Source organism: Schistocerca americana, chromosome 2, assembly GCF_021461395.2.
Source record: "Schistocerca americana isolate TAMUIC-IGC-003095 chromosome 2, iqSchAmer2.1, whole genome shotgun sequence".
In the NCBI taxonomy this organism is placed as follows: Eukaryota; Metazoa; Arthropoda; class Insecta; order Orthoptera; family Acrididae; genus Schistocerca; species Schistocerca americana.
In genome coordinates, this window is record NC_060120.1 from 729032872 (window position 1) to 729177050 (window position 144179).

Here is a 144179-nt window from a genome sequence, read left to right on the forward strand (position 1 = left end):
TTGACAATACTGTTGAAATTTAAACGAAGCGAACGAGTTCAGAATGTTATTTCTTACACAACAGCATATTTTAAGAAACGAGGTCATCCATCGCATCACACTGTTGGCAGAAACTACTGTTTGCTTTGTACAAAAATTGTCTCGAATATTATGAAGTTTTCGAAATATCCTTTATGAACGCATCAAGACGAATTAAAAACCGAGCGAGGTGGCGCAGTGGTTAGCACACTGGACCCGCATTCGGGAGGACGACGATTCAATCCCGCGTCCTGCCATCCTGATTTAGGTTTTCCGTGATTTCCCTAAATCGCTCCAGGAAAATGCCGGCATGGTTCCTTTGAAAGGGCACGGCCGACTTCTTTCCCTGTCCTTCCCTAATCCGATGAGACCGATGACCCCGCTGCCTGGTCTCCACCCCCACAACAACCCAAACCCAATAAATTAAAATTGCGAAGTTTGGAAAGTCCTTGGCACTGATTGTAAAAGATCCCTTGTGTTGAAAACCAGTAACTCACTTTCACTTCGAAACTGAACTGCATCAGAGAGATTACGGATGCACCTTGTCGGAGCGTATCTGCTCGAATGCTTTCAAATAACATGATCACAACATCGGGCTCGGATCGAGGTGCATAATTATATAAGGCATGCTTCATAAGCTTATTCAAGGTCTGCCGTTTCACTTTGCTTTCTGTTGAACATGTTATATAAGTTTCATTTCCCGCTGCGTGGCCTGTAGGCATTGCAGCCTCTGTTTTGCTCATTTTGATTCTGGCAGCTAAAACTGACAGTTTATTACCGGATAAAGGGCCAAATATCATTGTGCTGCCTTAAAACAGAGCTTCGGTATCTTTTAATAATGTTGTGTTGTATTTAACTTGTTTGCAGTACTTTCAATTCGTCCTATCGAGCATACATGCGCCACCTTTGTAAAATGCGTAAGATACACATTGTAGAAAGTCTTGTCGACGGTACATGTCAGTATTGCCGGATTCGAAATGGAGGGAAATGGCAGATGACATATTCAGTGGAAAGACCCTCCTAGAATCCAAACTGAAGCTGACTTGATTTCTAATACTTGCATATGAGCTCAACCATTGTTAAACACATTTCTTTTCCCAAAACTTCTGAATAGGAAGCTGAAACGTGGTTGTTAGCCTATTTTTATGATTACGGTAAGATTGTTCCATGCATGCATTAACTGTCGATTGGCGTCTTCAACGATGTGTGCGGTAGACATAGCCTAGTCCACAGTGCGCTGTGCGCTTTGAGTCTAAATGCGGGCGGGCGACAGTGACACCTTCACAAGTTCTTTCCACTGCCACAGCGAAGCAGCCAGTAGCGGGAACAAAGAGGACTTGCGAGAGGGGGTTCTGTTCTGGTGACCGAGAGAGAAGGACGCAGAACGCTCTGCTGCAATTAACTAATGCAATCATTCACAGTATTCCCACGACCTTGCACGGGTTCTGTTTATGTATTATCTCGTACTCATTACAATTTTTATTGATCAGTGACTTGCAGATTCTGTGAATTGTTTCGCACAAAGCGGACACAATAACAAGTGTTTCCATCTGATATTTACCCATCTGCATCTATATCAGGTCTAACTAGCCTCTTTAAAATCGAAATGAGAGTAAACTCTGGTTTGCATTCGCCTGTATCTGCGAATAACTTGTAGGTTTTATCCCAGTACGCTTTGTGATATTCTTATGTATGGTGTGGTCAGTAACCATGTGAATTGAAAGTTCGTTTCCCTTTGTACCGCACTGCACCCGTTTGCTAGGAAGTGCTAATAGAAACTTGTTGCTAATGTAAATTCCTCGATGTTTTTACTTTTTTATGGGAGAGACTGGAATTTTATATCGTGAATTTGGTCAGCGGACTCACGAGTAGAAATGATTTCCATTGCTGGTTGAAGATCACCGTAAGTGTCCACACGTGTAACTTCTTGTTTCAAAAAATAGGTGTCCACCAATTGATTTCTGCTCCACGAGTGATTTTCCCAGAAGTATAGTAACATTTCCTTCCTCACCATTACCAGCTTATTCCTGGCTCTGAGTAGCCCAAAAACTTTAATTTATTGTGCAGTTCGCTCCTTGCTTTAACTTCATGCAGTAGCAAAGCTGTATTTTTTTCTAATTTTCGGGTTCGTTAAAGCAAAGTTCAGCATGCTACGACAACGTATGGTGTGAAGTTTATGCTATAAACCTCTAGGGGTGGGTAAGGAGTGGAATTCAGTTCAGGCCTTTGGAGGCAGCCAAAATATTATCAAGGCTTCAAGGATGTTGAACTTATAGACAAATCAGTAGCGGGATATTATCGTTGTCAGATTTGTGAATATTTTCAATTACTGATTTATATACTAGAGTCAGATAACCAACCGCTGCAGTTACTAATAGTTTGTTTTATTCAAAATCGCAACTGGATTCAAGCAATTATAACCCCATCTTTGGGTGTAAAAGAGAAAATGAAGGAGCTATAATAAGAGATTGTATAAGACTTAAGACTTGTTAATATAACAACAAGCCTTAAGTCTTGTACTATCTCTTAATAACCGGCCGTGATTTTGAACCAAAAAAATTGTTTACAACTGAAGTGACTGAATATCTGATTCTCCTATGTAGCTTAGTTGCGGATGTCCTTTTAACTAAATCTTATGATTTATGTAGTTTTTACCTGATCCAGATAGCATGAAGATAGGCTTTGACAGATTGCCCCTACAAGGAATGGATTTAATTCAGCTGGAAACTGGCATCTTTCAGAGTTAATGGTGAAACAGCTCAATTATCACTAATACCTGTCCTACTATCATGGATTGTTGTTGTTGTGATCTTCAGTCCTGAGACTGGTTTGATGCAGCTCTCCATGCTAATCTATCCTGTGCAAGCTCCTTCATCTCCCAGTACCTACTGCAACCTACATCCTTCTGAATCTGCTGAGTGTATTCTTCTCTTGGTCTCCCTCTACGATTTTTACCTACCACACTGCCCTCCAATGCTAAATTTGTGATCCCTTGATGCCTCAGGACATGTCCTACCAACCGATCCCTTCTTCTAGTCAAGTTGTGCCACAAACTCCTCTTCTCCCCAATCCTATTCAATACCTCCTCATTAGTTACATGATCTACCCACCTAATCTTCAACATTCTTCTGTAGCACCACATTTCGAAAGCTTCTATTCTCTTCTTGTCCAAACTATTTATTGTCCATGTTTCACTTCCATACATGGCTACACTCCATACAAATACTTTCAGGAACGACTTCCTGACATTTAAATCTATACTCGATGTTAACAAATTTCTCTTCTTCAGAAACGCTTTCCTAGCCATTGCCAGTCTACATTTTATATCATCTCTACTTCGACCATCATCAGTTATTTTGCTCCCCAAATAGCAATACTCCTTTACTACTTTAAGTGTCTCATTTCCTAATCTAATTCTCTCAGCATCACCCAAGTTAATTCGACTACATTCCATTATCCTCGTTTTGCTTTTGTTCATGTTCATCTTATATCCCCCTTTCAAGACACTGTCCATTCCGTTCAACTGCTCTTCCAAGTCCTTTGCTGTCTCTGACAGAATTACAATGTCATCGGCGAACCTCAAAGTTTTTATTTCTTCTCCTTGGATTTTAATACCTACTCCAAATTTTTCTTTTGTTTCCTTTACTGCTTACTCAATATACAGATTGAATAACATCGGGGAGAGGCTACATCCCTGTCTCACTCCCTTCCCAACCACTGCTTCCCTTTCATGCCCCTCGACTCTTATAACTGCCATCTGGTTTCTGTACAAATTATAAACAGCCTTTCGCTCCCTGTATTTTACCACTGCCACCTTTAGAATTTGAAAGAGAGTATTCCAGTCAACATTGTCAAAAGCTTTCTCTAAGGCTACAAATGCTAGAAACCTCACCACAGACGCAATAAAAGAAATAACAGATATGCTCAGACAACTGAACAAAACTACTTTCAGTTTGAGAAAGAATATTATCTACAAACTGATGGACTGCCCATGGGATCCCCAATATCAGGAACACTAGCAAACATTTTCATCAGTCACCTAGAAAATCAGATATTTGAAAAGATAACCACAAATGAAAGTTTCAAAATCATATATTGGTACAGATACGTGGATGACATTATTTGTCTGGTAGATGAGCCAAGTGAAAAAATAGATGAATTCCATTCAGAAATAAACAAAGCTCATCAGAACATAAAATTCACACTTGAAAAATAAAAATAAAATCAAATACATTTTCTCGACATTACAATTAAAAAAGAAAATGGCAAACATACATTTAACATCTTTAGAAAACCAACAGCCACAGACACAATAATACATTCCACATCCAACCACCCCCACAGCCAGAAACTTGCAGCACTAAGACACATGTTACGTAGATTAAACAGAATCCCACTCAGCAAGAGAAACTATGAACAAGAAATGAGTACAATCATACAAATAGCTAGGAACAACGGGTATGACACACGTGTGGTACACAGGCTCAATCAAAAAATAAAAACACAAATAAAAAACAAACACAACATTTCCAGAATACAAAAGAACTCACAAGCTGAAAACGTACAAACACACACAATGACAACACCACACAGAAAAGAACCAGATGGTACACCATGACCTACACACATACACTAACACACAGAGTTGCAAACATCCTAAAGAGACAGGGCTTCAAAATAGCATATAAGCCTGGGCAAACCCTTCAATCACACCTAAGCCAGCCAGCTACCAAGAGGGACAAATTCCAACAATCAGGAATATATAAACTTGAATGTCAAAGTTGTGATGCAGTATACATAGGCATGACATGCAGGAATTTTGAAACAAGATACAAAGAACATATCAGATGTTGGAAGTATGAAACAAACCACTCCACATTTGCAGAGCATTTAAAACACTACAACCATCATCCTACAAACATGGAACAAGAAATGAAAATAATGAGAATAAGCAACCATGACAAACATCTTATACAAACGCAAGGAAATTTCCACATCCAGAAAGCCATAGCAGAAAACAAACATGTGATAAATGAACAAACACACATCAGCACCGGCTCCCTACTACACTTATTAAAGGAAATGATAACATAAAACAAAAACTCTTCCCCACACCATCTGGACACACACACACACACACACACACACACACACACACACAGCAAAAAAAAATCTTACCATACCAAAATACAGACACACACACACACACACACACACACACACACACACACACACACACACACACACACACACAGCACAAGAAATATATATCACACCAAAACACACACACACACACACACACACACACACACACACACACATTCATACACAAACGCACACGTAAATGCATACACGAACAGACCACAGATACTTCAATAGTTACACTCATAAGTTTGGCAATAACATTCGATCTTTGGCAAAAACATTTGACAGTCGACAACAGAAACCAAAACATTGCATTAAAACAAGCGTTCAGTGCATAGTGCTGTGGAATGTCGAAAAAACCGCAAATTGGCGATCATAAGAAGAAGAACAACACCAAAAATGCAACAGGAGCATAATATGTAAGAAATTGTCCACGCAACCTGTAAGTACAGTTCAAAACATTACTACTTAATAGGAAATACCAACCACCAGAACTGTTTATAACCTATAGGCACAGTGACAAAAATGTAAATAAACTAGCTAACATATGTACATATTCCAGGCCACTGATGATGCCTTGCAGAAAATAAAGGCGAAACGCGTATGGCACCAAAATTGTGTTTTATTCACTTGCTGTCAGACGGTCCATAAGTAAAAATTATCAATATACCGTAATATTACACGCAACTGAGGAAGACAGGACAACAAAAGTTGAAGATGTCCCTTCACTCTATTCGCAAGTGGAAAAAGGCAAGAACTGAACAGTAGTGGCATCATATGGTGTTTTGTGAAGTACGTATATTTTCAACCAGCTTGAAATGTTGTCAACATGCATGAGAATTTTTACTTCTAACCGATTTGATTATTTTTACGATTCTCCTGAAATAAATTACAGTGTATCTTGTCGATATACTACTTCAGCCTATGTTACAATATGAAGTCATGTGTCACCAGTTATTCTGCTATGGCATCGCTCAAAGAACTGGAACAGATTCTTTGCGAGGAATTGTATCAAAAGCCAAATGATAACATAATACATAAGGAAGATATTGAACAATCTTTCCATAACCTCTGGCGTGATATTTTTATTCACGTGCTCTTTTTAGAAAGTAAAAGTTTAATCTAAGAATAATACGCCACTGTCGTAAGCAGTTACGGTTATTTTTGCTTTGTTTATAAACGCTTATTTGGCATAAAAATTGGAATTTTTGATTCTCTTCTTTCACTGTTAGCTCTCATTTAAAATCTTATCCAGTCGAACACGTGAGAAGCTAGTCCATGTATGCAAAAAGTAAAATCTCTAGTCGATGTTAAGAAAGAAAACCGTTCACCATATTTCTATTGTGACTAAGAAGTCTAAACAGATATCAGAACGTGGTCAGTGCTTCAGTAAATTCAGTTAGCACTGGGGATCAAATAAATAAATGAATGAGGAAATTATATTTTCAGTATGGACGAGAAAGCAGTGTGTGTAAAAACTGTTACTCCGAGGGAAAAAATTACGATGTGCACCGCGTCAACGCAGCGCGGAAAAAGGACAGCTCTAAGAATACATCTTACTTTAGTTCAATGATTGGCGAATTACAAGCAGCACATTAAACAATCCATTTCATGTAGAAAATGGTTTCGTCACTTCTGATAGTCAGTTTCGATAAGTTTTAGAGAAACTCACAAATAAAAGCATGGTGGACGAATTCACAATGTGCATAAATTATTTTTAAATATGTGAATTGTAAAACTTGAAATCTAAGAGTGAAAAATAGGGATTATTGTTGATCAAACTACAGATGAAGCAGTATTGTGGGTATATAGTGTGACAGATCTTTTGTACAGTCTTGATGAGGTTTGAGGTTTCTGACTTTGTCAAGGCAGAAGTTGCAGCCGTGTTGCTACAGTGCAGGAATGTTTTGATGCGAATGACAAGGCAAAAATGTAGAAAAAATATATAAATATTTTTGCTCATCTAATAGCACTGCTCGAAAATTTTAATATTTTATTGCATCATCAGTTTCTTTTACACATGAACTTTGTTTTCTGAGTCTTACAGTGTTACTAAAATTATATTTGATTACGTTGAGTATTACAGAAAAAGCACAGATGCTAAATTTGTGTCACACTGCTGCAAATCTTCCTGGCGAAAGAATACATATTGACGATTTCACTGAAGACAAACTATAACCATACTCAACGTTGACAGAAATATTTTACTTTACAGAACATTTTTTTTCTCTTTTCTGCTTTCTGTGTGCATTTTGTACGCTTGTTTTTGTCTTCATTACTACGGTTTGTAGTACTAGCACAACGATTTTAGTGTTTCTCCCCTGCCCACAAAGCTGAGACTCCATAGGTGTATCTAATTTCTCAATTCTTGTAGTTCCCGTCCCTCCCTCCCCAGCCTCCCTCCCCACTCCCCAGTTGTAACAAGTTATACATTGCGTTCGTGTAGCATCCCGCATAGATACACCGATTATTCTCTTCGATCCGGTCTCTTCTGCAAACGAGTTTGCTTAAACCAGCCAAGGTTAGCGCTAATCACGCCTGCTGAAAAAAAAATCAGGTCTACTCCGCGTCTCCGTTCCCGTGCGTCAGACTTCTGGGGATTTTCCCACAGCTCCATTTGCAAGGACGTCGGCTACGGGTGGCTCCCGAAGCTAAGAGCTGCTCAGAGGGCTCTACGTGTAACATCACAAGAATGAAGCCAGCTCCCCGTCCATCGACGATGACAGTCGGTGACCTATTTTAGTGTTCAGGTACGGTAGGCCGCGAGTGATGGTTTTAACTAAAGTGAATTTTCAGGGCGACACGTTGGAAACCACCAAAGAAGTAAGGTAGATGTCTCACGTGAGAAAATAAACGCACTTACGTGGCACTGAGATACATTTATCCAAGTACAAAATGGTGATGAGCGAGGCGGCACTGTGATTAAAACACTGTTTCCGTAATTGGAAAATGCGGAGTTTGATCACAACCCTGTCATTTTCATTCGTATTTGCCGCTGAATTTCCACGTGGTTCGCTGGATAAAACCACGACCGACTTCGAACTTTATTCAGTTGAAATAGGGCGATGACTAATGACCTTGAATCCCTTTGCGATCTTAATTCATTTTCAGGTCGTCAGTATTTCATCTCAGAGTAGCACTTACACCAAACGTCCCGAATTACTTCATGCATGTATTCCAATCTCTGTCTTTCCATACAGTTTTTACCCTTTACAGCTCCCTCTAGTATTATCGAAGTTAGTCCCTGATGTCTTAACACATGACCTACCATCCTGTCCTTTCTTCCTGTCAGTGTTCTCCATGCGTTCCTTAACTCACTGGATCTGCGAACAACCTCCTCATTTGATATTAGTCCATCTAATTTTAATAATCGTTCTACAGCAGCGTACCTCAGACTCTTAGATTATCTTCTATTCTGGTTTTCCCACAGTGCGTAGCAGCAGACTGAATCTTGTTAGTACAGTTCACTGACTCCAACGTATACGGGCCATTGTTATAGCAGCTGAGTAGCACATCAACCCTTCTAAAGCTGCCCAAGACGACTTTTGGTGAGGTGATTGTGAAGTGTAAATGCGAAGGAATAATCTCAGCTAAACCGAGATCAGGAAGGCCTCATGCACTGACGGAAAGAACCGTCGACCATTTCGGATGGCAGTTGTAAAAAGCAGCGTGAATTCAGCGAAGAATCACTCGTGAGTTACGCCGTTCAACCATCAGTTCACCTGGGACAATGACTGTGAGTAGGGAATGCAGAAAAGGTAGTGCAATGGTTTAGCAGCTTTTCATAAGCGAATCATTTATGGAGTCAATGCTAAGCGACACTTGAGTTGGAATAACGAGCAACGACACTGGTCAGTGGATGACTGGAAACAAACGATTTGGAGTCATCGATCACGCTGTACTTTGTGGCAATCCGAAGGAAGGGTTTGGGATTGACAAAACTCTGGAGAACGTCAACTATCATTACGTGTAGTGCAAACAGTGAGATACAAAGGAGATGTTACTTCACGGGAGTGTTTTTAAGGGTTTAAGTGTGGTCCCATTTCCCCGGTTAAGAAAATGCTGATTGTGGAAGGATCATCATCATCGTCATCACCATCTTCATCAGGATTTCCTTCGAGCGAGTAGGGCAGGAACTTTGTGAACGATATGCCTGCATTGATTTCTGTCCTGGTATAGCTTTTCGCTCTCCACAGCAACCCACGTACCTCCTATCGTCTTGATATCTTCATTACCCTGATCCGTTCATCTCTTCCTATTCCGCCGAGTTGCTCTTTTTCCTGGTACCTCCATCTCCAAACACTGACGTGGTGTTCCAGTCGGGTGCATTCGCTTCACATGATATAACCCTTTCAGTCTCCCAACACTTATTGTTTCCTCCATGGTCAAGGTCACCTGCAGGTCTCTCCTTACGTATTCGTTTCTGATTATTTCTTCTGGATTTTTGTAGAGCTGACCGAAGGAACTTCGTTTCACGTCCTTGTATTTGACTCTCTTATTTACGACACAGGTCTCCAGACTATGCAAAGTGATTATCAGGAGACAGATTTTGTGCATAGTCACTTTCTCTCTTACTCCACATTAGATTTCGTGATTGGTGGAAGTCATTGGAGCCTTTTGCTACTCTGTTTGGCACTTCCATCACTTGATTTGAATCTGCCCAAATAATTCAGATTTTGCATACATTCAGCATTCTTTCCTTCCAGTATGACATTACAGTCTTCAATGCCGCTGCCTTGCTCTTACAGCCAACTTGAATTCTTTAATATTTTTATTCCAGTAATTCAGTCTCAAGTTATGAGAAAAGAGAAGAGCACTGCTGAACACCTCTCCTTGTCTTGAACCATTGTGATTTTCCAATTCCTACTTGTACACTGCTGCCACAACTTTTATACGGTGTATGAACTTTTCTTAATTAACGAATCAGGAACAGTCAGGCATTGCCATATTTTATCCCTTACAAGGGAACCTCCCCATCGCACCCCCCTCAGATTTAGTTATAAGTTGGCACAGTGGATAGGCCTTGAAAAACTGAACACAGATCAATCGAGAAAACAGGAAGAAGTTGTGTGGAACCATGAAAAAAATTAGTAAAATATACAAACTGAGTAGTCCATGCGCAAGATTAGCAACATCAAGGTGGATATTAGCTCAGGTGCGTCGTGGTCCTCTGGTTAGCGTGAGTAACTACGGAACAAGAGGTCCTTGGTTCAAGTCTTCCCTCCACTGAAAATTTTATTTTCGCAAAATTATGATCTGTCCGTTCGTTCATTGACGTCTCTGTTCACTATCATAAGTTTAGTGTCTGTATTTTGCGACCGCACCGCAAAACCGTGTGATTAGTAAACGAAAGGACGTGCCTCTCCAATGGGAACCGAGAACAGTTGATCGCAAGGTCATAGGTCAACCGATTCCTCCACAGGAAAACACGTCTGATATATTCTATACGACACTGGTGACGGCATGTGCGTCACATGACAGGAATATGTTGTCGACCCACCTAACTTGTACACTTAGCGAATGGGTAAAAAGATCCCTCTAACTTGCCCGATTTAGGTTTTCTTGTGGATGTGATAATCACTCCCAAAAAAGTGATGAAAACATAAGAGTTTGTCACATAAACTGAAAATAAAAAATTAAACTTTTCACTTGAGGGAAGACTTGAAACTAGGACCTCTCGTTCCGTAGCTGCTCTCGCTAACCACGGGACCACGGCGATCCTTGACTCGCGGTCTCCTTAATGTTGCATATCTTGCGCATGGACTACTCAGTTTGTATATTTTACTAATTTTTTTCATAGTTCCACACAACTTCTTCCTGTTTTCTCGATTGATCTGTGTTCAGTTTTTCAAGGTCTATCCACTGTGCCAACTTATAACTAAATCTGAGGGGGGTTCGATGGGGAGGTTCCCTTGTTAGTACGCCGTCATATGATTTCTCCAAGTTCAGGAACACTGTTTTCAGGTCCTTTCGTTTCCCCCAATATTTCTCTATTAACTGACGAAGGGAAAAAATGAGGTCTAACGTTCCCCTGTTACTTCTTAACCCATGTTATTGTCTCTTTTCTGTTATATTTTCCATTATCTTAAGATAATGGGATAAAAATGAGATTTCTCGCTAGTCGGTGCACTTCTTTTTACTTCCTTTCTTAGACAATGGTATTATATTTCTCCTTTTCCAATATCCGGCACTTTTCTCTCTTTCTGTGTCACCCCCAGCAACAGCTGCAACTATCGTTTTCCTTGATTCCAGCTGTCTTAGTCATATCCGCTATCAGTTCATTCAATTCTTCCACCATCCCGTCTTTCATCTATTTCAGGTCATTTTCAGTTTTTGCCCAAGAAATTGGATGCTGTTCTTCCTCTACTTCAATGACTTTGGCGTCAATTTCTTGAGATATATTCAGCCAGAAATTAGAGGAAGACAGCGAGAGGGACCAAAACCTGTACTAAGGGTTGCTGAAGAGTAAAAGATCTGACAAGATATAAAAGCGATTGAAACATAAGAGCAGGATATTATCGAGGAAATGAAAGGCACCCTGCAAGTGATGAACAATTTGAATAGTGGAAGGATGTAAAAACATTTTACAGCATTCTGTCCTGTTTACAGCAGAAGAATAGTTCTGAGCCGATTGTTTATATTAGCACGAAAGTGCAACCTGTGACAGAGCAGAATCTGTGAGGCAATGGTATACCCACCAAAGTTCAAGCCGTCTTAAAAACGAAGAGTGAACACACCCAATACTAATGTCCACTAACCGGTGTCCGCATACATTTGATCAGATAGTGTACATTCCCAGAAATTTAAAGGCCTTTCTTTGATAGAAGAAAACTTCTTTTGAGCAGTAATACCCTCTTCGTCTGTGCTAGTCTGCTTTTTAGGACCTCTTTGCTTCGTTCAGCAGGTATCATTTTGTTTCCAAGGTAGCAGAATTCCTTCACTTCATTTACTTCGTCGTTACCGATTGATGTTAAGTCTACTGCTAACGTCATTTCTGCTACTGCTCATTACTTTCGTCTTTTTTGAGTTTCTCTCCATATTCTGTACTTATTAGACTGTTCAAAAGGTCTGGTAATTCTTCTTCACTTTCACTGAAGATAGCAGTGTCATCAGCGAATCATTAATATCCTCTCATCCTCAATTTTATCCCCACCCTTGAAACTTTCTTTTACTTCTGTTATTGCTTCTTCAGTTTTATAGATTGAATAGTAGGGGCGAAAGACTGCATCCCTGCCTTCACACTTTTTAATCTGAGTATGCCATTTTTGGAATTCCATTAGTATTGTTTCTTTTTTTTTTTTGTTACCCATGTTGTATATTACACGTTTCTCAAAAGATACATTTGCACTATCGAATGCTTTTTTAGGTCAACAAATCCTACCAACGTGTCTTGATTTTTCTTAAGTATTGTTTCATTTTCAAGGGTAACTGTAAAGCTGTCTCCCTGCCCCCTTTGCCTTTCCTGAAGTCTGTCTGGTCATCATCTAAAATATTCTCGAATTTCTTTTTCTTTCTTCTGTAAATTACTCTTGTCAGAAACTTTGGTATATGCGCTGTTAAATTTCCGCACTTATCCGCTCTTGCTATTTACGGGATTATGTGGATGATATTTTTCCTGAAGTATGATGGTATATCTGCTCTCTCATAGGTTCTACACATTTTTCTACGATTAATTCTTTTGTGGCCACTCGCCTCAGTTATTTTAGGGATTCCGAAATGTTATTTATATCTTCCGGTTTATTTGATCTCACAGGGGAAGGTCACGGTAGTTGTAGCGGAGAACAGAACAAAACTATTTTTGTTTGGTTATTGATTAAAAGGAAAAACTCTGTATAAAGTTTTAACTGTTACGTTGTAACGGTATTCACATGAGAAGGAGGAGCAGGTGGGAAGGTGGTCGCAACCGGTCAGATGGGTTTGTGTTTGCTGTTAGATTAGATCAGACCGTCTTTGTGGTGTGGAAGTGTGTTTACAGATTTAGTATATGTTTCATTCTGGACAATGAGACAAGCAGTAATTGTGAAACTCTTGGTCGAGTACTTTGGTATTCCATCAGCTTTACCCACAAGAGAAGATCGTCTTATTTATGAACAAATAAAGCAACAGTTGGCAGAAGAGGATTAAGTAATATCAGAGGTTACTAAACTTTCAATAGCTGAAGAGGCATCAGATGAAGAAAATTATAGTACCATGGCAGTGAGGGCTGATGCAGTGTCATCAGTGGCGGATTTCCAGGGAAGCAGCAGTTCATCTTATCAGCCTTTACTTCCAAGAAAAGGAACGAAATTTCCAGAAGAATATATGGTTGACGCATGTAAGATATGGACGTAACAACCAAGGGAAAAGATGGAAACGTTGATCCTCCCCGTCCGTGTGTCCTGATTTAGCAACTGAAATTATAATTATGAAAATAGCAGCAATGTTGGCACAGAAAAGGAAATAAAGAGCAAGACTGTGTTACAAAACCCCTGAAAACAGGCTAAAACATTGTCATTGCTCAAACCCAAAAATTGTTTAGGGCATAATAAACTGTGAATTAAGTGATCATTTTATAGCGAAGAGACATGAAAACACAAGAATACATTACTGCACATTAAGGCTTTGAAAATAAAGAAGAGTATTAACCCCTACAATTCACTGCAGTTGAAACATTCCAACTCGTGGGCAAAGAAATTTAAATGCAAGAAACAGACTATCTGTAGCAAAATAACCCACAAAGTTAGCAAGCAGCTGGTTGAAGGGCATGCCGATATCCAACAAAAAGTGTGTCAATTCGAGGGAGAAATCAGGTCTCTCATTGAGGAAAAACGTCTGTCACCAGGTCAAGTTATGAATGCCGATCAGTTGAGGTTTAATGAAGAGTTACGAACAGGGCAGACTCTCATAGTGAAGGGAGGCAAGCAGGTCTTTGGTGTGGTTGGATTCATAGTGACAAACACACTCTTGTATGAAAATGCCTGGGATGGTACGCTGCTACCCCATCTGTGTTTCTTTATAGTGGAGCCCATTGGCCATTTTCCTCCACGTATCAACATAAATCTACCGACCATCAAGACGTTTGCTAGCAAACCTACTAATATGACGAACAAGAATTTAAAACTCTTCCTAGAACAATTAACATGGTCAGATACACAAGAAAAAACTAAAACCCTTCTTTTGTTCGACTCAAGATAACGAAGTAAACAACTCTGCAGTTCCTGAAGGCGCTGAATTCATTAAGAAGCTGGTTCCGGCAAAGTGTACTGACATTCCATACAAAAATTGTATGAAATTTATCACAGAGAAAATTATGGTACCTTCTGATACTGACATTAAAATATGGCATAGATACTCACTCTTACACCTTCTATCGTATGCGTATTTCCAGTTCTCGGAGGCACGATTTGCCAACTTTATCAAACTTGCATTTTTTCAATGCAGTTACATCAAGGACTTTCTTGGTGTATTTCAAATAGCCTTCGAGTACAGCTTCGATGAAGGATTAACGGAAGAGTGTTTCCATGGAAACTGTGACCAACCTGCTTCCATAATATTTGCACACTGCGAGAACTATGTATGTACTAACCATGCTGTTATTCCTAGCTTGTATATTTTTTGTCAAATAAGTAACTCTGTGATAGAGTGTTTCATGTCATGTTATTGACTATGTGTCTCAAATAATCCATTTGCATAATAAATCATTCGCATTTGCAACATTCTCATCTTAACTTTGACAGCTGGTATCTCCTGTTCTAATAGTCCATAGCAGTTACAATGTTTATGGTGAATGTACACTTTGTTGATCTATTAAGAGTGCTATGTATGACTGTAATTTGCACGACAACACAATGTATCCCTCCCTCGTCAAAGCTCTATTCAACTCGAATGCTGGGTCCCTTTTGTCTCCCATTTCGTCCTCTGTCGTGTCACCAGTAACATCGTTTAACGATGGAATTCCCCTTTGCTTCAAATTTAAATTAAAGTTATTTTATGTTTTTTTAACAGTCCCTCCGATGACCATTTCTCTTTCGATTTCTTCACATTTTTCCTACAACCATTCCGTTTTGTCTTCCCTTCGCTTTTTTCTGTATTCCTATCTCTCCTGAGCCTTTTTATACTTCCATCTTTCGTCGATCAGTTCAAGTATTGCTTCTGTTACGCAAATTATTTTTCGTAATTGCCATACTTGTACTTATATTTGTCTGTGGAACTTCTGAAATTGTCCACTGCCTCTCAACTGAAGTACCTACTGTGGTATTCATAATCGCAGCATCTACAGCCTTAGTGAACTTCAAACGTGCGTTATCATTCCTCAGTAGATCAGTATTTTACTTCTTTCCATACTGAGACTTTGATTTTCTGAAATTTCAGTCTACTTTTCATCATTACTAAACTGTGATTTGAACATAAATCTCCTCCTGATACCCCTACAATCCACTACTTGATTTTCATTTTTCTTATTACACTGATGTAATCTATGTGGGAGCTTTCCGTGTTCACAGGTGTACCTCTGCCTCTTGTAATTTTTGCATAATGCATTCGCTATTACTACCTGGAATTTATTGAAAATCTCAATTAGCTCCTCTTTGGTGGGTCAAGAGGAACTGACGCCTTTAAGAACGAATCATAGTTTAGTAACAGATATGTGTGGTGTCATAAAGCTCTTTAAAAGCTTTATATATCGGTAAGGCTCAAGAAATGTTATCACTGAATATCTGAGATCAATCTTTACGAGTTACTACACTAACATAACAATGAACTTCACTACAGCAGAACAAGTAATGACTTCCATAAAATCTTCAAATTCAAATATTCTAAAAGTACGTTAAAATATCAACAAAATTAGTTTAAGTATGTTATCCTGTGCTTAATAATAGCTACTTGTCTATCAATCATTTATCAGGGAACATTTCCTATTTAGCTGAAATACGCTGAATTTAATCCACTGTGTAAGAAATAGAATAAGGGACTACCATAAAATTTTTAGGCTATTTCGTTTTTGTCAGAATTCTCAAACAATACCGAAAACTTGTATTAAAGGGCCTTAGTAACCATCTGGCTTTAAATGTAGTGTCAAAGTCACAGTTTGGATTCCTAAACGGTTCTGATATTGACAGGGCTAATTATATCTAAAATGAGAACACATGTAATTCATTAGACAATGTATTACAATTTTTTTATCTCTCAAGCTGATTTGACCGTGTTAATCACAACACTCTATTAGAAAAAAAGAGTTGTTACAAAAAGTCCCACGATATGTTTTAAGCCACGTGTGGCTGACAGGCACCAATAATTGTCGATAGAAGCTCTTATTGCTCATATGACTCGCTACTAAAGCCTGTAGCAACCCAAAAGTTTACATCTTAGGACCTTTAATGTTTCTTGTGTATATTAATGCCCTTTCAGCAGTAATAGTGGGATATGTTTTGTTTTGTTTGCAGATGATGCAAACATTGTAATAACTGCAAAATCAAAGGTTTCAGAAAGAGCTACTAATTTAATTTTTATGGACATTAATAAGTGGTTTCTTCCTAGTCGATTTTCATTAAACTTAAAATTTTCGTTAGGTGTATTTCAGAACATGCAAGAGATTTCCACGCGGCATACAAGGCGTATAAAATAAACCAGTCCCAGAAAAAAATTGCATTAATAAACATTTTTCATTAACGTCTATGATCACGAAACTTGTGGCCCTTACGTTATCGGTTTCAGTAGATTTTCAGATCTCCAGCAAAACATGGGAAAATAAAATACAACTAGGGGATATTCTACATCTTAAAACAATAAAATACGCCATAATAAAAAGTAATACTTTCATACATTTGGAAACCATGCGCATTAAACTACGATATTTTTGTCATAAATTCGTTAGATGTCGCTGTTGTAAACACACACGTATTTGTAAAATGAAAAACACAATATCTGTAATGGGTTTATTAAACGTATAAGTTATTATAGTGATAAAATGTGATAAATTAAAAAACAGCAAGTTAAATTTTAAATTATTAAGAAGGACATGGTTAAGCGACGTAATGTGTTTCTGTGACCCTCTTATGGTGACTTTAGATTAAATTTATAATATGCACAAGAAGAAGCTAAAGGAGCTAACAAAATATTATAATAAAATAACTAGGGAAAGAAGACAAATGGCTAAAATAAAAGACTGAAGTAAGTAATTAGCGCCCTCTCTTGGCGTAGCCGCCGGAATTCAGTATTGGCGAGAAGTTATTGGAGGAACCTAACTGTCAGAGAGTCTCTCGGTTCCCGTGACTTGTCGTGTCAACAAAAGGAGAGTAAAATATTGTACCAGTTAATTAATAAGATTAGGTAATCAGCGAAATACACTACATAAACAGAAACGGGACAAGCAAACACAAGGCTAACACGATCAACGTAAGAAAGTGAAACAAATATATAATGCACTATCTAGTAGGTAACGACAGGGCAAGATATATGTGTATACACTAAAGAACCAAAGAAACAGGTACATCTGCCTAATATCGTGTAGGGCCACCGCGAGCATCCAGAAGTGCCGCAGTATGACGTGGAGTGGACTCGACTAATGTCTGAAGTAGTGCTGGAGAGAACAGACACCGTGAATCGTCCAGGGCTGTCCATAAATCCGTAAGAGTACGAGGGTCTGGAGATTTCCTCTGGACAGGATGTAGCAAGACATCCCAGATATGCTGAATAATGTTCTCGTCTGGAGTGTCTGGGGGCCAGTGGAAGTGTTTAAACTCAGCAGAGTGTTCTTGGAGCCACTCTGTAGTAATTCTGGACGTGTAGGGTGTCGCATTTTCCTGCTGGAACTGCCCAAGTTCGTCGGAAAGCACAATAGACATGAATGGATGCAGATGATCAGACATGATTCTTAAGTACGTATCACCTGTCAGAGTCGTGTGTAGATGTATCAGGGGACCGATATCACTCCAGCTGGATACGTCTCACACCATTACAGAGCCTCCACACAGCTTGAACAGTCCCCTGCTGACATGCAGGGTCCATGGATTCATGAGGTTGTCTCCGTATCCGTACACGTCTATCCGCTCGATACAATTTGTCTATTGACGGTATTGACTGGCCTAGGCAAGGAGTCGTGCAGTCATCAAGGTTACATGAGTGGGCCATCGGCTCCGAAAGCCCATATCGATGATATTCGCATGCTGACCCTTGTTGATGGCCCAACACTGAAATCTACAGCAATTTGCGGAAGGTTAGTACTTCCGTCACGATGAACGATTCTCTTCAGTCGCCGTTGGTCCTGTTCTTGGAGGATCTTTTTCCAGCCGCACCGATGTGAGAGATTTGACGTTTTACCGGATTCCTGATATTCACGGTACACTCGTGAAACGGCCGTACGTGAAAATCCCCAGTTCATCCTACCTCGGAGATGCTGTGTCCCATCGCTCGTGCGCCGACTGTAATACCAAATTCAAACTCTTGTAAATCTTGATAACCAACCATTGTAGCAGCGGTAACCGATCTAACAACAGCGCCAGACATTTGTTTTCTTATATAAGCGTTGCCGACCGCAGCGCCATATTCTGCCTGTTTACATATTCCTAGACTTGAATAGCATACCTATACCAGTTTCTTTGGCGCTTCAATGTAAGAGAGGTTTCAGAGATGAATAGACCTTTTCCCTCCCGTCCCCATATTTTCCCTACCATAATTTTTGCCGCTTCCACCCTTCTTTTCCCAGCCCCTTCAGCAAATTTTTACCTCACTAATACCCCTCTACTCCAGCTCCTCTTATATCCCAACAGCCACTCCTAACCCCTTCGAAAAATCCGCGCCAGTCCTCCACCCTACGTCATCTAGCTTCTACCCTCCTGAATGTCCCACATTTCCCCTTCGATTTCCCAGAGCAGGTCATTCCAGTTTTAGTGCCAGTGTAATGCTTTTTAGCAACGGTGTTCTGCGTCAAAATTTCCTTAAATGTTTTTAAAAGTAATCTTATTGTGTTTTCAGATTTTTACATTTTCTAGCAACTGTTTTTAACTAAAAGCGAAAAAATCGTGTCTCTTATATATAAACACTTCCATTTTATTTTCTACGTTAAAAAGTTATACAATCAATTGTAAATACCTCACCTCTTCGCTCTAATATTCACAAAGTCAATGTCTCTCTGTACCGGTGTAAAAGGCGTTTCAGCTGCATAAGTGGAAATATGATCTTTTTGCAAATATGGCTTATCTTTATAATGTTACGATATATCATAGCATCTTTGACACTCATGTTTGTAAACACTTTGTATCTATCAAAACGTGCGGTGAACGTTAAAAGTCTGTCCTGTGTCAAATATGAAGTGCTCAGTGATACAAATTTACGTGTGCAACGGTAGGAATGTGGTGGAAATGTATTCAGTGATAAATCTGATGCGCTCAATTATACAAGTTTATGCGTGCGATGATGGTAATGTGGCGAAAACTACGAACGTCGTCTGCTGGACGAAAACTATGAAAACATGTACTCCAAACCGACATTTCACGTGAGTCACATCCCAATGCAAACCTGTAACACAACCATCTGTGTGACGTGCTTATAATTATGTATTATTTATATTTTAGGACAACTAATCAGTAAAAAACGCACCACACGTTCTAATGAAAGCATGACAGTCGTCTGCCGATGAACTGTAATGATACGAAACCGGTAACGATACCTTTTGAATAAAGGAACTTGAAATAAATTTTTGGCCATGCGGTTCTAGGCGCTTCAGTCTGGAACCGCGTGACCGCTACGGTTGCAGGTTCGAATCCTGCGTCGGGCATGGATGTGTGTGCTGTCATTAGGTTAGTTAGGTTTAAGTAGTTCCAAGTTCTAGGGGACTGATGACCACAGATGTTAAGTCCCATAGTGCTCAGAGCCATTTTTGAAATAAATTTGTGGCTGGTTGCTGTCTCAACACCCTCAACATTTGTCTTCAAATAAGAGGCATGGTCTCCAACCATGTCATCATATGACAAAATTGCAGCAACCTCACCTTTCTGTTTATCATTCTTTGATCTCATTTAGATTTTTCTTGTCAGTTCGCTGAAGAGCGGTTGGCTGTACACCTGACAGCCGTCCTCTCCTCCCCCATATGGCGAGAGGGAGAATGAAATAACACTAAAGGAAAAAATATCAGTGGCAAACATAGTCAAAGAAAGCAAAAGAGGCTTGGGCGCTCTCACTGACTACTGTTTTTTTTTAATTACTTTAGAAATTTTAGGCTCTTACTACAAATCGAGCGTATGACCGTTTTGTGCGTTTGGAGAATATGCATCCTGTTCTTAATGCTTTCTATATTATCTACATCTACATGGATACTCTGCACATCACGTTTAAGTGCCTGGCAGAGGGTTCATCGAACCACCTTCACAATTCTCTATTTTTCCAATCTCGTATAGCGCGGGGGAAGAATGAACACCTATATCTTTCCGTACGAGCTCTGATTTCCCTTATTTTATCTTGTGATCGTTCCTCCCTATGTAAGTCGGTGTCAACAAAATATTTTCGTATTCGGAGGAGAAAGTTGGTGATTGCAATTTCGTGAGAAGATTCCGTCGCAACGAAAAACGCCTTTCTTTTAATGATGTCCATCCCAAATCCTGTATCATTTCTGTGACACTCTCTCCCATATTTCGCGATAATACAAAACGTGCTGCCTTTCTTTGAAATTTCTCGATGAACTCAGTCAGTCTTATCTCGTAAGGATCCCACACCGCGCAACAGTATACTAAAAGAGGACGGACAAGCGTAGTGTTGGCAGTGTCCTTAGTAGGTCTGTTACATTTCTAAGTGTCCTGCAAATAAAACGCAGTCTTTGGTTAGCCTTCCCCACAACATTTTCTGTGTGTTCCTTCCAATTTAAATTGTTCGTAATTATAATACCTAGGTATTTAGTTGAATTAGACTGATTTATCGTGTAACCGAAGTTTAACGCGTTCCTTTTAGCACTCATGTGGATGACCTCACACTTTTCGTTACTTAAGGTCAACTGCCAGTTTTCGCATCATTCAGATATTTCTTATAAACCGTTTTGCAGTTTGTTTTGATCTTCTGATGACTTTATTAGTCGATAAACGACAGCGTCATCTGTAAACAACCGTAGACGGCTGCTCAGATTGTCTCCCAAATCGTTTATATAGATAAGGAACAGCAAAGGGCCTATAACATAACCTTGGGGAACGCCAGAAATCCCTTGTCTTTTACTCGATGACTTTCCGTCAATTACAACGAATTGTGACCTCTTTGACAGGATATCACAGATCCAGTCACATAACTGAGACGATATTCCATAAGCACGCAATTTCAATACGAGCCGATTGCGTGGTACAGTGTGAAAAGCCTTCTGGGAATCCAGAAATAACGGAATCGATCTGAAAGGCCTTGTCAATAGCATCAACACTTCATGTCAATAAAGAGCTAGCTGTGTTTCACAGGAACGATGTTTTCTAAACCCATGTTGACTGTGTGTCAATAGGCCGTTCCGTTCGAGGTAATTCATAATGTTCGAACGCAATATATGTTCTAAAATCCTGCTGCATATCGACGTTAACGATATGGGCCTGTAATTTAGTGGATTACTCCTACTACCTTTCTTGAATATTGGTGTGACCTGTGCAACTTTCCAGTCTTTGGGTACGGATCTTTCGTCTAGTGAACGGTTGTATATGCTTGTTAAGTATGGAGCTAATGCATCAGTATACTCCGAAAGGAACCTAATTGGTATACAGTCTGGACCAGAAGATTTGCTTTTATTAAGTGATTTAAGTCGCTTCACTACTCCGAGGATATTTACTTCTACGTTACTCATGTTGGCAGTTGTTCTCGATTTGAATTCTGGAATATTTACGTCGTCTTTTTTTGTGAAGGCATTTCGGAAGGCTGTGTTTACTAACTCTGCTTTGGCAGCACTGTCTTCGATGTTATCTCCATTGGTATCGTGCATTATGGACGGTTTCTGCTGAGTGCAACCTGAAGGCAGGTTCATTATTTGGCTGTAAATGCTCTTTACATTAAAATGCTTATGACAGTTATTAAAATCAACAACGCTGACGCGTAATCGACCTTCGTTAATGAACATCACAGATGAAGCAGGAAATGGCCATCGTTGACGTCGACACAGCGCTGCGCTCGATATATCAAATTGTGAGACATGCGTAGGAGCTCTGCCTGAGTGATAGCTGCAGTAGCGTCCTCTGGCGTCTGCTGTAGCTCTCCCGGTCTGTGAGAATTATTTCAGTAAACTTGATTCTCCAATTTGTCCCGCAGCTAAAAATTACAGGTAGAGAGAATAGGTGATCGAGGTGGCCAGGAGACTGCACTGCCTCTGCTGATTGTGCTCTGCTCAGCGAACACCTGATGCACTCCTAACAAGACTGTCGGGCCTACTCGTATGTATGCAGTTGCTCCGATACCCATAGATCCTGCATCTTCTGTAAGTTGATCCTCATATGGATTAAGCAGTCTCCGAATATACAGGTTAGCAGTAATAGTTCGCTAAAAATAATCATGTTCTGATACGGGCATCAGATACACTACTGGCCAATAAAATTGCTACCTCACGAAGATGACGTGCTACAGACTCGAAATTTAACCGACAGGAAGAAGATGCTGTGATTTGCAAATGATTAGCGTTTCAGAGCATTCACACAAGGTTGGCGCCGGTGGCGACACCTACAACGTGCTGACATGAGGAAAGTTTCCAACCGATTTCTCATACACAAACGGCAGTTGACCGGCGTTGCCTGGTGAAACGTTGTTGTGATGCGTCGTGTAAGGAGGAGACATGCGTACCATCACGTTTCCGACTTTGATAAACGCCGGACTGTAGCCTATCGCGATTGCGGTTTATCGTATCGCGACATTGCTGCTCGCGTTGGTCGAGATCCAATGAATGTTAGCAGAATATGGGATCGGTGGGTTCAGGAGGGTAATACGGAACGCCGTGCTGGATCCCAACGGCCTCGTGTCACTAACAGTCGATACGACAGGCATCTTATCCGCATGGATGTAAGAGATCGTTTAGCCACGCCTCGATCCCTGAGTCAACAGATGGCGACGTTTTCAAGACAACAACCATCTGGACGAACAGTTCGACGACGTTTGCAGCAGCATGGACTGTCAGCTCGGAGACCATGGCTGTGGTTACCCTTGACGCTGCATCACAGACAGGAGCGCCTGCGATGGTGTACTCAACGACGAATCTGGGTGCACGAATGGCAAAACGTCATTTTTTCGGATGAATTCAGGTTCTGTTTACAGCATCATGATGGTCGCATCCGTGTTTGGCGACATCGCGGTGAACGCACATTGGAAGCGTGTATTCGTCATCACCATACTGGCGTACCTCCCGGCGTGATGGTATGGGATGCCATTGATTACACGTCTCGGTCACATCTTGTTCGCATTGACGGCACTTTGATCAGTGGACGATACATTTCAGATGTGTATCGACCTGTGGCTCAACCCTTCATTCGATCCCTGCGAAACCCTACATTTCAGCAGGATAATGCACGACTGCATGTTGCAGGTCCTTTACTTGCCTTTCTGGATACAGAAAATGTTCGACTGCTGCCCTGGCCAGCACATTCTCCAGATCTCTCACCAACTGAAAACGTTTGTTCAATGGTGGCCAAGGAACTGGTTCGTCACAATACGCCAGTCACTACTCTTGATGAACTGTGGTATCGTGCTGAAGCTGCATGGGCAGCTGTACCTCTACACGCCATCCAAGCTGTGTTTGACTCAATGCCCAGGCGTATCAAGGCCGTTATTACTGCCAAATATGGTTCTTCTGGGCACTGATTTCTCAAGATCTATGCACCCAAATTGCGTGAAAATGTAATCACATGTCAGCTCTAGTATAATATATTTGTCCAATGAATACCCTTTTATCATCTGCATTTCTTCTTGGTGTAGCAATTTTAATGGCCAATAGTGTATTTCACACCAAACAACAATCTTCAGATTATGCAACGGCTATTAATAGTACAGATGAGGATTTTGGGCCGAATAATAACAGATGTTCTGCGAATGCAGATACCCAGACAGGCAATCCGGCATCATATGAAGAAATGTAAACTGAGGATCCAAAAGTCCTGATTTCACATCATTCAGAAACCATCGGCAGAACTCAACACGCAAAAGTTCTTTTGGAAGCTTTAACTCAAGCACAACAGTGAATTTGCAAAGATACGGGTGTAGATTCTTTCTAACACTGTTTCGACACGATGATCTAATTCCCGCTTTCACAGATATACGACGTTAAAAGATCGTCGAGCTGTGCTCCTGGCTTTCCTTCCCTCTAGCAATGTTTTCCGGTGTTTGAATACCTTTCCAATAGTTGCGGTTTTCATTTGCTACCGAGCCTTTTTCTCGCCATTTTGCCTCTACGTTTTGCATTGTGGACATTGCTGCAGTGTTTGGCAAGACACTTCTAGTCTTAAACTCTGGTGCAAACAGTTTCGCACACTTTTTTTCACGAATTGTTTTCCATATAACAATCGACATTAAACACGCGCCATTGTGCCGTGAGCACTATCTTCTCTTGCATTCAACTTTTCTCTAAATAGCCTACGTCTGATCCTCTCACTCACTCAGACGTAATGCCTCAGCGAAGTACACGGGACAGAGCACGTGGAAGATGCGAATGCGCAGACACGTGGTGTATCGAAATACAATTCCCATTGTTTTCTGTGATGGGATGTGCTCCTCTTCGTAACGGTCAATTTCGCGACACTTGTGTTTTCCCCATACCATATCCATAATGCATAACGTCACGCAGGTAGAAGAGAATGACAGAGTTAAATTCTTGGATTTCAAACTTAATAATAAATTCACCTTGCGAGAGCATACGAGAAAACTGCTGGAACGCCTTAATCAATCTTTGTTTGCAATGTGGCTGTTGTAAGCCATAGATGATATGACAACGACAAAAAAACCAGAGATATTTTGCTTGCTTTGCAACATAGGTATTTCAGTAACGTTAGTGCTGTTAATATCATATTAGGTCCATTTCTCGTAACACATTGTTGTCTGGAGATAAAAGCTTCTGAAATAAATCATATGAATGGGACTCGTTAGTATTTATGCAAATAACTATAATAACTGTAATTCATACCTGAACATGCAGTTAACGGTTGTGTCAAATGTTAAGCAGCGAATTTACGTAGTGTTGTACATCTATATCTAAAGTTCAGTAATACGATTAGACTAACAAACCGCTTTTAGAAATAAGTCCTTGCATAATACTGCCTGATGCCTTGTATTGATAGTGTAAAAGGAGATATACCGTTACAGTTTCTCCTGTTAGACAAGAAAGTGATTTAATTTTCTTTTTTTCTTCTGATTTCAAAGATAATTTTTTTTTTTCACACTCTGTTGTTCGTGTGGCGTGCTATGTGTATCTCATTTTTCATATGTTGCCCGGAAGTGTAACCTAGTCGTTATATGTCATTATGTGCCCTCCATTAACGCCTGGCGTTCATTTCTGTGCACTCTACTTTCTCTCTCTCTCTCTTTCTCTCTCTCTCTCGCTCCCTGTCTTGCTTAATTACTTTCGTTACACACACGTATAATTCTTGCATGAGTGTGCTGTTCAGTCTGTATATTAATTAACTGAAATTGCCATCTTATTTACCACTAAATGATAGGACTGTAGTAGTATACGTAGCTGCGTTTCTTGTTGTAGGGTTTCTGTATATCGTGCATAAACTGTTTGTTGATTTCTTGAGTATCGAGAGATGAAGAATGTTGAATCGTTGAACTGTGCTCTTTCGATGGTAATATCGATTAGTGGATGGTTATATCACTATGGAGCTCTTTTATTATGACATAAACATACTAATATCATTATCTTATTAAGTATTGTTTTGTTTTTGTTATTTTGCCAAATATTTAAATTTTTTAGTCGGGAGGTCAGAAGTGGGTTCTTTTGGTGGAGTGCCGGCGTTTACTAATTTAAAAACGCTGTGGAACAGCGTAGGAAGGACACAGCTACTACTTTATTTCATTATGTCATGAGCAGGTTGTAATCCCGATCAACTAGGCACTAAAGAGAGCTCATTGAGAAAGCCACAGTCCGAAACAGTAAATACAAGAACAAGCTGTAGAATATATTACGAAAAGGCCTTGCTGCCTGAGAGATCAACCGGAAGTCGTGCAGGCCAGCGAGTATACGAAGGCTCATATGGCTCTGAGCACTATGGGACTTAACATATGAGGTCATCCATCCTCTAGAACTCAGAATTACTTAAATGTAACCAACCTAAGGACATCACACACATCCATGCCCGAGGCAGGATTGGAACCTGCGACAGTAGCAGCCGCGTGGTTCCGGACTGAAGCGCCTAGAACCGCTCGGCCACAGCGGCCGGCTGAGTATCCGAAGTACTTAGCACTGTTCTAATTTGCAAATGTCTGCTGTCTGATGCAGTCTTTGGTTTAAAAAAAAATGGTTCAAATGGTTCTGAGTACTATGGGACTTAACTTCTGAGGTCATCAGTCCCCTAGAACTTAGAACTACTTAAACCTAACTAACCTAAGGACGTCACAGACATCCATGCCCGAGGCAGGATTCGAACCTGCGACTGTAGCGTTCGCGCGGTTCCAGATTGTACCGCCTAGAACCGCTTGGCCACACCGGCCGGCGATGCAGTCTTTATATGCCGGTGTCACCAAGGGGCAAGAGGAACTGGGTGTGGGAGCGGCGGTCTCGTCCGTCTTGGGTGTTTCGTCGATGGTAGCCGTCTCCATCTCTACCACTAGCCCTTACTCGGCTTAGTTATCGACAGTACAACTGCACACTAATTCTCTCCCCTCTATGGATGCACGTTGGTTCGAAAGTGATCCAGGAGACGGGAGATGGTGACTCTGGCGGGCTGATAGTGAGGCGACCGTATGGGTGCCCACATCTGCAATATCTTTCCGACATTTCCTATCCAAAGGCACGCATCGAGATTTCATCAGGGGATTCAAACAGATGCATGCCTCAGTGGATGGAAGTCTGGTTGCGAAACCTCGTTTTAGTTGTTGGTGCGTTTTCCTTGGTTGTGAAGACGGTGAGCTGGTGTCGACTTTGATGGCTAGCGGCGTCTCGGATTGCTGTACACTGAACGCTCTTTGGTGGTTTTATTGACCTCTGGCTGACAGTGGTGGCGGCTTATTGGACCACTGATAGCCACAGCTGGTTCTGGTAGCACCACACGTAGCTGCCATGCTGCCATGGATGGCCTTGATTGTGGCTAGAGACCACCCTTCCGACAGGTTAAACGTGCAGGGCAATAATTGAGTACTAAGTACAAAATAAGAGCTTATTGATGTGTAGAATGCAGCACGTTGGGGCGGAGGAGGTTACGATTTTGGTGGTCTGCCATGAAGTATCCCTGCAAGACCTTTTCTACGAAATGTTAGTGACTGATGCCAACAAAGGAACAGATTCAATGATACGTTTGTTGCTGGCTCCTCTGGTGATTTGTTCATTTGATACTTGGGAGTTCACATCATTCTGTCTGCTTCTCTGTTACTCTGTGGGCGGACCTCCGAAGTTAAGTCGCATAGTGTTCAGAGCCATTTGAACCAAGCCTCAACAGATGTCGTATCATACTGTCCTTCTCCTTATCAGTGTTTTCCACATGTTCCTTTCCTCTCCGATTCTGTGCAGAACCTCCTCATTCCTTACCTTATCAGTCCACCTAATTTTCAACATTCGTCTGTAGCACCACTTCTCAAATGCTTCGATTCTCTTGTGTTCCGTTTTTCCCACTGTATTTGTTTCACTGCCATACAATGTTGTACTCCAGGCATACATTCTCAGAAATTTCTTCCTCTAATTAAGGCCGATATTTGATATTAATAGGCTTCTCTCGGCCAGGAATGCCCTTGCTAGCCGTTGCTAGTCTGTTTTTTATGTCCTCCTTGCTCCGTCCGTCATTGTGTATTTTACTGTCTAAGTAGCAGAATTCTTTAACTTCATCTACTTCGTGACCATCAATCCTTATGTTAAGTTTATGGCTGTTCTCATTTCTTCCACTTCTCATTGCTTTCATCTTTCTTCGATTTACTCTCAATCCGTATTCTGCACTCATTAGATTGTTCACTCCATCCAGCAGGTCCTGTAATTCTTCTTGACTTTCATGCCAATCCCGCATGACCTACCGGAAGCTAATACCGGCTGTGTAAAGCTACATTATATGTTTCCAGTAGTGTGGAAGGTAGGACATTAGGCGCTGACTGACGTAAGACTCGACGCCCGGTCCGGCACACAGGTTTATCTGACAGGAAGTTTCAAGAACTGTTTGACTGGATGGCGCTTCACTCAAGTTTACTGATGTCAATAGAAGAGTAAGTGGTTAGCAATAATACAAGTGTAACAAGTTTTACGACAGGCGCAAGACAGAACAACTGAAGGCAAAATCAAATCCACGTGTACCTACCCGTGCATCAGTCATCATCCGACTCTAAAACACCAGCAGAATCCAACAAATCTAAAAGCATACCGTTAGAGCTGCACCCACCTTCAAGCAACAGCAGAGGATACGCGTCTGTTTTGGCGCTGATAACTTGCAAAAAACTCTGAAATCCTAAAAACACACGTATTAGCTCCACCTGTTATCTGTAATAAGGTACAACACAGTAGCTTTGAAAATCAATCTGTGTTTTACAAACACTAAAATAAAGACGTTACCAAAACTGCTATGTGACTGTAGTCTTTCTTCGATTTACTCTCAATCCATACTCTGTACTCATAGACTGTTCATTCCGTTCAGCAGATCATGTAATTCTCCTGCACTTTCACTCAGTATAGCAATGTCATCAGCGAGTCATATCATTGACATATCGCTTACTGTCTGCATAGAAGCTCTGTGGAGCAAAAGAGGTTGGGGTGAAAATGCAGATCAGCCCACGGCGCGCTAATACCGAGTGTTTATTCATCCAGAATAAGAGAACTTGGTGACTTCCCACATACTGTACACATAATTTCAAAGCTTTACGAAAATTCTTCTTAGATTAGATTAGATTAGATTAGTTTTTCGTTCCATAGATCCATGCTGAGGAGATCCTCGTGGATGTGGAACATGTCAACCTTTTTTTAGCTGAAATAACAATACTATTAGTATGAATATATACAATACTTCATTTGTTTCCATTAAAAATTCGTCAATGGAGTAGAAGGAGTTGGCCACTAGTAGGTCTTTAAGGCTCCTTTAAAATTGATCTTTATTTGTAACTAAATTTTTTATGTTTGCTGGCAAATTATTGAAGATGAGTGTTCCTGAGTAGTGGACCCCTTTTTGAACTAAAGTAAGTGCTTTTAAGTCTATGTGCAGATAATTTTTGTTCCTGGTATTGTATGTATGAACTGAACTGTTTGTTGGAAAAAGAGATATATTATTTAGGACAAATTTCATTAAGGAGTAAATATACTGAGGGGCAGTGGTTAGTATACCCAGTTCTTTGTAGAGGTTTCTACATGACGTCCGTGAATTTACTCCACAAATAATACGTATTACACGCTTTTGGACTCTGAAAACTTTTGTTTGATTTGAAGAGTTACCCCAAAATATTATACCACTCACAAAATTATGAGAAATAAAAAGTTTAACGCTTATACGTTTTCGCTGTTCATGCGGTGAAAGGGCTTCTTTACTACTTAGTGTTTTTGCGACTAATTTTGTAGATAGTGTCCACATACACCACTCAATGTATCCGCAAAATTATATCGTTGTACGACGTATAGTTCAGGAAATATGACGTGATAAACACTGAACTGCATGCAAACGAAACTACAGCTCGAAGTTCGGTATAAATACGTCTGAACTACGTGTAAAAATATGTGGGGAAAAAAGGTCCTCGTAAGCCCCTGGATAGATTTCTAGCAAATTTGGTTCACTTATTACTTACTATCTCGAAAGAAATACCAGAAATACCGTGGGGGAAGAAGCACCAACGTCTCATTGCGGGGGGGGGGGGGGGGGGGACACCAACCTCTTATTGGTGTGTGGGTGAGGAGGAGATGGGAGATGGAGAGAAAGAGCAGAGAGAGAGAAGGAGGAGATGACAACAGGCAGGGGGAGGAGATGGACAGAGAGGAGGGGAGGAGGACATGGACAGAGACAGGAGGAGGAGGAGGAGATGGATAGAGAAAGAGAAGAGGGGGTGATGTCAGAGAAAGGGGGAGAGAATGAGATGTACAGGGACATGGGAGCGGAGGAAATTGGCAGAGAGAGGGGGCAGAAGGAGGCAGACAGAGAGAAGGGAGAGTCGTCGATGGACAGAGTGAGAGGAGGGGGAAATGGACATAGAGAAGGGCACTAGGAGACGAACAGGAAGGGGAGGAGGAGGTCGAAAGAGATAGGAGGAGTAGATGGAGAGTGAAGAGGACGTGATGGGACAGAGAGAGGAGGTGATGGACGGAGATTGGGGGGGGGGGGGGAGATGGACAGGTAGGGGAGTGGAGGACATGGGCGGAAAGAGGGGGAGGAGGGGATTGACAGAGAGAAGGGGGAGTAGGTGGTGTACAGAGAGAATGAAGGAGGAGATGGACAGGGGAAGGTGTAGTTGGACGTAGCTAGGGGGAGGAGGAGTTGGATAGAGAGAGAGGGAAGGAGGGAATGGACATAGAGAGTGGGGAAGGAGGAAATGGTCTGTAGAAGGTTTGCATGAACATGAGCAGCGCAAAGTACTCAACTAGTAATGGAATGTACTTTATGCTTATTTTGTCGTACTATTGCACTTTGAAGGCACTGAAACTGACATAAAAGTGCAAATACCATTGTACAGGATAAACGCTGTTGACGTTCTCCAAGCCGTCCAAAGTGTTTTTTTCACAAAAACCGTTCCAGATGAATGCTAGAGTGATTCCCACTAGCGGTCCACGGTCCACACTGTCCCCTTTCGTTCCGCGTTATAAGGTTTCTAAAATGAAACAAGTTCTTCTACTGCATATTTATTATTGTTGTTGTCGCTGCTGTCATTGTTACTACATTACTTTCGTTTCCGAAAAAGACGTTCCATGTCTGTCAAATCATGTTCGACTTTCTGGTCTTGACAGAAATGCGTAATTGAATTAAAAAACAAAAATAAATAACAAAACAAGGAAACAAGCGGACCCAAATCAGACTCTGTGGCACAATAAGACGAGGAGAACCCCTGACCCAAACGGCAATATCCTCCGTTTGTGATTTACAATGAAGTCTAATGCAAACTTTAGCTCCATTAGCAGTGTCTATGAGTTTTTTAGGCTATACCTGCAATTTCCACTCTACTTCCACCAGGAAGAACGTGCAGGAATCCAACCAATGGCTGCGATGTTACGAAATACGGTTTCCATTTGACGGCGGCCATTGTCAAGACCGCTGGGAGCGAGGCGCCGGTGCGAGATGCAGTGATAATGCGGGGGGCCGGGCTGTAGCTGCAGCCGTACTCTCAGACGGCCCAAGGCCGGCGAGCTTTACCTCGGCTCAGCTCTTATAGGACTGCGGCGGCCGGGCGACCCGGTAGTCCACCACCAGACAGCACACAGCAGGCAGCATACCATGCCGGCACGGGGCGCAGCTCTCTTACTGTTGGCCGCGGCGCTCGTCGCCGTGCGCGCTGCCTACCTGAAGGAGAAACGTGAGTACGACAGCGGGCCGCTCCACCGGCTGTGGAGCCGCAACAAAGTATATCACTCCGCTTGATGTCCCCCTGGAGAAATGACTACTTGACATGAATAGTTCTTCGTACCAGGTGTCTTTCCGCACGCCACAACGTTATTACATTGTTTGTAATTCTGAATTTGTTTGCATATTGTGAATATTACTCGATCGTAATAGCTGTGATGCACATCGAGTTTTCAGAGCATACGAGAAATGCAACAGACGTTTTCAATACTAATGGACATTTTGAAGTTTTCCCATCTTGGCTGTTTCTGACAACAAATTAGTTTAGTATATCTTGCATAACTGGCCCATTTTCAAGCACAATAGGTGTCTGTGGGTGGCGCAATTATCCTGTTATTAATTCGTCAATAGAGCCGATCCAAATGCGAGCATATAGCGTCCAAGCGCCTAAATTAAAAGCGGAAATCTTACCGCGTGCTGTAATAGTCATATTCATAACTAATGCTACGTTATAGGACAACAGAGCTGCTCGCTTAGTCGTTGAACAACAACGAAAGGCCGGCCGCGGTGGCCGTGCGGTTCTAGGCGCTCAATCTGGAACCGCGCGACTGCTACGGTCACAGGTTCGAATCCTGCCTCGGGCATGGATGTGTGTGATGTCCTTAGGATAGTTAGGTTTAAGTAGTTCTAAGTTCTAGAGGACTGATGACCTCAGATGTTAAGTCCCATAATGCTCAGAGCCATTTGAACCATTTTTTTTTTAAACCAAAGACTGCATCAGACAGCAGACATTTGCAAATTAGGACAGTGCTAAGTACTTCGGATACTCAGCCGGCCGCTGTGGCCGGCCGGTTCTAGGCGCTTCAGTCCGGAACCGCGCGGCTGCTACTGTCGCAGGTTCGAATCCTGCCTCGGACATGGATGTGTGTGATGTCCTTAGGTTAGTTACGTTTAAGTAGTTCTGAGTTCTAGAGGACTGATGACCTCATATGTTAAGTCCCATAGTGCTCAGAGCCATTTGAGCCTTCGGATACTGGCTGGTCTGCTCGTCTTCCGGTCGACCTCTCAAGCAGCAAGGACTTTTCGTAATATATTCTACAGCTTGTTCTTGAACTTACTGTTTCGGACTGTGGCTAGAACCGCACGACTGCTACGGTCGCAGGTTCGAATCCTGCCTCGGGCATGGATGTGTGTGATGTCCTTAGGATAGTTAGGTTTAAGTAGTTCTAAGTTCTAGGGGACTGATGACCTCAGATGTTAAGTCCCATAATGCTCAGAGCCATTTTTTGAACAACGGAAGCTGTGCTGTTAACACTAGTAACTTGAAATCTGCCAGTAACTGGGAACCACTATGACATTTCTTAAGCGGCATGTTTGCCTTCTTTGATGGTAGTCAAGATTTCTTGGGAAGGCAAGTCCAGTGATACAGCTCTTGTCTACTTAGCAACAGCCTTGACATTTCCTGTACCAAGTGTGTCTCCTGTGGGACGTCAGTCGCATGTGCTCTGGTTTTTCGACAGATTTTTACAATTTCAGTTTTGCAACGAGTATCCTGAGTCAGCTCGAACAAATCTTGCAGTCACATCTTTCGTATGACACCCAATGTGGACGGAAAGCGTCGGGTTGTTTCCCGTTACGAAATAAATTGTTTGTAAATTGAAATTTTGCGTGGCCATTCGATAGAGCGGTTCCAAATTAGTATAGTGCAAAATTCGTTTTATCGATATACATTAAGAGGGACAGTACAACACGAATAATAAGCACTACTCCAGGAGTGACAGAGCAGCGCTGCTTACGGCTGTAGAAGTCAGCAAAGGCCTGAGTAGTGCAGTCGCTGCTACGGTACTGATTATTCCTCGTGTTGTACTGTCCCTCTTAATGTATATCGATAAAACGAATTTTGCACTACACTAATTTGGGACCGCTCTGTCGAATGGGCACGCAAAAATCCGCTTAAAAAATCATTTAATTGGTAACAGGAAACAAGCTTATGCTTTGCATCCATGCTGAGCGTCGCATGAAAGACGTGATGTACAGGATTCGTTTACGCTGACTCCATCTAGACATTGCAAAAACTAAATTGCAAGTATCTGCCGAATACATCAGAGAAAATGCGACTGATGACTGCTAAGAGATACATCCTGTACGTGGAGACTGTAGCTGGCACCACAGGTCCACCTCCATAGACAATTAAACACCAGAAATCTCACTACTCAAACAACACTGAGATGTGTAACTTGGGTCAAACATTTCACATTTCTGTGCTATTTTTGGCGATGTTTTACTGGATACATTAACCAACACTATAACCTTTTCTTTCTAATTGGTAGTTAAGTATTTCGACAGATGACGATGGTACGAGCGTTAACTGTTCACCAATATGGGGTCTCCTGCGTATTGCCATTCGACGGTAGCATTCTGTCAATAGCTTGGACCGGTCGTGAAATGTTGGTGTTACTTGTGAGATTACGTACGTACGACCTCTCTTTGTAACAAACTGGCGTTTACAGAGACCACTGAGCAGTCGTCACTCTGAATAAGAACACATCTCCGCAAAATTTCCCTTTTTCTCTGCTGGAATTTCAACAGAACCAAATCACACGTATTAAGTACATACAGAGTTCTTTTCCATCAAACACATGTGAAATAATTGATAGAATCTACTATTCAGTTTCCCATACAACGCATTGAATTTTGCTCGAAGGCATCCACCGGGCAACTACAAATATTTAATTCATAAAGCCTTTCTCACCCGAAGCAGAGGAGGCTCTGCTCACAAGAATGTTAACAAGAGTTAAGTGCTCAGACACTGGAAGCGGATGATTTAAACACTTGAGCTCATTTTACTGTATTTAAAGCAGGGAAACGATACTCTGCTAGACGTACACTTTTACTCAGAAATTTATCTGGTAAGCGCTCGCTAAGGGTTCTAAATGATGTGAACAAGAACAATCGCGGTCACACAATGTGAGCGAAACTCTAGGACCCTTCGCAGATGATGTTGCTCTGTAAAACAGAGTTTTGCCGTTGATTAACTACATTCGAAAACGAGAACGCCATAGACAAAATATCTGTTAGTTGCATTGGACGAAAATTCGATAATCCGATGCTCATTGCTGATGTAAGTAGGGGTCTTCTGCCGTGGAGCCCCACAAAGTACTTGTGTCCCCGTCAGCATTGTACTCCGTCGTCAGATTTGCCACAGAACGCCGCCTACCCTGCTTCACAGAGCGGACAAGCTTCCGACCTCCACACTCTGTGATGAGGCGTGGATGTTCAGTACCTTCTCGTCTATTAGTATTCTGTGAAGTGGAATTCAGGGAACCACCAGCAAATCACATTAAGCCTAGCCAGTATACCAGATCGCAATGTGCTCCATGAATTCCCTGCACGTTCCTTCAACCACTCCCCATGGCTGCTCGCAACGGGAGCACACTGGCACTCAATCAGCTCCGCCGTTTCCGAAATCCTCACTCCCAGGTGCCGTGACGTAAGAGTCACACCTTTGTCAAATTCGCTTATGTCAATGAATTTCCTCATTTCTAGCCGATGTCATCCGCGAATGACTCTCAGTCCGTCTCTGCTCCTCTTACATCCAATGCTTACCGCGTCGCATACTCACTAAGTCAGCGGGCGGCATTCGATCTCGCTGGGCAGTGAACATAAGTTTTGGCTCATGTATGTCTGTGTGGACGCTGTGTTGACATGATAGTCGTTTTTCTGTCAGAGTGAGTCAACTCAAAGAGGTCTGCCCCGGTAGCTCAGTGGTCAGCGCTACAGAATGTAAATCCTAAGAGCCCGGGTTCGATTCCCGGCTGGGTCGGAGATTTTCTCCGCTCAGGGACTGGGTGTTGTATTGTCCTAATCATCATCATTTCATCCCCATCGACGCGCAAGTCGCCGAAGTGGCGTCAAATCGAAAGACTTGCACCCGGGCACCGGTCTACCCGACGAGAGGCCTTATCCACACGACATTTACACGTATTTAACCTCAATGAGACAGAATGGACTCTGATTGCAGCTCCCGCCAGTGTGTGTGTCGACAGAGAGATTTCACCTTTGATATATGGGGCTAGGTTCGTTGTTAGAAACGTGATTGTGCAGGCGTCAAGGAAGTACTAAAGCCAGTTAGCGCTCTTATAGGGCTTGGAAATGGACTGACAGGGATTGGCGAACGGTAAAGTGTATTGTACATTCCAAACACCATACGTAAATGTCAACTACTGCAGAGCCTTGTAGTTAAAAAGGAGAACCAAATGAAAATTGAACACCCCCCAAAACGGCACCATGGAATGGTTCCATTCAAACTTAATCACGACACGCATTACGACACTTATCCCGCTGGGAGACGAGATGATCAATACCTGTTTCGCAGGACGCAGTCGGCCTCTGACGAATCCACAACCTCACCCACTCCTGCACTTCCTCGTCCTATTACAACCGACATCCACGCACGTCTTTCTCCAAGTCGCCAAAAACGTGAAAACCAAACAGTGAAAGATCCGGACTATACGAAGGATTCTGCAGTACTACTGTGGTGTCACCGCCAGACACCACACTTGCTAGGTGGTAGCCTTTAAATCGGCCGCGATCCGTTAGTATACGTCGGACCCGCGTGTCGCCACTATCAGTGATTGCAGACCGAGCGCCGCCACACGGCAGGTCTAGAGAGACTTCCTAGCACTCTCCCCAGTTGTACAACCGACTTTGCTAGCGATGGTTCACTGACAAAATACGCTCTCATTTGCCGCGACGATAGTTAACATAGCCTTCAGCTACGTCATTTGCTACGACCTAGCAAGGCACCACTACCAGTTACTATTGATACTGTAAAACATGTACCGTCAAGTGCGACGTTCACCATTTATGTATTAAAGTTAGGTATTCCACCAGCTACGTCCGTTTTTTGCTAAAGTCTAATTTCCTTGTCCTGTTCCAGACCTCACGCCAGCCTGCGTGAGCTAAAACGCGTGCATTTCGGCTTCCTCTAATTATACGGTGTTGGCTCTCCTGCCAACCCACAACAACTACCAAACCAAAACGCTGAAGCGTAGTCTACATCTCATTGTCAGAGTGGACGTGGGCGTTATCGTGCCTCAGGAAGACTGCCTCCAGCCGGCCGAAGTGGCCGTGCGGTTAAAGGAGCTGCAGTCTGGAACCGCACGACCGCTACGGTCGCAGGTTCGAATCCTGCCTCGGGCATGGATGTTTGTGATGTCCTTAGGTTAGTTAGGTTTAACTAGTTCTAAGTTCTAGGGGACTAATGACCTCAGCAGTTGAGTCCCATAGTGCTCAGAGCCATTTGAACCATTTTTTGAAGACTGCCTCCGACAGCAACCCTGGGCGTTTTCACTTTATGGCGCATCGCAGTTTCTGCAAAGTGTCTTCATAGCGCTGCGTATTGATTGTGGTTCCACGCTCGAGGAACTCGACGAGCAGAGGTTCCATGATGAAGGTCATCATGGCCATACCGGAGCTTGTGTGAATAGCTTTGGATTTCCTTGTGAGATTTTCCACTGTTGCCTATGCCGCTTGCCCTCGGGCTGTCGGAATGCTGTCGTGTGGAATCATCCTGTTGCACTACTACGCCAGCCCCACACACTGACAACTGAATGAAGGCTACGACTCAGCGATTTGGTTCCGAAACACTGCAACATCCTCCTTGCAGCCCAGATATTTTGCCGTATGGTTTTCACATATTTGTTGACCTGAAGAAACACACATGTAGACGTCGCTTTCAGTCAGTCGAGGAAATGAAAGAGTAGGTGCAGTTGTGGATCTATCAGCGGCCGACCGCATGCTACCAAACAGCAATTGATCGTTTCATCTTCCAGTAGGATAAATGTCTTAATGCACGCGGTGAAATGAAATGAAAAGTTTCTATGGAAATGATGGCCGGGAGTCCCCATCTGAGGAAGTTCGGCCACCGAGTTGCAAGTCTTTTCAATTGAAGCCACATTGGGCTACTTGCGTGTCGATGATGATGGAGACAACAAAACACAAGTCTCCGAACGAAGATAATCTCCGACCCGGCTGGAAATCGATATCGGGCCTCTGTATGGCAATCAGACAAGCTGACCACTTAGCTAAGAGGGCAGACCGCGTGCGGTGATTACTTTTTAATGAAACCATTCCACGTTGCCGTTGTGGCAGGGGTTCAGCTTTAGTTTTACTGCACCTCATACAAACATGGGTAATGAGACGAAATGTTGAGAAACGATAAAGTCGCGTATTGCATCATGCAGCTGCTCAGAACCTTGTGATAAATAGAACGAGTGCACGGTATCGATTAAAGAGAAACACATAAGATGGCCGTTGGTTTTTGCAGCAGTGAAATATTTTGTAGTGATGAGTCACACCATGTGGGTATCTTTCGAACGAACGACAATGCATGCCAAGAGGCTGCTGATTGATGGCGGAATACTCTCCAGTACCAGACGACGAAAATGCTCCAGAGAAAAAGAGTACAAATTTCATAAACACAAATACGTTTCCAGTCTCTTCTTAGTTATTTCCTTCTTCTTCTTACGTTAAGCTCACAAAGACTTGCTGTTATCAATTTCCATACGTTGTCCATTAATGATCTCATTCTTTCTTCCACATGAAGGTTTCCGAGAAATTTTGCGTCCATTTGAAAGAGCATTTCCTGTAGCTACTTATGGCTTTATTTTCACGGACAAAGAAGTTCAATGGAGTACGACTTCCGTTGTATTTCAACCCATGCATTTGTAGCTTCTACATCTACATCTGTATATTCTTCACAAACCATTGTGAAGTGCATGACAGAGGTCGTTTAGCATGTTACCACATCTTTGGGTCTATTCCCATTCAAATCGTGTATGGTGCGGGGAAGAATGAGTGCTTCAACGTGTTCGTGCTTGCTGTAATTAGTCTAATCTTACCTTCACAGTCGCTATGGGAGCAAAAGGTAGAGGGCCGAAAAATATCTCTTTATTCTTCACTTAATATCGGTTCTCGAAACTTTGCAACTAGGCTTTCTCAGAACAAATTGCTTCTATCTTCAAGAGTCTGTCAGTTCTGGTTTTCCAACATTTCCGTGATGCTGCAGGTGTCAGTCATGCACACCTGTGACCAATTGTAGCACTCTGTTTGTATACGTTCCATATTCCTCGTTAGTGATATTTTGTATTGCTATTAAATATGTGGTGAAATAAACTGAAACAAAAGAGAAGTAGCCAAGACATATAAAGGGAGAACCGAATCTATGGTGAAGCCTTATCAGGAGAAAGTCTAGGTTGGAGAGACACTTGTCACTACGTACAGGGACAGTATATTTGACAATAAGGGGAGCTGCGTGGAGGACAACGACGTATGTCACACATAATTCAGTACACTGGATGCAGTAAATGTCAATGATGAACGCGGAGATAGATGTGTTAATCAATTGCAAGCCAATCAAAACACTCAGATTTCACGAAAACACCTGATAAGAAAAGAGAGTTAGCTCGCACGAGTGGAGACGTGTGTGTGTGTGTGTGTGTGTGTGTGTGTGAGAGAGAGAGAGAGAGAGAGAGAGAGAGATTCTTCACAGATTACGAGGGGGAAGAAATATGGGAAAAAGGGGTGAGAAGAAGGAAGGTGCAGCAAGATGTAGAGATAAAGAACGGAAAAAGAAAACGGTAGAGAGCAACTATCTGACCTTCGCGAAACAGATGCGGTGTCTCAGGCGCGTAATTTAGGCGGCAGAAAGCCTTGCGAATCGTTTGCGGCTTTTTCATGGTTACATAACGGAATCCCGTGAAGTTAACATAGAGGGCAATTTTCCGTGTTCTTATTGCCCAGTGAAGAAACTACTGTTTGACAACTAAGTGCTGTCTCGTATCGTGCTGAAAGTATCAACGAGTAATTGCTTTCAGAAAGCTCATAGAAACTCAAGGTCGCTTTTAAGCAAATTACCAAATTCATGGTTTCATCTGCTCGTCCATTCGGAAAGTGATGAACATGATTAACCCTCTAAATCCGGGGACAGCCACATGGTGTGATCTCACGAGGTAGGGAATCGTCCGCTGCGCTGTAGACGGAAGTGATGTTTCTGCGAACTGATGTCAGTCACAAGACTAGACACCACGAAATAAAGTGCATACAGTATATCGGCAACCTTTTTTTGGATCCGCTATCAGACGTTGGCTAAGTTAGAAGTATGTATTTCGTGTTGATCGTTTTGTTTGAACTTATAAATTGTTACATGTAGAATTAATGTTACGTAACCAATTTCGAGAACATATTATTACATCTGCATTCTGAAAAGAAACACCAAACTATGGTAAATAACAATAAATTTTATTTTACAGTCTCTGAGAACCCGACGTTGCTGAGGTATTATTTATTCCAATTCTATTACTTAATCTCCTCCACCCCCTCTCTCTGTCCACCTCCTCCTTGCCTCTGCCTCTGTCCATCTCCTACTATTTCCTTGCTCTGTCTATCTCGTCTTTCCTTTCTCTGTCCATTTCCTCCTCCCAGTCTCTCTGTCCATCTTCTCCTCTTCCCTCTATCAGTACTACTCCTCTTCTTCGTGTCTTCATCTTTCATTCCTCTGTCTATTTTCCCCCTTCCCATCTCTTTGTTCATTTCCTCCTCCCCCACACCTGTGTCTATCTCCCCCTCTCCCAAACCCCCGCATGTTACTATCCATATCCTCCTCTCACTCTCTGTCTGTCCATCTCTTCCTCTCCTCTCTCTCTCCACGTCTTCACCTCAAACCTAATAGGAGGTTGTGGTTCTTATCCCCACATGCCCACAGTATTTCTTTCAAGATAGCAAGTAATATGTGTACGAAGTTTGGTTGAACTCAATCCAGGGGTTTAGAAGGAGCTTTTCACCCACGGCTTTGTTCACATACACGCATTTCATATGTATTTAACATATTTCACACACATATGTACACATATTTCACCTGTGTCTCTAGCGAATTTCACCCTGCAGCTTTGTTTTCACGCAGCTCAATGTCTGTCACGTCATATCACATAAACTGTGTGTTAAACAGTGATATATTTTTACAATTGCATTCAGTGGTACATGCGAATATTGTCTGCAACACGTGTTATGCAAGGGGTAATTAGTTTAGAAGTAATAAATTAAAAGGTCATGCTTCATGTGGCAGGTTTACTGCATCATCAATGAAAATGTGGTAAGAGATAACATTTTTCCTTTGATCATTTTGTGAAGGTTGTCAGTGTGAAAAAGTTTCGTAAAGGTTTTAAACTATGTGTGAAGCTTGTTGCAAGACACTTAGAGTGGATGAATAAATTATGGGTATTAGCATGTCGTTGGCTACACTGATTATTCGTTTCCACCATCACCACTTTGATAAGTACATGTTTCTTCCCCAAACAGCGATTTTTTCCAGACAGTAAGTGATACGTGTACAAAGATTGGTTGAAATTGGTTTAGTGGTTTGGAAGTAGAAGTGGAACATACATACATACATACACAATACTTACATGAACACAAAAACCCACTTTTATTATATGTATGGATGTGTGGATACGGATCGCACATTCCATGTTTTATAGTAGCTATAATTTTATTATTTCAGTTCACTGAAAATCTACAGTCTAGGAACAGATAAACTAACAAAAATATGACCGGAATTGATCATTTCAGTAGAGGTGTGTTTATATATTATTTTACGCGAAGCACTGCATCAGAAACTGAAGAAATAAAAGAGGAAAAAAAATTACATTTTGACTGTCTGGGTTACATTTTATAATTCTGCGTTGTTAATAATGAATCGCTTGAAAATTTTGCCTCATAGCGAGATCATGCTCTCATTCTTTCGGCTTAAGACGGGTCTCGGCGCTACTGGGTTAAAAGCTAAATTTTGAATTAAAACAGGTTCATTCACAGTTATTTTCTTATAAAAGCCACTAACACGAGGGAAGTACGAAAACTGTAGTCTTCCCACAAAATAAATAATTAAGGACGCGAAAGAGCAACTAATAAATAATCATATCAGATAGTAAAGAGGAGACATTGTTTCTTCTTTCTTTCAACACAAATTTTTAGACTGTAATTTCGTAGTTACGGAGTACTGCTTTTCTGCTGGTCGTAACGTTGGTTTACGTAACTGCACAGGGTTTCTGCTGACCTTAAACGTCTAGGACTCCGTTATTACAGAGCCACATGGTAATATCAACCGTGGCAGCAGATTTCAGTAACGATGCCGGAGAATAGTTTCAACACCGCAAAGGCTTCAGCAGGATGGCATGAATTTATACCAACATGAAAAACAGTTGTTCAGTGACCCAATTAAAGTTTCAAACTACTACAACCATAAAATCAGCATTTCAGTTGAACAAATAAGCTCTAAAGTACAAGCCATGTAATTAATAATACGTTCAATTATTTCTTGATGTGCTGTTTTTCTTTTCCTTGCCATACGCGGACACGTACCGTTACCAGTACTTATTGCTAAGGGGCGGTGGTTATGCAGCTGCCGAGCACTCATAAGGCGGTTATTGTGGTGAGCTGTAGGAGTGAAAAGTGAACGTTCCTTACTGTTCTCAAGAAGTCTTGTTCGTTCCATGTAACATTTAGTGGTGGTTGAAAGATAAATGGGTAGATTGATAAGTTTGTTAAGAAAATAGTAATAAATTTTTGAAAAATATTTGTCAACATATCCACCTTTGGAGAGTACATACATGACAAAGAAATGATCCCATTTTTCAGTCAATTTTACGAGGAGGTATTGCGAAAATCTACTATATATGCCTACCTGGGGGTAGCATTTCGCTTGAAGAAAATTACGTGTCATCAGAAGTTAGGAATAGGGAGGCATCACTTGACACTAAACAAGGAAAATGAGGTAAATGAAGAACCGATCTAATAACCAACTGACGCAGTTCCACCGTTCCGTGTGGGCTAAAGCGTTGTCCTCAAGAAAGAGCAGTTTCAAGAAAGAGCATTTTCATTTTGCCAGTCGTGATTTTACAATAAACCTTTAGTTTCAAGGCAATCCAATAACGTATCTCAGTAGGGGCCAGTTATTATTCTCTGTTTGTAAGAGTAATGTGTCTGGTGTTCACCCTGTGGTTATCAAAAAGCAATGTTCGTCATTATATTTCTACCTCGCTAAACAGTCATTCGTTCGTGTCATTTCTTATTTCATGGGGTCAGATGTATGATGATAATTTCACGTTCCGTCTGCTGTGACGAATCTCTGAAAAAAACAGCTGTCAATAAACACAGCCAGGCTCTGCAATTTCAATTTTCATCCTTGACATATTTGGCTGAAACATTATGGCATTAACATCTCAAATTTTTGCTTAAAGAATGGAGTACACTCGTTCATTTGTGATGTCTATGGTATCACTTATCTGAAGCACTTTCATTTTGTGAGATGCTTTTATCATATATCATGTAATGAAATTAATCTATAGTTTCGCCTATGATGACGTCAACAGCCCGGTCGGTGCCCTCTTCAACTGGTATTCTTCTGTGATCACGTATAAATACGTACACTAATCCAGACGTTAACAGTCTTAAATACCATTTCAAACGCTGCCTGAGTGTAAGCCTGTTCTGATGAGTTTGAGCAGATGTAGAATCCTTCGAATAAAACCGTTTAATTGGAGCACGAATCTCACTCTTGTATTTCATATGTCATGTTAGTCGCTTCTCTTAAATACTCACCGAATTCATGTGGAACTTTCGTGTAAGGGTTGGTCTTTCTCTATCCTGTGGAGTTCCTACAGCTGTCGCCACATCCCACATATCTGTCGCCATTGGTTTCTATCCACCCATGCGTCATCGTCTTCTTCTACGTCTCTTTTTCTCACAAAAGCGTTGCAAGAATCTTACTTATCGGCAGTGGTACGGCGTAGCGAACTATGTCAGACTCAACAAACTACCGTCTAACGAATGTGTAATTACAGGCTAACTGGCGACGCGGCTACAGTAATGACCGCAGAGACCGTGTTCATCGATTAATACAGACGGCTCCGTTTAGTGACAACCTTGATATTAGCGCAGTGTAGCCTCCCTGAGGACGACTCTGAACAGTAGTCGGTCGGACTGCAGTGGGCGCATGAATATCGCGAAAGACAACAGCGAAGGGCAGGAGCGTTGGCCACGGTTTGCTGCTGTTTGCAATTTACGGTCTCGTGTGTGCGATATACTACGGCTGTGATGTGTTGTTTAGAACGTATACCCGCTACGGTGAAACCAGTTACCGGAGGCGATAGCACAACAATAGAAAAAAATGCTAAGATATTGTGTGCGAAAACGCTACCTCCAGCTGTTAGTGACCCTGAGTGAGGTGATAATTGATGTGTCGACAGAAGTGCCGACACAGTGTGGTTTGAGGGCACCGCAATGCACGCTATAAACACACGAAGGATGGCGTGAGGTCTGAAACAGGATACATAATGAATGCTATAAAGAAAAGTACGTAGCTTTTGGAATACTTAACTTTAATCCATCCTTGTTGTATACATCGTTCTTGATGAGACATGCTTTATACGATAAGTATCGATTGCTATGTAAGGCTAATGGCGTCTTGCTAGGTCGTAGCCATGGACTTAGCTGAAGGCTATTCTAACTATCTGCTCGGCAAAGGAGCGAGGCTTCGTCAGTGTAGTCGCTAGCAAAGTCGTCCGTACAACTGGGGCGAGTGCTAGTCCGTATCTCGAGACCTGCCTTGTGGTGGCGCTCGGTCTGCGATCACTGACAGTGGCGACACGCGGGTCCGACATGTACTAATGGACCGCGGCCGATTTAAAACTACCACCTAGCAAGTGTGGTGTCTGACGGTGACACCACAATAATTCCCCACAGTCAATATACAGGAGAGTAGGTAATCCTGGTATGTTACGAAACCATATGATGAAGATACGATGTTAGGCATGACACAGTCTATCTGGAATCGCAATGTTCTATTAATATAGGTAAAAAATTACGCTGTGTGAATGGTATTCTGCGTAGCTTCTCTGTGAAATTTAAAGCTGATAGGGTTGTGTGACTACTATCTGACAGCGTAATCGCAGACGTTTTACATCATATTTTTTGGATCGTATTGGTCTTCATTAATTTCCAGTATTACATACCTAATTACGTCACGTTGAGCGTAGATTACAATCTGAAAAAAATGGTTCAAATGGCTCTGAGCACTATGGGCCTTAACATCTGAGATCATCAGTCCCCTAGAACTTATAACTATTTAAACCTAACTAACCTAAGGACATCACACACATCCATTCCCGAGGCAGGATTCAATCCTGCGACAGTAGCAGTCACGCGGTTCCAGACTGAAGCGCCTAGAACCGCTCGGCCACATAGGCCGGCCTTACAATCTGATTTTCCGTCTCTTTTAAAATGGAGTCAACTGTGGCAATTTGCTACACATCTTTCATAAACGTAGCCAAGCACATGATAAGATCACACTACGAATTTAACTTAATCCCTTCACAATACTGTCGACCGAAAAAATTCGATGCAATAGAACAAGCCGTCGTAGCTTCTCTATAATTTATCTGTAGTGATTGAAGACTGAAGATCTCAAGCCCACACAATGACGACCTACTTAAGCCACGTGAGCTGACATTATCCCAGCGGATATGTCTCTCGGTTGTGGCACCGCTCCTGGCGAGGAATGGTTGATGGAGACGTAGCGCTTGGTGTACAATTCGACTGGTAGTCGATGCGCCCGGGGAGCTGTAACAGATTATATTAGGCGTCGCTGTCGAGGTGTGAGACTGTTACAGCAAGACTCAATTTCATTCTGCACATTCTGTCTCAGTCTCCTGGACTTCAGATTATACAAGGTGAGTCACTAATTATTGCCACCTAGAATAACTCCGAAACAACGGGAGCCATAATATGACGTTGGTTTTTTGTTGCTAGGTGGGGTCCCTTCAGAGATATGAAGGTCAACTTTTTTATTTTATTTTATTTTATTTTTTTAGTGGGATTCTATAGTTTGGTACTTATTTCCTAATAGCGGCCATCGAAACGAATGCAATGATATGTAACAGTACGGTATTTGAAGGTCAACGAAGGTCAAAAAGGTCCATTTACAGAAAGTGTTCGAAATGATGACCATAGGTATCAATGCAGTGCTGCAATCTTCTTATCATGGATTGAGTGGTATTCCTTATCACGTCGGCACTTATCGAAGCACATGCCCTGACGATTCTCTCTCGAGTATCTTCAAGTGTAGTTGGAACGTCTTTATAAGCAATGTATTTTACGAATCCCCACAGGAAAAAATCCAGAGGCGTCAAGTCTGCCGAATGAGCCGGCCACGACACATCTCCTCAGCGTCCAATCCAGCGATTTGGGAATTGTCTCTGCAACTCATTTCTAGCCATCAGTGAAAAATGTGCCGGACACCCAGCGTGTTGATACCACATTCTACACTCCTGGAAATGGAAAAAAGAACACATTGACACCGGTGTGTCAGACCCACCATACTTGCTCCGGACACTGCGACAGGGCTGTACAAGCAATGATCACACGCACGGCACAGCGGACACACCAGGAACCGCGGTGTTGGCCGTCGAATGGCGCTAGCTGCGCAGCATTTGTGCACCGCCGCCGTCAGTGTCAGCCAGTTTGCCGTGGCATACGGAGCTCCATCGCAGTCTTTAACACTGGTAGCATGCTGCGACAGCGTGGACGTGAACCGTATGTGCAGTTGACGGACTTTGAGCGAGGGCGTATAGTGGGCATGCGGGAGGCCGGGTGCACGTACCGCCGAATTGCTCAACACGTGGGGCGTGAGGTCTCCACAGTACATCGATGTTGTCGCCAGTGGTCGGCGGAAGGTGCACGTGCCCGTCGACCTGGGACCGGACCGCAGCGACGCACGGATGCACGCCAAGACCGTAGGATCCTACGCAGTGCCGTAGGGGACCGCACCGCCACTTCCCAGCAAATTAGGGACACTGTTGCTCCTGGGGTATCGGCGAGGACCATTCGCAACCGTCTCCATGAAGCTGGGCTACGGTCCCGCACACCGTTAGGCCGTCTTCCGCTCACGCCCCAACATCGTGCAGCCCGCCTCCAGTGGTGTCACGACAGGCGTGAATGGAGGGGCGAATGGAGACGTGTCGTCTTCAGCGATGAGAGTCGCTTCTGCCTTGGTGCCAATGATGGTCGCATGCGTGTTTGGTGCCGTGCAGGTGAGCGCCACAATCAGGACTGCATACGACCGAGGCACACAGGGCCAACACCCGGCATCATGGTGTGGGGAGCGATCTCCTACACTGGCCGTACACCACTGGTGATCGTCGAGGGGACACTGAATAGTGCACGGTACATCCAAACCGTCATCGAACCCATCGTTCTACCATTCCTAGATCGGCAAGGGAACTTGCTGTTCCAACAGGACAATGCACGTCCGCATGTATCCCGTGCCACCCAACGTGCTCTAGAAGGTGTAAGTCAACTACCCTGGCCAGCAAGATCTCCGGATCTGTCCCCCATTGAGCATGTTTGGGACTGGATGAAGCGTCGTCTCACGCGGTCTGCACGTCCAGCACGAACGCTGGTCCAACTGAGGCGCCAGGTGGAAATGGCATGGCAAGCCGTTCCACAGGACTACATCGAGCATCTCTACGATCGTCTCCATGGGAGAATAGCAGCCTGCATTGCTGCGAAAGGTGGATATACACTGTACTAGTGCCGACATTGTGCATGCTCTGTTGCCGGTGTCTATGTGCCTGTGGTTCTGTCAGTGTGATCATGTGATGTATCTGACCCCAGGAATGTGTCAATAAAGTTTCCCCTTCCTGGGACAATGAATTCACGGTGTTCTTATTTCAATTTCCAGGAGTGTATACCTTGTTCCTAGAGGTATTTATTCCAATAACAGACGCAATGTTTCTTGCGGGAATGTGGTGTACTTCCTACCATTAAGATTTCCGTCGATGAAATAGGGGTCTACAATTCTGTACCCTCTAATCCCAAACCATACATTCACTGACCACGGTTTTTGGTGTACAACTTGCCATAGCCAACATGGATCTTCAGTTGCCCGATAAAGAATGTTATGCAGATTAACATTTCCATGGTTCGCGAATGTAGCCTCGTCAGTAAATAAAATCAATTTAATAAAAGTGTCATCCCTCTGAATCTGAAATTGAGCCCATCGGCAGAATTCAATGCGACGCGTACAATCCGTACGAGTTAATTCTTGGTGAAGACTGATATGGTAAGGATGATATTTATGGCGATCCAGAACAGGAACAACACTACTCTGGCTCATCCCAGATTCCCTTGCTATCTGACGCGAACTAGAGTGGCAAGAGCACCTATTTCCGTTTCCTCGTTAGTAAATTTCGTTTGCCAGATGTGTTTCCGATGCGTTAAAGATCCAGTTGTTCTCATTTTATCATACACATATTTAAATGTGCGACGTGTAGGGTGAGTACGTTGAGGATATTTGTCAGCGTGTAAGCTCTAGCTCTCACTGCTTTTCGTTAGCATTCTCCGTAAATGAGAAGCATATCGACTTGTTCTTCGAAGTAATACATCATTCACATTCGCTTGATTCAACGATGGCGGTTCACATAGGTCGAGATACAGAGGTGGACGGCATTGTTGTCGGTTGCAGTACGAGCATACACGTGCTTCGAGCTTCACAAAACATGTATCCTGCAAATTATGTCTCTCAGTTGCTTCTGTAGAATTTGTCGCTTACCACCACCATCAGCCATGACAACTCGAAACATATAGCATAAAAAGTCACTAAATAATCCGTTACGATCACACTTCATGCTCACATTGGCTACGACATTTGTAGCAGCGCACTATGAACAGTACTTAACACTCATTGCCTGCCGGAGGATGCTTGACCTAGGTGCGCAGAACAAATCTTAAGTCGACAGCAATTGTTCGTGACTCCAAATATAGCCAATCAGCGCTCATTCTGTTTCCATGTTCAGTCCTCTGTAAACTTCCGTCATACTTGGGCGTTCTTTCGTGTTTTACGTGCGCAAAATGACGATTGCCATTCTTCTATAGTATTCTGTGGGTTCTGTGAGTTTTCTGGTAATGGTTGAAACACCTAGAAGGCGCAAAATATTTGACGAGCAGACAAGCGACCTCATTTTTCAAGTGTACTCCTTTTCAAAACATGAGGCAGATTAAGGCGAGCCGGCCTGCGACTTTGCCACGTACAGGATAGCGTTGTAGCGGCCTGTGGCGATATTGGTCCACAGACTGTCAGATGAATTGTACAGGAGGACAAGCAGTCTCAGCAGATAATTGTAAATATGGAATTACGGTCTCCAGGGAAGAAACATAGCATCCCAAAAATGCGTAACAGGAATAGACGACTTCGATCAAGATGTTTTACGTTGGAAAGTTATCAAATTTTATGAGAATGGTGGGTTGCCCATGGCAGTGAAACTGTTCACTGTTATGCGTGAAACTACTGGGTTTAAAGGAAGTGCAAGCTCAATCCAAAGAATAATGAAGAACATCAGCCTTATATATGTAAACTCTAATGACGGACGGAAATTTTTAATGGAGCGAAGTGATATCGCTGCTCCTACGATGACGTTTCTAAGAGTAATGCGTGAATTCGTATTAAGAGAGACGTCAGCAGTGTTTTGTTTGGACCAGACTTGGGTAAATCAAAACCACGCTAGATATTTTAGTTGGAAAACAACGGAGGGAGAAGGCGGCTTGAAAGTTCCAGGGCGTCTTACGTCACGCCGGTTCCGCTGCTACCGGATTTGTGTGTGAAAGCAAACTTGTACTCCGGTCAAAATAAAAAACAAGCTCTGACTACCATTCCGAAATGAATGGAGAAACATTTCGAGAATGGTTTCAGAATCAACTGTTGCCTTATTTGCATCCAGGCTATGTCACTCTTATGGACAATGTAAGCTATCACTGTGTTATTCTCGACAGGCCTCCCACTACAAACAAAAGAAAAAGTGATATTCTTTCATAGCTGCGAAGTAATAATATAGGACATGTTGAAACACAAACGAGCGCAGAGCTGCTCGAGTTCGTTGAGATTTCAAAAGGCAGCGGTAAAAATACGGCACTGATGCCATAGCTCTGCAACATGCCTACAGTGAGATACGAGCACCTCCTTATCATTGCCAATATCATCCAGCAAAGTTGGTGTGGGCACAGGTTACGAGATGTGTGGCGGATAAAATACTACGTTTAAGGTAGCTGACATTGAAAGACTGAACCATGAAGCAATAGACAAAATCACCGTTGCTGATTGGGGAGCGCTTGTACGTCACACTGACAAACTGTAAGAAGGAGATTCTTGGTTGTTAGAGACTAAACAATGTATTCATTAATTGTCAGTCTGGTACCCACAACCAGCGAATCTTCACGGAACATTTAATTTCTTGTCAAGCTGCCTGCACAGACGGAAAGTAGTTCAGAACACAATCTGTTGTGTAATGGAAATTTTATTTTGCTTATCTCGCTATTCTGACTACAACACAACGTAATTTAAAATGTTTTTCAGGTACCGTGGATATTTTAGAACTGACTCTTTCGACGTTTCATTAATAAAGTAAGAGGCAATTGAAAGTATAATCCGCTTTTTAAGATGCATTTTATTATAGAATCCATTGTGCAGTGCGAAAATCAGTATCATTGGTTTCTTTCCATGTCATTACGGCTGGTAAGGACTGAATACACATCCCGTTTTGTAATGTGTATCTCATACTTATTGGGTACACTCAGTAAATTTATCGTAAACGATTTTTAGAGCACAATGAACGAGACCGTAGCGAGGTACGTTAACCATCCGCTATTGTAGCTGTCTGTATCGTAGTTGTTGTCTCTGTACTTTCAGCCGAGTTGACAACGCAGCATCCCTTATGAGCTGTGTGCCCAGAAACCGTTAACGCTATCGCTGACTATAGCAATGAATTAAAATTTTCATCCTGATAGTTTTACAATGACGCTTTCGCTCACTCTGCTACATGCCCCCACTTTCCTTTGGACAACGTTTGATATAAACATTCGAATCAAATATTCTCGCGGCACCAAGAACATCTAATGAAAGTAATCTTCGCATAATTAGATCGTTCTTTCCGAAGAATCGGCAGAAATAGGCATGATTTGCGTTTAAAAACATTTATTTTCTGGGGACTAATATTTGTGTGTACGATGCATACGATAACATGGTCTGAAAAATCGGTGCTGAAGGCTGATCATGAATTATGCCATGCATTGTTATTGCATCTGTGCGGTTTTAGTTGGACTTGTTTTCGTACAACGAGACTTAAAATTTTATTTCTTTACTGACATAAGAAATTTGCGAAATTTACTTTTCTACCTTTCTATTTTTCCTTACTGATTTACTTACCTTATTAAACCTCCTAGTGTTATCATTTATAATACGGAAACAAATAAAAATGAAAAAACTGCGGAATGAATTTGGGAAACGACCACAGGTTCTTTGCTCCCCAGTCATATGCACTGGGTGCTTTTGTTGAATAGCATTTACTTTGTGAACACACAAAAGACAGACGTAAAAGTTTGTCTCCTCCATTTCTAGGAACATGTACGTTTCCGGATACCATTTTAACAAGATAATAATACGTTGTCGTCTCCTTCTCTATGAATAGATGATGAATGCTGCTAGCCGCTAACTTTGTGTAATGTCTTGTCGGTATAGACGTGTATCTGTTGCCTTTAAGACCCTTTCACCCTCACACGTAAATCTACACAGTAATGTAAGGGCCTCCCGTGTCTTGGCTGATCCGTGAAAAGACAGGCGAAAGGTTAGACTGATGGAGGATTATTAGTATTATCTCTATTTTTATTCGCTCTCTCTCTTTCTCTCCTTTATCTATGTACAGTTTTTACGTGAAATCAGCCAAATAGGATCTTTGGTGGAGTCCTTCCTCTTGGTAATCAGCGGCTGGCTTGCTGTAAGAGATCTTTACATTTATTATTACTATTAAACACTGTTTTCAGTCGGGAGAATCAATCGTGTGGACAATTTGTTCCTTTTACGAAAGATTGCGAATTCCAGATGTGTACGAAGCCTTTTTGGACGATTTAACACAGACTCAGTGAATGCAGGCTCTCTTCGACACAGCTGAAACTTCCCCACTAATTACAGGGCCAACGTGATCATCAAGTGGTTCAGAAAAAACTCATTCGTTCATTCACTCCGGAACAAAAAGTCACAAACCTTATTTATGAAGGAAATTGTGTGTTAAATCCATCTCCGTTACATGTCCAGATCTCCGGTGATTCCATGTCTTAATTATTTTCCGTTTACACTCTCTTTCTATTCAAACAAACCGCTAGTGGCACAAAAGTTAATTCGCTCGATTTAGCGAGAAGAAAATCAGAATATGTAATTCTCAGAAATACGTCAATGCCTCAATCCCTACTCCAGAAACTGTCCTAGTTACCACTCTAACAACCATGGAGAATGCATATATGCATCTCTGTTATTTCAAAGAATAAACGCGCTAGAAAATACTTTGGCGTCGTCTAGCTGTCGCCGCATATGTTACGAGAAAATCAGATCAGATACTTTTCCAAAGTGAATGAATGTGGATGGTTTGATTGACAATGATTAATTGGTGCGTGGTAGAGGGTATTTTCTGTGGGGACATTACACCATATGCGTTGATGCAAAATTCTCAATCTTCATTTATCTACGGACCCCGTAAATTTTGAGTCGACTGCACGTCATGAACTTTAGGGGCTTTTTTCTCAGAAACGGAGGAGGGCTCTTAAGCCAAGATATCTTAAAGCCTTTCATTTTATGCCGCACGTAAGGGACTTACCAAGCAGAGGACGAATCGGCTGTCAGCGTGTGAGTCCTTCCTCTTGTGAGCGAAGTTGTCAGTTAAGGCGCTGGACCCTTATTAGGAAGGGACGGAAATTCGAACGTCCGTTCACTTCTTTTGCCTAAGTAGGAATGTCTGCCTGCAGTATTCAACTATTATTCCGCAAGCGCCAACCTAACATTTTTTCTATTCGTCAACGAGATCCAGAATACAGTAGATGAGCCGACTGCTGAAGAAGACTTCAATACCTACGAGGTGTGGCTAGAAAAAAACCGGACTAGTACTGGTGAAACAATAAAACGAATGCAATAAGGCTGAAAGTCGCGTGGCCTGTCACGTGACTCTCGCTCCGCCTACTGCTCGAGTTTCATCTGCCTCCTGCACTCAGTCTGCCCGTGGCGTCTGTTTTAAGTAGTTGACGTTTTGTCTGTGCGTCGGAAAATGTTGAGTGTACAGAAAGAACAGCGTGTTAACATCAAATTTTGTTTCAAACTAGGAAAATCTGCAAGTGAAACGTTTGTAATGTTACAACAAGTGTACGGCGATGATTGTTTATCGCGAACACAAGTGTCTGAGTGGTTTAAACGATTTAAAGATGGCCGCGAAGACACCAGTGATGACACTCGCACTGGCAGACCATTGTCAGCAAAAACTGATGCAAACATTGAAAAAATCGGTAAACTTGTTCGACAAGATCGCCGTTTAACAATCAGAGCAGCGTCTGAGTTAACAGGAGTTGACAAGGAAAGTGTTAGGCAGATTCTTCATGAAAGTTTCAACATGAACAAAGTGTGTTCAAAAATGGTTCCAAAGTGTCTCACAACTGAACAGAAGGAACGCCGAAGAATGATTTGTTCTGACATCCTGGAAAACATTGAAAGTGATCCCACCTTCTTACAAAATCGATGCATTGGAAAACTCCTGGTTCTCCACGACAAAAAAAAGCACGAATGTCAAAATCGAAATTCAAGGCAATGATGATTGTTTTTTTGACATCAAAGGGATTGTGCACATTGATTGGGTACCAGAGGGCCAAACAGTGAATCGGCATTACTACATTAGCGTCCTGGCTACCCTACGTGAGCGAGTACGGAGAAAACGGAACGATTTGTGGAGAAAAAAGTCATGGATCCTTCACCAAGACAATGCCCCAGCTCACAGTGCGTTGTCAGTGAAGACGTTTTTGGCAAAACACAACATTCCCATCTTAGATCATCCACCCTACTTACCTGATTTGGCACCCTGTGACTTTTTTCTTTTCCCTAAAGTCAAGTCAGCTTTGAAAGGAACTAGATTTGAGACTGTTGAAGCAGTAAAAGAAAAAGCGACGGAAGTAATGTATGGACTTACCGAAAATGATCTGCAGCATTGCTATGAACAGTGGAAAATTCGTATGAAGCGGTGTAGAGACCGAGGAGGAGAGTACATTGAAGGAGATAACATGAAATTGTAAATAATTGTAAATAAATGTTTTTTCCAGCATCAGTCCGGTTTTTTTCTAGCCGCACCTCGTATTGTTCCACTGTAGCCTACTAAAGAAAACACGTGCTTCAGGAATATCGGAAATTAGACTCCATAGTTAACAGAGGACAGTACTCCATTATTACTGAGGATTTGTTATCAAAAGCTAAAGTCGACCACGACGTACCTCAAAGAGGTGTGACTGGAGCATTACGACCCACTATACGTAACGGTATAAGTGATCTGACAACAACGTATTTAGCTCTCTGTTGACAGATGCAGTAGCTACAAAAATTTTCCAACATGCAGATAGTCATCGTTTCGTTTAGAGTAGCAGCACGCACACAAAAATAAATTGAATACACGAAAAAAAAATGAAGACACCCTACATAATTTGATAACATAGTCTGTGATCAGTCTCTGGAATCAGTCATCACCGTCAGCTATCTCGAAGTCTCGGTGTGTAAAGACTTAACGGGAAAAGAAAAATGAACATAGCCATGGAGGAAAGCAGATTGAGATTTGTGGGAAGATTCCCAAGGAATTGTAATTGACCCACCAAGAAAGTAGCGTATAAAGCCCTCGTTCGACCAACTCTTAAGTACTTGTCTTCAATCTCTTCCGTTTACCAAAGTGCTTTGACGGGAGGTATAGAGAAGAATCAAAAAAGAACTGTGCGCACAATGGATGTTAACAGAAAAACTTAAACCTAAAGTATTAAAACTGAAGCTGGAAAGGTCCCATGTGGCATATTCATATTCTGTATGGTTGTCCTCCGCCATAGTTCACAACTTTTCTCCCTAATGTGTTGTTTATTGCTCGTTTTATTAATTGTTTTGTTAATAAATTTTCTAATCAGCTTTCTATAAACTATGACTCGGACCATGACGAAGTAGCATCGTCTAGCATGGTCTCAAGATATCTGCTATACAAATGAATAATTCATTGAAATAGTCATGGTCTTACGAAATCCGATAAATAAATGAATAATTCATTGAAATATGTTGTGGGCAAGTATTATTGCAGTTGTTGTTCGATGATACAGATTTGTTCGCTGTTACGATAAGATCGAGAAGATACCTCCTTTCGATTTCGTGACCTTCAAAACCACAATGTTAAGTGAAGCTTTGTGAAATAATTCAGGTAATGCTTCCGCGGCTGCTAGTGTTGGCAAGTCATTCAGTCTTCGATCTCAGCTTATGTAAACATGATTTTCAAGAACTAAATACGCTATATCTCGAATTCGCGGTTCCCAATCCAGCAAACCAGCCGAAGCACTGTACGATAGCCTAAGTGTCAGTCGCTTATTTTGTCGAGTATCACGAAAACGTATACTGATTACAAGGTAGTGAAACTCAGAACCATATTGACCTCTTCCTATTACTTTGTAACTTGCGAATTAAAAGAGCATTTCCACACCAATCCCAGATATCCTGAAGTATTCAACTAGCGACTATTTCTTCCTTGTATTCCTCTAACCGATTAGATTAACACCATGCAGCATCAGTGCAATGTTTTTGTTGTTGTTCAGGACTACCAATTTGCCGATAAAGAGTAATTGCATTCCCTTTCGTGAATTTGTTTCGCTAAGTATTTAAAACATGTTTCTTTCTATAAATCTTATTTCATTTGTTTGTTTTCATCAATATATTGACCATCGATAATGTTAATTCAGTTACAAATAAAATATGTCCTTCCAGGGTGTTATATTCTTTACCATGGACATATTTACTGAGGTAGCTGTCTCTCTGGTGTTTCGAGTTATTACATGTCAGTGGCTGGGTGCAATTCCTGGCTCTGGGTCGGTACTTATCCTGTAATAGGTGGTAAAGTCGTGCACGCCGCACGTAAATCGTGGGCATCATGTTGACTGTGTTTAAGTGTTTTAGCTGTCTAAAGCTTATGTTTGCGCGGTGGAGGTCGCGAACCTCCTCGACATTTGCCTTGATTGGCGTGAGTAACCGCCTAGAAAATGCCCTCGGCGGTGCGGTTGCGCCAGGCAGACACTCACTCACCTGACGCGGCGATTCGATCCGCTCTTGCTGTCCTCGCAGTCCCGCAAACACACAAATCAGGTACCTACCTCACTGAAACTAAAAATACACCAGGCAGTCAGGAGTATGTTCTGTTGAGTTATGGTAGTATTTTACATGCATCCGTATACTACTGCATAGAATCTGGCATAAAATGACAACGATTTTACACAATTTTTATATGATTCTCTTGATACCAAAACTTTTTTAGTAAAATAACAGATATCGGTTATGCAACAGCCTTCCGTAGAATCTGCAATAAAAGTAAAAGAAAATAAATTACTAGTTACTACTTTAAGAGATTAAAAGCAAATGACAGTAGTTATAACAAAAATACAATGTACACTCCTGGAAATTGAAATAAGAACACCGTGAATTCATTGTCCCAAGAAGGGGAAACTTTATTGACACATTCCTGGGGTCAGATACATCACATGATCACACTGACAGAACCACAGGCACATAGACACCGGCAACAGAGCATGCACAATGTCGGCACTAGTACAGTGTATATCCACCTTTCGCAGCAATGCAGGCTGCTATTCTCCCATGGAGACGGTCGTAGAGATGCTCGATGTAGTCCTGTGGAACGGCTTGCCATGCCATTTCCACCTGGCGCCTCAGTTGGACCAGCGTTCGTGCTGGACGTGCAGACCGCGTGAGACGACGCTTCATCCAGTCCCAAACATGCTCAATGGGGGACAGATCCGGAGATCTTGCTGGCCAGGGTAGTTGACTTACACCTTCTAGAGCACGTTGGGTGGCACGGGATACATGCGGACGTGCATTGTCCTGTTGGAACAGCAAGTTCCCTTGCCGGTCTAGGAATGGTAGAACGATGGTTTCGATGACGGTTTGGATGTACCGTGCACTATTCAGTGTCCCCTCGACGATCACCAGTGGTGTACGGCCAGTGTAGGAGATCGTTCCCCACATCATGATGCCGGGTGTTGGCCCTGTGTGCCTCGGTCGTATGCAGTCCTGATTGTGGCGCTCACGTGCACGGCGCCAAACACGCATACGACCATCATTGGCACCAAGGCAGAAGCGACTCTCATCGCTGAAGACGACACGTCTCCATTCGTCCCTCCATTCACGCCTGTCGCGACACCACTGGAGGCGGGCTGCACGATGTTGGGGCGTGAGCGGAAGACGGCCTAACGGTGTGCGGGACCGTAGCCCAGCTTCATGGAGACGGTTGCGAATGGTCCTCGCCGATACCCCAGGAGCAACAGTGTCCCTAATTTGCTGGGAAGTGGCGGTGCGGTCCCCTACGGCACTGCGTAGGATCCTACGGTCTTGGCGTGCATCCGTGCGTCGCTGCGGTCCGGTCCCAGGTCGACGGGCACGTGCACCTTCCGCCGACCACTGGCGACAACATCGATGTACTGTGGAGACCTCACGCCCCACGTGTTGAGCAATTCGGCGGTACGTCCACCCGGCCTCCTGCATGCCCACTATACGCCCTCGCTCAAAGTCCGTCAACTTCACATACGGTTCACGTTCACGCTGTCGCGGCATGCTACCAGTGTTAAAGACTGCGATGGAGCTCCGTATGCCACGGCAAACTGGCTGACACTGACGGCGGCGGTGCACAAATGCTGCGCAGCTAGCGCCATTCGACGGCCAACACCGCGGTTCCTGGTGTGTCCGCTGTGCCGTGCGTGTGATCATTGCTTGTACAGCCCTCTCGCAGTGTCCGGAGCAAGTATGGTGGGTCTGACACACCGGTGTCAATGTGTTCTTTTTTCCATTTCCAGGAGTGTATCATTCATTCTGCTGCACTGTAACAAGTGATCTAGCGACGATCGCTGCACTTCATTACGTTTCCACTATAAATTATACTATCTGTTATTTATTTTCATGAAATACTCTTCTAATTTACTTCTTATCGTTACTTGGTGTCTGCTCCTGCATCATTTTCATTTTCATTGCTTACTTTTCGAATCAAATCATAAAACTCCGTACGAGAAACAATAAGCACGTTCCCGAACTTTATTCCGTCTTCATCCTTTATAAGAGCAATATTACGGCCATCGCAATGTAGGTGTATTAAATTTTAGATTGATTTCTGTTACCAATCTTTGTTTTTTGAATGTTCATTAGATTTTGACCAGGATTAAGCTGTCAGATGACGAATATAATTTTCGTAGGTTTAAACAATTTTTTTAATAAATTCTGCTTTCTTATATATAGCTGAAAATATTTTAGAGATCCCTACTGTCAAATCAATTTCCTCTTAATTACTTTGGATGATTATTTGTACGTTATGCACGCATCAACGACCTCTAGGATCTCTATCCTATATACAGGGTACAAGTACAGATATTTCTATTCGTGACTGAGGACGGTGTACTGACCAACGTTATGTCATTTACAGACTAATAATTGCAGCCATAACAAGTGATATGTTTTTAGCTTGGTTAATACAACCAAGTACATGAGGTAGCAGAGAAGGTGTTCAAGTGTTGACGCATGGACGCAAAACGGGTAGTCTATACTTACCAGTGTATTACGACCATGCAGAAATCATCAAGTCGGCTTGTGACGTGTTTTTGGGAAGACTCTTTGACACGAAGGAAAAACAACGAACACTCTGATTTCTACACATGTTAAGGTAACACACATAAAAATATGTGCGCTTACACCCGTTACACCCTGTTTAGCTAGTTGAATCATGCATGGCAGGTTTGATTAGTATTATTTTACACCTAACGACTTGTTGCAGTTCAGTGTAATACAGGTATATCGTGTTTTTAATAACTGCTGTCATTCGTTTTTAGTTTTTTAATGTAGTAGCAAGTAATTTACTTTTTTTACTTTTATTGCAGATGGTGAAAATGACTATTCCATAGCCAAACCGGTAATTTTAGTCAAAAAATTTTGCGATCAAGACAACCAAATAAATATACTGCCACTGTATATTCATTTACATGTATTTAGTTTTATTAAAATGTACCGGTGGAATCCTTTTATCAGTGAAAAATACTTACTAGTAAGGCAACTAAATTTCCCTATGAGTCCTGCTACTGACAAAGTATTACAAGAAGTTAGTGGAAATAAGTATGAAAATATAAAGCAATTGAATTTCTCTCTGAGACTTGCTACTGACAAAGTGTTACAACCAATTAGTAGATAGGAACTGAAGAGAAAGGAGTATTTCTTCCTTTAATTTGTAATGTCATCAAATGTCATCCATTTACTATGGGAACGATCTAATATCACATGAATAACATACTAGACAGTACAACACAATCTTGCAATACCGATAGTGAAGGCTATTCCGTCAGATATGAAAGCAATATATCTCACTTGAGTCTCAAATATTTTTCGTTTTCTGCTTTCAGCGGCTTTTCTGACGACATGCTACCTCAAGGACCCGCAGTTCGAAGACTGTTTCGTGAAGCAGCTGCAATCAATCTTCGCACGGCTTGTTGACGGTGAGTCTGTGGATAATATATGCGATACTGCGACATATAGGCATTCACAGTGCGCTCAGTCAAAAAATCTATTGCTGACTTATGTTGTAAACTGTAGAAAATATAGATTTTTGGCAGTTGTGAACCCCAAGTATAGTTAAAACAGAAATGTTTCTGCTTATATTTAGGACTCATATGCATGTAATTGCTAGATACTTTGTATACATTTCTGTACAGCATAAAACTATGCTACGTGCTGCTGTATTATTAATGGTAGTTAAAAATTGCTCACATTCGTTCTGCTACGTTTATTACGTCATAAACATCAGCAACCATAACACTAACACTGATAGGTATTTACTGCCTTACATGCTATGCCAATGCTACTGCGACAAGAATTTCGTAGTTAGCTTTAAAGTAAATTAGGTCTCTTTCTGCAGTTTGTACATCATTTTTTCGCGCTATTTCTTCAAGCATTCCAACACTTCCCTATAGGCCTATATTCATAATTTTTACCTGCATTTCTGAAAGAATAGTCGTTGTTAATAATATCCACATTTGCATGAAATATTTGCGACGTTAATCTCTGACTGCTGACTGACTATAAAGGAAGTAGACCTATACCTAATACAGCTGATGTCAAGGAGTTCGCAGCTAGCGAATTAATTTTTGGATATATTCCAATTTCTGTCTTTCCTTACAGTTTAACCCAACACATCTCCTTCTAGTACAATGGAAGTTATTCCCTGATGTCTTAAGACGTGTCCTGTCACCCCGACCATTCTTCTTGTTAGAGTTTTCCATATATTCCTTTCCTGTACGATTCTGCGAAGAACCTACTTTTTATTTTATCAGTCCATTTTAATTTCCAACGTCCTTCTACAGCACCACATCTCAAACACTTCGATTCTTTTCTCTTCCAGTTTTCCCACAATCCATCGTCCACTTCCAACAATACTCTGCTTCAGAACTTGTATGTTCATAACATCTGATGAAATTTAGGGAGTTTTCTTCATAAACACTGGCAGTTTGCATCGCTTCACCGAACAGCGCGGAAATTTTATGTGCTGTCAATACCAGCCGTGAAAGCTTACATTGTATCATCACTGACAGTTTGTTTCATTATTTTAAGAAATACCTGTGCCAGCCATATAAATTCATTGTTACCAAAAGGTTTCCATCTTCAGGCAGTTCTTGATGGATTCCCTCCTGTTTCAGTGTTTGTTGGTATTCTGTTCCCTTTGCTTCGCTTTCCCCCTCTCTCGGACAGTATAAATTCCTTCCACTTTCAATTTCTTTTATTAAAAAGATAGCGATCAATATGCAAGCAGCTTTAAGTGTTTGAAGCAGTTGATATGGCTAAATTAGCGGTAAAATTGTCGTTAACAGAGTTTCAGTAGATTAAATCAAGTTAACTGGAATTTATTAGACGTCTCTGTGAGCACCGACGTTGAGAACTGAAGTATTATGTTCTTTTAGATCCCTGGCTAAACCTCCTCTTGGTGCTCCGGATGAGTATCTCTTGCTTCTTGTTTACTACCTATTTCACCTTCACTTTCGTATAGTAGTGTTGACAGCGCAACAGTCCGATAAACTTTTATCTTACGTCTTTCATAGATTTATTTTTCACATGCTGGTTATTCCGCAAATATACTACACTTATTTATTTTGCGTGTATTTGTCTTAATCATATGAAATATCACAAGCAAGATACATAAATTACTTTATTTCTCCATATTAAGGAAATGACAGCAATTAATCGTAAAATCTGTCGTTTGTTGGAGTAGATATAGATTTTGACTATTACGAGTACATCAGTCACATGCATGCCCATGTCATTTATTAATATGTACATTCCGACACATTGGGACCTGTATCACCCGTTGGCAACTGCCCCCATGACGTCTACTAAAAAACTACGAAACCGAAAACAGAAGTTTGTTTTTATTTAATAGGTGGCTGGTTTCGGACCTATGTAGTCCATTATCAAAAGATCCACGTAAGTTCTATCATAACATCATTACGTGTGTATGCTGGCCCCATTGTTTGTATAATTCGCTGACAGCAAAATACTATTTGTGTGCGACTGTCCACTACTGCACGCAGGTCATTTAGATAAAAACTAACCTCGGCGCAACTGTGACGGTTTTATAATTCTATTGAATCGTAGTAAGTTACCACCTATTACCAAGCAGCACGCTGGAAGTAACTGACTACGCAATAGTCAAAATTCAGATTTGCTCCAACAAACGACCGATTTTGCCACTAATTGGTGTCACTTTCGTCTCAATATTGAGAACTAAAGTAATTTAAATATCGTGCTTGCGATGTATAATATGACTGAAACAAATACACAGAAAATAAATACGTGTAGTATATTTGCGGAATAATCAGCGTATGAAAAATAAATCTATGAAACACGTAAGATAGAAGTTTATTGGACTGTTGCACTACAATCGGTAGTAAACAAGAAGCAAGAAATACTTATCTAGAGCGCGAAGAGGAGGTTACAACAGCAAAGGATCTAAAAGAACGGATAGAATCAGTCATTTTGATATCTGAAGTGAACTAAACATGTGCAGTGTAAAAGGAAAGTTAAATGAAAATAAGACAATGTGGAGAGAGCATTTACGTATCATGAGTCCTGAGAGATTAGTGGTATAAATGAAAGCAAAATAAAATCATACCCAATAAGAACAACTAAAAGTTGGGGATCGCTGTAAGTAGTCTACAATGTGATTTGAAAGAGTAGCAGGTTTTCTTGAGAAACTGGGTGAGAAGTTGGATTCATACCGCGGATTTCTACTCCACGGGCAGCTTGTCTGCTCTCCTTTTAGAGAAGCTGCCTTGGAGCACCCTTGCTGTGGGCGACTCTGTGTAAGGCGCTGGCGCGCCGTGTTGCAGGGTTCCCCGAGATCGGCGCACTGCCGCTGGACCCCCTGGAGGTGACGCAGGTCGCGGTGCTGGCCGACGGTGAGGGACCAGTGGCGGTCAACTCGACGCTCACCGGCATGAAGATCCGCGGACTCTCGCAGGCAAAGGCCGTCCAGCACAGGTAGCACTTCGCTGGCATGGCCAACCTTCAACTATAACTCTAACAGGCAGAATAATACCAATACAAACATTTTACAAAACCACTCTTAAGCCAAAAGGAGCTACGCACCACGAAAGAATTATCCAAATGGGACGGAAATCGGTAGATGTGAGGTATATGTTCTGACTAACAAATTAAAGTTTCCCAAAAATTGGATGATTTATTCAAGAGAAAGAGCTTTGCAAATTGAGGAAGTCATTCAAGCGCTGGTCCACCTGGGTCCTCCAAGCAGTTATTCTGCTTGGCATTATTTCGAGAGTTGTTGGATGTCCTTCTGAGGGGCATCATGCCTAATTCTGTCTAAGTGGAAAGTTAGATCGTCAAAATCCCTAGATGGTTGGAGAATGCTGCCCGTAATGCTCCAAACTTTCTCAACTGGGCATGGATCCGGTGACCTTGCTGGCCAAAGTAGGGTTTGGCAAGCACGAAGACCAGCAGAAGAAACTCTCGGCGTATGCAGAAGCGTATTATCTTGCTGAAATGTAAGCCCAGCGTGGCTTGCCAGGAAGAGCAACAACACTGGACGTAGCCGCGGATGATAACCACAGGGGCCCTACTGCAGGAAGAAATGGCACCCCAGACGATCACTACACCCCAGACCATCATTAGTGATTTCTGGGCCATATGGCGGATGACACTCAAGTTGCTGTCCCACCATTGTCTGAGGCATCTCCAGACACGTATTCGCTGGTCATGGGGGCTCAATTCGAGGAGGGAATCACCTTTGAAAATTCTTCTCCAGTCAATTTGATTCCCGGTGGAAGACGTTTCTGGAGAAACCTAGGACAGCGGTGGGATACCAGCCTGAACGTCGCCCGCCGGATCAGACAACCGAGTGATGTTTGGGGTGCCATTTGTTTTCATATCACGACGTCTTTGGTTGCCATCCGTGGCAGCGATACGGCGGAGCGTACGTCGACGATATTCTACTCACCGTTTTGTTGCCCTTCTTGGCAAACCATAATGCCCGCCCACAAACGGCGAGAGTTTCTACTGTGTGTCTTTGTTCCTTCCAAATCCTACCTTGGCCAGCAAGTTCGCCGGATCTCCCCCCAGTCAATAAGGTTTAGAATATTATGGGCGGCACTCTCCAACCATCTCTGGATTTTGATGATCTAACACGCCAATTGGACAGAATTTGGCACGACATCCCTCAGAAGGGCATCCAACAACTCTATGAATCAATGCCAAGGAGAATAATTGTTTGCATGTGGACCAATGCGCTATTGACTTTTATAATTACTGTAATCATTTAATCATTTGTTTTTCTATACATGTACATCACATGTACCGATTTCGGTCCCATTTGTACAATTTCTTCGCGTTGGTCTATTTTCCTGTGAATGTATTTAAGAAGGATTCGCTTCTATTGGAACTTGTTGCAGCATTATTATTTCTAATAGTCTAGTACCAGCATTAATCTTTCAGACTGCTGCACAAAGGGCCACTCTGGGACTTGTAACAAGTCCGATTTATGTATCTCGATCCGATCCGGATCTGATAGCAGCCCAAATAATTATTAATTAATGTGACCGTGTACCTAATGGGGCTGGCAATCGGATTTGACTGCTACGGAGTTGTTACATTCCATTTTGTCCTTCTCAAATGCTGTAATAATGAAATGTCCGGTGACAAGAAGAAACGCCAACACAGCTTCACTAATCAAGAACCTATATTCGTCTCAAAAACACAAAAAGAAGGAGACAGCCACTGCATTCGTCATACATATTTAATAACGGCTAATCTCAGCACCGGCTTCTTCGCTATTCATTATTGTCACACGCAAATTCAATCACTGCAATCCAACACTGCAATCCAAATGATGCCGGCGCGGTAGAAGCGAAACCACAAATATCGGCACAGAAATATCACTGAACGCTCTCGTAATTATACTTTTTCACTTTCCCGTATTGTTCTAACACAAAGGGGTTAAACCGCGGCGATGGCCACTCCCTTTGACGGTAAACCCTTGCATTACAGCAACCGGCCTCCGCACGGCTCGGCTCGCAACCTGGGAACTCACTCAACTCTACACTCGCTCTCGCAACCCGACACTATCGATTGTTTGCCCTATCGACCTGTGCCGAGTGCAGACTTATAGTAAGGGCCTACGGACCCCTTACATCCCCGCCCTCGAAAATTTCTTTGGAGCCACTGGCGTAAAAGAATCGGCAAGGGAATTAGACATTGCTACATCTGAACTAAACACATAGTGTAAATAATTAATGAAAGTACAATTCGCCAAATAATCCCCCGACTCCGCTAGTGGGCTGCCTCCACAATAATTTCTACAAAAAGGTTATTACATCTCATAAACATGACATTGTCCAAATTACAATTTTTTTATATCAAACAGCAGTAGTCCTCTATAGTCCATATTGAATGTAACACACAACATACAATCAAAAATTATTACGTGAACATATGACATATGAATTATTACGCTACAAATTAGTTGTTACAGGTTTTTACACCCATTCTCAGGTAGTTGTCGATATGAAATATGAAGTTCTAGTTACAATACATCAGAAAATACAATGCAAATAAACATTCCCCTTTTTCAAATGTTCGTTTAACAACCAAATGTTCTAAACATGTCCTACCCAACTACATCAAGGAGCTTGAACACTCTCATTTCAGACATTTGCCCTAATCGAGTTCCCCTTCCTCATCTGGGTTATCCCTGTTCTTGTGTGAGTAGTACCTTTTTATGTTTTCCACATGTTCCTTACCATGCACTCTCTTTGTCCGTGCATATTCCAACTCCACAGTGTTAGGATGACCAATTTTTATAATCCTGTATGGTCCCTTATAAACGTGGTTGAATTTATGTATTTAAGAGTTTATTTTCTTTGATTTTGCATGAACCTTTACTAGTACCAAGTCTCCCACTCGGTAAGTTATCGGTTTCACTAGCTTGTCGTGTCTTTCCTGTCTTTTCCTAGCCTTCTCCTTCATACTTAAATCCACTAGCTCCAATTTCCTTTCCCGGGTCAATGAACTTCCTGGTGGGTAGACTAGCAACTCACGAAAAATACTGTCGGGTTCTTGATTGAGCAACACTTCACATGGTGCAAACCCTGTAGAATCATGTGGGAGGTGATTCCTGGCCCGCTCAAATTCTTCCAGATATTCTTTTCATGAACCATGCTTCCTATGACAGTATGTTCGGCATAAACGGTTCAATTCCTTCATTGTTCATTCTGCAGGGTTAGAAGCTGGCCTATACCTCGAAGTGGCAATTTGCTCTATCCTGTGCTCATTTAGCATCTCTGTCCACTCCTTTGACCTAAATTGTGACACATTATCACTCAAAATTCGCTTAGGAATACACACCTTTTGAAAATAGTCTTTCTCAAAATGGTTAATGATGGCTCTACTAGTAGCTTTCTTCAACGGGTAAAATTTTATGTACTTGGAAACCAGTTCTTCCACTACTAAGATTTGTGTGTAATTCCCTCGTGAGGCAGGAAGTGGCCCAAAGAGATCCACTGCAACTATGTCCTTAATTGCTGTTGGTACAATTGGATGCATATATCATTTGTGCTGTACTGTAGTCGTTTTAGATTTTTGACAAGTGTCACATGTACTCAGTATCTTACGTATACGCCTTCCCATGTTGTTGAATGCACAATCTAACTTCAACTTTTTCAGACACTTCTTCGGTTCATAATGCGCATTACTATAGTGCGTATACCAAATTAATTTTTCTACCACATGCTCAGGCACACAGAGTTTCCAGTTCTCCTCACTCTCCTTGTTTCTTTTATTAAGTATCCCATTATGAATATAATAAAATGTGTGAATTCTTTCCTCTCCTGCACACCTGTATTTGGTTTTAATTGTCTTTAATTTCTCGTCCTCATTCTGTTCCCTGCGCACATTCTTTAGGAATTTCCTTATGAATTCTTCATACTGTACTCCTTCATCAGGTTAATTCTAACTCCTTCTCCTTCTGGCCTGTCCACCATTCCTCTCGAGTCAGCTGGTAATCTTGACAAAGCATCAGGTATTATATGTGTTGCTCCTGGTTCATAAATTATCTCGAAGTCAGAGTCCTGTAATGCCAGGGCCCACCGCGTTAGTCTGTTATGCCTCAACTTGCTTGTGGTCAGAAATGTAAGGGCCTTACGGTCAGTCACTACTTTCACATGCCTCCCGGCCAAATAATACCGGAAACGCTTATACCCCCACACAATGCCTCCCTTTCAGTAATCGAATATTTCCTCTCCCAAGCATTTAAACTTCTGCTACCGAACGCTATTGTTCTTACACTCTCACCATTTTCGCCCCTCTCCATTTGGTACAAATGTATTCCTAGTCCATAGTCAGAGCTGTCTGCTCCTAAATAAAAATCCTTGGAAAAATCTGGGTGGTACAATATGTCTGCACTATATAGTGCTTCCTTGATATTCTCTAACTCGGTTTGGCACTCTGCACTCCAATGCCATGGCATCCTCGCCTTGGTCAATTCCCTCATACTCGGGGCATTAAGTACAGATCCATTGACAAATTTTCTATAAAACTCACAAACCCCAAAGAATGCTCGCAACTGTTTCTTACTATGGGGGGTCGGAAAATTTCTAATAACCTCCATTTTACTAGGATCAAGATAGATACTCTCCTCGGATATTATATGGCCCAGGAATTATATCTTTGATTTGCCAAATTCCGACTTGTCCAGGTTTACAGTTACCCCTGCGGTTTCAAAAGCTGCCAAGATTGCATCCAATCTATTCAAACATTCTTCCCATGTTTCGCTTGCTATGAAGAGGTCATCCACATAGACGGTGACCTTTTTAAGTAACTCCTCGCCTAGTATCTTATCCATCGCTCTTATGGATTCAGACACTGACACATTAAGCCCAAATGGCAACACTCTAAATTGATAGCACCTCCCTCCATAAGTAAATGCTGTATACTGCCAGGACTCTGTGGCCAATGGTATTTGCCAGTAACCAGCAGTTAAGTCGATACTACTAAGCACCTTTGCTCCTCGGAATTTTTGAATCAGTTCTTCTATAGTCTCAGGTTTGTCCCGCTCTGGCTCGATGATTTTATTCACTGTTCGTGCATCCAAAACTATCCTCACCTTTCCATCCTTCTTATCAACAACAAATAGGGGGTTGTTATATTGACTGTTGGCCCTTTCTATAACACCAAGGTCCATCATCCTCTGTATCTCTTCATCTACTGCTCCTCGTTTCGCCTGGGGAATGGAGTACTGTTTTATATTGAACGGTTTATGGTTCTTTATCTTTAGCTTACACTCCACCCCTTTCATGATGTCTGGCCATTGAGAAAATACCTTACAACGCCTGTATAATACTGTGGCTAATTTCCTCTTAGTCCCCTCATCTAGGTGTGTCATCTCTTCCAACTTTTTATTGATCTTATTCTCTTTATGTCTATTCTCTCGTGCTAATACCTCAAGGTATATCAACACTTCTTCTTCTAGTTCCTCTTCCCCGTATCCCGTGGTGGGTCCCTCTTCATGACACAAATTTATCCTTCTGAATTCCTCCTCTTCTTCGATTGCACTCCCCTCAGCAAACTTTAATCTCTTCTCCTCTCCCTTTCTTCCTTTGACCTTGATAGTTGTTGTTGTTGTGGTCTTCAGTCCTGAGACTGGTTTGATGCAGCTCTCCACGCTACTCTATCCTGTGCAAGCCTCTTCATCTCCCAGCACCTACTGCAACCTACATCCTTCTGAATCTGCTTAGTGTATTCATCTCTTGGTCTCCCTCTACGATTTTTACCCTCCACGCTGCCCTCCAATGCTAAATTTGTGATCCCTCGATGCCTCAAAACATGTCCTACCAACCGATCCCTTCTTCTAGTCAAGTTGTGCCACAAACTTCTCTTCTCCCCAATCCTATTCAACACCTCCTCATTAGTTATGTGATCTACCCATCTAATCTCAAGCATTCTTCTGTAGCACCACATTTCGAAAGCTTCTATTCTCTTCTTGTCCAAACTAGTTATCGCCCATGTTTCACTTCCATACATGGCTACACACCATACAAATACTTTCAGAAACGACTTCCCGACACTTAAGTCTATACTCGAGGTTAACAAATTTCTCTTCTTCAGAAACGATTTCCTTGCCATTGCCAGTCTACATTTTATATCCTCTCTACTTCGACCATCATCAGTTATTTTACTCCCTAAATAGCAAAACTCCTTTACTACTTTAAGTGTCTCATTTCCTAATCTAATTCCCTCAGCATCACCCGATTTAATTTGACTACATTCTATTATCCTCATTTTGCTTTTGTTGATGTTCATCTTATATCCTCCTTTCAAGACACTGTCCATTCCGTTCAACTGCTCTTCCAAGTCCTTTGCTGTCTCTGACAGAATTACAATGTCATAGGCGAACCTCAAAGTTTTTACTGCTTCTCCATTAATTTTAATACCTACTCCGAATTTTTCTTTTGCTTCCTTTACTGCTTGATCAATATACAGATTGAATAACATCGGGGAGAGGCTACAACCCTGTCTCACTCCTTTCCCAACCACTGCTTCCCTTTCATGCCGCTCGACTCTTATAACTGCCATCTGGTTTCTGTACAAATTGTAAATAGCCTTTCGCTCCCTGTATTTTACCCCTGCCACCTTCAGAATTTGAAAGAGAGTATTCCAGTCAACATTGTCAAAAGCTTTCTCTAAGTCTACAAATTCTAGAAACGTAGGTTTGCCTTTCCTTAACCTTTCTTCTAAGATAAGTCGTAAGGTTAGTATTGCGTCACGTGTTCCAACATTTCTGCGGAATCCAAACTGATCTTCCCCGAGGTCCGCTTCTACCAGTTTTTCCATTCGTCTGTAAAGAATTCGCGTTAGTATATTGCAGCTGTGACTTATTAAACTGATAGTTCGGTAATTTTCACATCTGTCAACACCTGCTTTCTTTGGGATTGGAATTATTATATTCTTCTTGAAGTCTGAGGGTATTTCGCCTGTCTCATACATCTTACTCACCAGATGGTAGAGTTTTGTCATGACTGGCTCTCCCAAGGCCATCAGTAGTTCTAATGGAATGTTGTCTACTCCCGGGGCCTTGTTTCGACTCAGGTCTTTCAGTGCTCTGTCAAACTCTTCACGCAGTATCTTATCTCCCATTTCGTCTTCATCTACATCCTCTTCCATTTCCATAATATTGTCCTCAAGCACATCGCCCTTGTATAAACCCTCTATATACTCCTTCCACCTTTCTGCCTTCCCTTCTTTGCTTAGAACTGGGTTTCCATCTGAGTTCTTGATATTCATACAAGTGGTTCTCTTCTCTCCAAAGGTCTCTTTCATTTTCCTGTAGGCAGTATTTATCTTACCCCTAGTGAGACAAGCCTCTACATCCTTACATTTGTCCTCTAGCCATCCCTGAATAGCCATTTTGCACTTCCTGCCGATCTCATTTTTGAGACATTTGTATTCCTTTTTGCCTGCTTCATTTACTGCATTTTTATATTTTCTCCTTTCATCAATTAAATTCAATATTTCTTCTGTTACCCAAGGATTTCTATTAGCCCTCGTCTTTTTACCTACTTGATCGTCTGCTGCCTTCACTACTTCATCCCTCAGAGCTACCCATTCTTCTTCTACTGTATTTCTTTCCCCCATTCCTGTCAATTGTTCCCTTATGCTCTCCCTGAAACTCTCTACAACCTCTGGTTCTTTCAGTTTATCCAGGTCCCAACTCCTTAAATTCCCACCTTTTTTCAGTTTCTTCAGTTTCAATCTGCAGTTCATAACCAATAGATTGTGGTCAGAATCCACATCTGCCCCTGGAAATGTCTTACAATTTAAAACCTGGTTCCTAAATCTCTGTCTTACCATTATACGAGGGCGGTTCAGAAAGTAACCTCCGATTGCTCACAGTGCGGGTTGTGGGGGGAGTAGCGACGCCATCTGTGCGTTCACGCACTGAACAGGTCAGTTTGCATCAAGCCGTGGTCGAGTGAACGTCGTACCTGCGCTAGTTTAGTTTTTGTGGCAGTTTGAAATGTGTGCTGCAATAGAAAACCCCGCCAAATGTGAAGTGCGTGCTGTCATAAGGTTTTTTACAGCCAAAGGATATTCTGCAGCAGCTATTCATCGTGAGCTTTGTGCCGTGTACGGACCAAGAATTATGAGTGAAGGAGTTGTCCGTGAATGGGTACGTTTATTTAAAAGTGGACGAGAAAACGTTCATGATGAAGAGAGGAGTGGTAGACCATCATTGGTGACTGACGAACTCGTTCAGACAGTTGATGCAAAAGTTCGTGAAAATCGACGTTTCTCAATGTCGGAGTTGTCTACTGGTTTTCCACAGATTTCTAAGACTCTCTTGTACGAGATAGTGACAGCAAGATTGGGTTACCGTAAGTTCTGTGCACGATGGGTGCCCAAAATTCTTACCGACCACCACAAAACTCAAAGAATGGCCTCTGCATTAGACTTTCTGTCACGTTATGAGGACGAAGGAGAACCATTGTTAAACAGAATCGTGACCGGTGACGAAACCTGGATTAAGTACGTGAACCCTGAGACAAAAGAACAATCAAAGATGTGGGCACATTCAAATTCGCCTACCAAACCAAGAAAAGCCTCGCAAGATTTTTCTGCCAGAAAACTGATGGCAACGGTGTTTTGGGATGCCAAAGGGGTGTTGTTGGTTGAATTCATGGAACCTGGTACGACCATTAATCAAGACGTGTACTGTGAAACAATAAAAAAGTTACGACGGGCTATACAGAACAAACGCCGTGGTATGCTGACTTCCGGTATCGTTTTTTTGCACGATAACGCCCGTCCTCACTCTGCTCGCAGAACAACGGCCCTTCTTGAGTCCTTCAAGTGGGACGTTATCAACCATCCACCTTACAGCCCAGACCTGGCGCCAAGTGATTATCACCTCTTCATGCATTTGAAGAAATGGCTCGGGTCACAGCGGTTTGATGACGACGAAGAGCTCAAAGATGCGGTCACAGGCTGGCTCCAGGCACAAGCGGGTGATTTTTATGCAGAAGGAATTTCAAAGCTTGTGAAGAGATACGATAAGTGCCTCAATCGCTATAGAGACTATGTAGAAAAATAGTGCAAAGATGCAGTTGTAAGATGTATATATTAAAATATTTTTATTTAACTTGGTGTATTTTTTTAAATCAACCGGAGGTTACTTTCTGAACGGCCCTCATATAATCTATCTGATACCTTTTAGTATCTCCAGGATTCTTCCAGGTATACAACTTTCTTTTATGATTCTTGAACCAAGTGTTAGCTATGATTAAGTCATGCTTTGTGCAAAATTCTACAAGGCGGCTTCCTCTTTCATTTCTTCCCCCCAATCCATATTCTCCTACTATGTTTCCTTCTCTCCCTTTTCCTACTGACGAATTCCAGTCACCTATGACTATTAAATTTTCGTCTCCCTTCACTACCTGAATAATTTCTTTTATCTCGTCATACATTTCATCTATTTCTTCATCATCTGCAGAGCTAGTTGGCATATAAACTTGTACTACTGTAGTAGGCATGGGCTTTGTGTCTATCTTGGCCACAATAATGCGTTCACTATGCTGTTTGTAGTAGCTAACCCGCACTCCTATTTTTTTATTCATTATAAAACCTACTCCTGCATTACCCCTATTTGATTTTGTATTTATAACCCTGTATTCACCTGACCAAAAGTCTTGTTCCTCCTGCCACCGAACTTCACTAATTCCCACTATATCTAACTTTAACCTATCCATTTCCCTTTTCAGATTTTCTAACCTACCTGCCCGATTAAGGGATCTGACATTCCACGCTCTGATCCGTAGAACGCCACTTTTCTTTCTCCTGATAACGACGTCCTCTTGAGTAGTCCCCGCCCGGAGATCCGATTGGGGGACTATTTTACCTCGGGAATATTTTACCCAAGAGGACGCCATCATCATTTAATCATACAGTAAAGCTGCATTTCCTCGGGAAAAATTACGGCTGTAGTTTCCCCTTGCTTTCAGCCGTTCATAGTACCAGCACGGCAAGGCCGTTTTGGTTAATGTTGCAAGGCCAGATCAGTCCATCATCCAGACTGTTGCCCCTGCAACTACTGAAAACGCTGCTGCCCCTCTTCAGGAACCACATGTTTGTCTGGCCTCTCAACAGATACCCCTCCGTTGTGGCTGCACCTACGGTATGGCTATCTGTATCGCTGAGGCACACAAGCCTCCCCACCAACGGCAAGTTCCATGGTTCATGGGGGGACCTTGATAGTACCTTCATCAAAACTCACTACTGCATCAACTTCATTCAACCAATCTATCCCTAAAATAATTGATGTGTTCAATCCAGCCACCACCAAAAATGTTGCTTCGTATTCTTCTCCCTCTATCTCGAAGGTAATCAACACTTGTTCTTTAATAGGTTTACTCCTTGCACCCAACGCATTCACAATTCTCACTCCACTCACCGGGAAACTAGGCAAGCTAATGTTTGCTTTTAGTACCTGTTCATATAACCTCTGGGATACTGCACATGCTTCACTTCCTGTATCGACTAATGCCTCGATATTCAGTCCACATAGCTTGATCCTTATCATGGGTAGTATGGGTTCTTTGGGAATCCTACTTCTTTCCTCCAGTAGATCTTCTCTCAGATCTCCACCATTGTCGTGTCTTAGTAGGTTTACTCTGGTCCTTGTAGTTCTCACTCCTGACCGGACCTCATCTGGAGTGTCATTCAGTTTTCCTGTCTCTCCGCCTCTTCTATATGCACTGTGTCATTCATTCGCGTATCCCATCCTCTCTCATGATCTCTTGGTTCTTCACTCCTTCTCCAATCATTTCTCCATTGCCGTTCACCACCATGGTTCCTGTACCTATGGCCCCCACCTCTTCCTCTATAATTAGACGAATTACCAAAATGATTCCTTAGGTCATTACTTCCCCCTCGGTTTTGATCATTAGCTTGATTCTGTTCCTGTGATCGAACAGATTCCAACTGTTCCAGTATTTCCATCAAGGCCTCCCTATCTGTAATTAGGCTCCTGGATACAGTTTCTTGCATTCTCCGGCTCATTCTTCTTTTTATTGCTGATATCATTACGTCATCACTCAGGGGTTGTTCCAAGGTCTCGTTCAATTCCTACAAATGTTCGGCAAACTCTCTCAACGTTCCTCTCCATGTACTAAGTGACTTGCAGTGGAGTAGGTCCTCAATTGCTGCACACTAATGACTTTTGGACCAGTATTTCTTCAAGAATTCCTCTTCAAACTGATTATAACTAGTAGTCCCTTCCTTCTTCCTGACTCCTCAAGTGAAGGCCTCACCTTCCATTCTATCTATTGCAAATTGAATCTTGTCTGAGTCTTTAAAATGTGCTGGGAAAACTCCTTTTAACCATTTCATAAATATCATTGGGTGCAACCCTCCTTTCGGTCTAAATTTCTGCCCTGTATTGTTTTCGACGTACCGATTATCATTGCTCATCGAGGTAACGACTCTACCTTCCCCAACGGTTAAAGTGGCATTGCTAATTCGTTTATCGATTTCTTCTATCTTGTTCTTCAATTGCTGCACTCCCTGTTGTAATTGCCTGACCTCCATTGCAACCCTCTTGTTATCCTCTTCTCGTTGCACGGCTATAGCATTTCTCAGATTGACAGCCACTTGGTTTTGCCTATCTCCTATCCCCTTAACCACATCATTGCATTGTTTCTGCATCTGCGTCACCTCGGCGATTCGATGATTGCAATTTGTTTCCACTTCGTTGATTCTTTCTCCCAATTCAGCTTTCGTTTCTTCAATATTGTCTTCTATCTTTTTTGTTAACTTTCCTTCCATCTTCTCCACGTCTCCCTGGACTTGGTCTATATTCTTCTGCAGCTTACTCTCTCTCTCGTTGATGTCCATCTTCAGTCGTTCTTGTAATTCTTGTATATCCTTCTTCAGATTACATTCGATCTTCCTTTCCGATGTTTTGAGCTCTTGTGTTAGGGTTTCCTTAAATGATTTTTCTAAGGTTTCTCTAGTTTCTTGTAAACCCTTCTCTAACGATGCATTAGTTTCTTGTAAACCCTTCTCTAACAATGCGCTAGCTTCTTGTAAATCTTCCTTTAATGATTCTCTGAGACCTTTCTCTAATGATGCGTTATTTTCTTGTAAACCCTTTAGTGATTCTCTTGTTTCTTGTAAACCCTTCTCTACTGATTTGTGGAATTTTTCTTCCCTCTCTCTAGTTTCTTTTAGCAAAGCTGCCAACATCGATCGTATATCTGCATCCTCTGAAACTGGCTTATCTCTTGTCCTTTGTCCCGGTGTCTTGGGATAACTAGTTGAATGTGCTAATGGGCTATCTAATGACAATCCATAATCACTGATTCCTGAATCATCTCTGTCTTCCTGTCCTATCCCTTTCCTTTCAACTATTGCCTCACAAACCTGCTTATCTTCAGTAGACATGTTTGGTTTATTTTTAATACACAGGCAAGTAATATAAAATAACCTCTAGTAACCCAAAACACTCCTAATTATCATGAAACTAATCAAACAGTACCTGCAGTATTTTCAGTTAATCCCAAAATTGATACAATACATATGAATTCCGAACATAACAACCCTCAAAACATAATAATTTCAAATATCACTTCTCATATACAGAGTTTATGTAAAATGTTTTAAATAAGATAAATCACACCACTCATAAAATCTATGATTGTAAAATCCCCAAAAACAATGAGCACATCTGTATAATTACCATTTAGACAGCACAGTATGCATCAATAAGTATCTTATATTCCACAGTATGTTTCGCAAACTTTTCGGAAATTACTGTAATTGGGCACTTTTCCTATCGTGAAACTCAGTTTACAAATGTTTATTTACTGCAAAGACTGCACACTACAATTTAATGTTATGTCAACCAGTCGTCTTCACTCACCAACTGACGTTACCACGAATCGCGATGTTTTGACGTTTGAAGTGGGCGTGGCGCTGTACTGCCGCCGGAGCCGTGTGAAGTCGCGCTGAAGATCTGTGGCGAGTCGTCGTAGTTCTCCGTCGGCTGCTCTGTAGCGCTGCAGGCGGGCGTAGTTTGTAGTTCGGCTGCTAGATGCCGGGTTGGCGCTCGGTGTCTTGAAGTCGCGCTGCTCGCTGTGGCGGGACGTCGTAGTTCTCAGCCGGCCGCTCCGTGGCGCTGCAGGCGGGCGTAGTTGTAGTTCGGCTGCTAGATGCCGGGTTGGCGCTCGGTGTAGTGCATCTGTGCTTGAACTACTCCTTGCACAGGTAGTTGGGATGACGTGTGAAATCACTTCGCAGATCGAAGCTCTTTGGCGCAACTGCTACAAGGGACTGCGTGACGTCACTCAACAATTGCGTCGCCACATGAATTGTGGTCCGCATAACAGTTTATGGGTCCCCATGAAGCTGTCCGATTTTCACTATTTAAAAACCAATTCCAGTCACAATATTACTATTAAACACTTCTTTAAAACTTTCGTGACGAATTCTTGGCTCGTTTTGCTATTTTAATGTTCACACGTGTCTTTCTTTAATGTCCACTTTTCACAGTTTTTCGCGCGGATTTACGCATTTGCACATTATAACACAGTTTATCGACACTATTATTCTTATCAAATATGGCGAGAAGAAACAGTTTAGTCACAATCGTAAGATATTATTACTTCGTATTGTTCAAAAATGCACTGATTCTTGTCGCGATTTTAAAGTTTATGCTCTGTCCCGATCCAACATTGAAAAATATTTTCTTGCGTTAAGCAAGGTAAAATTACCTATTGTTCTTTACGATTCGTCCGAAAATTGCACTAGTCCTGTCACGGTAAGCCAAGGGTGTAACAAGTCCGATTTATGTATCTCGATCCGATCCGGATCTGATAGCAGCCCAAATAATTATTAATTAATGTGACCGTGTACCTAATGGGGCTGGCAATCGGATTTGACTGCTACGGAGTTGTTACATTCCATTTTGTCCTTCTCAAATGCTGTAATAATGAAATGTCCGGTGACAAGAAGAAACGCCAACACAGCTTCACTAATCAAGAACCTATATTCGTCTCAAAAACACAAAAAGAAGGAGACAGCCACTGCCTTCGTCATACATATTTAATAACGGCTAATCTCAGCACCGGCTTCCTCGCTATTCATTATTGTCACACGCAAATTCAGTCACTGCAATCCAACACTGCAATCCAAATGATGCCGGCGCGGTAGACGCGAAACCACAAATATCGGCACAGAAATATCACTGATCACTCTCGTAATTATACTGACTGGCCGTGAAAACTAAGATTTCAAGTTGGAGTCCAGGTGCTGCATACAGTTTTAAACCTTCAGTAAATTTCAAAACAGTCTAATAACAAATAAATTATGCATTTACAATCTAGGCAACAGAGAGACAGATTTAACATGCAAAACGTTTTATAAATCAATACATTTTGTCGAATTATGTAAAACATGCATCACTCGCACCTTCAAAATCTTCATTACATATAAACCGTTGCACAAACAGCCCTCTTCTCAAGTTTTAGGAGATAAATCCAGAGATTTCTTCTCATGTGGAAGCACTTCGAAGAGAATTTCGTGCAGTTTTGCAACAATGATCTGGGAGTTTACTTCTTTGAGAGAAGGCAATGTTTACCCTAAATGGCAGTAATACTATTCACTAATGGGTCGACGTTTTGGGAAATGGTTAGAGTGCATCACACAGTGCAAGACCCAGAAAAGTGTAGCCATGAATTTTGCTTTCTTTGCTACAGCTTCTCTTCTTGTTTCGACTGTACCTCGATTTATGATAATTAACCCATATACTGCTGTTACGCACCTGCCGAGAACCTCACTGGAATTGTGTCCAAACGGATCAAAACACTCTCATATCCTTTTTGCAGTACTTTTGTTCGGTGGCTAATGGATGCGGCAGACACACAAACATACGACATTCGTGGGAAATGGGGTGAACACGGCTTGTTGAGTTCCTTCAACCCCAGCGATCTCACATAGTTTCACTCACCGATGCTTCTGGAAGGGGTTGAGTATTTTTGCCACAGACTTTTTGACGCTCTCAACTCTCATAATCTTCATTTATTCCAGGAACACGTGTAATTTCAGTAGAATACTTCTTGACCATCGAAATTAAATCCCCTATATCTGATCACAGTTTTCAGGAGGTTTTCCTTGGTTGCAACTCAAATTCCGGAACAGGAAATTCCCTCCCAAGTATTTCCATTTGGAAAACTTTGCATCCCCGTTACAGATTCTGGGATTTGTGTGAAATGGGGATCACGTTCCACAATGGGCCGGATATCAAACAATCCCAGCTGAGCACTCAGACACTGAAAATAAAAATGAAATTAAATAAATATAGCACAAAAAAGAATTTTCTTAAGATATAATCTTTCTTAAAGTAGCATACTGATCATATATTACTTAATTACTCCCTTTGTTAGCTGGTTATAGCAGTAATTAAAAGTTCGTTCCTCAGAAGATCAAGTCAGTTTGACGCTTAACGCAATTTCGCATTTGTCTAAGTTTAACATAGGAAGTCACTCAATGGCTCAGCGTAACCGTTCAGCAATGTGTAGTTCCCACGATGACGGACAAGCTGAGGCACCGAAGCATACTGGCTCCAGGATTTAGCATCAAAAACAATTTCCTGTATTGATCTGGATCTAGTTTTTAACTGGATCCTAGGTTTCTGCGTCACTGAGCTCTATTGTGGTACTTTTAATTACTGAATGTTGAAAATTACGCATGTGTCCTTTCATACATGGTTCGACGGAGTGCTTTCACGGTAAAAGCTGCGATTTGATTGTAATTCCCTCATCTGCAGGTTCTGGATGTGAAAGTAATACCAGTGCGAGTACTGGAAGCGAGCCTGCCTTTCATGGCGCCTGCCCAGTATCGGAAGGCCTACCTGTATATGGTTGGTGGCAGTATTACGGGCCGTAACACCAAGCACCAAGAATGACATACCCGCTCTTCTGGCCTCCTGAGTGAAACTAAAGCCATAGTAGAGATTTTTAAAGATACTCGCATCATATGCTATACTGAATATAAACTGCTAAAAAAGTTTGGCACCAAGTAGATATGTAGTATCAGATTCAAGATGAATATGGAAACGAAAACTAAGTCTTATGAGATTAAAGTAACAAATTTACTATGAAATAAAAAAAACAGTAACCAAAATAATTTCAGTATATTTTTTCGCGTAAGGGGAAGTAATAGGGCTAGGTTTGGCGGTGAGTAATCAGAATTTTAAAACTTCTATTCACCAGTATCACAGATATTTCATATTGCCACCAATCTTTCAAGAACCTAATAAGAGCAATGCGTTAAAATACAAGTGGCTGCGTAATATCAAAAACAAAAGACGCAATAAAATTACGCTCGGGCAGTCCACGGAATGAGAGCAATTTAAAAACGCATATCAGACTCAAAAATGAATTGACTTTCACGGTCCAGAGCACCAAATATCAACTTACGATAACAGTGAAAACATATACATGAAATTTTGTATTGAGTAATCATGCCCACAGTCTCTGCCAAATAACACAGTGATAAGAAATCGAGAGTATAACAAGGCGTAAGGAATTTCATTATAGTTAGAAACTTTAAGATGGCAAAATGTTTCCAAATACTTCCCAAAATAGTTTTAGGCCTTGTACTCAAAACCAGCGTTATGTGCGACAACATGAGCAAACATATGAGAGATTCGTAGCTATTCGTTACAAAAGAAAACAGAGCGGCAATTCAACAACACTAGATCGTAGGCACCAAAATATACCAAGGATTTGTTTTTCTTAGGCATGCCTGCATCACCGAGCAAAAGACACACTAACAAAACCCAGTGATTCACTGAGTGCTACTGCACAACTGTCCGAAATGATTACAATTACGGTTATTGCATACAGTGACAATGCGCACAGGGACTCAGCTTGAAATGGTCCTTCTGGGTACGACTATGTTTATAGACTAAATAGAGTACAGCCGTATTGTCCCGTTCACGATTGGAGTCACAGCCCATCCCATTGAACTATAATGACAAGTGTTTACTATAGAGGGCCAGAGCTATGGTCTCTACCATAGCGTGGAGTGCGGCAGTAAAGATCTGGCGAATGCCCAAAGGCTCTAATAAGACATTGTTAACAGCATACACATTTATTATTCATGGTTACAGTCATCTTCTTTAAAGGCTGTCAGTAGCCAGATGAACAGAAAGATGCTAGCAATATTGGCAAGTGCTGATGCCTGTGCGGCTTGCAGACTCAGCCAATACAGTTATGATGATGCACACATAACGAGCAGCTATGACACAGAATGTTGCTGACCCGATGCACTGCAGATGTTGTCCACATGTCCCAGTCGCAGCAGCTTGGATAGCTGATTACCAGGGCTTACGTCATAAATGGCGTACCGAGAAAGGCACACAACAGCTCTGCATGAGATTGCTATAGTCATGAAGAGCTGCGCCATGGTCTCTCAGCTAGACAACCGTCAGCAGTGCTGATGTCTGTTCATAGTGCAGATCGTGGGGCAACTGATACCGAGCTCCCCTGGGATGATGGGTGTGTGACAGCTCACCAGATACCATTGGCAAGGCCTCCAGGGACCTGATGGTAGGGGACACCCAACTCTCAATGACGGTGGAGACAAGACGGCAGCAGCATACGGTAGCCAAGTCCTTCAAGCTGGACTGGCTGTTACACTGTAAATCCAGGTCATCTCACCGATCAGCCAAAGAATCTGGTACACCTGCCTAACATGGTGTAGGGCCCCCGCGAGCACGCAGAAGTGCTGCAACATGACGTGGCATGGACTCGACTAATGTCTGAAGTAGTGCTGGAGGGAACTGACACCATGAATTATGAAGGGCGGTCCTTAAATCCGTAAGAGTACGAGGGGGTGGAGATCTCTTCTGAACAGCACGTTGCAAGGCATCCCAGATATGCTCAATAATTTCATGTCTGGGGATTTTGGTGGCCATCTGAAGTGTTTAAACTCGGAATAGTCTTCCAGGAGCCACTCTGTTACAATTTTGGACGTTAGGGGTGTCGCATTGTCCTATTGGAATTGCCCAACTCCGTCGGTATGCACAGTGGACATGAATGGGTGCAAGTGATCAGACAGGATGCTTCCGTACTTGTCACCTGTCAGAACCGTATCTAAACGTTCAGGGATCCCATATCACTCCAACTGCACACGCCCCACACCATTACAGAGCCTGCACCAGCTTGAACGGTCCCTTGCTGACATTCAGGATCCATGGATTCATGAGGTTGTTTCCATTCCGTACACACCCACCCACTCAATACACTTTTATACGAGACTCATCCGCCCAGGCAACATGTTTCCAGTCATCAACAGTCCAATTTCGGTGTTGACGGGCCCAGGTGAGGCGTAAATCTTTGCGTCGGGCAAAAATCGAGGGTACACGAGTGGGCCATCGGCTATCTATGATGTTTCGTTGAGTGGTTAGCACTCTGACACTTGTTGATGACCCAGCATTGAAATCTGCAGCAATTTGCGGAAGCGTTGCACTTCTGTCACGTTGGAGGATTCTCTTCAGTCGTCGTTGGTCCCGTTCGTGCAGGATCTTTTTTCGGCCGCAGTGATGTCGAAGATTTGACGTTTTACCGTATTCCTTACATTCACGGTACACCTGTGAGGAAGTCGCATGGGAAAATCCCCACTTCATCGCACTCGGAGATGCTGTGTACCATCGGTCGTGCGCTGACTATAACACCACCCTCAAACTCATTTCACCTGTTGTCTTATATAGGCGTTGCTGACCGCAGCGCCATATTCTACCTGTTTACATATCTCTATATTTGAATACGCTTGCCTATTCAGTTACTTTGGCGCTTAGTGTAGGTCGACAGTGGATTGATTGTCATAGGTCCCAGATCGTAACAACTGTAAACTGAGAACTAGACTTTGGAAATCAGAGTATTTGTACGCCTTGTCTATGCCAATGATGTTATCGTGTGGTAAGAATAACTGAATGGATCCTAGTTTTCTGAAACTATCAACACTTCCCTTCAGGATTTCAGGTTTATTACCTCTGCTCCGTCTGTTTGATGTAAATCCAGTCTTGCATGTGCCTTCGATGTTGGTATGTCACTATGCATGATCGCCAGAATGACGTTATGCTCCTTTCCACTCGAGGTCATTCTGTTGCATGCCACCTTGGTCATGCACCTCGTGTGGCAATTCACTCTGTGATGTGCTCATGCAATATTGGATGTTCTTCGTTGTTGACTTTCCAATGTAGATATTGCACACCAATCAGCCTTGGCTCCATCTCTGGCATTGTCGCCGGCCAGGGAAAATCTTCAAAATTTCTCGTACCCACCCGCAATATCATTCTCAAGAGCAACATTATTTTCACTTCCACTGTACAGGGGAAAAAGGCACTCGGAAAGAAGTTTCCGATAAAAAACTCTTCAAGCCATGAGCGTAGACAAAAACTTTTTCGTGCAGTTTAACCGATAGGCAAAAATTGTGTGCGTTCCAAACCTTGAACCAGGAGACCTGTCTTTCGTGGGCAGTACGCGACTCTGCCACGTCTGAAGTACCAGCTCATAGCTCCACCTTGCAACAGTTCTCATGTTTAAACTTTTCTGAAGAGTTAACTTCTTCAGGTGGGAATATCTTGCAGATACTTGTGTATCTCGGACTTATATAATTCTGAATTATATGCATTATCGTTTCCTTTAGTTTATCAGACTAGTCACGACAAGTGTCTCCTTTGTATCACATTTCCATTTCTTTAATTAAATAAAAACCTATATGACCTGTAATTCCTCCTGTCCACGTTAATTCAGCAATGAGTGAAAGTTTCATGTACGTTTCCTGATCAAACGCATCCGGTCATCCCTTTGCAATGAGGAATTGACAACTATATCTGACTCGACTCGGAGCCCCCCAGTTTAAAAGGAGGCGGGGAGTAATGTTTTGTCAGCAGAGAAGCAGTAACATCTCTGTTACTCAGTTACTTCGTTAGTTACTTACATTTTCCATCGACCACTTGAACGATCCTGTTACAGAAATGATGTATAACGAGTCAGGTTACGGTATGTGTGTAAATGTATAGTGTTAACTTTAAGTAACACATACTATTTTAATGCTTCTTGTGCAACAACACTTAAAAAACAAATTTTTTACACTCTAGCAGTTATCAAATAGAATTTCGTCCATGGAATACAAGGAACTGCCCACGAGAAATGATTTTAGGTTAGATTTAAAACTTGCTTTGCTACCTGTCAGATATCTTACGTTATTGGACAAACGATCATTTTTTTATGCATATTGGTTTCCTTTATGAGCCACTGACAGCTTTAATAATGGGTAATAAAGTTTTTTTTTCTTGTAACAGCGTAACATACCCTACACAATCAAACACTTTGGAAGGACCACAAAAAATAGCAACTGATGATATTTTATTGTTTAAGGCTTGTAAGATGTGGTGGATCAACGTATAAATAGCATTCTCAGTCGAGCCACCATTCTGAAGTCCATACGATGATATGCGAACTACATTATTTGTACTTCAATGTGAGACTGTTCTTGACTACACTACTGTTCGAGAATTTTCGTAAAAATGTGGACGATAGTTATTTAAATATATCTGGTGTCTTTCTTATAAAGCGGTTCAGCAGTTCTCTATTTTAATCTGTCTGTATAAATTCCCTGTGCCAGTAATGCATTACATATAAGACTGAGCTCATTACTTATTAAGTTAGAGGAAATTAATGAAATGGCTCTGAGCACTATGGGACTTAACACGTGAGGTCATCCGTCCCCTAGAACTTAGAACTACTTAAATCTAACTAACCTAATGACATCACACACATCCATGCCCGAGGCAGGATTCGAACCTGTGACCGTAGCGGTCACGCGGTTCCAGACTGAAGCGCCTAGAACCGCTCGGCCACTGCGGGCGGAGGAACTTAATGAAGTCAAAGCTAAGCGGCACTTGAGGTGGCAGGCATAAAGAATGGAATGACCCACGCGTCTAGCTCCAACTACCATTCCACTTTCAAAGTTTGTTGATTCCTTTCGTATGGCAGTAATCACAACGGACACCTTTTCACATGAATCACTTGAGTAAAACGACAACTCCGCCGATGGTGTGTCTTTTTATACCTTGTGTACGCGATACTACCGCCATCTGTGTATGAGCATAACCATATCCCATGACTTTTGTCACCTCAGTGTAAACTGGCCTTGGCTGCAGTGCTCTTCTGCGATGTACCAACTACTGATTTGTGCTCGTTGGTGACAGGTTCAATCCGAAGACGCTCAGCCTGGACAGCCGGCTGCAAATCCCTCGGCTGAGCATCGACTCCAAGTACAAGCTGTCCGGGCGCCTCCTGGTGCTGCCCATCAACGGCAACGGCGACGTACATATAGAGCCCGGTAAGTACAGCCCTCTGAGTGGGGCAGCAACTCCCGCCATAGAACGCAACCTAGTCCTAAGCTTGCTCTCTCTGTTCGTACGTCTCTTTTACCCAGTCTTAGTGACAACGTTCTGTTCATTTTCTATGCCACATTGCATTAACATGTTAAAGTGCTCACGAGATATAATTTTGCATCGCAGAAGTGGTTGGGGAACTGAGGGTGAGTGTTTTCAGCGTATGCATTAGAGAAAGTTGTCAGCTCGGAGAACAAACATACTGGACGTTTAACTCTAAGAGTTCCATATCCTTGAAGGTACACCCTCAACTTCTTTTTCTGGAATGGAGGAAGCGGGAGGAAGGGCAAAGGGGTATGCGGAAAATCATTACTCACAGGGTATTGCAATGGCGGAAGTTGAAAATATTGTGTCCGACCAGCCCTGAAGCCAGATGCTCAGCTTCTCTAGAACAGTTGCCTTAACAGCCCGACCACCAGGATACTCCGCTTTGGCAACCCAAATTCTGATCTTAGCGCACACTGCACTGCAGCGTCCCTTGTCAGTTACGCCGCCCACTCGCAAATTCTTGATGTCCTGTTCGGCTGAGAATCATGAATTCCCAACTACCCCTTCCTTTTTCTTCCCCCTTCCTCCATTTCAGAAAATTAAGTAGAAACCAACGCTCGGTTACGTTAACATACAAGAGAGCCACGGTTGTATGGTACACTATGTGTATGGACACCCCCAAAAACATACTTTTTTCATATTAGATGCACTGTGCTGCCACCTACTGCCAGGTACTCCATATCAGCGAGCACAGTAGTCATTAGACATCGTGATAGGGCAGAATGGGGCGCTCCACGGAACTCACGTACTTCGAAGGTGGTCAGGTGATTGGGTGTTACTTGTGTCATACGTCTGTACGCGAGATTTCCACACCTCTGAACACCCCTAGGTCCACTGTTTCCTATGTGATAGTGAAATCGAAACGTGAAAGGATTCATACAGCACATTAGCATACAGGCCGACCTCGTCTGTTGACTGACAGAGATCGCCGACAATTGAAGAGTGTCGTAATGTGTAGTAGGCAGACATCTATCCATACCATCACACACGAATTCCAGACTATGACAGTTAGGTGGGGGGTGAGAAAACTTGTATTTCATTGTCGATCAGCTGCTCATAAGCAACGCATCACGCCGGTAAATGCCAAATGACGCCTCGCTTGGTGTAAGGAGCGTAAACATTGGACCATTGAACAGTGGAAAAACGTTGTGTGATCAATCACGGTACACAATGTGGCGATCCGATGGCAAGTTGTAGGTGTGGCGAATGCCCGGTGAACGTCATCTGCCAGCGTGTGTAGTGCCAACAGTAAAATTCGGAGGCAGTCGTGTTATGGTGTGGTTGTGTTTTTCACGGAGGGGGTTTGCAGCCCTTGTTGTTTTGTGTGGCACTATCACAGCACAGACTTACACTGATGTTTTAAGCGCCTTCTTGCTTTCCACTATTGATGAGCAATTCGGGGATGGCGATTGCATCTATCAACACGATCGAGCACCTGTTCATAATGCACGGCCTGTGGGGGAGTGGTTACACGACAATAACAGTCCTGTAATGGACTGGGCAGCACAAAGTCCTGACCTGAATCCTATAGAACACCTAAGGGCTGTTTTGGAGCGCCGACTTTCTGCCAGGCCTCACCAACCAACATCGATACCTCTCCTCAGTGCAGCACTCCGTGAAGTATGGGCTGCCACTCCCCAAGAAACCTTCCAGCACCTGATTGAACGTATGCCTACGAGAGTGGAAGCTGTCATCAAGGCTAAGGGTGTGCCAACACCATACTGAATTCCAGCATTACCGATAGAAGGCGTCACGAACTTGTAAGTCGTTTTCAGTCAGGTGTCAGGATACTTTTGATCACATAGTGGATATGTTTAGGTGCCGATGCACAAATATTATTCTAACCCCTACGGGAATCACAAATAATATGCACGTAGTAGGTGTAATGGACAAGGGAAGCCGCAATGCACCGTCTTGTACTCATCGTCCTATGCATAGAGACAGCACTTTAGCAAACGAATGGGCACCAAAATATAATATTATAGCTAGGAACAGAATGGATCATGTGTTCGTCTCTGTCCAAAGACCAACAAACAATATTTACAGATGTACTACTTACACGTAGCCTCATTTAACGAATAACTTGTGGAACAGCTGCTGTGTGGTGGTTAACAGTGGTCTATAATTTGTCCGCTGGGATAATAAATCGATAAACACGGTTAATGCGTTATGTAATCGAAAAAAGAAAACCGTAAATGGAGGACATCGAAGTAAACAAACAAAAAATTGGAGTATATGGTGGAGACAGCTGCAAATAAACCGCAGTTTGAAAAAAAGAAGCTATTTCACGTGCGCAATCAAGGTTTATGTATTGCTTTAAACACAGGAAGATATTAGCATTTTTTCTGTAATTAACAATGGAAAGCAGCCATACGCTGGAGTACTGGTCGATATAACGTCAGAATCGAAACCGTTTAAGGGAGACACTTGAAAAAAAATTGTTTATAAAGCTCCATTCAAATCTCGATCTGCTTTAAAAATGTGGTGGAATGGATGTTGTACATCCAGATACATACAAGCATTTGCAGTGCTCTAGCCGATAGAATAACAGATTTTAACCGTAATTTCTTTGCGGAAATGGTTAACTTTAAGTTCTAGAGGGCTATACGAGGTTGGAATACGAGGGCTGATAACCAGAAACGGAACTAAAGAGAGTTTAGCATCATGCTTGCAGGAAATGTAAGAAATCTGAATGTGTTCTGTGTGGGTTCAAAATGGTTCAAATGGCTCTGAGCACTATGGGACTTAACATCTATGGTCATCAGTCCCCTAGAACTTAGAACTACTTAAACCTAACTAACCTAAGGCCATCACACACATCCATTCCCGAGGCAGGATTCGAACCTGCGACCGTAGCAGTTGCGCGGCTCCGGACTGAGCGCCTAGAACCGCTAGACCACCGCGGCCGACTGTTCTGTGTGGGAGAGGAGAGCTGGGAAAGTTAGTAAGTTCATACAAAATCCTACTGGGAGATAGTACGTGGATGCGGAAGGCAAGGCGGTGTAGGCGGCGTTCGAGGACGTGGAAGGAGTCGTACAATTTGGTGGAATGAACTGGCATAAAAGAGAGTTGGTGGATAAAAGTTTTTTGAGTGTGGCGTAAGGCGAAGGCATACATTTCCCACGTTCGTACGCTTAGTAGCTTTATTCATTGAACACTGTCGGCTTGTTGTTCTGTGCTTCGTAGTAGAAATGAACAATAATGCTCTTAAAGGTATTATTGAGTTGATTTATGCAAACATTCTCACTCTCAATTTCAGGAACTCCCAACATATTAAGCTATGCACATCTAAAGGTACTATACAAGTGGCAAGTGTAGCACATAGTGAGGATTTAATAACTGGGCAGGAAAGTTCTAAATTTTTAGATGGCCTTGTTCATGAAAATTTAAACTGGGAAAAACACATTTTGGAATTCCCAGAACAACTTAGATCAACTACATTTGTGATTCGAATCATTGCAAATCTTGGAAAGAGACAAATAAAAAGATATATTTTGCGTATTTTCATTCAACGATGTCATATGGAATAGTGTTCCGCGATAACTCATCTTTGAGAAATAAACTCATCATTGGTCAAGAACGTACTCTAAGAATCATATACTTTGTGCCCACCGACGGTCATGGTGGAAATATTTGTTTAAAGAGTAAGGCATTTTTGACTACTGTCTCACAGCACATTTATTCCCTTATGAAGTTTGTTGTAAATAATCAACTGTAGTTCAATAAGAACAATGATGGACATAATTGCATCATCAATAGAAAAAAATGACATTATTACTCCACATTAACGTTAACTTTAGCTTAAAAATGGACTCAAAATTCTGCAACAAAATTTTTCACCGCTTACTCAATGGTATTCAATGTCTGAAAAGATAGCAAAGTTAACTTTGAACACAAACGAAGAATTTCTCTCTTTGTAATGTGTAAAATGGGGTCTGAAGGAATTATTAACTCACTTTTGTCTTTAAAAAATAAATCAATTGCAATGATCAGCATGTAGCTACATTTACACATGTACGTCAGTGTCAGTTTGAAATGACTCGTACCACGTGATTACGACTAATCGTCAAATGATGTATAGAATACGAAACTAACTAATTAACCAGTTTCGCTGTCGGTTTACGGCCGAGCTTTAGTTCGAGGTATTTTAGTATCCTAGGTAATTCGATCGGACGATTGTAAGGAGTGACGTAGAAGTCAAGGGGGCGCTTCGAGGCATCCATGCTACAATTCTTCGAAAGGACCATGCACGTTACGATTTCGCAGGGCGCGACTGCTACGGTCGCAGGTTCGAATCCTGCCTTGGGCATGGATGTGTGTGATGTCCTTAGGTTAGTTAGGTTTAAGTAGTTCTAAGTTCTAGGGGACTGATGACCAAAGATGTTAAGTCCCACAGTTCTCAGAGCCATTTGAACCATTTTTGATTTCGCAGGAATGTACACGGAATGTGCTCATCGTCCCAGTCCTGCCTTGTCCTTGTCCCATTACGACGCTGGTAAAAATGGTGAGCTCTTTCATCGAGCAAAACGCTCAGTGATCCTTGCTCGGTACGTGCCTCCTACGCCGCTCTTAGCAAGGTCTTCAATCAGTGAGTCATGTGAATTTGGTGTTTCTACGTAAAGCATTCGGATTCCATTATTTTCCACAAGTGTCTAGTCAGTAGTTACGCAGCGCGAACACATACATCACTTTCGTAATGATAATCTGTTTTTTCTTCGTTCCGCAGAGAACATGGACGTGAGGGTTCACCAAAAAATGTCCTTGGTGGAGCGAGAAGGTCGTCGCTTCTTCCACGTCGACAGCTCGAAGGTCAACTTCACTGTCGGTGGTCTCAAGATGGAGTTCACGAACCTTTACAATGGCCAGAAGGCCCTGGGTGAGTAATGCACGATCATAGTGCGGTACATAGGGTACGCTTGCTCGGTCCCATTCTTTGATTCTGATTCACACAAAAAATGTACTTCCTTGTTTTGAAACAACCACAAGAGCAAACCTGCCTCTGGTAGTCGTTTGCTGCACTCAATAAACATGACAAAACGGATAGTGCAACTAGTTGCTGCACAGATTTTCCCCTTTTGGAGGAACTCCTTTGAAAAGATTACTTTCGAGATGAACTTTACTCGATATTCCTGTTTCATCATTAACTTTATTCCAGGTTGGTAATAATATTTATGGGAATGAAAACAATTTTTCTTTTGCTGAGCATACCATCGGGTGATGTTAGTAAGTGTAAATTTAAAGCTCCTTCAGTTATTAAGCATTCTTCCTTCATCTTTTTGAAATTATTCAGATTGTTAGGAAAGACAAAAATTGAATTGTGACAGAGAACAGGAAATCGACAGCAGCAAAAGCAAGAGAAGGAAAAATAGAAGGTGTACAGGTGGAAAGAAATAAAACGGAAAGCCGCCTATAAGAAATTTGCACATAGTACAATCTAATCATTGGTAACACTTGGTTTAACAATCATGAAAGCCTGTTGTATATGAGGAACGGACCTAAAGACGCCGGTCGAGTTCAGGTAGATTATAAGATGGTGAGACAGAGATTTAGAAATCAAATTGTAAGCTGCAAAACATTTCTTGGGGCAAATTGTAGACCGTGACCATAACTTAACGGTCATGAATTGCGGATTAAACCTAAGGAAGTTACAGAAAGGTAGGAATTTAAGGTGATGAGACCTGGATAAACTGAGAGAATTTAGAGGTTGTTGAGAGATCCGAAAAGAGCATTAGCCAACTATTGTTTGGAGTATGTAGAGGATAAACCGTAGTAGACAAATGAGTAAATTTGGGAGGTGATATAGTGGAAGCTACGGAGCAGCAACTAAGCAAAGAGTCAAGGTCCATTATAAATCTTTGGTATCACACGAGATACTGCATTTGATTGACAAAAGGAAAAGATATAAAAACACAAAAATGAAGTAATCAAAAGAAGATACAGATATGTAAAATAAGAGAAAGCACAATGCGGTGAAGTAAGATTGGCTAGTGTAGAAAAGCAAAGCTATAAAAGTATGCCAGCCTATGGGAAAGACAGATGTCGCTTTAAAAAAATCAAGGAAATCTTCGGAGAAAGAGCTCAGACTGCAAGAAAGGTTGAGCATAGAAGGTGAAGTTGAAAGATGGAAAATGAATTTGAAGTTGAAGGCAGTATTACAGAAAGGAAAGAACAAACTATGAAGATGAGATGCTTGATATGATACTGCGAGAAGAATTTGACACAGCATTGAAAGACCTCAATTAAAACAAGGTACCTGTTGTAGACGACAGTCCCTCGGGATTATTGTTTTTGGGAGGACATACTGTGACATAACTGTTCCATATACAAGGTCCGGCAGAAAAACCTCCCCTTTAAGGAAAGCTAATAAAAACAAAAACAAATAAGCTAGAACAATTTTATTTATACTAAATAAAAGTACATATTATGCCATTTTAGAAAATACTCTTATGGTCTTACTTTTTAAATAAAAATCCCTTAAATGGCTTCCTGCACTGTCGACACACTGATTGAGTCTTTCCCTGATGTTATTCATTACTCTTTGAGTCATTTCAGGTGGAATAGCTTCAACCTCTTGTGTAATTGCTTCTTTCAGGGCTCGTAAAGATTGTGGACGTTGTTCATAAACTTTTGCTTTTAAATAGCCCCAAAGGAAGAAATCACAGGGCGTTAAGTCCGGCGATCGTGGGGGCCAGCCAATGACTCCACGCAACGAGATCACATGTCCAGGAAACATTTCCTTCACCAATGCCAGTGACTGCCGCGCTGTGTGGGCTGTAGCACCATCTTGCTGGAACCACACGTTCTCTATTTCACCAAAAAGCTCCCTTAGTTGCGGTTGGAGAAAGTCGCGGAGCATGGCACAATAGCGTTCACTGTTGACGGTTAAATTCCTGTCATTTTCTTCAAAAAAGTAAGGACCGATCACTCCGGAATTGTAAACAGCACACCATACTGTTACTTTAGGGCTATGAAGTGGTCGTTGATGAAGTTCTTGGGGATTGTGTTCACACCAGTACCTGCAATTTTGGCTGTTCACTGTTCCGGCAAGGTGAAAGTGTGCTTCATCAGAAAAGATCACAATATCGTTGGGACGAATGTTCCGAAGAAGGTCTTGGCACAAACTTACACGGACACCACAGTCTCGTTCACTCAGTTCCTGCGTAGTTACAAGTTTGTAAGGATGCATTTTAAGATCTCGATGCAAGATTCTTCTCACACTTCGATCAGATATGCGTAATGCTGCCGCATGCTTTTTAGCGGATCGTCGAGGAGATTGTTGAACTGAAGCTCTAACTGCATCAACATTTCCGGGGCCTGTTGCAGTCCGTGGTCGTCCAGGTGGTTTCCTTTTTAATGCGGAACCTGTCTCACGAAAGTTAGCAACCCAAGAATAAATTGTTTTCTTATCGGGAACAGGGTCCCGTCGTCCGAGCGCAAAGCGAACGCGAAAAGCACGTTGAGTATTAATAGGCGATTCGCCATTTTGAATAAAATCTTCCACTACGAAGCCACGATGTCCACCAGACCACGCCATGGCGTACACTGAAAACGGCACGTAGGCAGCTACTTAACGACGCGCCCCCCACCACTCTGCTCCTTCTACTGTCCGCTGCACGTTACTTTGTAATCGGGGAGTTTTTTATGCTGGACCCTGTAATATTCAAGATATGTGACACAAGTGAAATACCCTCAGACTTCAAGAATTTAATAAACCCAACTGCAAAGACGCATGGTGCTGGTAAACGTGAATATTATCTAAATACGAGTTCAGTCAGTGGTGTTTGCAAGATACTAACACAAAATGTTTGCAGAAGAATGGAAAGACTGGCAAAAGCACACTTCGGGAAAGATGAGTTTGGGTTCTGGTGAAATGTAAGAACACTGACAATAAGACTTATCTTAGAAGACACGTTTAAGAAACGTAAATCTACGTCTCTAGCATCTGTAAATCTAGAGAAAGCTTTTGACAATCGTGACTGGAACACACTATTCGAAATTCTGAGGATAGCAGGGATTCAACACAGGGAGCGAAAGATTATTTACGACTTCTAACAGAAGCCAGATTGCAATTACAGGAGTTGAAGGGCATGGAAGGGAAGCAGTGGTTGAAAAGAGAGTGAGACAGTGTGGGTCGGCGGGTGGAATTATGTCAATTTTATGTTGTTTATATAAATGTTAGGTTTGTAGAATGTAAAACCAGTTCCTATTATTTAGAAGGTTATTTATGCTGTCTTTCGCCGTTCTCAACACTGGCTCTCTAACTACAATATTGGCAACCAGAAAGTGATTAGCAAAACGTGAAGCCTGTAATTAGAATTCCTAGTGCCCACTTCATCTGAGAATACACTTATAGTTACAGCTTATAGCTCTAATGAATTAGGAGATTGTCTGGGATTTATAATCAAAAACGGTCGTGAAAAAACGTTCTGTATTCTGAAAGTCACAGATGAAAACAAAAGAATCCACACAATCTAACTAACAGAGCTGTTCAGAGTCTAATGCGCTGATGCAACTATAAATGTCCAAATTAAATGTTTAAATGAATGCTCGCCATAATTTGATGATTAGGTTCATCAAACGCCACGCTAAATAATGGTAGAATGTTTGTCCTGTGGCGGCACGTGAAAATACGACAATACGCAAACTGAAGATCGATAATTAAAGTCATCCCAGAATTAACACTTCACTCGAAAATGATTTCATGGTTACGCGTATCCCGAGTAACTTAATACGGCATCCGAGGCTGTTTGTAGCAATGATATCGACGCGACGCGACGCGACTCCCGACACAGATGGCGTGCTATTCAGCGTCTGGCGAGAACAGGGGCCTTGCTTCCTCGCGCAGCTTTCTTATATATAAAGCCGCGGTGCGGACGGCTAGGGGAACGCCTGATCAAATCGGCTCTCCCGACTAGCCGCTGGGCTAGTAATGCACCACTTTAAGTCATTGAATAAATCATAGCTTCTTTTGCTGATGGCCGATGAAGCTCTCAATTTAAATGTGCATTCAGCACACAGGTGAGTAATCATAATAAAAGTTTGACGTGGCTAAGTTAAATATTTTGGGTGAGAGAATTAATTTAATTACACTGCACGCAGTAGACGAGCTCTGAACTTGCCCTTTTGAGATACGCTATCGCTATAGTTTTATAGTTATTCAAATGAAACTTCTCACATCTTTATGGTTATAGTGGATCTCCATTCTACTTAAATCTAAACATCCTAGCCTTATTTATTAGCCTACTTAATCATTATTGATTCCTTAAGTTTTAAGACAAAAACCAGAAAATTATGAATTTCAACTAAAATCTTAATTTGTGAGATCCAAAGTACTGTTTCTATTAAATTATTATTGAAAAGGAATCTAAGTATAAATTTTTAGATCTCTAGCTCTTTTCTGTTGCGCCAATGATTTTTACAGAAAAACGTCCAAATTTCGAAAATAGTTAAAGTTATCGAACTGATATTCAACACATATTAATTTAGTATTACTCCTGACATGCTAGAAACATTTCAGGTTATTCACTTGATTTTTAAAGTATTGTGCAACATTTATGACGTCAGAGCTAGTTACAGCGGACTGGCTGGCACACAATGGAAAGACTGCTGTGAATTTACTACGGCGTGAGTAGGCTGCCTCCCTACAACAGGGTTTTAGCTTATCGCCGATGTTATTTACGCAGCTCAACAATTTCTAAGGAACACAGACATTGTTGGACAGGAGTAAACACACACAATGATGGACGACACGAAATACAGTACATGCTTGATATAGGTGTAATCGTTTATTTATAACGAAAAATGATACAGATTTCACCACACTGGAAAGCACGATAACAGACAAAAATATCGTTCATTTTTTGCGCTGGTCAGACTCACAACGTAACGGTCGATATCGGGTTTTCAATGAGGAATATGCCCTCCTCGGGGACTAAGGTATATTTTGCACCTGTGGTTCATAATTGCTACCAAACTGTTGAGGAGTCTCTGGGAGATGTTGTCCCACTCCTCTCTCAAGGAGGTTTTCAGTTATTGCACGGTTCAGAGAGGGGAGGGTGGGGGGTTCGTAGAGAAACACTTCTGTAAAGAGCATCCCATGTCTGACAATTACGCAGGCCATTCCATTAGTTCAGTATCTTCACTTTCCAGTATGTCCGACACCTCAGTGGTCCAGTGTGGAGAGGCATTATCGTTCACAAAAAGAAAATCGGGACTTATTGCGCTCATAAAGGGACGGCATGATACAGAATAATCTCCCTGGAATACCGCTGTGCTGTAACGGTACCTCGAGCGAAGAAATGCAGAAAAATTCGACCATTGTTCATAATGCTTGCCCACACCATAAAGCGTGGGCCGTACTGATGACGTTCATGAACCTTCAGTGTTTTGTAACGTGTTCTATTATTCTACTCTCTCTCTCTATCTTCACATTCGTATTTGATGGCCAGACTCACTTGCCATAGTGAAGCAGGATTCGTCGCAGAACATCACTCTGGACCACTGTTGCTGACCCTAACCAACATCCCTCCTACACCGAAGAACTCTTTTTTGATCGTGGCATGGTTGAAGTGGGATGTATTTAAAAGGCTTTTGAACGTACAAACCAGCATGATTTAATCGCCACGAAATGATTCTGGTACAAACACGTGTACCGGTAGCGGCTGCAAGTTCTCCAGAAATCTGCCTGGAAGTGAGATTTCTGCTCCTTTTTGCCACTAGAACTACGTACCGATCCTTTTGCCGTGTGGTGGTCAGTTTACGGCCACAGACATGATTTCGCATACATTTCCACCTTGAGCGGACTTTTTTTAATCGCGAGATGACACTTTTGGAAACACAAATCACTGTGGCCACAGTAGTGCCACTTTGACACTAGGCGCTACAGTCTGGAACCGCGCGACCGCTACGGTCGCAGGCTCGAATCCTGCCTCTGGCATGGATGTGTGTGATGTCCTTAGGTTAGTTACGTTTAAGTAGTTCTAAGTTCTAGGGGACTGATGATCTCAGAAGTGAAGTCCCATAGTGCTCAGAGCTATTTGCTTCGAGCCGTCCAGTCGCTCGTCCACGATCGTAAACACTCAAATGTCTTGCAGACATGCTGCGTACCATACGGAATGTCGCATTAATCGGTTCCACAACAACCTTCGTCAAATACCGTACTGTATGGACTATCGAACGCATCCAGAACCTTCGTGCACAGGCTTTGCTGCAGTTATCACGTCCCACTCTCTATATTTCCCTTTCGTCTCATTAGTCGGTTATTCCGTTGCAATTGGCAGTTGTTCCCTAACAAGTGTCACTTGTTCCTCAGCAATTCTCAAACAGTGCAATTTGTACATTGAACAAGCAGTGAATGAAACCAAGGACAAATTTGCAGAGGAAATTGAAGTTAAGGTAGGAGAAATAAATCTCTTAAGCTTTTCAGTGAACTAAATCTGTTAAAGACGGCAAAGAATATTGAAGGTAAAACAAGAGGAATCGAATGTAGTCGAATTAAATCAGGCGATGCTGAGGCAGTCAGATTTGGAAATCCAGACACTAAAAGTACTAGATGAGTTTTTCTACTTGGGGGCAGAATAACTGACGATAGCAGAAGCGGAGAGAACATAAACTGTATGTCGACAATAACTAGAAAAGAGGTTCTGAGTAAGAGAAAAATTTGTTGGCATCGAAAATCAACTTGTGTCAGCAATTATTTTGCTTATATGGAAGTGAGACGCAGTATTAAACAGTTCACACAACAATGAAATAGAAGCTTTTCTAATTTGATTCTAGAGGAGAATGCTCAAGGTCGGATGGATAGTTAGGATAACCAATGAAGAGGCACTGAATGGAATTGAAGACAATAGGAATTTATGCTGCAACTCAGCTAAAAGAAGGGATCGGTTGACAAGACACATCCTCAGGGCTCAAGAAATCATTAGTTTGGTAGTGATGGGACGTTGAGAGGGTAAAAATTGTAGAGGGAAACTGAGACATGACTACAGGAAGCAGATCCAAATGGATATACACTATGTAATCAAAAGTATCCGGACACCCCCAAAAGCATACGTTTTTCATATTAGGTCCATTGTGCGGCTACCTACTGCCAGGTACTCCATATCAGCGACCTCAGGAATCATTAGACATCGTGAAAGAGCAGAATGGAGCATCCGCGGAATTCACGGACTTCGAACGCAGTCAGGTGACTGGATGTAACTCTTATCATTTCGATACTCCTAAACATCCCGAGGTCTACTGTTTACGATGTGACAGTGAAGTGGAAACATGAAGGGACACGTGTAGCACAGAAGCGTACAGGCCGACCTCGTCTGTTGACTGACACCTTTGGGATATTTTGGAACGCCGACTTCGAGCTAGGCTTCACCGACTGACCTCTATACCTCTCCTCAGTGCAGCACTCCGTGAATAAATCTTCCAGCGCCTGATTGAACGTATGCATGCCAGAGTGGAAGTTGTCGTCAAGGCTGCGAGTGGGCCAACACTATATTGTATTCCAACATTACCGATGGAGGGCGCTACGAACTCGTATTCATTTTCAGCCAGGTGTCCGTATACTTGCGATCACATAGTGTACAGGGTGACCCGAAAGTATGTTATGAGGTTTTATTGAAACCAGAGACGAGTGCCAGTAGATAGCACTGGACAGCGACACGTCAGTGACGCCGCATGAGAATCGTATGCAAAATGAGGTGTAGCGAGAGAGGGAGTCAGATGCGCAAGCAATCGCAACAAGTTGTCTTTACCAGAAAAAGCACTGTTAGTGATCCCTTGCTATGGAATGGAGTAGCCGCTACTGCAATGAAAATCCTGTGACAAATGTCGCTGTGAAGGAATCGACCACGAGATTCGAAGTCAAGGGTTGTTTATACTATCGACCCAGTAGTGGGCTACAGTTGCTTGGACAGTTCAGGACGAAATGGAGACTTTCGCAGTTTCATCTCCGGATAATGAAGTCAGTGTTCATGAACTCTGACGTCGCACCCGCATTTCACGCACTGCTATTTGGAGGGCAATAAGATGTACCCTCCAAAGCTATCTGTACAAAATCTGGCGTCATCATGAACTTTTAGCCGCCTGTTTCGCGACACGGAGAGAATTTGCGGTGTGGGCGCTTCAGAAAGTGTGGTGAGAAGACGATTGCTTGCTAAAGTGTTGTAGACCAACGAAACCCATGTCACACTCCGTAGGTCTATTAACACCCAAAACTGCAGAATTTGGGCTACCGAAGACCCTATATCTGTCGTTGGAAACCCACTACATGATGAGAAAGTCATGACATGGCCTGGATCTACGTCATCAATCGTGATCGGACCCGTATTTCTTCAAGGAAATGCAGGATGCTGCTTTTCATACTGTCAGCGTGACGGGCGCGAGGTACGCCGATATTGGGAGTATGGCGATATGTTATAGGGTCACATCATCCCTAGCTTGGCTGATAAGCACCTGCTGGAAGGTACGATTTTTAATGATGGTGCTCCACCACATATTGTGAAAGATCTCTTACGCACATCGTTTGGTGAGGATCGCGTGCTGAGCCGTCGCTTCTGTCATTCTTGGTCTCCCAGGTCCTCAGCCTCAGTCCGTGTGATTGCTGGTTGTAGGGTGACCTGAACCTAAGATCAAATAAGGCAGCAGGGATAGATAGCATTCCATCAGAATTTCATTGGGGAAACTGGCAACGAAACGACTATACACGTTGGTGGAAAACTGTGGGACCAAACTCCTAAGGTCATCGGTCCCTAGGCTTACACACTACTTAATCTAACATAAACTAACTTACGCTAAGGACAACACAAACACACATATGCAAGGGAGGACTCGAACCTCCGACGGAGAGAGCCGCGCGAAATGTGGCAAGGCGCCTCAGGCCACACGGCTACCCCGTGCGGCTGATGTTGGTGTGTAGAATGTATGTGTCTGGTGAGATATCGTCTGACTTTGGAAAAAAATATCATCCACTCAATTCCGAAGACTACAAGAGATGACAAGTGCGAGAACTATCGCACAATCAGCTGAACAGCTCATGCGTCTGAATTACTTACAAGAATAATATACAGAAGAATGGAAGAGAAAATTGAGGATATGTGAGATAACGATCGGTTTGGATTTAGGAAAGGCAAAGGCACCAGAGAGGCAATTCTGACGTTGCGATTGATAATGGAAGCAAGACTAAAGCCATGTTCATAGGATTTGTCGATCTGGAAAAAGCGATCGACAATGTAATCTGGAGCAAGATGTTCAAAATTCTAAGGAAAATAGAGGTAAGCTACAGGAAGAGGTGGGTAATATACAACTTGTACAAGAGCCGAGAGGGAGTAATAAGAGTGGACGACCAAGAACGAAGTGGTTGGATTGAAAAGGTGTAAGACAGAGATGTAGTCTTTCACCACTACTGTACAACCCGTATATCGAAGAAGCAATGATGGAAATAAAAGAAAGGTCCAGGAGTGGAATTAAAATTGAAGGTGAAAAGCTATCAGTGATACGATTCGCTCATGACATTGCTATCCTGAGTGAAAATGAAGAAAAATTACAGGATCTGCTGAATGGAATGGAATGGAAAGTCTAATGACTACGGATTGAAGGCAATGAGAAGCAGCAGAAATGAGGTCTGCTGGAAACTTAACGTCAGGACTGATGGTGGCGAAGTAGATGAAGTTAAGGAATTCTACTACCTGGGCAGCAAAGTAACTAACAACGGACACTCGCGTTCGGGAGGACGACGGTTCAATCCCGCGTCCGGCCCTCCTGTTTTAGGTTTTCCGCGATTTTCATAAATCGCTCCAGACAAATCCCGGGATGGTTTCTTTGAAAGGGCACGGCCGACTTCCTTCCCCGTCCTTCCATAATCCGATGAGACCGATGACCTTGCTGTCTGGTCTACTCCCCCAAACAACTCAACCCAACCCCAACGACGGACGGAGCAAGAAGGACTTCAAAAGCAGACTAGAACTGGCAAAAAGGGCATTCCCGGCCAAAAGAAATCTACTAGTATCAAACATAGGCCTTAAATTGAGGAAGAAATTTCTGAGACTGTACGTTTGGAGCACAGCATTGTATGGTTGCGAAACATGCACTGTGGAAAAACCGGAACAGAAAGAGAATCGAATCGTCTGAGATGTGGTGCTACAGAAGAATGCTGAGAATTAAGTGGACTGATAAAATAAGGAATGAGAAGGTTCTGCGCCAAATCGGAGAGGAAAGGAGGAGGGACACGGTGATAGCACATTTGTTAAGACATCAGGGAATGATTTCCATGGTACTAGAGGGAGTTGTACAAAGCAAAAGCTGTAGAGAAAGACAGAGACTGGGTACATCCAGCAAATAATTGAGGACGTAGGTTGCAAGTGCTACTCTGAGATGAAGAGGGTGGCACAGGAGAGGAATTCGTCTTTTGGACATTTTGTGCACTTTCTTTGGTTTTAATAAAAAAAACTGTCACTTTAAGTATGTGTTTCAATGCTTACCTCACTACGTCAGTCCGTCAAGTATTTAATTTTCAAATTTTAACGACTTTTGGCTCACCCCAAACGTTGGAGAAGTTACACAGAGCCGATGATATGCACAGGATAGGCCAGCGTGGAGAGTTGTATCAAACCAGTCTTCGACCTGAAGACCGACACAAAGATGCTCGTAAGACTAGTTAAAGTGTCTTATAAATAGCACACTATATGTAAGAACTTTGGCATTAGTTGATGAAATGCTTTAGCGTGAACATGTAACTGTATTTTAATTTCAATTAGCATTAAAATTGTGTCCATAGTGTTTTAAATGGATTGTGCAACGAAAAGAGAAGAAATATTGTTTGGCAAATGGAGCTCATCGATTCTCAGTGAAATATAATTTTCTTCAGTATAGATAAATTACGTTCATGTCTTTAAAACAACGTAAAATTATGAACGTCATTGTCGACATTGAGTGCATTGGAGGTAGTTGTTTTTGGCGATTTGGTAAAATGATAAGAAAAGTTGGAGGCGATAGTGGTAAAAGAAATGTTATACTGAAGTAAAGAACATGCAACAAGTTTCATCGTTTTAGAAAGGCTGAATTGTGTGAAGAGTGTGATGTAGGATTGATGTAGCAACGAAGTTTATGACATTGGCTAGTTATTACACGAACAAATTATGACAAACATTTCAGTCGTCTGTTGGTATAGTTTAGTACCTCTGAAGGAAGAAAGGGAAGTGTGCCGTTCTTGATATGAGGAAGAGCTGATGCTGGGTAGGCTAAGATAGATGTCTGTAGGCATAGGATGGGTATCAGGTGGATGTAGTGGACTGTCCACTATTTGTTGTACTGCACGTACTAACATTTGGGCTCGAGCCCACACTGCTTTCTCACGTCAAGTATTTCGACTAAACACCACTCACTAATTTTACGAGGTGTCATAATTTTATGAGAGGAAAGCTCACATACACAGGTAGCCAACTTTCTTCATTAAAGTTGGTTCTGTCGCATAAGATTGTGTCTATTGTTTTCAGCTAATAAATATTGTTGTTTTCTCCGCACACGATCGTAATAAAATTGAGACTAACGGTTGATAAGACGTTACTTCCACTGAATTATTGTCCGATCAGTGTGCTATATACACAATCTACCTTCACGATGAAAATCATCTCACATAACATGTGAAACTAGTCTTCAGTTTCAAGTGGAGTGATTTGAGAAAGACCAACAAATGAAGGCAACATTCAAAAGAATGTGTTTTACAGATTAAAGTGGAGTGGTTCAAGAAAGATGCAACAAATGTAGACAATGGAATGTTCTTTTTTACAAGTGAACAACGCTTCGAGTATCTACATCTACATCTACATCTACATTGATACTCCGCAAGCCACCCAACGGTGTGTGGCGGAGGGCACTTTACGTGCCACTGTCAATACCTCCCTTTCCTGTTCCAGTCGCGTATGGTTCGCGGGAAGAACGACTGTCTGAAAGCCTCCGTGCGCGCTCTAATCTCTCTAATTTTACATTCGTGATCTCCTCGGGAGGTATAAGTAGGGGGAAGCAATATATTCGATACCTCATCCAGAAACGCACCCTCTCGAAACCTGGCGAGCAAGTTACTGAACTTTGCGAACATTTCAGGGTTGATATTCGTGTCCTCTATAACGATAGATGTGTTTAATCTACGTTCACGTGTAATCAGAGAAAGAATATAATACAATGTTATTTAGCTCAATAATCGGTAATGTACAGTGCGATACAAGAAATTTGACATTCTAGTACAATTTTCCACTTCTACAACGTAAGCAAAATAAAAATAGCGCTGAGAATATTTCATGCACCTTAAGACAGGCAACCAAACTTATATCATCTGCACTGGGATTGATGATGTAAGCTGGCCGGAGCGGCCGAGCCGTTCTAGGCGCTACAGTCTGGAACCGTGCGACCGCTACGGGCGCAGGTTCGAATCCTGCCTCGGGCATGGATGTGTGTGATGTCCTTATGTTAGTTAGGCTTAAGTAGTTGTAAGTTCTAGGGGACTGATAACCTCAGAAGTTAAGTCCCATAGTGCTCAGAGCCGTTTGAACCGTTGTTATTGATGATGTAATTTGTGCAGATGACATAACTTTGGTTGCTTCTCTTAAGGTACACAAAAAATTCTCAGAGTCAGTTTTATTTTGCTCACTCTCGTATATTTACGTCATCCAATTTCCAGTACTACAAAGAGAGCCGTTGATGTTTTGCTCTAATCATCTTAACTTGTGCTTCAAGTCGCCTGAATGTACACTTTGTCTCACAGTCCAGTAATATACATGAGTATTCAGAAACGCCGTAAATCAATGTTTTATTTGTTTGCTTATGGGTACTACTGTCTGATGTTACTGTTTAATATCAATTATCTTTTAATTCAATAAACGAGGCAGACTGTTGTTGTCCTAATCTTTTCGTCTCTCTAAGACGTATTCTTCAAACTTGCTCTATTTTATTTCTTCACTACCAGCAAACCTACTGACAGGCAGTTTACGCTGTTGCTCCCTTTCGAAATAATATGTGCCTGTGCATCATCGTCGTAAATATTGTAGGACACTCGGAATTGTTTACTGTCACTCTGCAGCGCAGTGTGAGCTAATTCTGAAAATACCTGACGGATAAAACTGTGTGCCGGACAGGAACTCGAACCTGGAATGAATGCTGCATGTTGTACACGTCTTCACGTTACGTCGTAGCCGTATTTTCACCATTTGGAAGAATATATGTTAAGAGTATAATGAATAATTTGCAATTTAGTGAAAGCGAGTTTCATTGTCACGTACGAAAATTACTTTTTGTCTGCTAACTGGAATTCCACCTCTTAATCTTACTTCCGAATCCGACATTAATCTAGAGAACGGAAAGTTCTGGAACGTGCACGGCAAATGCTGAAATATATTTTTTGTGGAATGTCAGGAATGTGTTACAGTCACTGTATACCCCTTATATCACTCAGTGTCTCACCATCTGGGTGAGAAAGGATTGTTAAAATTGTAAATGACAAATTCTAAAATAATAGAGTACAAAGAGCAATGTAAAATATAGATAGATTTCTTGCGACCATAAGAGTGGTGTAGATGACATAGTGCCAGTGAACAACGCGGAAAGATCAAGGCTGGCACTCCTAACTGACTCCCACAGCTCAGTCATAAAATTAACGTGTCTCAAGGTGCAAACAATTATCAAGTAATGCCTCCGGGAAAAACCGTTGCGTAAGTCAACAACTGAATTCATTGCGCACAGTGCAGCACATTCTAAAGACTCCTGTCCCTACATTGATGACAGTGCCACTAAAGCAGAGTTGTAAAACACGGTTTTCAAAAACTCCTTGAACAAAGGAGAAGATGTAAATATTCCTTAATTCCAATCAAGAACAACTTCCAAGATGAGAAACGTGGAAGTAGATATCCTCGGTATAGCAAAGCAGCTTAAATCACTTAATAAAGCCAAGGCCTACGATCCAGATTGTATACCAGTCAGGTTCTTTTGAGAGAATGCTGATACAATAGCTCGATATTTAGCAATTATATACAACCGCTCGCTAACAGAAAGATCCATACCTAAAGACGTCACTACTGAAAAAGGGAAGTAGGAGTAACCCGCTGAATTGCAGGCCCATATCACTAACGTCGATTTGCAGTAGGGTTTTGAAACATATAATGTGTTCGAACATTATCAATTGCCTTGAAGAAAATGATTTATTGACACGTAGTCAGCACGGAAGAAAAACATGTACGATAAATAGTTTGGACAAGAAGATAATAGAAGCTTTCGAAATGTGGTGCTACAGAAGAATGCTGAAGATTAGATGAGTAGATTACATAACTAATAAGGAGGTATTGAATCGAATTGAGGAGAAGAGGAATTTGTAGCACAACTTGACTAGAACAAGGGATCGGTTGGTAGGACATGTTCTGAGGCATCAAGGGATCGCCAATTTAGGAGGGTAAAAATCGTAGAGAGGGACCAAGTGATGAAAACACTAAGCAGATTCAGAAGGATGTAGGTTGCAGTAGGTACTGGGAGACGAAGAAGCTTGCAGATGATAGAGTAGTATGGAGAGCTGCATCAAACCAGTCTCAGGACTGAAGACCACAACAACAACCATCTGAGTACTCAGCATTACCTGTGTATGTATTTATTCAATCTTCTGTTACTGCATCTCCTCTATCCCCCTCTCTATGTCCATCTTCTCCTCTCCCTGTTCTTGTCCATCTGCCCCCTCTCCCTGTCCAACTCTCCTTCCCATCTCCATCTCCTCATCCCCCTTCATCTGTCAATCTTCTGTCTCTCTCTCTCTCTCTCTCTCTCTCTCTCTCTCTCTACCTCCTTCAGCCCCCAATCTCTGTCGATCTCCTCCTCACCCTGCCCCGTCCATTTCCTCCTTCCCTGCTCTCTGCCCTCCTCCAATTCAAGTTTTCTGTCACTCTGCTGCTCCTCATCTCTCTGGCCATATCATCCTCCCTTCTCTTTCTCCAACTTCTCCTTCTCCCTCCCCCTTCCATTTCCTTCTTCCCCTCTCTCTGTCCATCACCTACTCCCTCTTCTCTCTGTTCATCTCCTTCCTTCTCTCTTAGTCTGCCTCCTCCAATCCCCACTCTGTCATTGTCATCTCCCTCTCTCTCTGTCCATATTCTCTTCACCCTGTACATCTCCTGCTCCTCCTCACTTTCACCATCTTCTGCCGCGCCCCTCTCTCTGTTCCTCTTCTTCTGCCCATTCTCTCTGTCAATCTCCTGCTCCTCCTCTCTTTGACCATCTTCTGCCGCCCCCCCCCCCTCTCTCTGACCCTCTTCTTCTGCCCATTCTCCCTGTCCGTCTCCTCATCTTCCCTTTCTCTGTCCATTTCTCCCTCATCCTCTCTGTCCATCGTTTCCTCCGACTAGCCATGTCTATTTTATCTTTCCTCTTCTCTGTCTATCCACCTCCTCTTCCCCTTCTCATTCCACCTAATGAACTCCACACCAATACGAAATTGCTTTTTTTAACCTAATAGTATTTTTTCCATGTATTAAGAATATGCATGCGAAGTTTGACTGAAGTGAAACCTGGGTTTTAAAAGGAGATTTTTACCCAACTTTTCGTCCGTGTACGCACTTGCACAAATGTTTCAGATGTATTTTACGTATTTCACTCATATTTGTAGACATATTTCACCCATATCTCTAGCGCCCTGCAGTTTCGTTCCACGCAGCACAATGTTTATCCCCTAATATCTCTTGAACTACGCATCGTACAATGACATAATTCTGCAGGTACATCCAGTGGTATGTTTGGATATTGTGTTCATAATAGAGCCAGTAGTAAACGAATAATAAATTAAAACGTCGTGTATGACACGGTTGTTTTCGAAGCATCTCAGTGTTTATGACATTATATCTCCTCAACTATGTGCCATACAGTCACACATTTTTGCAGATGCACTGAATGCTACATGTGAATACCGTCATACATTTTTGATGTTACATTCAATGCTGTATGTGTATAACGTCTGTAAAGCGTGTTGTGAATAGAGTTAGTAGTAAAGAAGTAATAAAATAAACCTTCACGCTTGATGTGGTAGTTTTGCTTTTTGAACAGCGAAAACGTAGTAAACTTTTTTCCTTCCATGATTTTTTGCGTGTGTGGGGGGAGGGGGAGCTGCCAGCAAGAAAAAGTCTCTTAAAGTTTTGAAATTAAGTGTGAAGTTTGTTGTAAGTCACCGAGTAGTCTCATTCTCAAATACTCGATGAAAATAGTCTGGCTATTTGCTCGTCGAGAACTGCAATACTTTTTTGCTCCCAACCCCCATCCCTGTGAGAGGAAAGATGTCCTAACCACCAGAGTAGTCCTTTCCAAACTGTAAGTTATTCGTATGTGTACCAAGTTTGTTTAAAATCGATCCAGTGGTTTAGGCGGAGAAGTAAAACATACGTACACACTTTTATAATACTGGATGATTATAATTAAACTGACGGTGTTCCAATTGCTGCATTGTGAGGTGTATACATCACGGGTCGTTGAAACATCGTACAGATGTTTATTAATCTGTATGCTACGGAGTATGCTGAAAAAATAGTAGTTGGACTTTCTGCCACCAGATGAAAATATGGAGCAGAAGGCAATCAGAATGTGAAATATTTCCTGTTTTTACGTCAGTATGCCATTTGTCGCTTAGCGTCGCGTGTTAATTTCTCCTGTGAAGTGACTGTTTGTAAATGATTATGAAGGTTGAAGTTTTCCATACGAAACGCAGTAGCTATTGAGAAGAAAGACCGTACACTGCTAATAAAGTTCTTTCATCAGAACAGCGGCCACAGGAGCTCTGCATTTCTGGAATATCACCGACAGAAACAGCTGGAGGAGGCCCCATGTCAATAAATGGGCTAAAGAAGATGATCAAGAATTTGAAGAAATAGGTTCAAATGGCTCTGAGCACTATGCGACTTAACTTCTGAGGTCATCAGTCGCCTAGAACTTAGAACTAATTAAACCTAACCAACCTAAGGACATCACACACATCCATGCCCGAGGCAGGATTCGAACCTGCGACCGTAGCGGTCGCTCGGTTCCAGCCTGTAGCGCCTAGAACCGCACGGCCACTCCGGCTGGCTGAAGAAATGGGTGAATTAGGTGCTGCAGCACGAAGAAGTAGGTAGCCCATTCCCAGGGCAACTGTTAATGAAGTTTCTGTAGCTGTAGCCGACCGTGCAGCACATGCTTCAAATTCTGCAGCCATTCTCGTGGTTTATCACGGGAATTGTCTCTTCCCTGGTCAATTTTTCAAAAGATTTTTTGACATATTTTGGGCTGGTATCTCTACAAGATTCACAATGTACACCAACTGAAGCCCCAAGCTAGATCACAACGCCGTGACTTTGCTGTTCGTTTTTTGGCAAGCATGGAAATAGACGACATGTGGCCAGGGAATATTAGTTGGAAAGACGGGGCACATTTTACGCTCAACGGTGCCATGAATTCACAGAACTGCTGCGTATGGGGTTCTACTTCTCCACTTGATGTGCATGCAGCCTGTGTCTGTGTGGTGTAGTTTCACAAGTTTCTTTATTCTCGGTTCTCTTTTCTTCTAAGAGATGATGCCTCACGAGCCTGTTACGTGCACAGTAACATCTCCACGTAATAAGGACCTCCTGATTCCAGCATTGCAAGAACGCAAGTGAGTACACACGACTATTTTCGTGTAAGAAACCTTTTGTATCGACCGCATCATCTCTAGTAACTGCAAGATGCATTGCCTTTCGGATCTCTGACTTAAGTCCACGTAACTTCTGAATGTGGGTAATGTGAAAGATCAGGTCTATCAGGGATTTATTAGGACTCTTCCTGTTCTGAAGCATATCGCTCCCGACGACGTATCGCTCCCATTACAACGTATATGCTGCGAGTGGCTGTTGACCATGATGTCGACGTATGCAGCATGTTTGCTGAGTCGGGAGACTATATTGAAAACAAGTCGTAACTTGTGACCATGTCCTAATAAACGTGCCGAACCGCCATTTGGATCATGTATTTGATCGTTTCTCCCCTTTTCCTTACAGTGCCATATTTTCAGTGGTGGTTTTTTCAGCATACTCCACGAGCGCACCGATTAATGAACGAAGTTACTATGTCTTAGCCCTATATACAGCCTACACTGAAGACTATGTACTTTTATACGGGAGTTGTCTTAGTCACTCACTAACAGCGAATTTCAGATTACCATACAGAAGTTTTGAAACACGGTAGACGCTGTCCTTTCGGATTTTTCCAGTGCGGGCCGTTGAATATTTCTCCAACATTGATGTTGTTGTTGTTGTGGTCTTCAGTCCTGAGACTGGTTTGATGCAGCTCTCCATGCTACTCTATCCTGTGCAAGCTTCTTCATCTCCCAGTACCTACTGCAATCTACATCCTTCTGAATCTGCTTAGTGTATTCATCTCTTGGTCTCCCTCTACGATTTTTACCCTCCACATTACCCTCCTATACTAAATTGGTGATCCCTTGATGCCTCAGAACATGTCCTACCAGCCGATCCCGTCTTCTGGTCAAGTTGTGCCACAAACTTCTCTTCTCCCCAATCCTATTCAATACTTCCTCATTAGTTATATGATCTACCCATCTAATCTTCAGCATTCTTCTGTAGCACCACATTTCGAATGCTTCTATTCTCTTCTTGTCCAAACTATTTATCGTCCATGTTTCACTTCCATACATGGCTACACTCCATACAAATACTTTCAGAAATGACTTTCTGACACTTAAATCAATAATCGATGTTAACAAATTTCTCTTCTTCAGAAACGCTTTCCTTGCCATTGCCAGTCTACGTTTTATATCCTCTCTACTTCGACCAAATAGCAAATCTCCTTTACTACTTTAAGTGTCTCATTTCCTAATCTAATTCCCTCAGCATCACCCGACTTAATGCGACTACATTCCAACATTGATACAGAGCTGAATACATCATTTTTCATCCGTACCATCTTCCGCCCAACACATATTGTCTTCAAGTGGAGAAAGAAATCGCAGACGACTGTTCTAGAAGACTTCTAGTAAATAATTTGTTTTGTAGAATAATTACAGTTCCCCACTTCTGTAACGCGCAGGTGAGCGGTACATGGTTTACACACCAACGACTTTGCCTGACTTAGTCACTGTCACCAACAACAATCATTGCGTTAACAATCATTGTCACCATGAATACGCCCAAGATATGATTCAAATTGACGTAACGTGGGACGTGCGCCACGACTTATCAACATTTCTGCTTCTGCTTATTCTTGTTCCGCTAAACAAATACTTGTCAACGTGTGTCTACCGTGGGCTCTGTGCAACGTAGTACTCGTGTACATTACAACGATCTTCTTGTGATAACAGTGGTCATAAACAAAAACTGTATAGCAATTAAGTATTTGGCACTGTACATGGACAGTAGTGGTTATCTATAATTCTCCTTTGCATCCCCTATCTCAGCTGCATGCAGTTATGAAATGAACCTCTATTATATGTTTCTGTTTCAGAGGAGAGCACCAACAAATACCTGAATGACAACTGGGAGGTGGCATTCGACTCGCTGAAGCCAGTGCTCACAGAAACTATTGAAGACTTGCTGACAAGTATTCTGGGTCGTTTGCTGGACAAGGTGCCAGTAGAGTACTTCGTTGGAGACATTTCGTCTGTTTCATCTTAATACTCAAATAGCGAGACAAGACCTGTATCGCTTAATCGCACCAACAGCAACTTAAGGATGACTTGCCTGTCATGGCAAATTATATCAGAAACATTAGCAAATTCGCACAAAATTTGAATATTTGTAAAAGGATTGAAGAAACGAGAAATGTCTTAATAATTTGCAGAAGAAAATGTCTGTATAGTCCATTCCATTCAACACAGTTTTTGTACATCTATTAGGCCTCCTTCAGTCTTTCTATTAATATAACAGTATATAAAATGCGATACGATGCAATAAAGTAAGAAAGCAGACCAATTTCACAGGAAAATTTATTGAGGCTTAAAAAAATTATATACAGCCATAATAATAAGTACGCTAACAATCTGAAGCCTGTCTTCCTATGAAGAACTTTGCCATTATTGTACTGTAGCAAGTGACTTAGCAAGCCTAGTTCCTAAAATGAAATGGAAGCAAATAGAATCATTGTCACAATGACATCTAGATTATATAATTTATAATGTACTTCTTTTCTTGTTTATATTCTTTTGAGTGTTTTTTATTCTGTTGCTGTTTTTAAACCCATACAAATGTGAAGTCTAAATTAAATTTCATTAAAATGCGAGAAAAAATAAAGTTAGTTGTCTTTACCAATATTTATACAGAAAAATATTCTATTCCTCTATGACTTTGAGTTTGCATTTCTTACAGAATGCCAATAAAATAACTTGGATATAACACTATCTCAAAGTTTTTCATTTATGAGGTAGAATATTTGCAATATTTTTAGTCTGTATATGTTGTCCATATCATAATTCACCTCAGATTAAGACTGTTTTGAAGACAGTTGACAATTCAGTAATTTTAACAAACATTACACATAAGGCACCCTTTAGTATAATAGGTATTCAACTAAAGTGTGATTGGAATTTCTCATATTGAGAAACTGAAAGGAGCAATCTATATTTACTAGAAAAAAATTTTAATAGCTGAGATTGCATAAATAATTTTTTATTATTGATGACCAGTTTTGACTGCTGGAACTCTCATTTTCTGATCTTCCAAAAATTTTTGGTCATAAATTGTATTGCACTATACATCTATCACACTTGTCATCTAGTCACATTCTGTTGTCACTATGGTGGAGAAAATAAAGCACATTATCCATAGGTTTGTCACAATTAAAACCATATATGGAGGAAAAGTACCTTGTGCAAACGAGCAAGCTCGCATGTAGCACTCCACTGATGCTTGTTGGTTGTTCAAGTGCACAATATAGACCAAAAATGCACATTTGTACAAATTATTACATTTACATGACATGTTATATACATCATGGATACTCCTCAGCCGAAGTAATGGTGCAAATGCAAATTCTCCACAGTAATGGCTACTTGGCATAAGTGTTACATGCATAATAGAAAATGATATATACCCAAAAAAATATTTAAGATCAGATGATGACAGTTTCAACTGTCAAAATTGGTTCTCAATAATAAAAATTAATTGATGCTATCTCAGTTATTAAAAGTTTTTCATAGTTAGATTTTTAAAATTATTTGTAGAAATGTGTATGTATGCAAAAATGTTTGCTTCCCTTCCATGCACTAAGGGTAAAACAATGAAGTTATCATCACAGATTACGAAATAAAGTACAGATTACATAAACATCTTTTACTGTAAATCACTCTAAGATTCAAAGTGATAGGCTATTCATATAATGTGGCATATGATTTACAAAAATAATTACTTCATAATATATTTATATATGTAGCATTTATAATTTCAATTGTAATAGTTTCAGAACAATCCTATCAAACCTTTACTCACATAATTCAGCATGAAATACCATGATAACATCTGTTTTTATATTTGAGACTTCTGAGTCTTAGATTGTTGAAACACTTTGCAACATTTGTGTGTCATTTGCTCTAGTCTATTGCATCCTCATATTTTCTAGTTAGTGTTTGTGCTGCCAACATTTTCAGTTCATTTCTTTTCCAAATTTGTACTGTAATAAACTTCTAAATTTTCTATAGATGTTTTTATTTTTTGTTGTTAGTTTCGATTTATATTATACTTTATTAACAAGTGGTATTTAACTGTATTGATGTTATTTCCAATTTTTCATTTTTGTATATTTGATTGGAACAAATATTTCCCATTTTACACACATATAATCCTTTTAGATTTTTGACATATATATTCAGCTTCATTGTCATTTGAAACTGATAAAATTTACCTAAAAGCACAAAAAACTGGTCACACTACAACTCATTTTGAAAGTGTACTACATGTCTTGAAGAAAACTACAGGACATTGTTTTCACATATTTAACGAAAGCTGTATGAAATTGTTTATTTCTGATGCAAGATTTTTCTTATTGACTTGTTTACTCTATTTTGTTTTTGTTCCAAGATGAAAGACTTTGAAGTTTTTTATGCCATTGTGATTTAGTTGATAGCACTACAATGTTCTCAAATACATATTATCTGTGTCTGATATCAATTCAAACATTACTCTATTATATTTTTTCATCTCTCTTTTTTCATTTCTCTTTTCATGAAAAAAAATTATGAAGTAATGTTTGAATTAGTATCAGACATAGATAACATGTGTTTGAGAACATTACTGTAGTGATAGCATGTGTGTGTGAGAATTCAAGTTTCATATACAGGGTGATCCATCTGAAGTTTCAGATGAGATTATCTCGAAAACTATACATCGGGTAAAACTTGTGGCTAAAACAAGTTCGTAAGCTCAAAGTGGGACATCAAATGATAGTACACGTGATCTCTAGCCCCCGCCCCCTTGGGTGGGGCCGGGGGCAACTTTTAAATCTTAAATGGAAACACCAATTTTTTATTGCAGATTCGGATTCTCCATAAAAAATTAATCAAGTTTTGTCTGAAAAATGTTTTTAAACCATTGACAGATGGTGTTGAAATCGAGAAAAAAGTAAATTTGGGGATGAATTCTTATTTATTTAGAATTTTCCGAGAAAGACGCATCAAATCGATCAAAAATGTGCACCGATTCTTTAGGTACGCCAAATAAAGCTATTTTTAAAACAAAATGTACTGTATCCTACTTTTAGCGTTACCCTGGAACAACGACATGGAGGTAGTAGAATGATGTTCGCATGGGATGCTTCATTAGTGTCAGTCCTCTTGCCTTTCACAATTTGAGGTGCTTAATTAATGAAATTAGCCACGAAGAAATTGTTCAAAATTATCCCCGTTTGCTTCAATGCATAAAGTCAATCGTCTGCGAAAGTTGTCCACAGCTTTGAGCAGTACATCCCGTGATATGGCTGCACGCGCTCCTCGAATGCGTTGCTCCATATAGTTTCTGGTTGTGGGCTGTCTTTCACAAACAATATTTTTTAAATAACCCCACAAGAAAAAATCAAGAGATGTTACGTCTGGTGAACGTGGAGGCCACTCAATTGGTCCGCCGCGTCCTATCCACCGACCAGGGTATCATAAATTTAAAACACTCCGCACATTTTTAGCATACTGGGGAGCTGCTCCATCCTGCTGGAACCACATTCGTTGACTTGTTTCTAAATCAACATTTTCCATTAGCTCCAACAAATCATCGCGGAGAAGTTGTAAATAAGATTCTCCAGTAACATTTCGGTCAAAAAAATACGGTCCTATGAAGTAACCGTTTAAAATTCTACACCAGACCATTAACGACCATTTGTGTTGATTGTCAACAGTGGGTTGACAGGGGACCAATAACGACAATCATGAGAATTTAATTCGCCATTGTTTTTGAATGTGGCTTCATTGGTGAACATAACGTATCTAAAAAAATCATTGTCACCTCTTATCATATCCAAGGCCCATTGACAGAAATGCACGCGTATTTGCATATCTTTCGGCGTTAATGCCTGTGTCAGTGTGATATGATATGCATGATATTTATGTGCCTTCAAAATCCTCAAAACAGTTGATTTCGGTATTCCATTTTGTCTCTGAATCGCACGACTACTGATTTCGGGATCCAGTTGAACACAGGCGAGAACGGTAAGGGTACGGGCGTCATTTTCATTGTATTCGCGGTGACGAGGTGGACGTTGAGTGCAATTTCGAATAATTTTTTCGCTTTGATGTCGTCTGTTTGGGAAACGATCCGCATACAATTTCTCAGCTGCAGAGTAATTGTTATGGCATTCACCTAAAATTAACATCATACAACAATTTCTCTAGAAGGATAGGGAGCCATGTTTCGCTAAAGAATAATTTACTTTCGTCAGTTGCTGTTTACGGTTCACAATCTGAAAGTGAAATGACGTCCGATCGCATTGCACCGCCCTCTTACCGGTTGGAATGCAGTGTCCTCTCGCGTAAATCTGCCTATTTTTGTAATGAGCTCATTCGCCTGGCAAAAATTAGTCTGAAATTCGGTTGTATTGAGTTTATTTTGTATGAATATCTCCTAACATGTGGAGTAGCTATTAAGTGGATCTATTTTAAATATATTGTTCTCCAATTATTTGCTTACTATTTTTTATCCTGTTAATCAAATATTTCGTCGAATTTCATACATTTTGGAAAAAATGAACAAAGTACCTGAATTAATTTGAACCATAGAAAAAAAAACTGACTTTTCATTTCTGTACAACAGCGCACATTTAACAGAAGTTTCCATTCTGTACCTCAGCTTTGCAACTTCAGTTTCACGTAGTTTTGCTTATTTTGCATTGAGTGCGATATACGCGTCTGTTTCTAGTGTTCTACTTCCATCTTGTACCAGCTGCATCTAAAATGAAACTACTCTAAATATACACTACTGGCCATTAAAATTGCTACACCAATAAAAAATACAGATGATAAACGGGTATTCATTGGACAAATATATTATACTAGAACTGACATTTGATTACATTTTCACGCAGTTTGGGTGCATAGATCCTGAGAAAACAGTACCCAGAACAACCAAGTCTGGCCGTAATAACGGCCTCGATACGCCTGGGCATTGAGTGAAACAGAGCTTGGATGGCGTGTACAGGTGCAACTACCCATGCAGCTTCAACACGATACCACAGTTCATCAAGAGTAGTGACTGGAGTATTGTGACGAGCCAGTTGCTCAGCCACCATTGACCAGACGTTTTCAATTGGTGAGAGATCTGGAGAATGTACGGTCCAGGGCAGCAGTCGAACATTTTCTGTATCCAGAAAGGTCGGTACAGGACCTGTAACGTACGGTCGTGCATTATCCTACTGAAATGTAGGGTTTCGCAGGGATCGAATGAAGGGTAGAGCCACGGGTCCTAACACATCTGAAATGTAACGTCCACTGTTCAAAGTGCCGTCAATGCGAACAAGAGGTGACCGAGACGTGTAACCAATGGCACCCCATACCATCACGCCGAGTGATGCGCCCGTATGGCGATGACGAATACACGCTTCCAATGTGCATTCACCACGATGTCGCCAAACACGGATGCGACCATCATGATGCTGTAAACAGAACCTGGATTCATCCGAAGAAATGACGTTTTGCCATTCGTGCACCCAGGTTCGTCGTTGAGTACACCATCGCAGGCGCTCCTGTCTGTGATGCAGCGTCAAGGGTAACCACAGTCGTGGTCTCCGAGCTGATAGTCCGTGCTGCTGCAAACGTCGTCGAACCGTTCGTGCAGATGGTTGTGGTCTTGCAAACGTCCCCATCTGTTGACTCAGGGATCGAGACGTGGCTGCACGATCCGTTACACCCATGCGGATAAGATGCCTGTCATCTCGGCTGCTAGTGATACGAGGCCGTTGGGATCCAGCACGGCTTTCCGTATTGCCCTCCTGAACTCACCGATTCCATATTCTGCTAACAGTCATTGGATCTCGACCAACGCGAGCAGCAGTGTCGCGATATGATAAACCGCAATCGCGATAGCTAGAATCCGACCTTTATCAAAGTCGGAAACGTGATGGTACGCATTTCTTCTCCTTACACGAGGCATCACAACAACGTTTCACCAGGCAACGCCGGTCAACTGCTGTTTGTGTATGAGAAATCGGTTGGAAACTTTCGTCATGTCAGCACGTTGTAGGTGTCGCCACCGGCGCCAACCTTGTGTGAATGCTCTGAAAAGCTAATCATTTGCATATCACAGCATCTTCTTCCTGTCGGTTAAATTTCGCTTCTGTAGCACGTCTACTTCACGGTGTAGCAACTTTAATGGCCAGTAGTGTATTTTGCATCCTTCGTGGTTTCACAGAAATAGTGGAACTATTAGATTGCAGTGAATCCATTTGTAACCTTTTACAATATCTCATAAGGTTCCTTTCCGGACCTTCCAGCTGTAGATACAAGGAGGGAGTAGTCTGGATTTGAACTTTATTGTTGAGAGAAAATAACTGGGGATGGAGAGAGGGATGAGAATACCATCGTCGTCCGTCTCGTTTTGTACATGTTAAAAAAGTGTTAAGTCAACAAAATCACAAGAGCACAATCTAAACCTAAAGCCTCCCAAATCGTAGCGCTTACCACAACGCCATTACACTTATCTGTCATCGTGAAAGAAAGAGCTCTTTTAGCAGCAGTCAACGCGCTCTCATACTACGTGGTTCTTAGGTCCCACATTGGCCTACCAGTAAGACAGATGGGTCACAGCACGACTCCTGCTGGAGGATACTTCTGCCATCTGCACAGCAGGAGGGAGTATGGGAGAGGAGGGTGTGGATAACGATGTACAGGATGAGGCAACTAAAACTGGCCAAACCAGGTACACGAGAAAGAGGTGCGGTTTTCGCTAAGATGTAGCTGACAACGTACAGAGTTGCGACGTTCGTAACTTATTTTTCCAGCTTATAGCTGCCTAACTATGGCAACGACATGTTCTTTATTTTTTGAATGGATCTATATACTTTTTAATGGCTTGCTCTTGACTTTCACAATCTATACGACAGTTGAAAAAATGGATAAAGTTTTCGTTTATGACGATTGTCAAAAATCTGTGAAAGCAGCGGAGCGGTTATATGCCGAGAGGTGGATAACCTGATCACGTCGAATTCTTACGATCTGTCTTTGCTAATATTGCCGTAGTCAATGTAAAAACTGCTTCCTAATGCTTCGTCTCCAACTGCGGGAGACATCGTTCGAGGTAAAACGGCTAGATGCCTTCTCGGTTTATCTCATCTGTATTAATCGAGAGAAACAGTTTACTATGGAGACAGAGGGCAATGGTCCATTTTCTTTCCTGGCTGTATCTGTAGTTAAACGAATGGACGGGATTCTGGGCCATAGGGGACAACGAAAGGGCACACACACTGATCGATATCTCCACAAGGAATCAAATCATCATTCTGGACAAAAAAGAGGTGTCTTTACAATATTGGTGGACAGAGTTGGTATATTTGCAGGATGAATTACATCACTTATGTTCGGCATCCAAGAAAAATGGATATACACTATGTGATCAAAAGTATGCGGACACCCACAAAACCATACGTTTTTCATGTTACGTGCATTGTGCTGCCACCTACTGCCAGGTACACCATATCAGCGACCTCAGTCGTCATTAGACTTCGCCGGCCGATGTGACCGTGCGGTTCTAGGCCCTTCAGTCTGGCACCGCGTGACCGCTACAGTCGCAGTTTCGAATCCTGCCTAGGGCATGGATGTGTGTGATGTCCTTAGGTTAATTAGGTTTAACTAGTTCTAAGTTCTAGGGGACTGATGACCACAGATGTTAAGTCCCATAGTGCTCAGAGCCATTTGAACCATTTTGAATCATTAGACGTCGTGAGAGAGTACAATGGGGCGCTCCGCGGAACTCATGGACTTCGAACGTGGTCAGGTGACTGGGTGTCACTCGTGTCACACGCCTGTACGCGAGGTTTCCACACTCCTAAACATCCCAAGCTCCACTGTTCTTATGTGATAGTGAAGTGGAAACGTGAAGGGACACGTACAGCACAAAAGCGTACAGGCCGACCTCGTCTGTTGACTGACAGAGACCGCCAACAGTTGAAGAGGGTCGTAATGTGTAACAGGCAGACATATATCCAGACCATCACAAGGAATTCCAAACTGCATCACGATCCACTGCAAGTTCTATGGCAGTTAGGCGGGAAGTGAGAAAACTTGGATTTCTTGGTCGAGCGGCTGCTCATAAGCCAAACATCACGCCGGTAAATGCCAAACGACGGCTCGCTTGTTGTAACGAGCGTAAACATTGGACGATTGAACAGTGGAAAAATGTTGTGTGGAGTACACAATGTGGCGATCCGTTTGGCGGATGGGGAGGGGGGGGGGGGGGGTATGGCGAATGCCCAGTGAATGTCATCTGCCAGCACCTTCTTGCTTCCCACTGTCGATGAGCAATTGGTGGATGGCGATTGCATTTTTCAACACAATTGAGCACCTGTTCATAATGCACGGCCTGTGGCGGAGTGGTTACACGACAATAACATCCCTGTAATGGACTGGTCTGCTGCACAGAGTCCTGATCTGAATCTTATAGAACACCTTTGGGATGTTTTGGAACGCCGACTCCGTGCCAGGCCTCACCGACCGACATCGACGTCGATACCTGTCCTCAGTGAAGAATGGGCTGCCATTCCGCAGGAAACCTCCCAGCACCTGACTGTACGTATGCCTGCGATAGTGGAAAATGTCATCAAAGCTAAGGGCGGGCCAGCACCATATTGAATTCCAGCGTTACCGATGAAGGGAGCCACGAACTTGGAAGTTATTTTCAGCTAGGTGTCCGGATACTTTTGATCACATAGTGTACAAGTAAGGCGATTGATCCAGCACTTCATAAAAGAAGAGAACAAGTAGGAAATACTGAGTAAGAACAGCTGCCATTTGGAAAATTTCTTCTCCGGTTGATTAACAAAATTACGGATCGTATTGGGAAAGTTTTGGCCAAGTATGTGGTCGAAAAGATCTTCAGGTCCACCAAGAAAATTAATGCACATTTAAGAACGGCAAAAGATGCAAGCCACTCCCTAGAAACACTTGGGGTATTTAAAATTCCGTGTACTTGCGAACTAGTGTATATTAGTACTATAAAAGAAATGTCAAAAGCCACATAGCCGAGTACAAAAGAAACTGTCGTCTAGGACATCCCGAAATAGGGGCCGTAGCAGAGCATGTTTTTCGATATGGGAACTACGAAATAAAATTCAGTGAGACTAGCGTTTTAGCAAGGACGTCGCTTTGTCACGCACGCGTGTCTATAGATGCACTAGAGATTCATAAACGCCATAGTAATTTTAATAGAAAAGAGGGTTTGAAGTTAGATAAAATACAGATGTCGACTTTGCACCAACTGAGTGACAACTGATTGTTTTTAAGCGAGAATGATGTCGCCATCCCTAGGTAGTCACAGAGTCGCCATCACATTACGCTGTTGTGGTGCACTCTATGCCCCCGATAGATGCGAGAGCCCCTTAGGCCTTAGTGGCAGTAGACGTTTTACCTCGGAATATGTCTCCCGCAGTTGGAGACGAAAGGTTGCGAAGCAATTTTATACACCGACCAAGGCTTCTCAGCCCGGAAGTTTTAACTGAACGCTGCCATTGACGTTATTTGGCCCGGAAAGTTAACTGATTGGATTCTACTGTAAGGCTTTCCATGTGGCAGTCTAATTTTGCACGGTCCGTCATCCACACAGTATTCACAAAAGTACCTTATGTTACCACAGTTTGATATTCTGAAGGGAATACTCCAGTATGAAACCCAATTTTACGTGATATCCATCAGAGAAAACGTTTCTTTGTATCACACACCAAGTGGCGTATCAAGTCCTACAGGGGGCCCCACATTCAACATAAATTCACTTTTAAGTACTCACTATCACTCCTCCCCCTCTGATTTAGAAATCACTTACTGAGCATTGCCAGACACACTGAAACAAGAATACAAAATTGGACAGTACCGTTCCAGCCACTGGGTCGCTGTTATTTGCTGGCTCTGATTGTAAGTTACACGAAACCATCCCTAAAATTACCACACGCTACAGTATTTTCAAACACGCTTTTGTACTGCAATAGAGCCTGATATCTCCACCTGAAATAAATTATAATTTACAAACGCTTTGTACCCTTTCTCGCCATGAGTGAGAGCATGGTCTGACATAAGGTTTCACACGAAAATGAACTTGAAATAAACACCCGTAATTATTTCACTCCCGCATTTTTTTATTTACACTATTAAGTAAGATCCTAAAGCTGAAAGAGAAATATCTCTACCAGACGGTACACTTAAGGAGAAACGAGCAGTCTCCTTGACCTTCACAGCGTGAACTGCAACCGCGTCATCTTACCATCAGCTTAGCCGCCCAAATGCCAGAAGCGTGGCTAACGGTTACTGACTTTCTGCACCCCGGAAGTCGATAATCCCGGCTTTCTTCCAAATAACTGTTTTTCTTGTCAACTTAAATGGGCCTTCTGACGTTCAGTATCTATTGACAATACTAGTTTGTCAAATCGTCGCCATCACCGACCTAACACTATCAGTAACATTGACAAAAATTTTCAGGTGACAATTCGACTTTTGAACAAACTAAAGAATGCGTTGTTGCAGGTGTATTAGTTGTAACTTCCAAGCAGCAGAAAACAACGAAAATGAGCGAATAGGTCGGAGAACGGTTAAGGAAAAAGGAGTGACTAGGCACACGTTAATTTACTGACTCAGATCAGAACCACGGACCAGAAAAGTTTCATAAGTTGGTGTAGGATGAGACCTGTATCGTACAAATTATTAATATTGATCCGAAATAAAACAGGGAATGAAAATACATTAATGAAAGAGGCAGTTGCAGTCGCCAAGAGGTTAGGAGTAGCTTCGAGATTTCTGGCTTTGAGCAAATCATTCTAATACTCGAGGTTTAGTTTTGTAAGACTAGCAAGCCCATTTAACAAAATTCTATAGAAACCTGTGAAGCAATTATACCTGCCAGGCAGGGACAGCTTCAAGCAATTAACGTAAAACAATTTTCTTACGCTTCGTAAAAATTCGGTGAAATTAAAATTCAGTTCGCAGATATCTCACTAGTCATTGCAGATATGTGATATATTTTCAAATTAATACAGAAAGCGCTTCATAAAGCATCCTCCGTTACAATCCTAAAGTGATCTGTATATTGACTACGCTTGCGTATGCCTATTATAATTGTTTTGCATTAAAACACTACTTAAAAATTGAATTTGATGTATCATATGCATAATAGCGATTGTAAAACGTAACCAGCGCACACTAACGCCTTGTGGCTGGTTCATGAAGCTCTGTCAGCATACGAATCGAGAATATTGTGAAATCGCTAATATTTAACTTCTAACATTCAGTATATTTGACAATACTGAAAATATTTTGAGGGCCATCAGTACTGTTCGTCAATACTCCTAGTACTCACAATACGTCATTACACACCCTCACACGGTAAATATATTGACTAGTTAACAATATTATTGAATGCATGAGGCCACCTTAATCCACTGCTACCTGACCGGCAGCTAGCGTCCCATTGTATCTGTCGCCTTCTTTGGAGCAGCGTTCCACTCGCTTTTGGTGCACCCCGTTTTGGTACATTTGTATAGCAGACGTTATAGCCTACCACCACCGATGACTACGCAATGCAAAGCATCCCAAACATTCATGCGCCACAGAGGACATGGAAATGGAAATGAGCGTTTGGCGTCATTGGCCGGGAGGCCCCCCGCGGGGCAGGTCCGGCCGCCATATCGCAGGTCTTATTACAGTCGGCGCCACATTGGGCGACCTGCACGCCGGATGGGGATGAAATGATGATGAACACAACACAACACCCAGTCCCTGAGCGGAGAAAATCTCCGACCCAGCCGGGAATCGAACCCGGGCCCAGAGGACGGCAAGCCGTCACGCTGACCACTCAGCTACTGGGGCGGACGGAAGACATGGTTACAACGGGTACTAAAAAGCAAAATGAAGCTGATTACTCATAATACAAAATAATTAAATAAACAACAAGCTCTTCCTTCCTCGTGTTTATTTACGTTTTGAAACCGACGGAATTTGTCAGGACACGAAGTAAATGCCACATGAGATAATGAGGAAGACCAACCGTGGTTCACTCAAGGTGCTTTTTGAGACACAGTATATATATTACTTCCAAAATACGAATTTCACGTGCAAGTTTTCGAAAGTTAAAACGTGATAAGAGCATTTAGGTTAATCATGTGATTCACTGTTCAGTTCTTTTGTAGAATAAATTTCTTTTGTAGAAAGTGATTCGTGCGAATTAAGTTAACTACACTTATACATAACGACACTAAATGAAGAATGCAAAACACATATTTTTTTCTTCGCTTTTACTTACAAACCAGTCAAAGTTACACAAAACAATACTTGGTATTTATTACACTTCCACAATTATGTGGTCCCAAAGCAGTCTGCATTTTTAAGTAATTTTCTTTCTAATTTTGCATAGTTTTCAAAACTCTCTTTTTCTACCAGTTGATTGCATTACTGGCTTCAATGGAGATTCTTCTTCATCATTTTCAGTTGCGAAACTGTCTCTAGATTATTATGGACAGACGATCTATATCTGGCTCCTCGAGGAAATTCGAGACTCAAGTATTATAATGCAAAAACAGTCGGCGAGTTCCTGTGCATCAGAGTCCTTGCGTTTAGCGAGAAAAATGTCAAATAACCGACGATTTCAAATAACCGACAAATTCAAATGACCGACACGCCGGATATAGGCATTGTGATTTGCGTCAGGGAAAAATTTTCAGCCGGCCGCGGCGGTCTCGCGGTTCTAGGCGCGCAGTCCGGAACCGCGCGACTGCTACGGTCGCAGGTTCGAATCCTGCCTCGGGCATGGATGTGTGTGATGTCCTTAGCTTAGTTAGGTTTAAGTAGTTCTAAGTTCTAGGGGACTGATGACCACGGCTGTTAAGTCCCATAGTGCTCAGAGCCTTAAAAATTTTCAACCTGATCGAAACATTTGTTCGATGTTTATCATATTTATGATGGTTCTCATGATGATACAGAGTATTTTTGTCACCCAATTCCAAATCTTACCGGTTTTCTCGTTGACATATATGTGTGTTAGATTCGTTGCAACACTACACACTACGCATTAATTTGAATCAGTTTGATTTTAAATTTATTAGCAAGAGCTGGGTAAGAGGCAATGCAATGCTTACGATACTGTGTTGTTCAGAAGTGCGATGCAAAGTTCCTTCCGACAGGCGTGCATGTCCGAAGAAACAGGCACTGCGGCGACTACAGACGTTACGAGATCCACGAAATGCATTAGCATTTACGAATGTAGACAACCATCAGTCGTATAACGGAATGAAGACAGTGAAAATTTGTGCCGAACCGGGACACGAACGCGGATTTCCAGCTTATTACGAGCTGTCGTCTTAAGATTAGGCTACCCGAGCACGTTTTATGGCCAGACCCAAACTTCCATATTTGATCAACCAGATGTCATTATGTATATTCCCGTACGGGGGAGATACTTTATTTGGAACTCGCATGCGTGGAGTGCAGGTTGTAGACAGATGGTTGACAATAAGTGGCAGTTTGGGCTAGTCGTAGGTCGTGCTCGCATGTCTTGATGGTAAGGCTACGGCTCACGATTGGCGGGAAATCCGGCTTCGAGTCCCGGTCCGGCACAAATTTTCATTGTAGTCATTCCATTATACAGCTGTTAGTTGTCCATATTCGCAGATGCGAATACATTTCACGTAACGTAATACTCTAATCGTTATTTTATTTTATAAACTTAGTAACTTTTACTCAACACGGCTTTAAGTCATCTAGGGATCATATGAACAGGATATCAAAGCGAAACGCGTAAAACTGTGAGGTTTATACAGTAAAAAAGCGATCAAGACAGAGTATTACATGGTCTAGATACTGTGTCTCTCCAGACCTTTTCTTGTTCGATCCCGAGTCGTTAAAATCCCCTACCATCTATTGTCGCTAGATGGCACTAAAAGGTAGTTTAGAACAGGTCTGAAGGTTCTCAAGAGGAGCCATAATGACAGAGTACGATCAGGGCGAGTGGAAAACTCCGAGTTCCGTTCGTGCCAACACCAGACGATGTCTTCTTACAAATACGCTGGCTGCCAGACACCAAACGTTTTAATGGCTTTTCAGTGTCACCAACAGCCGAATCAAGACCGTTTGAAACTAACGGTGTAGGAAAAAACTGCTAATCCTTTATTAGTAGATGATAGCCCACAGCTACCATGCTGCACGTTTCATGAAATTGGCAAAAACCTGTGTATAAAGGTTTCACATCCACTTGGGATGCACAAATGGAAACAGCTGTAGCTTTCAGTTCACGAAGTATCAAAAACTGCGCTAACACACGAGTTCACAAATCTGTACCCCTATAGAGAGCATAAGACACTAAATTCCAGAGGGACACATTTCCTGGGACCTAAGAGAGAATAGGGTTGTTGTCGAATGTCATCGACAAAATTTAGAGGTAATTCCCAAAGACAACAACCCTTAAGAGCTGTCGACGGATGCAGCATAAGGTATGATCTGAATCGCTAGTGGTCATTGGCACTGGCTAAGATGGAAGAGTGAAGTATGCATCACTTGAACGTTTGACTGCCGTCAAAGGTCGCGTGATACTTCTGTCAGCCATCCTCAAGTCTCTCACTCCTGCATAACATGTACACTTGTTTACTTCTTAACGAAATATATGAAGAACCCAGAGACATGTTTGTCCATCAACGTAACTTCGTAGACGTATACCATACATGGGTATGTGAATGATTAGAGTTGCAATTCTCTGTGAGAGGTAGAACGGTAGAACCGCCACCAGAGTGCGTTAGTGTTGCTCGAATTTAATGTTGTTACCAGGAATTGTAGGGTACATAAGAATGGCGTGGACAGCGTCAGATGTTGAGTGATCACTATTAAGAACATGTAGATGCCGCGTATTGGTGTGACACAACGTTTTAAGCACCTGGCAGAGATTGAAACGGGGCATTATCATGGGTCTCCATTTGGCCAGTAGATCGAATCGTACAGTATCCAGATATATCAGGCATTCGAACGTGACAGTGGGCCAATAGTCGAGTGCATCAGATTGTGACGGCTGGCATACTGGTTATCAAGGTTGTAGTCGACCATGTCTGACCACCATAAGGGAGGATCGCCATATTGTGAACCAAGAACATAGTACACATCTGTGCCATGTATCCAAGAACAAGTCTGGGCTCCCTGCAACATTCTGTGTCATCATAAACCATTCGCAGGAGGCAAGCAACCAGACAAGAGAAGTGCTGTCCGACACTTAGGCTGCCACTAATATTACAACACAAATGGTTGTGACTGTAATGGTGACCTGACGAGGAAGCACGGACTGCTGATGAATGGCCTCATATCGTCTTCAGTGATGAGTCCTGCTTCTGCACGACTCAGCGAGTATGACGGCGACCTGAGGAGAGGTTCCATTCTTCCATTTTTTGGAGCAACAAAGTGGTGCTACTCCCCACGTCATGATGAGGGGAGCCATCGGGTATATCTTCTGATCACAGCTCGTAATGAGTGAGGGAACTCTGATGGTACAATAGTTCATCACAGACATCCTGCTTCTTCATGTATTATGTCACATACTACAATATCGTTGTGCCACTTTTCATCAGGACAGTGCTCGTTCACACGCGGCAAGTGGCTCTATGAAATGCCTACGTAATGTTGGATATTCCCGTGACTAACAAGATCCCCACATCTGTGTCCAGTAGAACATGTGTAGCACCTGGTCGGACATCAATTCACTCCCAGTGCCAGTATGCAGGATATCAAGCACAACTTACAACAGTTGATGTCAAGCACGGCTCAGCAAAGGATACAATGGCTTTATGAGACCCGTCCAACGGATTCAGTGTATGCATCCAATCCAGAGAGTGTGCAATGCCATACTGATAAATGGGTTTTCCGTAACTTTGACTCGATTCTGCAATCGTTGCAACGATGTCCTGTAGCCCCTCAACCGTGAAGTTTCATTTCGTGTTCTCCTGTCCATGTGGGTGCTTCTTTTTTTCAGTCAGTGTACAATTGTGCACAATGTAACGTAGTGATTGTGCTATTCTCTTGTAGATGCAATAGATCTGTGCATTCATGTGGCAAGTATGAGAATCAAACATAACCAGTGACAACTTTGGTATCAGACACACAACAGTGCTTAGGCAGTAGAAGAAATTAGCACATGCAAATCTCTGATGAGACTCCATTTGATCATTCAGAAAGCTGTGCTCTTTCCATTCATCATAGAAAACCAACTGGAAGCCGCCAAAACACACATCATCAAACAACTTTATGCTCTGAAAGTAAATTTCGCAGGCTGCTTTCAATTGGCAACAAAAATCAGTTGGACAGGCACTCCAAATTTCCATAAACGCTCAGTTAGGGTGAGCTGATGCAAATTAAGGTTCCGATCCACTTCCATGCTTGTACATGTAGCGAGTACCACTTCGACCAATGACTGCGTACGATGCAGAGGCAGTTTAACTGAGGACAGCATTTCATTAAAGGCTGCGATTCATACAGGATCCAAATTCATATGTAAAGTTTCCCACCTTTTCCATCACATTCAGTCAATGGCAGTGCCATAAAATGCATACTAAGTGAGGTAGAAAGTATGTGTGGTGGACACTGATGTGACTGGCTGATGCTCTCTTGCACCACGGGTGATGTGGAAACTGGCCTCAGAGACAGAAGTTGGTAGATGAGTCAGTGGAACACAACTGGCTTAGCGCCATCATACAACGTGGACCAATACACAACCATGTCATGACATTGACAATAAACATGTTTTTTTCCCTGAAGAAGATGGTTCAAATGGCTCTGAGCACTATCGGACTTAACAGCTGGGGTCATCAGTCCCCTAGAACTTAGAATTACTTAAACCTAACTAACCTAAGGACATCACACACATCCATGCCCAAGGCAGGATTCGAACGTGCGACGGTAGTGGTCGCCCGGTTCCAGACTGTAGCGCCGTGAGGGAGACAACAGTCGTTAGACCACTGGAAGACACGAACCACTTCCAACACCTCCACTTTGGAGTAATGGTATATCAATACCTGGTTCCAGCCCAGTAGGAACATTGCCTCCCACATTCTAGGTACAACAAACATGGTGGGCTATATTTGAAGCCAGTATGGTCCTGTCTTACTCCCTGACAAATTTGTCACTCACTTTGTAGCTAGAAGACTTCCCAGATCCTCCTCTTGTTCTGGCTGTCCACATCATAAACGGCGAGCTCTGGCTATACACTCTCAGTCCTTTCCTCATGTTACACCATCCATGACTAAACGAACAAACCGGAAGACACTATTGTGTCTATTGCACCGGATGTTTTTTTTTATTTTTTTATTTTTTATAGCCATTCAATATGTGAACCATGAGTGTCGTGGCAGACATTGATATGGTAATCGAATTCTTGCCATACCCGTCCCAGCATGGCATCATCGACTGTGGCAGTCACTTCCCGTATTTTCTCCCGGAGTTCTGCTACATCACTTGGTAGAGGCAATACATCTTTAATACGTCTCCACAGGAAAAAGTCACACGGAGTGAGATCTGGTGATCGGGGAGACCATTTCATGAAACAGCTGTCCCCTTCTGTAGCACAGCCGATCCATCGATGAGGCAGCTCCGTGTTCAGGTACTCTAATTTGAATGATTTCACAGACAGCTTCTGCCGCAGAACTTTCCACACTGTCATTGTAGCCATTTCGAGTGAAAGGGATACACGACGCACCGATTTCTTTGGACTCCTTATGAATGCTCCGCATTCATTTCACTCACACTGGAACGTCCACCAAATTACACTAAAACTTTCAGGGTTTCTCTTCAAAAGGAGATATGTATGATATCTGTACATTGTTTGGTTCTCGTGCAGTAAATAACAAGTGTTCCTGGACGTTGTGTAGATCCTGTATTTATTTGTTTCTGTTTATACCTTAAGTGAGTTGTATGTTTAAATCATTGCACTTATGTCTTTACTTAATTTACTGATGCAAATTTATATGTCTGGCGCACATTAATAGCTACAACACCATCACTTAACACTTCCATTACCACATTCTTAAATACCAAAGAGACTTGGTTGCTAAGATAAACTTATTTTAGTTGCAAAAAAAGTACGAAGAACGAAAACACACTGGTTTTATATAAGCATATTTATATCATGACGTATTTTAAATACATGATTCTTTAATATTTTTGATTGATCGATAATGTTGGTAATAAAACAAGCATTCGATACTGGACAAATTTTTGAAAAAATTTACATTGCTACTTTTTAACTTGACATTTATCAACCCTTTATCATGTACTGCGCCATGAATTAAAATTTTTAGTCTTTCATACAAGTCCATATGTTGTCCCTTGCCCTAATTGCGTAATACATCAAGATCATTCGAGATATCCTGCAATAGGTTGCCACTGTTCTTAACTTTAACATCTTAAATACTAATAACAAGCTACTGAAGCTGTAAAAGTTATTTCTTAGACTTAACGGTAATGGGAACAAGCCCGCAACCCAGTTGCTTGGTGAAATGTATCCATTGTTTACGCCTGAAATAAGAATATGCAAAAGTGCTAATCAACATAGAATAAACGTAACAGTTAATTACGATACTCATACGATCAATGACTGATATAGATACAAAAGCGGCCAGACAGGTTCTGAAAAGAAAAAGAACATTAACCGTTGGCAGAGCAGATTTAGAAACAAGGTGAACAGGATGGCCCGCAAGGATGTCACTATTGTGATCGTAAAACGGAAAGAAAGCAACAAGCTTATCTAATTAAACACATGAAAGGTGAACAAAGTAAGAGGGCGTGGGCTGTTATTCGCCAGACACCAAGTGCGCACTATTCTCAAGGACGAGGACTTCTTTGACGTAATCTATGACCTCGACCTATATGAAATGCAAACAAAAGTTGTCGGGCCTAGAGGAAATTAAGCAATATTAGCGTTTTAAGGCTCAGTCTATGACAAGGCCACAAAGAGGAAGAAAAGTGGCTGGGGGCTTTTCAAAATTACCACCCTGGAATTTGCCGCAAATGACTTAGGAAAACCACAGAAAACCTAAAAGTGGATCATTGGTCTTTCTCCCGAAAGCGGGACTAGCGTCTTGCCACTTACTAAGTCAGAGTGGGCAGCTATCAGCACATAACGCACATGACGCAAGCTTTCAGAGCTGATAGGCACATGTATCAATTCGATGTACTTAACCCTGGTCCGGAAGCGACTGAACCATAAGACGAAGCAAAACGTATTATGGGATAATTCTGCCGTTGGAAGAGTTGTTTATACGACGTAAGTAATTGTATTTATACACGTAATTGCTAACATCGTAGGATAGGCAACCCTTCAACACATGCTTTAAACGTTGCCTGGGAGGTTGATGGGAAGAAGTTCTATTTCGCTTCAGCTAGTTCAGTTGATCTGATCCAATTTACTTGTATCTTATGGGAGCATTTACATCAGCCTCCTCATCTACAGCTACATCTACATGATTAGTCCGTAATTCATATTTACGGTCATAGAAACACTTTCGGACTATTTCTCATACGAAACGTCTTGTGTTCCAGCCACCTGACGACGATTAAGAGAGTCTCCTGACGTTGTTAGAAACATATCGTCGTTATTCGAGTAGGTACTGTAAAATTTCTGCGCCTAAGTCATCCCTGCATAGAATATAGATAACCTCACATTGAACGACTATTGTGAATCCAGCGTGGCGTGCCAGTTGAATAGAAAAATGCGCTTAATACAAAATTATGTCTGCATGGATTTTGTCTGTAGACCAATCTAAATTTTCTTATTCTTTATTCTCTTCTATAACTTCCAACCAAAGTTATGTATCTGAAACTGGTACTTGAAGCTGTAGGGAGTTGGTTGGGAATGGAAAGATACTAGAACCACCAAAATAAAGTATATTTCAACAATATTTTATTAAAAACAACCAAAATTTTTTTCTGTGATAATGGAATTATGGAATAATGCCCACGGAGAAATTTTGAAGTTTTTAAAACAACTGGCAGTATAAGTAGCAAACAGCAAATCATATACAAAAAATAACGAAATTAATAGCTCATGGGGAAATAAGAATTGCTTTGCACAACAAACAAACAAACTCCTAATATGAGAAGGAATTACCAGTCAAATTGCCGTTAAATAGATAATTGACTTGCGGTTTTGTTCATAGACAGGCTGAAGAATCAAAGTGACAAACTAAGCAACAGCAAAATTGGCTTAAGACCTAACTAAAGGCATGTTTTATCGGAAAGACAAAAAACTATTCCAAGCAGATACAGTTAACAAGATAACAGTACAAAGCAAAATAGAAATATTCTTAATAACAGTACAATAAAGTACAGAAATACAAGCAACAACTGCAGATTAAATGCGTGAAAACTTTAAATCAATTATCTACATCTACATCTACATCTACATCTACATCTACATCTACATTGATACTCCGCAAGCCACCCAACGATGTGTGGCGGAGGGCACTTTACGTGCCACTGTCATTACCTCCCTTTCCTGTTCCAGTCGCGTATGGTTCGCGGGAAGAACGACTGTCTGAAAGCCTCCGTGCGCGCTCTAATCTCTCTAATTTTACATTCGTGATCTCCTCGGGAGGTATAAGTAGGGGGAAGCAATATATTCGATACCTCATCCAGAAACGCACCCTCTCGAAACCTGGCGAGCAAGCTACACCGCGATGCAGAGCGCCTCTCTTGCAGAGTCTGCCACTTGAGTTTATTAAACATCTCCGTAACGCTATCACGGTTACCAAATAACCCGGTGACGAAACGCGCCGCTCTTCTTTGGATCTTCTCTATCTCCTCCGTCAACCCGACCTGGTACGGATCCCACACTGATGAGCAATACTCAAGTATAGGTCGAACGAGTGTTTTGTAAGCCACCTCCTTTGTTGATGGACTACATTTTCTAAGCACTCTCCCAATGAATCTCAACCTGGTACCCGCCTTACCAACAATTAATTTTATATGATCATTCCACCTCAAATCGTTCCGCACGCATACTCCCAGATATTTTACAGATGTAACTGCTACCAGTGTTTGTTCCGCTATCATATAATCATACAATAAAGGATCCTTCTTTCTATGTATTCGCAACACATTGCATTTGTCTATGTTAAGGGTCAGTTGCCACTCCCTGCACCAAGTGCCTATACGCTGCAGATCTTCCTGCATTTCGCTACAATTTTCTAATGCTGCAACTTCTCTGTATACTACAGCAGCATCCGCGAAAAGCCGCATGGAACTTCCGACACTATCTACTAAGTCATTTATATATATTGTGAAAAGCAATGGTCCCATAACACTCCCCTGTGGCACGCCAGAGGTTACTTTAACGTCTGTAGACGTCTCTCCATTGATAACAACATGCTGTGTTCTGTTTGCTAAAAACTCTTCAATCCAACCACACAGCTGGTCTGATATTCCGTAGGCTCTTACTTTGTTTATCAGGCGACAGTGCGGAACTGTATCGAACGCCTTCCGGAAGTCAAGGAAAATAGCATCTACCTGGGAGCCTGTATCTAATATTTTCTGGGTCTCATGAACAAATAAGGCGAGTTGGGTCTCACACGATCGCTGTTTCCGGAATCCATGTTGATTCCTACATAGTAGATTCTGGGTTTCCAGAAATGACATGATACGCGAGCAAAAAACATGTTCTAAAATTCTACAAGAGATCGACGTAAGAGATATAGGTCTATAGTTTTGCGCATCTGCTCGACGACCCTTCTTGAAGACTGGGACTATCTGTGCTCTTTTCCAATCATTTGGAACCCTCCGTTCCTCTAGAGACTTGCGGTACACGGCTGTTAGAAGGGGGGCAAGTTCTTTCGCGTACTCCGTGTAGAATCGAATTGGTATCCCGTCAGGTCCAGTGGACTTTCCTCTATTGAGTGACTCCAGGTGCTTTTCTATTCCTTGGACACTTATTTCGATGTCAGCCATTTTTTCGTTTGTGCGAGGATTTAGAGAAGGAACTGCAGTGCGGTCTTCCTCTGTGAAACAGCTTTGGAAAAAGGTGTTTAGTATTTCAGCTTTACGCGTGTCATCCTCTGTTTCAATGCCATCATCATCCCGTAGTGTCTGGATATGCTGTTTCGAGCCACTTACTGATTTAACGTAAGACCAGAACTTATTTACACTTGACAGCTGTATCAAAAGATATCTAGCCCAACAAACCATCTAACTACTATGAAAGCATCTCCACGTATTGAGCGGAATGCAAATTTTCACAAACACTGAGCTTCAGTGATATTCGAATAAGTGAGAACGTTTACAGATTAACTGAATTAACGGCCGGGGGCCAAGATAACCAATTTACTGTTGGATGAGTTGCTTCAAGGGTAGTCTGAAATCCCCCCCAGATACAAAAATTCATTAGCACAGTGCCCAAGTAAAATAGGCAGCACTAAATTACAAATTGTCACTTAAACGGCGTAGTGAGACTAACAGGAACAGTTAAAGATATGTTCTAAAATTTAAATTGTAGTTAGAATCCAATTTTAAGATTTGCAAAGAATTTTGCAGGACTTTAAAAGACATGCATCCACTGAGTTAAAGGCCGTCGGGCACTTAAACAAGCTTTACAAGCCCTTAGGCGAGACAAACGCTTAACTTCATGGGGTAGACAACGGCACTAGCCGTTCAAACAACCGACAGACTGAGCAAGGCCCAAACGACACGACCAAATAAACAGCTGACAAATAATTAATAGACAGAGATTTTTCAAAAATAATGAACTGCAAGTAATACGTATCTAAAGTACTGAGTTGACCAACTGGCTGAACAAAAGAGATCAGTATAAAGAACAATCTTACCAATTCTGTTTGACATCTGTCACAGCACTGGTTGAGGTATACAGTGAGGTCTTTCATATTAAACGTTTGGTAATGGAATATGTGTCCTGTGACACACATGCGAGACTTGGCAGTATGCTATTCAAAGCCAGAGCGTAAGGTAAGTTTAACGACCACTGATAGGATGAGCAAAACAAATTAAAGCAGAACGCTGGATAACATGTGAGACAGCAAAATGTAAGTGATCTTAACAGCTTACGCCTTGAGCACTGTTTAAACAAATACTAAACGCCTCCACACATTGGCAACATGAGTCAAAGAGCAGAACCAGTAGCACACTAAAGTACGCAGCAGAAAACAACCTTCCACATACACCACAAGGCAACGGCGCTCAGTGAATTGTAGGTTTAAACCTTTAAAGCGCGATCGCCACAAATCACGAAGTCGCGCTCAGTTATGAAACCAAACGAACAGCCTTGGCCCACAGTGTCAGACAGTTATAAAGTGACAACTGTTACGGAAGGGCACGAGAAACCAGAAGGCATGAATTTAGAGCCAGTAATCTTGTATCTCACCATGGTCCACATAATGTGCACCCAACAGACTCGTAAGCAGGTTCGCTTCGCAGGTCAGATAGAACAGACTCACCAGTGTGACGTCGCCAATCACTCCTCAAAAGCGAGGTCGCCACCTCCCAGCAGCGTTCGGCCAACGAGTAACGCTCACATGTCGTCCATCAGAACGGACCGCCAACTACGGCTGCCAAGAGCCAGTCTTATCGCCAGCCAAGCACCGGAACACATCTCGAACGCGGCCATTCATGCGCGGCCTCCAGCGACCAGAGTCCATACCGTCGCGAAACAACGGCCAGAGGTAATTAGCGCGAGTAGGATCGATACCAGTAAAGATAGCATACGAGTACGGCACAATACTTTTACGGTTCTCCAAATGTTCAAATGTATGTGAATTCTTGAGGGACTAAACTGCTAAGTTCATCGGTCCCTAGACTTACACACTGCTTAAACTAACTTATGCTAAGAACAACACAACAACACGCACACCCATGCTCCAGGGAGAACTCGAACCTCCGGCGGGAGGGGCCGCGCAGACATGACGCCTCAAATCGCACGGCCACTCCGCGCAGCCACGGTTCTCCGTCATTCCTTTCATAAAAAATGGTTCAAATGGCTCTGAGCACTATTGGTCATCTATGGTCATCAGTCCCCTAGAACTTAGAACTACTTAAACCTAACTAACCTAAGGACATCACACAACACCCAGTCATCATGAGGCAGAGAAAATCCCTGACCCCGCCGGGAATCGAACCCGGGAACCCGGACGCAGGAAGCGAGAACTCTACCGCACGACCACGAGCTGCGGACCATTTCTTTTATAGACTAACACATCCAACGCTTTCTAGAAAGTGTTGGTTTATAAAGTCATTATTGGAGCTCAGGTCACAATTTAATAATGATGAAGAGTAGGATGAAGTTTAAGAGACTGTTCAGGAAGAAACAACATGCAAAGAAGTGGGATACGGAAATACTAAGTTATGAAGAGATACTTTTGAAGTTCTGTGAGGCTGTAAATACTGCTCAGTGGGCAGATCAGCTGAAGAGGAATGGATACCGCTAAAAAGGCCAATCACAGAAGCATGAATCAGAAATATAGCTACATGAAAGGTAACTGTGAGGAAACCATGGGCGACAGAAGAAATACTTCAGCTGATCGACGAAAGAAGGAAGCAAAGAAATATTCAGGGAAAATCAGAAGTACGGAAACAAAGGTCACTTAGGAACGAAATAAATAAGAAGTACAGTAAAAAAAATGGTTCGAGTGGCTCTGAGCACTATGGGACTTAATATCTGAGGTCATCAGTCCCCTAGAACTTAGAACTACTTAAACGTAACTAACCTAAGGACATCACACACATCCATGCCCGAGACAGCATTCGAACCTGCGACCGTAGCGGTCACGCGGTTCCAGACTGAAGCGCCTAGAACCGCTCGGCCACACCGGCCGGCAGTACAGTAAAGCTACGGCAAAATGGGTGTGTGAAGAATGATTACTATGCTTGCCAGCTGCACAGTGAAATTGCACTTCAGCATCACGCATTCATCTGCAGGCTGCTAAAGTTTACAGTTTTGCATTTTCTGTCGTCATCTGTATGATAATCAATTTGCACCCAATTTGCTTAACTCCTTCGTGTGTGTCGTCTTTTGTTTTTTTCTTTTTTGTCTTAGAGTGTGTATTTACCCCTTGTCCATATCTAAATGTCTATGTTTTATCCATTTAATTTATTATTTTTCAATTTGTTCTGAGAAAAAGTCACAGAAACTAGTCAACTGCATTTCGGTATCCTACATCCCCCCCCCCCCCCCCCCCTCTCATTGCTGCAACATCTGTCCCAAAAAAACTTAACATATTCTTTATTCAGAAATTATTACTTCATAGTCCCTATTGTAATGTGAACTTGCTGAAGCTAAATAATAGTGTGCCTGTGCGGTATTCTTTGTTTTATCACTACTAAATTAAATATTACAAATATTTTGTTTAACAATATAATTTCAGGCATACCACAGAACAAATCTTGCTCACCATGAAGCTTAAATCATGCCCTTTTTGTCGGTACGTTGCATGTATTAATAAAATGTCTCTAAATGGTTACTATCTTGTAATAAATAAATGAACATTTAAACTTCAATATTTTCCAAAAAAAAAAACTGTTGTACAATTATGGTGACGATTGTATTGAGTCCTAAGAGTTCCTCTGATTTCAAAGATGTACTTATATTCTCTGTTTTTGAATTACAACCATTTTTACTATTTTAGTGAATATTCAACGTTTTCAGTCTAACTCCTTCAGTCGCCATACCATCTTGTCGATCACCCTCTTCTCGCCAGCTGAGTTGGCCTGCCGGCCCTCGCTTATAACGCTGTGGCGTATCCAACCCTGCTGACTCACCTGCCCGGCCACACGCAGCAACAGGCCGGTTCTCCGCTGCTCGCCTCTACACAGCACTAAGGAGACCGGCCAAGTCTCTCGTTTTGTCACAAGGGCTATCAACGCCAGTCACCTCGATGCAGGCCACTGTTGTGTTGCATGGCGCCTACAGAATCCGCGAACATCTTCCTCTGGATTGATGCGTGACTTCCTTGCACCAATCTGAAGGGGTACTGACCAATCATCAGTGGATACTCGCCCTCACACTAAACGTGTCGGTTTTATTAAAGGATCCATTGGGAACTGTGGCCTATGTCATGAATCTCTTTAACGTGATTGCAGCCCCAATTGCGACAGATTCTGGAGCTCGAACCGCACTACTTTCCCCAGCAAAAGAGATAAATTTTACCTCCGTAGAGACGGTGGAGATCCCTGTAAACCAAGTACGCTAGGAAATAGCTACTACACTAGGTATACACACCGTCTGGAAAACCTTGAACTTGACATTATGAATAACACGAATTTATGCACCTTTGCAACTACTTTGCAGTAGTACATTAAGCAGACGGATGCCACTTTAAAAAAAGCTTTGTCACTGTGAGTAACCCGACGTGTCACTGCTGCTTGAGTCCTGTAGTCTATCTGTGATAGTCTTGCAGATGTGAGCACTGAAGCTTCCAAATTACAAGAAGCTCTGTACTATGCACTGCGAGGCGAAATAACATCTTTGTTACTATCACTCCATAGATTTATGAGGAGACTGCTGCAGACACAGGAACAGCTGCAATATCTGAATTTCTCGCTATGCGTGAGTAACCCTAAGTACCCTTGTACTATCATTCAGTGAAGGGACACACAGGGATGGACACCGCTCGACTGTGAGTGAAAGTGTAGTTACTACTCTCGTGTAAGGAATGATGTCATAGTTGTGCTCAGTTATCAAAAGTGTGACATATCTTATAAATATGCATGTCTGCATATTTAAGGGAATATGAAGGAAACTATATTTAATACACCGGAATGGAAGTGTTAAATGACTTTTTGTTCAGTGCCAGAAGGTCACCACAGACCGAAACTAGTCGAATATTTCAATAAAGTTCACAGAGAAGGGGGGGGAGGGGGGGGGGGGGCAGTCTTCCATTAAACATACTACAGCCGCTAAGCACTATATTGCAAAAATAGGTGATATGTTACACACCTATCCTCAGTCTTATGAGAGGCGCCTGACCACACACGACTCCTCCTAATTACAAACTAACAAAAGCTTCACGCCGTCATTACTTCCACTTTGTTACAGCGCACCATTTACCACATCGCCATATGCTTCCCGCCCCTCCCTCCTCTTCGGAAAACACCTACGATACATCATCCCTATTCATCAAGGAAAAACACGCCGCTAGACATCATCAGGGTTTATGCCTACTACTGTCAAAAAATAAACCCAAATCGGATGATCTGTAGCTTAGCTAAATCCTATGACATGGTTCCTAGGAGCAAAACTCCGGGAAGCTTTGAAAGATGTACATATGGATGACCATCTTTTATAGATTACTATTGAAATGTAGAGAGATAATAAAGTACAGGTTCAAAGATGGTCAAAATTACCAGATCCTATTAATGTCACGAAAGGGCTGAGACAAGGTTGCAGTATGTCATCCATCTTGTTAAATCGATGTGTTGAAGTGGCTCTTCCAATGTGGAAGAACAGCTGTGGAGGAATGGGAATTATTTTTAACGATGTATAGCTATTTTCGTTAAGTTTTGCTGATGATCAATTTGTTCTTGCACAAGATGAGTTCGATTCTGAGTTCATGATACGGCGTTTATATCAGGAATATGATAAACGGGGACTGCAAGTGAGTCTGACAAAAACCGAATATCTAGTAGCGAATAGTGACACTAAATTTGTTCACAGCAGCAGTTATGAAACAGGTAGAAAACATTAAATATCTAGCGGCATATATTGACAAAAATGGATTGGGTATGACAGAAATAAAATTCAGAATACAAGAAAGCGGAAAGGTAATAGAGTATATGAATTCTTTTTGGTGGGATAAGAACATTCATTATAGGAATAAGAAAAGAGTGGTAGGCTAATGGTTGAATCCGGTCTATGCTATGAGTCAGAACTATGGAATTTAAATGCTCATCTGAAAAGAAGAATCATAGCTGTGGAAATGGATTATTTATGATGGAGTGCCAGAGTATCAAGAATCGAAAATAAAACTATTATGAAATGAGAGCTCGAATGAAAACAGAATTGAAATAAAATCTCTAAAGTGGTATGGACTTCTGTTGAGAATGCCAGATCATCGATGGGCAAAGAAATTTTTTGAAAGGAAATCACCTGGCAGACGCACACGAGGGAGACCACGACGTTCTTGGAATTACCACTTCAACGGGGTAATGGAGCATCGCGGGATACGCGAGGAGGAGACACTGAATAGAGAGGCTTGGCAGAAGATAACAGGAATATAACAAATGCTGTTATTAATTGATCTCTGTATAATTAATCCTGTAATAATAATAATAAATCGGATGACAGCGTTCCTGTAAGGATTACCATTAATTGTGACGACGTTGACAGGATAAGCCAAACATTTCGCTGTCAGTGGCCAAAACGAGTATTCCTATTCAGCGAGGTGGGGCAATACTAAGTCACTGAACTTCTGTTTGGAATAATGGCGGTTTAAATGGCGGGATGGCTACCGAGATTTAGTTTTCCATGTCTTCCCTAAATATCGACATGGTTCCTTTGAAAGAGTACAGTCGACTTCCTTCTTTACTCATTACCTGTCCAAGCAAGTATTTCGTTTTCCGAATTTCGTCTCTGCATCGACAGTATGATAATTATAATCTTCCTTTCTACGGTACTGATCGGATATTCCTCTCGAATTTCTTCTTTCTACCAAGCTAAACTTTCGAAAATAGTACCTTTGATCCCGCATTTGCTAGCCTCTGTTTAAGTTAATCGCCGACCATCAAAATTACATCATTCTGACCAAGTGACTCCACCAAGTTCAAAATTATCCTAAAAGAAACAAGAGGTATGCTGCTATAATGAGAATCATATTCTCGACGGACGTCACCCTTATTAAAACAAGGTGAGCCGTTGTAAAAATTGCTGTTTTGAAGAGCGCGCCGCAGCGCGTAGTGTGAAGCAGTCGCCCTCCGTTTCTGGCAGTGGCGCCGCTGTGTCTCCCTCTGGTGGGAAAGGGGGAAGGTTGCCTGTTCACGTGCATTTAAGGGGCGCTATGAGCTCGCCAGTCGGTCAGTCAGAGCTTTGGAAACTTTGATATTATTGCCTATGATCGTGAGAGGCGGTATCTGTGTACTGTAGAGCATCTTAACTATTGTTTGGCCAACCTTGTAGAATTTTATATCAGATTGCATTTCATGGCCTTTTATTTAAATGATCATTTTAGTGTATGAAGTTGCCACCCTTTCACCGTAAGACTTTTCTTAGAATTTAAAACCAAGTTGCACCTTCGATGGCAAGGTTAATATTTTGCTTGTTAGTGTTTTGTACCATTTCCATCCCGCCTACGGGGGGGCGCGGGGGAGGGGGGGGTGCACAGTTTGTGTGCTTGTGTAAATTGTTAAAACTCTTAGTTTAAAGTTATCTGGTGTATTGCAGATTTGGACCAGTGTAGTCTTTCAGAGGCTGTTGTGAACGGTCGTAACGACGGCCGTGTCAAAAGGGAGCGGCAAGGTTATCTAGGTTCTCTGCCCGAAAGCTCATACAGTCAAAACTTGTTTCTTTCTGCCTCTGAATAAACTGTAACTTTGATATTTAGAGGGTGCTTTCTGATTATAATTTTAAATACGTTTCTTTTAAAAAAAAGTTTTTAGGCACTATTAAAGTAAATAAAATTCCCATTTGTTAAAAGGAATTTGGTTATGATTTCATCAGTTACTCCCTGCCAACTACTTCCATGCTTACATAGTGTGATTAAATGTGTTAATGTTCTTGATGAATCGCTAGGAAATAAAAAAATCGTTAAGAATATTCCTTGAAAATAAATCATATTCTCGACGGACGACACCGTCACCCTTACCGGGACAAGGGAAGTCCCGTAACACCGTAACAATCCCATCGTCATCCCATCCTTATGCGTGCAAACACGCGTCTTAGCTGCTACTAACACTACTCCCACCAACGAAAGGGAAGTGAGAACGAAACCTGTGGAGGCTGAAGTGCCACAGCAGAGACGCTCCTCATGACAGGGAAACATCTCGTTTTACAGAGGGCTGACGATTCGGCACGCATGCAACAACACGCTTATCAGTACATTCCAAAAGTCAAAGCATAGAAACGGGATTTTTTCGGGGCTCATAACACGGATTTTATTGGTGATAGGAAGGTAGGATCAGATGTTTTGGATAGCCCTTGTGCTAGGTACTATTTACATACCCAACGGAAGTATCATCTTAGTGTCACTATTTTACCGTACAGGGTCAAATTATATTACACACTTCTTCCAGTGTAGCAAATGGAGCACATCAACTGTTTCTTTTTGCATTTGATTTGGGGGTTTCTGGAGGCACAATTAGACCATGCGCGGATCCATAGAATATATGAAAAAAGAGCTTTTTATCATTTTTTGTACCAAAACCGAGACGCGGCTTCGAAGACAGCTACGCACATCAAATGGCAGACATTTATATATTACTAAGATACCGATCTCGAACACGAAAATTTTCTGGATATCTTTATCCGATCCCGAGATGCAGAGGTTCTAAGTTACTATGCTATCCATAATTACCGAGAAACACTCCAAAACATGGTTTTGGGTACCGAAGCCTAGCCACGAATCCCAAGACAGCTACGGACAGCAAATAGCTAAAATTTTTACGATATATTTCTAAGAGACCGATCTCGAACAATCGAAAATTTTCTTCTTATCTTGTCCATTTCCGAGATATAGAGGTTCAAATTACCTACTTGTACACGCAAAATATGAATGCAAAATTCGGTCTGAGTCGAAAACGTGGTTTATAAACGAAGTAACGCGGAGAAATGCGTCTCCATAATTGTTATGGGTTCTGGTGTAATACTGAAGCACATGCTAAGTTTTTTAGCTCATAAAATCCATTTTAGTTTTGTTTTATTTCAATTTCCCGTCAGTAAAGTTTCAAAATTTTACTATACCCATTAAGTTCTTTTTATGTGAGTGACATGCCCTGCAGTGGCTGGGGCAAGAAGGGAACCAATGGAAAAATGCTCCTGCCAGAGCCCAAAAAAGTCGAATATGCTCCTCTTTATTAAAAGACTCTGACTGAAAAGTGGGGTACCAGCTTGCCTCATTTTACCTTCCTTAGCACCATTAAAACTTTTTGCAGAAACATTGTCATGCGAGCATATTCACCCATTTTATGCTAAGAGAGATGGCAGCGGGAAAGAGACGGAGAAGTAATAAATACTGGAAGATAGTAGACAGTGATTGTGATATAGGAAGACCAAAGGAGACAATGGCAGTCTGAGAGAAAGAGAGGGACACAGTAACAGTGGTACATACAGGGTGTTTCAAAAATGACCGGTATATTTGAAACGGCAATAAAAACTAAACGAGCAGCGATAGAAATACACCGTTTGTTGCAACATGCTTGGGACAACAGTACATTTTCAGGCAGACAAACTTTCGAAATTACAGTAGTTACAATTTTCAACAACAGATGGCGCTGCGGTCTGGGAAACTTTATAGTACGATATTTTCCACATATCCACCACGCGTAGCAATAATATGGCGTAGCCTCTGAATGAAATTACCCGAAACCTTTGACAACGTGTCTGGCGGAATGGCTTCACATGCAGATGAGATGTACTGCTTCAGCTGTTCAATTGTTTCTGGATTCTGGCGGTACACCTGGTCTTTCAAGTGTCCCCACAGAAAGAAGTGACAGGGGTTCATGTCTGGCGAATAGGGAGGCCAATCCACGCCGCCTCCTGTATGTTTCGGATAGCCCAAAGCAATCACACGATCATCGAAATATTCATTCAGGAAATTAAAGACGTCGGCCGTGCGATGTGGCCGGGCACCATCTTGAATAAACCACGAGGTGTTCGCAGTGTCGTCTAAGGCAGTTTGTACCGCCACAAATTCACGAAGAATGTCCAGATAGCGTGATGCAGTAATCGTTTCGGATCTGAAAAATGGGCCAATGATTCCTTTTGAAGAAATGGCGGCCCAGACCAGTACTTTTTGAGGATGCAGGGACGATGGGACTGCAACATGGGGCTTTTCGGTTCCCCATATGCGCCAGTTCTGTTTATTGACGAAGCCGTCCAGGTAAAAATAAGCTTCGTCAGCAAACCAAATGCTGCCCACATGCATATCGCCGTCATCAATCCTGTGCACTATATCGTTAGCGAATGTCTCTCGTGCAGCAATGGTAGCGGCGCTGAGGGGTTGCCGCGTTTTAATTTTGTGTGGATAGAGGTGTAAACTCTGGCGCATGAGACGATACGTGGACGTTGGCGTCATTTGGACCGCAGCTGCAACACGGCGAACAGAAACCCGAAGCCGCTGTTGGATCACCTGCTGCACTAGCTGCGCTTTGCCCTCTGTGGTTGCCGTACGCGGTCGCCCTACCTTTCCAGCACGTTCATCCGTCACGTTCCCAGTCCGTTGAAATTTTTCAAACAGATCCTTTATTGTATCGCTTTTCGGTCCTTTGGTTACATTAAACCTCCGTTGAAAACTTCGTCTTGTTGCAACAACACTGTGTTCTAGGCGGTGGAATTCCAACACCAGAAAAATCCTCTGTTCTAAGGAATAAATCATGTTGTCTACAGCACACTTGCACGTTGTGAACAGCACACGCTTACAGCAGAAAGACGACGTACAGAATGGCGCACCCACAAACTGCGTTGTCTTCTATATCTTTCACATCACTTGCTGCGCCATCTGTTGTTGAAAATTGTAACTACTGTAATTTCGAAAGTTTGTCCGCCTGAAAATGTACTGTTGTCCCAAGCATATTGCAACAAACGGTGTATCTCTATCGCTGCTCGTTTAGTTTTTATTGCTGTTTCAAATATACCGGTCATTTTTGAAACACCCTGTAGCTGGCAGTGATAGAACAGTGCTAGGAAAAGAATGAAGGAGACAGTGGCAGTGGGAGACGAATAAAGAGTGGAAGTGGATGAGAGCCAGTGATAATGAGAGAAAATGTCTATGATAATGACAACGAGGAAGAGAGAGATAGTGACAGTGAGAAGTGACAGCAGCAGTGAGAAGGAATGAAGGAGACAGTAAAAGTAAGGAAGAACAAGGAGGAGACAGTGACAGTGAGAGAAGACAATATTAGTACTACAGAGCGAAGGAGGCTGTGGCTGTGAGGCAAAGAGACACAAAGAGATAATGACAATGAGTTGGGATGAATGACTGAGTGAGAATGGGCAAGTGGGAGTGTATGGGTACGAGAGACTTACGGTTAAGGGAGATGTGAGAGTCAGAGGGGAGTTGCTTGTTAAAAAGACTGCGAATATGTTCGCATGCCAAAATTTTGGGGAAAATTTTTAAAGCTGCTGAGGAAGGTAGAGTGAGTCAGCTGGCACCGCACTTCAGTCAGAGTCTTTTAAATAAACAGCAACATGTTCGCATTTTTTGTGCTCCGATAGAAGCATTTTTCCGCTGTTCAAAACAGACGTACTCCGTTGGCCACAAAAACTGCGAAACCAGAAATGGCAGTAAACAATAAAATTTTATTTATCTTGTGAAAACGGGAGAGTAAGAATAACACACGATTAAATTTGTAGCTGAATTGGGGGTATAAATGGTGAGATTATTAGAATACAGAGCTGCCTTTTCTGGCAGCAAAATTTTATTTATCTTGGGAAAACAGGAGAGTAAGAATAACACACGATTAAATTCGTAGCTGATTTGGGGGTATAAATGGTGGGATTATTAAAATACAGAGCAGACTCTTCTGACAGCAGCTATCGCTCTTACTCTGATGGGCACTGAGTGGAACTGACCTCGGATGAAAGGTACGGGTACGTTACTGCATTCTGTTTTAACGCTATGCCAGAGTGCTGGTTGAAGAGTAATAGCGTGGCATCCTCTCGGCAATCCATGGAGAGTTGTTTTCCACAGGTGAGAGGTATGGAGGATGTGCTGGTTATGGTAACGGTCGAACACCTTCCGTACCAGTATCATCCAGGGCAACACAAGCACGGGAGAGAGAAAATGGCATATAAGGTTTTAAAAACTTCAACCAGAACAGAGAAACAAAAAATACTAAGAAATAAGATTGAAGAAGAACAACGGGGAAATTATTACAAAGGATTGTGGTATGATGATACAGCACAAGAAACTGAAATTGAACCAATGGCGAGAAGGAATTATATGAAATTCAATCTGAAAAAACAACATCTGCCTTAACATCACTTAAGAGCAGAAAAGCGTCGGGGAGAGGTAGTATTAATTCTCAGCTGCTAAAATATGGAGGAATAATGCCATATCTCTTGCTACATCTCTTGAACATCCACAAAGACTGGAAGATTGTTACAGTGATATCAGTTTTTAGAAAAGGAGGCAAAAGCGTATGAAGTGACTATAGGAGTAAGTTTACTTGTCTCAATATAGAAGATGTATGTTAAGATTTTAATCACAAGACTTAAAAAAACGGAAGTAGTGTATTTGAGGAAGAAAAGTGTTCTAGGAAAGGACGCTCCACGATAAAAGGAGTTTTTATTTTACAGCAAATACAAGAACGCAAAAAATATAAGAAACACACATTGCTTTTTACAGTGGCAACAAACACAAACTTTGGAAGATAATGATGGATCGCTATCATCCGATATATCTAACAAATGCTATAAAAAGTTTGTATCAGAACACTGCTATCATTCTAAATCTCAACGGAAAAATGCTAATGAGTTACCAAGTTACAAATGTGTACAACAAGGCTGCTGCCTCTCCCAACTTTGTTCAACATTTGCATCCATAAAATAATGCATATACGGAAAACAGAATTTCAAAAACGTAAGAACCTAGACAGAGGAACTGTTTTAAATAATTTGCTATATGCTGACGCTGTAGTGATCCTATAATATAAAGAAAAGGACCTTCAGAAAGAAATTTACTTACTGGAACAAATGAGTCCGAAATTTGACATGGAGAACTCAACAGAAACAATTAAGACAACGGCCTTCATGGACTAAGAACACATTAGAACCAAAATCGTGATTTATCAGAATAGTTTAGAACAGGTAAACCACTCGAATTACCTAGGATGTAAGGTGATATATCGCTGCAAGAAATCAATAGAATTTAAGCTTATCATATTCCGATGAGTATGTGGAACAATTACAGAAACATCAGAAATAAAGCTAGTAAACATACTTAAATAAAATTCTATATAACTGCTGCAGCCCACACATTAGTCAATGGAAAGGAGACCTCAGTGATTACCGAAAAGCAAGAAAACGATATTCAGGCACAAAAAACTAAATTCCTGAGAAGAATTACACTTGTACAATTTAATACAGGCTAAGTAATTGCTACACCCCAGGATAGCATCTCCAGCGGACATTAAAAATTCGTCCAAGTTCTACTTTAGCAGCTCCTAGAAGGGGAACCACCTGTGTCAGTGACAAATAGACAGCCAGCTAGGGGTAAATGCTGAGCGAATTGCGGCAAACACGGAAGCTATGGCAGCGAGGGGCTACGACCAAGTGCCCAAGTCTGCGTGAAAAGCATAGTGACAGCATGGAAGCTGAGAGGTATCATCATACAAGTGACAAAGCAGAATTCCATAAGAAAGCCTGAGTACAACGCA

General features: G+C 42.0%; 1 protein-coding gene across 1 annotated transcript; it reads left to right on the forward strand.

Moving 5' to 3' along the window:
• The first annotated feature begins 31562 nt into the window (after window positions 1–31562).
• LOC124595788 (circadian clock-controlled protein daywake-like) lies at window positions 31563–110652 on the forward strand. Its single transcript, XM_047134676.1, has 6 exons — window positions 31563–31746; window positions 59328–59420; window positions 62304–62454; window positions 83753–83886; window positions 88716–88865; window positions 108470–110652. Exons 1-6 carry the CDS (start codon window positions 31668–31670, stop codon window positions 108637–108639), a joined length of 777 nt encoding a protein of 258 aa, XP_046990632.1. The 5' UTR covers window positions 31563–31667; the 3' UTR covers window positions 108640–110652.
• Window positions 110653–144179: the final 33527 nt, after the last annotated feature.

Excerpts from the sequence above, each read along its gene's own strand:
- LOC124595788 (XM_047134676.1), top strand. The coding sequence starts at position 31,668 with ATGCCGGCACGGGGCGCAGCTCTCTTACTGTTGGCCGCGGCGCTCGTC. Across the intron at positions 31,747-59,327 it reads TGCCTACCTGAAGGAGAAAC|CGGCTTTTCTGACGACATGC; the intron begins GTGAGTACGACA and ends TTCTGCTTTCAG. Across the intron at positions 88,866-108,469 it reads CAATGGCCAGAAGGCCCTGG|AGGAGAGCACCAACAAATAC; the intron begins GTGAGTAATGCA and ends TTTCTGTTTCAG.